Source organism: Curcuma longa, chromosome 9 (genome assembly GCF_044706935.1).
Source record: "Curcuma longa cultivar G26 ecotype Majalengka, Jawa Barat chromosome 9, ITB_CL_G26_1.1, whole genome shotgun sequence".
NCBI lineage: Eukaryota > Viridiplantae > Streptophyta > Magnoliopsida > Zingiberales > Zingiberaceae > Curcuma > Curcuma longa.
Window position 1 is genome coordinate 9,119,240 of NC_133869.1, and position 121,896 is coordinate 9,241,135.

Genomic DNA, 121,896 nt, shown 5'->3' on the forward strand with positions numbered 1-121,896 from the left:
CTAATGGTGTATGCATTATGAAAGATAAGTTTGTTATTTAAAAATTATAGATATGATAACCTTGTTTTTTATAAGGTTATTAAAGTTATGAAAGAAAATTTTGAAAAACATTATTCAAATAGCTTTGATATTATTTGTCTAGTCATTATTTTATACCCTAGGATTAAATATGTAAGTCGTTGTAATATTATAAACCGATACTATAAAAATTTAGAATTAAAAACCAATAACAAAAAATATTAGAAAGTAGAAATATGTTAAACAAAATATATTCAATTTACCATGGTATCATCATTGACCAATGTCAAAAGCTCCAATACCATCTTCTTGTGGAAGGTTAGACATGATGTCTACATATTGTAGGAGCTTCAGTTGTGTCGGTGCTTATAAGAAAAAGCTAAGTCTCTAAACTCCATGAGGTAAACAAGTTCAACATCTACCTACGTTCTTCCATAATCTAAAAAATTAAGAATACTTAGATGTATTAGAGTGGAGGAAAAAGCATGCAACGACAATGTATCCTATTTTAGTTGTGATTACTTGTGATGTACCGACAATTCATGTCTATAATAGCATCTTAGACATATATGCATATGCCTTAAGCATTTGATGGAAGCAAAGGAGCGCCTATAAGATAGAGGCACGATCTCAACATTAGACTCAAATCCCAACGAAGTTGGTCCAAGTGATACATTATGACCAAGCCAACCATGACTCACCTTAGCCTCATCTTGGTATATGGTATGTAAAGGTAAATAGAACTATATTAATCATAATCATTTCAAAGGAAGCTACATAGGCAACTCAAATGGAAGATCAAAAGGTCGAGTTTGAATCACATACATAAATATTTTTAACCTCCTACTTGAGTCTTGAGATGTAATATTTACATTGTATTATTATAGTGAAAATGTAATATCATAAATATGTAATGATGTAAATATTAAAAATTTTAATTTATAAAATTTTATAAATTTTAACGAAGGACAGTCTTAACGCAACTGTTAAGTTGTTGCCATGTGATCTGAAGGTCACAGGCTCGAGTAGTGGGAACAACCTCTTACAATACAAGGTAAAATTGCATACAATAGGCTCAATATGGTCCAACCCTTCCCCGAGACCACACATTGCCGAGAACTTCGTGCACCGAATTGCACTTTTTTTTAATCTATGTTTCTAATTTTTTTCCTTATTTTTGATTTTTTTTTCTTTTTTCTATTTGTAGAAATTTTTCTTATTTTTGAATTTTTCCTATTATTTGGTTTTTATATTTTATTAATTTTCAAAATATTTTAAAGAAATTTTATATTAATTAGATTTTTTATTATTTTTATTTTATTAATATATTGTTCAGCAAACCCAAGGTGACATAGACGTGGATCAACTAGCTTAGGTTGGGCAAGGAAAGATAATGTCATTGGTCATGCCCATGATGAAATGTGTCATACCCAGCCCAACCCAACACCTAAATTAGCCAAGCCATACAGCCTGGGCAACCCATTGACACCGTTAATCCAACTTCAATATAGTGCACCATCTCTAACTTGTCTCATTATTCATTAATTAGTGGGTTGTGTCAATCCTCCTAAGACTGTGCCATATCCAATTGACAAAAATTACAGAAATAAGGTTAGGCATGATCATTGTAGTAGTGTTTAATCTACAATGAAGGATCACAAGCAAAATGAGAAATTATTCAATGAGAAATTGTTTAGAAACCTATAGTATATTGCCCATGCAAGAAGCATGTGTGGTTTGATTGTATCAATGTTTAAGGAAATAGTTCACTGTTTTCTATTTTTATTTTCCAAGATTTTTCATAATATTTCTTCTTATTTTTAGAGATTAAAAAAATCTTGTGTAAAGAATGAATTTCACTATACAGTGGTATGAAAAAAATGATTTAAAAAATTCTTTATTTTTATTTAAACTTTTAAATACTTTTTCCTGGAAAATAGAAAAGTGAAGAATTTCTCATGAACCAAGCAATGCAGCAAGTGGCACTTCATAATTGTTGGATCCGTTTGGAGACATGAAATATAACATAAGAAGATCCACACTCTAAATACATGGAAGAAACTATGGCAAAAACATGTATATAATTGGATGGCAATGTTAAAAATTAAATGTTTCATGAACCAATGTTAGACACTTCTCTAAAATGCAACTAAGAGTATCAGTACCAACAAACAAAAATATGAAGTTTGAGTGTCCTTTAAAAAAACTGAAAATATAACTTACACCAACAGTTCCCCCATATTCATTCAAAACAACAGCCATGTGGACTTTCCTAATGCGCAACTCTCTCAACAAGTTCCACACAGACATTGAATCTGCAACATGAGTTGAATTTAAATGAATAACTGGAAACAAAACTTGTTAACAAGGTTGTAAAATTAAATTGTCTTGGTGAATTATTGAATTATGAATTGTAGACCCAAATTAAAAAATATATAAAATATGTTAAAAATTAATTCATCTTTATTCAAAATAGTTTTGATATCTAGAAGTATGTAAAATAATATAATCTGTCATTTAATAGCATACTAAAATAGATGAAGTTGATTTTGATTGATAAAAAATATATTTATAGGAACATTTCTTCTATCAACAACAGCAGACATTATTAAGTATTCATTTTAAGAATCGAAACAAAATGAGCAATAGAAATATTACTCGTTAAATTCTTTTGATATAGAAAATGATTGTCTCTAATGGGAGATAAGTTAGGCATGACATGTCTTCTAAATCGCTATTTCACCTTTATTGTCATTCTTTGTAACAATGTGACAAGATTTATTTTCCCATTATTAGGTGTCAAGAATTCACATTTGACAAGATTTGTTTTTCTTCTATGTCATCATTAACTTTAAGATTCCATTTGTTGGGTCTTTATACTTCTATAGTATCATCATTCTGTCTTTCTTTGATAATAAATTTGGTTTATGTTGGTTTAGTATTAATTTTGAATAACTTAAATTTCCTTTTAGATGATTAATTTTAACTTTAATGAGTTAGAATAAGATCCGTATCGGATCGTATTACATCATACTGAATCATCACTCTTCTTTTCATTTTGAATCATACATAAGAATCATTTGTTTTATATGTGAATTGGAGCATGTCATATGATCAGAATTGTGTCATGACTTTCACAATAATGCCTAAGAATGAAAAAAGTACTAAAAGCAACAAGCTTTTGAAACATAATAGACCATGACGTGCTCTTAAGGATTTAGAATGTTCTAATTTGACGACTTAAATATCCAAATTTCATTACCAGGAATGAAGTATGTTGGCATGTGAGCAATCTCCATTACAGTTGATTCTTTTAGCTTGTCAGCCTTCAGAACAGGAAAAAGTTATTGGACAAAATTGGAAGTTTGACACTTTGGCTCACTAACAACAACCCTAAGAGACATTTACCTTTTCAACATATTCCAGCATGTCCATTGCATATGCAATGCCCACTATGTTATCAATACGATCTTGGAAAACAGGTACTCTAGCATCAGCATGAATAAAAGGTATATCAGATTTTGGCAAATTGATGATCACACAAATCAATTGTCCAACATACCTTGAATATTGATATGTTTCCCATAGATTTTTGAAATCAACTAGCTTTGCACTTGCATCTATGGCAACTACATCAATCAAAGGAGTCATTACCTCCTTGACATGCGTATCTTTTATCTCTAGAACATTTTCAATCATATCCTGTTATTAACCACTACATAAAGCATTTTAGATGTTTGTCATACAATATAGACAACATGACTAAGCAAAAAATACAAAAAATGAGATGTATAGTATACATGGATTACATAAGGGGAAAAACTAAAACTAAAGTTTCCAACCCCTTTTTTGGAGGATGCATAAATGTCATCTATTTATGAAAAATCAGAAAGAAAACATCAATGCTTTAAAAAAGCACACTATGTTTTAGTAGTATGTCTTCCTTCTACCTCCTCTAGTCCTCTTGTTAGTGCAATGTTCATCCATAACATTCTCTATCCTCTTGAAGAAATGCTCAATCACCATTTGATTTATATCAACAACCTAATGACCATCTTATTTTAACATGTCAGAGATTTACCATGACTACCCATTTTAGAGACACGACCCAGAATTTGTAATAATACACTTTCATTGGACTTCATGCTAGAAAATAATGGTAGATGGATGCTACAACCTATTTTTCCCATTGAAATTAATATCTAAAATCTAAATAAAAAAGGGAATTTGTGCATGCATAGAAGATAAGGAACTGTGCTAGGCATTCTAATATGAGTTACATTACAAGAGAAAACACACTTGCAGATATTAGTTTTAACCATGTGTTATCCCGAAATAAAATTGAATATATGAAGAAAAAATCTTGGATATTACATTTTACTAAATGAATTGACTAGCACAAAGAGTGGCAACCAAATATACTTAATCTCAAAAGCTAAAGCAAACTTCCTTGGAGATAAAACACAAAAATCTTGAATCAATCAATATTGATTGCAGCACCTGTTCTTCCTCTTCTATTGCACCGCTTAGTTCTGCTCCTCTTAGCATCAACTTAAGTTCATCTTCGGTCACATAAGGTTCACTATATTGACAACAATAATGATGAGAGGTAAGATAAATTAATAGGAAAGTTTCTTTAACATGGAATAGTAAAGAAATCATATAAAGAACTTGCCGCCTCAGTTTCAAGGTCAAAATGATCATTGGATTGTTATTTGATCATATAGAAGCATATAAGCTATGGTACATCTTGTATGTAGAGGGACAGAGAAAATTGTAGTATGAGAATGCAGATTCCAGTACAAGTTGGTGCATTCAAGAACATATATAAGTTTGATCTCAAGCCACTTGGGAAGGGATCCACTCTTCCAAAGAAGGGGTTCAAACTTACCATTATATAAACAATTTTGACACATGGTCTGAAGTGAAGAACATGGATAGGGTACTGATGAAGCATAGAACCAGTAAATACAAGACCATACTAACCAATAGCATTGGTAATACAATGCTAGTAAGACCACACCGCATAATTGCAAGGTTACATAAGTTATTTTTGACCAATTATTTTTGACCCAAAAAAACTAAGTTATTGGTTTAAAGCTGTTTTTTGACCAATTATTTTTGACCCATAAAACCAAAGTTATTAATTAACCTATTTAGTTTTACCAATTCACCCATATCAATATCACATAAAAATATCCTGTCATGAATCAGTTAAAGAATATTCTATTCACATGGACATTATGGTAAACTCATAAATATATAGAATGGGCAATCACCCATAAACTTGTAGCCTTATTGTTAAATATTTAATATAGAATGGGCAATCACCCATAAGGTGATCATTGTGTCATAGCTAGAGGACAAGTAGCATGTTTGGAATGGGAACTAATATTTTATATTTTCTCCACCTTTCTAGGATGAGATAAGGATGCATCATTGGAAGCACTTCCAGTTGATGAATTCATAGAAAAGTTTGATGGGTTTGTTAGAGTTTCTCTGGTGGGTTGTCAAAACACAAGTAATAAAATTGGTCCCTTTTCTTTACATAACACAAGTATGAAACTGTGAAGAAGTTGCAGTAATAAAAGCACACATGTGGACTGTCTGTAATGGTGTCAATGATATCTCCAGCTTTAACGACAGTTAATATTAGAATTGCAACTGTGAATGTTAGATGATGCCAGAAGTGTTTTTGACACTGGCTTCAATAATCTTGGGTTAGCGTGATTACTGATACTGTGCAGGCTAGCCGAGCTATTACCAAAGAATGAAACTCTCTTTGTTCTTAAGATTAGCTACATTGTTGTAAATAGTAGTATAAAGTTAAACTTTAATTATAATTTATTGATTTATCCATCATTTTCTCCATTTTTAGCTTATACAAAAACATCAACTTTTTCATCTATAGTGGATTTGATAGTTGCAATCCTAAATAATGGCAAGTTTTTATGTCCAATGCTGCACTTGATTGTATCTAGACAATATTTTATTAGAAGCAATTTAGAATTAAGAAGCTAAGCCAACTACAAGTTGTATTCCATGTTGTTCCATAAATACTTTTTTGGCTAATTTCTTTGCTGACGTGAGATGAAAATGACTGTCCATTGGAAAAACATATATTCAAAATCTTCCATCTAGATGGTTTCTCTTAAATATGATCTTCTCTGTGTTACACTATGCAGTTGCTGGTCTTCTCAAAAATGGGTAAAGCTTTGTTTTCAACGAGTTGCTAATATACTTTATGTTTTTCTTGCTGATGACATGTTTCTGTGGTTTGTTTGAGAAAATTATGCTTTCCAAATGTGTTTGATTGCTATTGAGAACTATGAAGATTTTGGATTTCTTGCCATCAGTCCTATATTTGTTGTTGGACTTGAATTTTATCGTGTAAACATATCTTGCAAGAGTTATTCCAATAACTAAAGTGTTCTCCACAAATTGTGAGGGTACATATGCTAGTTATGTTGAAGGTACAGTCTTCCTATCTAAGCTTTGAAAAAAAAGGGCATCTACACATATATATACATCAATATCTCATCATTTTAAAAAGCTTTTCATAATGAAAACACCTTTTAAACACATTAAAAGATCAAAAGTAGAAACAAATGAGTAAATACAACCAAGTCTCTCCTTGCCTTTGAGTTCTTTAAAACAAAAGTGAGTGATGTTCTACCTCTCATCATTTTTTTAGTATGTTCTAATAATTATAATAATGAATTCGCATTATAGTAAGAAAACTAAGAAAGAATTGCTTGCAAAGAGCCAATTTATAAATTATATCATAAGATAGCATGAAGGAGAGCCAAAGAAAATAAAACAAAAGAATAAACAGATTGATGTGTAGACAACCTACCTTATACCTTTTAGACCTAGCATTTTCAGCATACCCATCGAAAGAAAAGTGGTGATCCGCCCAACCGGATATAGGACTACTGAAAGCCATGCTACCGGTCTAACCTAGTTTGAAATATAAGAGATCATCACACACCAATTTAAGAAGAGAACAGAGAAAAAAACTAATCATTAAATCTATCAATAACTTTTGAGTGTTCAATAAATCTAAAACAAACTTTCACATTTCGCAAGTAAATCATATCCTTCCAATTTTGTAATTAGTCTATAGCAAAAAAATTTATGATAATTTTAATTAGTTCTTCAGGATAATGTTTTCACAGGGCATCATGCCATTTTGATTCTCTAATGATCAAATATGTAATATGTTAATATATTAACTTTTATTTATCTTTAAAAAAAATTAACAAATTATTTCAAATTTGTTGAATCAATATATAATGTGATTCAATATTCATAGAAAATGCATCAATTGAGAATGTGCTAGATTTGTTTCAATTACAAATTTAAGAGAATATAATGCATTTGTTAAAAATGAAAGTTTATGATAGATTTGTTAACACTTTAAAAATCCATGCGAGATTTAGTAACTGATCCAATACTAAATTGGATAAAGAAATGAAAATCTTGTTTCATAAGAAAATCATCTCACCTGACAACAAACCTAGCTACTTCCGCGGCATTATGAACAGCAATGCTTTTTGGTGTAATTTCTGTTAGCAACAAAATAGCAACCTGAAATCATGAAAAATATACTAATCAGTCGAATTGTTTATACAACTCCAAGATAAGAACATACAAAAAACACATAAAACATCAAAACAGGATGACTCAAGTTATTGCGGATACTACATATAATTTCGTAATTTAATATATGACAAGGTTATGCTGCTGTGGTATGAATTAGGAATGCACGGAAACAGAGTTTGGCCCAACTTGATTAATAGGTACCCAATCTGTTAATACAGAAGGATCCCTGCATAAATTACTGTGTATAAATAACAGTCTACACCTCTGCATAAACTTTCGTAGTGTAATAAGAATGCAGATGAAGTTAAGAGCATACAGTCATGACTCCAGTTGCTGCACTAATTCCAGCTTCTCCAAAAATTGCAGTTGCTGCATCCGTAACAAGTGCTGTAGCACCAATATTGACCACACTGAATGCACATCACCAAAAAGAAACATAAGATAATTATGATCTCAAACACTTGTGGGAGCTTGAAATAACACAAACATCGAACACAAAAGCTCATGCACGGTACTAAATTGTCATTTATTACGTTGTGCCAATGAGAATGGTTGTCAAAAACCGAGTAACATCACGCTGAAGCATTCTGAACACACCATTTTCAGGATCCTTTTCAGCTAATTCACGAACCTGATATAAAAAAACTAAGCCCTTCAAGCTTTATTATGCTGGAGATAGACAAATACACTTAAACAAATACAGGTAAACACATTCGCATAAGCTTTATTATGCTGGAGATAGACAAATACAGGTATATGCATTTACAATTTAATTGTAATATTCACTTTCAGTGCACAAAGAACATCATTAAGCCACTCTTGTATCATTTACAATTCTAAGCTTGCAAGAATAGGGAAGAACATATAGTGTCAGTCAATTCATGTCTTCAATAATATAGCTAAAAGAAGCATATGGAAGCAATCCAAAAGTCAATTTCTTGTTGTCTGCTACTAAACTAGCATGTGAAATTCTCTTGCAATTGCTGTTTGTTTATTATAGGCTAACCCAACTCTAGAAACAATGACTCTTAGTCCAGAAGAGTCTATGTAAATTTGAGGAGTGTCAATCTATGTACTACAATTTTTCATTAAAAAAAGGTATTTTATGACAGATTAGTCACATCAGAGCAAACTTGTGGTTGCTTTAAGGCTTGTCTCTGAGCCAACATGCCCAACCTTAAAATCATTATTTCCAGCAGGACAAATTTATATTTCCAAAAGAAACAGAATTAGGATCCAGAGCATATTAGCACCTAATAATAGCCCATAATACGAGCATATGAAATGTTGGCATGCTATATTCAAGGAAAGATGCATAACATGGAATACAATGATGATCCTATAGGTATATTAGTCCAATGTGGAGAAAATGGAAATGGAAAGGGAGATAGGAGCCACATGATACAAGTTAACGCAGGCAGTAGGATGTCATTGAAGTGGCACCAAACAAGATATTGGAATGCGAGGAGATGATGTAAACCAAGCTTACCGCGATTGAAGCTAAACCAGTATAAAACTGGTTGTGAGTAGGATGGTTTAGGCACTAAGCAATTGAGTACAATTTTCATTTAGACAAATAGTCGTCTATAGTTCCGTATTGTCACTAGCTTGAAGTGGATCGCCTCCCTGGATCATGAACTATGCCATGCTATGACAGGTTTTCTAAGAACTCTAGGATCCTAATTAGAATGAAATTATTATGTAAGGAAGAAATGAAGAAATTTAGTGGAGACCAGAATGATGTAAAACAATATCAAATTATTCCTCCACTTCCTCTTAGCTGAGCATTACAGGAAAATAATACATAAGCGAATCAGGTGTAATTTGAAAGAAATAAAAGACTTCCATACAATAGTGGAACTAATAAGTAGGAAACTAAGTATTATACTTCTTTCTTCTCTTGGCAATTTGTCTTGTCAACTAAACAAGTTACCCCGAGTTGAGAAACACTAAATTTGTGGAATAACTTAGCTTAGGCCGCTTGGCCTCATGTATGCCTTTTCCTCACAGACCCACATCTTCCTCTCTTTGGAAGTAAATTTAAGGCTAACATTTAGATATAACAATGATTAGCATTACTCAAAAATAACAAAAAAAAAAAAAGATGATGACTCAATAAACATGAGCATGGAAATGGATACTTGACTACTATCATATGGAATTATTTCCGAACCAACAAGAATGGAAACTACCTACATCTTGCGATATGACAGCAAAACAACAAATGGAACACAGCCTTCCTTCAAACAAAGCTGGTGGAAGGTTGCATAAATCCTAGGATATCATTCCTCTCTTCATGAGTCCAACAAGCAAATAAGATGTCTTTTGCCATGTGATGCTAACTCCTCAACCTAACATAAATTTTGCAAATTCTATTCCACGTGATGCCATGGATGCCTTATGCATTAGATGATATAATTCTTGTCCATCCTCTATGTACAGTCACTAACATAAAATGATGGATGTTTCTACCACAGAAAATAAAGCAGAAAAATTGCAGCAGCGAAACATCTTTCCAGGCGACCCTAAATCTTATACCTAAAATTAGATTCAGCGGATGCTATGCGAAACTGCAAAAGGTAAGAATTGCCTAACTTTATGCGCATCGAGGATAACTGAAACTAAAAAGACGATATTTCTCGCACCTTCCAAGGCCACAGAGTCGTGATGGAAGTTTCCGCCATAGAAAAGAAGGCAGAAACCCCTAGCAGAGCAGCCAAAAGCAAACCTTGCTCCCGAAACACACCAAGAACCTGTAACAACTTCGGCCCCAACCCACTAAAAACCGCTTTCTTGGAACCAAACGCCAGAATGCCAGACTCCGCAACTCCCTCGGCAGCAAGAACTCTGCCGCAGTTCGCAGCGAGTAACCCGCAGGCAATCATCGCAAGCACAGAACGGAAACCCCGCGATCGAACCAGCCCAAGAACTCTCTGGTCCAAGGAAGGCATCGCTCTCGCATCGGAATCCCGACCGCTGCAAACTGGCGAAAGGGCGACTCTACTTCCAGAGGAACAGCAGAGGCTCCTGGAAATGGAGACAAGAAAGCTCCTGCGCCCGTTGCAGGATCCAATCGGGGGAGGGTAAGTTCTGAGAGGAAGACAAGAATTGGGAGTGCGGTTGTTGAGGCGGCCCCTGGGCACGGGTCGGGCAACGAGGGAAGCGCTGAAGGCGACGGAAAGCATCGGTGATCTGGAATGGAGGAAGGAGGGCGGACTAGCGCTAGGGTTTGGGGATGGGCGGAGGGGGCAGCCGGCGAGGTCGAGGGAGAAAGAACAGAATGGCAGTGGCATTGTTTGTTCGGCGACGGCGTCTCTTATATAGATTTTTTTTTTCTCGCATTAAAGCTATTTTATGGTTTTTAAAATTATTATTTTAGGATCACATTTTTAATATTTATTTATTTATTTATTTAAAGGATGTCCTTATAGCATTTTAATTAAATTATTTTAAATTTTGATTAAAATTATTTTTTATTTACTACATTAAGTATTGGAGGGGCCAACCAACGCGCTTCCCGCCATGAAACTCGGGTGAGACCGATTTCCTCCCTTTGGCGCCAACTCCCACCTTCCCTTCCCTCCACCGCCTCCACCGCCCCTTCGGTAGAAGGAAAGCGGTGAGGCCCCTCCTCCGCCTCCTCCCATGGCTTCGCTGAGCCCCGGCGTCCTACTCCGCCTCCTCCAGGACATGGACGCCCCCTCCAGCGGGACCTCGCCTCGCCGTCCCCCGCTCCACGCGCCGCCCTCCGTACTGCAGATCACCGGCATCGTCCCCGCCCTCTCCGGCCCCGACCTCCGCCCCGACCGGGGTTTCTACGTCAAGGTCTCCGATTCCTCCCACTCCACCTTCGTCTCCCTCTCCCCCGATCTCAATGACCTCATCCTCGCCGACCGCCTCCAGATCGGCCAGCTCATCAACACCCGGCGCCTCGAGCCCGCCTCCCCGGTCCCCGTCCTCCGTGACTTCCGCCTCCTCTCCGGCCGCCACCCCTGCAACCACGACACCGTCGACGTCGCCCACCCCTCCCCTGCCCCCAAGTCCTCCCCTGTCTTCCGCCCCACCGTCGCCACGCCCCCTGTCCCTCCGCCGGAGAAGAAAAAGAGGCATTCGAGGAGCCACTCCTTCGCCGACGACCACCACCAGACCCTCGATCTCCTCGTCACCTCCTCCCCCACCACCTCCCCCCTACAGAGATCCGTCAACAAACGGGAGGTCAAAAGGAGGAGCTCCAACACCCTTGTCGAGCTCAACAACATGACCATCGGCCTCTCCGCCGACGACGAGAATTACGATTCCGACGACTCCAGATTTTCCTTCACCTCCTCCTCCTCCTCCTCCTCCCCGTCCTCCTCGCAGTTCGTGCTCCGGACGAGGAAAAGCTGGAACACCGGCGCCAAGGTACAACTCCAATTCTACACGAACTATTCCATTTCGATCGAAACCTATAAATCTTCTCCTCAGCAATGCAGCTTCAGCTCAAGAAACATGCCTGCAAGTCCCACGGAAAGCAAACTCCCTGATTCAGAAACTTCCTCCATATCCAGTTCTTTAGGTTCTTCAGATCACAGCACGAAGTTACATGACAAGTTGCCTCCGATCCTGATCAGGCAGCGAAAGGTAACATTTTGGCCTCGCATTCTCCTCCATTTTCATGGCTCCATTAGCTTCCACCTTCGCAGGAGGTCATGAGGCAACGAGACTCAGCTCTTCAGGCTGCCATAGACTCATTGCTGGAAGCCTCTGCCTCAGAGAAACTGATCGAGTGCCTCAAGTAAGATCGGAGAAGACTAACTTCCTTCTTTCAGTCCCTCGCATTTTCTCCTCAGATTTTGCATCTTGTAGCTTGTACGCAGAGCTGCAAGTCGACAAGGACGGCGATCCGCAGCGTGTCGTAAACAGCTTCTTGAACTTCCACCAGAAACTGGCACGGACGAGATTGGTTGTCCAATCTTTGTCGAGACCAAGGGAATCATCCCAGGTTGCATCAGAGAGGAAGAGCTGTGCCGCCTTGTGGATCAAAACAGCCATGGAATCGGATCTCGCAAAACCCCCAACTCAAGTGAGCGATGCAACTGAAGATTCACAAGCGGCCTCGAGCTATCCTTACGTGCCGAGCTTAAAGCAGCCAAGGAACAATGCAGCATCCAAGGGGGGCAATCTCTTGGCGGCCTCAAATGCATTGCAGTGTGAGTTCAACAGATGGTTCCTGCGGTATCTCGAAAGATTTCTCGATTCGGCAAGTGGATCGGGGTCTGACTCGTGCGAGGCAGAAGTAGCTGCCCTTTTGTGCCTACTGAAAAGGGTGGATGACTGGCTGAACGACATCGCCAGCGAGGACTTAAGTCGGCCAAGGGGTAGAGGGAGAGACAGCATGTCGACGGAGGGCGAAGAAGCGGAGGCATGCCGGCGTGTGAGGAGGAAGATCTATGGCATTCTTCTGCAGCATGTCGAGAGTGCAGCCATTGCGCTAGAGAGCATGAATGTGCCGGATGAGGACTCATTGCAATAAGCACCATTGTTTCCCTTGTGAGTTGAAGATGGCATGTGCATGCTGAGATTTATTTGCATCTCATACTTGAAAATTGAATCTTCTTCCTCATTGCTTCTATTTGCTAGCAGAATTGCATCACTGGATAGGAATCAAGGAAACAAACTGAGGGAATAAAGATAATTATAACAATAATAAAAATAAATAAATTGCACGACTTTGGTCTCTTTAACTTTACTGGATATTCTTAATAGCAAATCCTACAAGTGGAGGCAGAAATTCGCTGGTACAGGTATAGATCTTCATGGCTTATTAAAAAGAACTGAAGTTTCAAGGTTAAGGTGGCGGCCCCGGCAAAGCCTTAGGTTTCGGCTTGACTTCGACTTCATTTACGTTTCGAACGAAGATGGCATCAGGCTCGTGTCTGCCAGTATCAGAAACTCAGCTTTGTATCAAAACAAGAAAACAGTTCAAAACAATTCACTGATGGCTCATGCTGAGCCAAAAAAGAAAGCTAAAGAACTTACAGTGTCTCTCCCTCCTCGAATGTGTAGCTTGACGCTACAGCAAGCAGCCGGCCATCCCGGTTGAAGGACAATGCAGCAATGCTAGTTGGGTATTTTGAATACTGTAGAAACACAGTGTCAGGGCTAACTTCTTAGTACACAGTATCAATTGTATTAGAAGTGTACCTGATAAAGTCTTTTCTTATTATTGCCATCCCACACATTAACATAACCGTCGCACCCACCAGTAGCAAACGTCCCATATCTCAAGAAAACAAAACAAAATAAAATTGATAAAGTATAATTGCTTAAAAATTTTCATTTGTCTATCAGGAGTATTTAGATATATTACTTACATCGGATGGAATGCCATTGCATTAACAGGATAAACAGTATCCCTTCCAGCTTCAGATTTCCGGTGGCACTTGAATGCGTACCTGAACCATCATTCAGGGTGACATGGATAAAGGATGAGTAGCAAAATTTGTGGCAAAATTTGACAAGTTAATTCTTGAGAACGAAAACTATAAGCCTCGATTCTGATGTCAGAGAGAATTGTACAATATGAAGATAATCAAGTGTTACAGTTGATATTCATGAGCCATGACTGATGCTGTAGCTTTTGTTAGAAAAACATTATCCAACATGGTTAAAGTGGAAACCAGATGCAAATGACTCAAAAAGAAGTTTAATGCAAGTGTGCAGCGAGGAAGTAGGTGCATGCATACATTAATGAAGAGATTCCAGGGTTGGTTACCAAGCTGGGATCAGGCTACTACACATGCATGCTTGTATAGATGAGGCTAATTGAGATTTATCATTTTTTGTATAGATCCGATTTAAAGTGAAAGATTTATAGTGAAATTATCTATGAAGTGCTTTCATCTAGTTTAGAATGACAGAGGGAATAGATAGATTCAGTGGCAGACTAATGCAGGACATACTTCTTAGCTTGTGCAGCTTCAGACAAATCAAAGAACTCCATAGCTACTCGACCTTCAATAGAGCTGAGAGCGAATCCTGCAACCAACAATAACAAATATTACAATGTACACCTCAACAATCACCAATCAAAACTTTTAACAGCATTGTAAGTGGCATAATTGCTTGGGTCAAAGATGAAGCAACTGAAGAAGAAAAAAAACTGTTCTCTCTAGCGATCAAGAACAGTTGGAGGTTCAGCTCAATGGCTCAGTGATTCATCACATCACTTGAAAAGGGAGATGTTAGCACATCCGCAATGATAGTGATTCACAAAATTAATCCACCTTCACATTTTTACTGGTAACAAAGAATAAATAGATACCAAAAAACTCATAATATACTTTAGATACTATAGTTATGTGTTCACTGAGGCACAAATAGGAGGTGAAGGATCAAAGATGGGAAGCCAGCTTGATTTCCATTGTTTAATTGAAAAGAAATGAGAGGAGAGGAGAAGGGATGAACAGGAGGAAAGTTCCTACATGTCATTTTGCCCAAATTCAGATAGAGACTGAGAAAGACCATGTTGAGTGGGTCAGCACAAGCCCACATTTGCGATCAAAATATGACACTTGGAAGGAGAAAAAAAATGTTTGCCTATCCATCTTCACATCCCTTCTCTACCTTACCCCCTTCCTCCTAGTGAACACGGCAGCAGAATTGAGAATCCAATTTTCCTAAATGCAGTTATGAAATAAGATATGAGAACTAATTCTTAAACAGACAAAGCAGATTTATGGTTACATGGAAATGCTTCATTTTCTTTAGTACTTAATACAAGCTAATGAAAATCACTGAAGAACAATATATTCACCTGTGCCATTGGGATAACATCGAACACATCTAGTTTGATATTTCAATGATGATTCCCGTCGTTGTTCTGGTTGAGACATATTGCGCAAATCATACACATTCACATGCCTTCCAGCAGTAGCAACTACTAAACGGTAACCAACAAGAGAGAGAGAATACACTCGCTCTGGTTGCACATATGTTCCAATAAGTGAACGATCTGAGCTGTTAGCACCTCTGGGATCCCAGCATTTCAATGTCTTGTCCCAACTTCCAGTAATAACTTGGCCTAAGAAGATTCAAATGTATTAAGATCAAAAATAAATTTAAGAGCATCCGCTCATAGAGATTTAGATAACATTCTTTTATAGGAAATCATAATAATATCTTCCATAACAAGTCTCAGTGCACAGCTAAGATCATGCAATAAGACTGTGAAAGTAACAAAAAAATGGACAGAGGCAAACACATTTAGAACACATAAAATGAAACATAAATATTCTATGCATTATTTCAGTCTTCCAGGATCAAGTAGAAGAAATAGATTATTACTAGGGCTATTAGCAACTTTGAATAAAAAAAGGTACCTGCTGCATAAGAGTATTCCACACATCGAACAGGAGCATCATGACGTCCCAAAATATCCTCCTTGCCAGAACCAAAGATATGCCTGAAATAATGAAGTTCAGAAAGAATAGTTAACTCAGGCAGTTCATCTCTGTATTATGGCTGGCGAGATAGCTAACCTATGTTCACTATCTAATTGATTAGGCACTCAGATAGTGATGGAAGTATAAAACCATAGATTGCTCAGTCAGACAAGAAACAAGGAACTGAAATCTTGGACAGTTCTGTGGTGTACTCAGATGATCACTTCTGCTTCAAAAGAACTAGACTAAACCAGGAGAGGTTTCTCAAATGCCATCTGAACTCGCCACTCTTTTGCAACCAACCGTTTTTCTAATGCTAAATGACCACATGCTTGTATCATTCTTTAGACTTCAATCAACCAGTATTATCATATTTTCATTTGCAAGGAAAAAAAAATCCAGGTTTTCCAAGACCTAATAACTCTCATCACGAACCTATCTAGCTGTTACAGTCTATTCTTGTCACTGATCTCCTATTCCTTCAAATAAAAGCAGTGTAAAACACAACTGAGACAGAGGGAGTCAGCTATTGAAATGTGAAGCAATGAGAGAAGGGAAAAGGTTAACATATATTTTCTTCATCACAAGTGACGCTTGATGGAAACTGTGGTATGTCATGGTAAGATGTCACACTCAGTTGTAGAACAGATTTATGAAGCATTGCATAACAGTGAAGAGAACACTATGCCATGGGAAGAGACTTGGATAGGAAGATCAGATTGAAAAGATTGGAAGAGGTTTCAAGAAGAAATTTGAAGTGGAGATAGAGAAAATAAGTACCAGAAGAAGTGGCAAAGAGGGGAAGAGGAGAGAGGAAAGGGAAACTTACTTGGAAAAGGCAAATTTAATAAGAATTAAATATTTTTTTCTCTTTCAAGACAACAAATAAAAATGGCTTCACAAGTATATTTTACACCAGGAAAATATTAAACATCCTCTATTGCTTAAAATACCACAAAATCCTAGATACATCAATATGCTCCTCTTTCTTGCGCCTTTCAACAACCTATCATAGCAACATTTGGGCCTCACCTTCAACCCATTGCAAAATAGTGCATGATTGTTTTCCCTCTTCTCTTACAAGGCATAAATAGTTATCGCCTACAACAGTGAAGTGGAGTGGAGTCTCAATTCTGTATGCTAATCGCCATCCATTTTCTAACCTCATACGATTCCAACGACAAATTTACAAGTGGTTTAGTACCACTTTCAACATTGTCACTGCAATACAACAATGACAACCACAATACAGTGACATGTAATCCATGAAGCATCACATACTACTAATGTGATTCATATTTTAATCATATTGCAAAACAATATCTGAAATAAACAATTAACAGTTACTTGAATATTTATAACATAATATTGTAATAACTGCCTACTATTGTTAATGCCAAGTACAGTCAATAATGTCAAATTATTATAGATAAATAATTAAATAAATAAATTAGACAATCCAAATATATTATTAATTAATTGTTTAATCTAATCAAACCTTATCTAATGCATAAGAAAATATTAATCTCCTAGAAATATATAAGATAATATTCTCTGATACAAACTTGCCGATCTCAATCCTAGGCTTAGAAAATAAAAGGTTGAGAGTAGCGTTAGACAAAATAGTCAAGGCCAAAATTTGCCTAAACCTATGAACATGGACCCTACTCCTACTTTGTCATGAGGGTATGTTGTCACCAATCCATGACACAGGGAGCTTTTCACCACTAGGTATCTTAATCTACAAGTGTGGGCTAGGAGGCTGCATACAAACACTCATCTCATCACATGCACAGATGATAAAAAAAAATAACCGAGGGTTCTCACTGTCAAAATTCAAAGATTCTTGAGAAAGAATTATTGTACTAAAGTTGATGTTAGGAAATGATATACTGAATATTTTATGTGGAGATTAAAATGGTCATGCAGGGAGTCTCTAGAGAATACTTAGGTAAACATGGAGATTTTGGATTTAGTCAACTAAACCAAGACGATAATACAATTTGAATTTTTTTACTATAACTTATGAGTTTATAATGGTTAATCCTTATTTTAAGAATAGAGATGAGCATATTATTTTTGCAAGTGGCAATAATTGGACTCAGATTTTTTTTCCTTAATAGGAAGTTAGATAAAATCATGTTAAAAAATTGTAACATAATATCTGGGGAATGGATTACTAAACAATACCAACTAGAGGTATTAGATATGGGTACTAGAAAATGTAAGTAGAAAAAAAAAATCAAAGAATCAAATGAAATTTTAAGGGAAAAAATAATAGTTTTTTTTTCAAAGATAGAATGATGGAAGAAGTTCAGAATGAAGGGATTGATAATATTAGCAGTATTTAGATTATGAAAACAAACATGATCAAGTAACATTAGCTGAAAATAAAAAAGTTCTAGACAAAAAGGTTCTTGACAATGCATTATAAAAATGGTAGGAAATTATGTTTACAAAATATTAATTAAGCATACTGCAAATAATTTGGTTTTGGAGAATGAAACAACAATCAAGTTTTTATCCCACTAAGTGAGGTCAGCTATATATATCCTCATATACCATTAGGCTCGATCCCCTACTATATTATTATCTTTATTTAGATGAATTTTATCCTATCTTATCATTACTAACCAAGTCTTTTTTGGTCTCTCTTCTTCAATTAATTGAAAAATATGCATGAGAAAATTAATTGAAATTTCAGAAATATCTTCAAAAAAATACTGTGAAGTCCAAATGGAGAGTAAAAGACCTTTTAAAGATTGGTGAAATTCCAATCTATTTTTATTTATATTATATACATATGAATTACATTTGTAATACATAAATGGACTTTACTTTTATATATTATATAGATTATTTAATATTTATATAATATATATTTTGTGTATGTTAGGTGGAATTATTAGGAAAAATATTTTTTTCTTAACTATTTCGGCCAGATAAGTTTTGGTGGATTTGACGAGATTAAATTCCTACATAAAATTTCCCTTCTGTTTTTTCCTGACAAAGAAACAATAGAAATCTTTAATTTCACTCCTTTCCCAACCCACATTTTCGTTCCTATTTTTTTTTTCTTAAGAAATTTGCAATAATAGGCATATGAGCATGGAAATTTTGTAACTCAGATGAGAGATGAAGTATTATTTTCCAACCATCTAGATAAAAAGTCTCCAAAAAAGAGCAACTTATGGGGAAATGTTGCACATTCATTGAATGAAGTGTAGAGAAATTTGTAGGGACTGGAAAGGTGTGCCAATAAAAACACACGGATAGAGAGTGTTTTCATCATAGAGGATCGAGATGAATATGAAATTTCGAAAGATTTAACTATGTGGGTTCAGCATCTGTTCCTACCATTCAGCAGATTCCAAAAACAATCTTTGTTAGCCCAATTAATTTTGACATTAATTTTGAATAAATACATGGTGCAGAAGATAATCCGCCAAATGTTGAAGATTCCTTCAGAAAATTACAAATTCAACAATCCAAACGTTCCCCCACCTAGTCCTAAAATCACTCATGCTGAATTTATTGCTAGTTCACTAACCACGAAAAACGATGGAGCAATAAGCAAAGTCTATTGGTTTTATACTGAGCATTAGACCTGCTTAAAGCTAAATAAGCAACGGAGCCCCCTCCCTGCATACCTTCTCACTGAATGATCAGCACCCGCACTGAACCCTGATGAATCATCATGGAAGCAGCAATCAAGGACGGGACCCGCATGCACGAACTCCGCCTTGAGAGTGTTCTCGCCGACATCATAAAGACGAATAGTCTAAAAACAACATTACATAAATCAATCGAGTCAATCACCGATGGAGAAATAGCTCAAAGAAAATCAAACCCTAGATGGGATTTAGGGTTTTTCCTTAATGTCGGTCGGGAGGAGGGATGGGGATCGCAGGTGAGTTTCGAATGCTTACCCTGTCCCAGGAAGAAACGAGGAGGAGGTCGCTGTGGCTGGAGAAGCGAAGGTTAGAGATGCCATCGGAGGGCGGCTGGGAGAGCTCGCGGCCGCCGCTCGCCGTCGTGGCGGTGCTCATGTCGGCCGGCACCACGCGAGGAGAGGCAGTTTGTGGATCTGGTGGAGGGACAGAGCAAAGTCGAAAAGGGAGGGAGGAGGACGGGACGAAAGAGGGGGATGCTCGCCGGAGCGGCGACGGAAGGGAGTCGAGAGGGGCGGACGCGAGCGGGGTTTTCAAAACAGGCGATGGCTCGAGGAGTGGAAAGCAAACGGTTATCAAAGGCCTTCATTACATCACCCACGATACTTTGTATCTTTATTAAAGGACGCATTTATTTTCTAAAATTCCAAATTACTTAAATAAAAAATAGTATTTAATTAAAAAAGTTATTAATAACTTTAAGAATATTAAATTTATATCATATTAACAATAATGCACTCCTCTATTGATATTTTATGTTGATTCTTTGTCCCCGGGACAATGGTACAACGGTAGGATATTCGGGTTATGATCTAGGAATCCGCAGTTCGATCCCCAGCGCTTCCAATTTACCCCGACCATCCCTAGGGATTGAGTCCATGAGACTGACTGGAATTTATCATTTTTTTTTTGTTGATTCCTTTTTCTTTCTCCTGTGTTCACTATGTTATTATGGGTTGATTTATCTTGATAAAGAAAGTCAAAGTTTAATTCATGTTGAGATACATCCAATGAGCCCAATAGGCTCTGTGGCCTTCTTCGCGCTCAAATGGCTTCAGGCCTTATCGACTTCATGGTCTCCCATACAAAAGTTGACTTCTCAGTCGGTTCAGTCTCATCGAATATGCACTCCTATCCAAATAGCTCCGCTCCATTATCACTACTTCCCTTATTTATCCCGCTTGAGCGTCGAATGGTAAAGTACTCAATGGTAGATAACCTACCATATTAATACAGCATGGTCTTCCACCGTTCTAAGCATGGATGATGAGATCCTCTTCTACCACGATGGAATATTTTTATTACCTTCGATGTAACATCTCTTCTGATGACTCAATAAAATCTCACTTTCCTCGAGCCCAGATACGTGCACACACTCTCTATCTCCAATCGATAACTTGACTTGGGCATCGGAGTGGTTAAATCAGGGCAACCCTGACTTTCATTTTAACTCTCTGTCACTTTTTGAAGCCTTACAGGATCGCGGCCTTCTTCCAATTGTTCGTGCCTTCCATGTAATCTCTCCAACCAATAGTGTAGTCAGGAATTTCGTAGCCTCCGGGCTAATCTCGAGCAGATCGAAAGCCGTCGGGCTATCTCCCTCTTTCACATATATTTTTTATTTTTTCTATAGTAAATTTAAACTATAATTCCCCTTTAACCCTTTTGGGCCCCCGAGCCAGCCCCAAGTAGAATAATACCTGGCTCCACCTGTATCTCCAACACAAAAGTTAGCTGTCCAGTGATGCGAGCCCAGGTACGCGCATGCACGTGCACACGCTCTCTATCTCCAATCGATGGACTGACTTGAGCATCAAAGTGGCTGAGTTAGGGCACCCCCTGACCTCCATCCTAACTATCTGTCTCTTTTTCGAAGCCTTGTAAGATCGCGGTCTTCTTCCAGTTGTTCGTGGCTTCCATTTAATCCCTCCAACGCAGAAGTCAGGTGTCCGATGATTCATTATGAGACGATCCCAAACAGAAACTAATATAAATAATATTGAGATACAATTGGATATAATCAACATATTATTTGTAATATGCAATTCATAAGATTTCTGATATTTAGTGAATCATCATTAATAATTAAAAAATAGAATCCCTTTTTCGTCATTAATACTTAAAAAAATTCTAGAAACCTAAATTCGGTGCCAATGGAAAATTCTAGAAACCCAAGTTCCGTAAATTACCTTTCTACTTGTACTTAAAAAAATCAAACGGAAAGCCTAAATCGATAAATTCTTCTTCTTCTTCTTCTTCTTTTTTTTGACCTGTCGCCGCTCCCACACAGCCTAGCATCCGACGTCACCACTGCACCGCCATCCCATCGGTCCGTCCACGTAATCCGTCGCGGGCGTAGGCCGCGGCGGAGACAAGCGGCTCGCCGGCCGAGGCAAATATGCGCACGTACAGGCGGAGCCGCAGGTCCCGTTTCGGGTTCTCCCAAAGCGAACTACAGTCTAAAGCAAGCGCAAGACCGAAATCGCTTAAAGGCTTAAAGCCCAGCCGCAGCTCAGCTCAGCTTCCACTCCATCCCCATTCATCGTCCCCGCCATCCCTCCGCCGGCGCCATGACACGGGCAGTACCGCTAGTTCACCTGCTGCTCCTCGTCTTCCTTCTCTCTTCGCCCGCGGCGGCCGCCGGATCAGCGGAGGAGAACGCAGCCAAACTCAACCTGCAGGCTTCTTCGTCCGTGCCAGCGCGCGGCGGCGCGGATGCTCCGGCGAAGGCCTGGGTTTACGGCAGCGAGCGGAGAGTTCCCCACGCCTCTGATCCACTCCACAACCGCTGATTCCTCTAGTTAATCAATTAGCTAGCTCCCTTCTTCTCTCTTCGAAGCGTTTCTTCAGTGTATCAACTATATCTCATTTTCCAGCGAATCAACTACATCTTCTTCGAGTTACTCGTTGAATCAAAATTTTCCTTTTTCCTTATTTTTTATATGATTAAAGAGCATTGATATTAATTACCAGCGAACAGACGTTTGTTTTCTTCCTCCTTTTGTCCAGGGTTCTAAAGTGCCCCCCGGAAAGCAGGGGCACTGGCGGAGGCGTACAGAACACAAGAATCGATGGATGTGAGCTCAGAATCCGCCCCTTTTCTTTCTTTTCATGCTCCTTGCCCACCCTCAAATCCTTCCTCTATTCCTTCCTTCCTTCGTTCCTTCTTTCCTCTTGCAGCTCCACTTTTGTCGATCGTACCAGCTCCGTCACTGAGCCATGCATGCAGCAGCACTGTCAGCGTTCCGTATTTCCTTTCCCCGCCGAGAGAGTCAAAAAGAAGGCGCAGGAGAAAGGACGGGAACAAAGGAATGGCGAGCTCTATCAGGTGGTCGTTTGTTAGAAAAAGGGTGCAGTGTAGCTGCTTTCCTTGCTTAATTATATAAAGGTTGGTTCGGAGGAGCAGAGCTCTCTGCGCTGCAACAGCGTGGTGCAGTGTCAGTTCGGGCTGTACTTGAGGGAGGCGTCGCCAAGTCCACTAGTTATATGGGTATCGCTTTTAATTCACTTTTAAAGTGTTCAATAAAAATTCTAATGAATTAACGAGGCATGGATTTAGGTACGATTGAATTGATTATTATAGCTTAACATAGCTGAGTTGGTTATTACACAGTAGAGTTACAGTCATAAATTTATGATGAAAATCTGGCGAACCGTTTGATTTTAAAATCAACAGCTGTTGTTAAACCTTAAACTCTAATTTTAAATCCGATTTACCCTAAAATAAATCAAATTATTCAATCTGGGAGAATTGATTATTATAAAATATATTTGTTAAAATAAAATTAAATTTTGATAAAGTTAAGATAATGTATTTTTTATAATAATTAATTATAATTTTTTAATTTATAAAATCAGATAAATTGAAGATATAAAATATATTGATTTGATCTGTTTATTAAATTGATATCAATCGATTGATAACATTATTAATTGAACGAATATATCAATCCACTATTTATATTATAACGGTCAACGATGATGTTTCGATTTAATCGATTTGTACAATTTAAAATCAAAATTAAATTGAATAATTAAACAAATTAATATATTTTTTTAAAAACTAAAATTTTAAATTAACTGAATTGAACTTAAGTTGGAATTCGATCGATTGCTCACCCCTCTTTAATTTTGTTGAGTGTTGAGTATTTGTCTCTAGAGCATGGTTTAGTCAATTAGTGTAGGGTAGATTTGTTGGAATAGACAAAGATCAAATCTCGGTGAAGTCGAAACAATGTTCTTTCCTTATAGTGGTCAATTGTAACTTTCTGATTTATCTCCGTATAAATATCTCTAGAGCATTTCTTTTAAACTCTAGGATATTTGCTCGCTCGAGCACTCGACTTAGCATCGCAGCTCATAAGGCTATGCTTGAGGCTATTGATGAATTTTATAATTCACAAGACAACATGACTTTCCACGAGAAATAGAACAATCAATATCTTTATAATTATAGTGTAAATATATATAATAATATTTAACTAAATTATCTGAATAAAAATAATACGGTGCTTTTGTGATAATGTTTGCATAATGATATAAAGAACCTTCATGAAATACCATAAGTAATTTTATCCAAACTTTTCTCCCTATTAATTATTTTATATTCCGTAAACTAGTGATATTTATCTTAAAAAATCATAAATTAATATTTAAAAAAAAGTAAAAACAAGAACACATAATTATTCATTCTGATCTATTAAATCTTTATTTCTACATTGCTTATTTCCTAAGATTTAAATCATCACATCACATGTGCAACAACTAACCTATGCTTCATTGCTAATCACTTTAATTATCTCCTTAATTGGTAGGTGGGCTCTTTTTTTCAAAGGACAATAATAATAATAATAATTGATATGGTGGAAAGCGGAAATTGAGAGAGCTAAGTCAGAGGTAAAGTCAAAAGTCAAGTGGAAGTAAAGATCAAAGTGGAACTATTTTGGTTGAATCTATTCAACTCCTTCAACTCGATCACCTAATCTCTCCGACTCGATTTGCTAGACTCATTCGACTTGTTATCCGACTCGGTCCATCAGACTCCTTTAGCTCGACCCCCAAATTCTTTTCGCTCGGTCCATCAAATTTTTTCAGCTCGGTCCACCCAACTCCTTTAACTTGGTCACTCAACCTCTCCAATTGAGTTTGCCAGACTCATTCGACTTGGTCATCTAATTCTTCCATCTCGATTCACTATACTCCCTCAGCTTAGTCATTCTTGGTTGGGGCATACATCCTCTGTGACTCACTGTGCTATTCTTTTCGGAGAATATAGGTAACATAGTTGTTTCTCCCGAAAGATACGAACAACCTAATCGTTTCTCCCGGATGATGTGAGCAACGTAGTCATTTCTTCTTGAGGACATGACAAACACATGCACCCCCTTTTGAAAGTCTATCTGCTTCTGCAAGCATAAGTACACGCACACAAACATTCCATTTCTTTTACTGATCTATTTTTTTCACCTCTTGTTAGCCCCTGTACTAACTTGAACATCAAAGTCGTTACATCAAGTCTACTCTCGGCGCTCATTCTAATCTCTGGTCAAATGCTACATACAACTCAAGCGACTTTCTTCATCGCTATAATCTCCATTTTCCTCTCCTTAGTAGTTGTCTCTTATTGATTCATCAGACCGCAATTCATGGTCATGAGTAATAATATTTGGTAGTTTCCGTCATTTCATCCTTAATAAAAATAGAATTATATCTATTCATAATAGTTCTTGCACATTTTACTGATTTTGATTAAAATTTTAAAATGATAATTTATTATTTTTAGAAAATAAATCTAAAAGAGTAGAAAAATTCAAATGCATTTTATTGTTTTTAGAATATTTGTTATAATTTTAAAACTTCATTGAATCGAATCCTAAAAAATAAGAAAAAATATAATAAATTCATGAAATTTATTATTGTTTATATAACAACTGATGTAATTTTAAGAATCATTATTCAATTAAATTTTACCTAAATAATAATTTATAAATTTGATTACCCCTATAATTTTGTGGTGCGGTCGTTGCCGGTGTCGTGGGTTGTCGCGGCGAACGGGCTCTCGCTGCTATTTAACCAGACGCGCACCCCTTCTTCCTCCTCCATTCTCCATCGGAAACGCGTCCTCTTACTCTCGCCGTCGTCCTTCGGTGCTCTTCCTATCCTTCAGATCTCAGATCTCCCCTGCGCCACAAGGTAATGCACTCAACTAGCTTTCGACTTTGCTGAGTTTCTTGGCCTGAGGCTGAAAATTTAGGCGCCTTGTCCAGATCTGTTGATCTTATGCAAAATATTCATAGATCTAGTGAGTCTACATGCTTCGGAATTGGGATTTCGAGAATATGATCCATATCCAGACATATCTCTGTTTCGTGAGTCGTAGATCTGAACATATCACAACATTTTGTTTTTCGGATCTGTGTATGCTGATCTCGAAGAAGATATTTTCTAATTAATGCTGCGAGTGTTCTAAAGTTGGGATCAAGGTTAATTTTTAGGGTCCAGATCCTATTTTATTTCTCTTCCTGGAGCTTGTAAATCTGGATAGATCTCAATAATTTCAATCTAGATGTGCGTCTTTGTTGCTTTGTTTTTGAACTTAGAAGGTAGGCATTGTTCGATAGTTATTTGATTGTGTGATGTAAAATTTGCCTTTCCAGATAGAAAATTTTCAGATCTGATCTCAGCTTTTGTAGAAATTTATATTTCGGCAACTAAAATCACAGTTCTCTGCACCGCGCTGTTTTCTTTTTCTTATTAATTTGATACACATTGATTCAACAAAGAAAATGGCAAAGGTCAGGTATGTTTTCAACGTTCCTGAAGAACGTCGCTGTATGTTCTTTGTAATCACATATTGCAGATTTTCTAATGTCTGCAAGAACGCTGATTCTTTCCATTTACTTTAATTTGCAGATACGACATACAATGCTAATTAGTGTCTCTTTTTTCAGATCTAGAAAATAAAAATGGTGAAGATCTGCTGCATAGGTGCCGGTTATGTCGGTGGCCCAACCATGGCTGTCATCGCTTTGAAATGCCCGTCCGTTGAAGTTGCTGTTGTTGACATCTCTGTCGCCCGCATTGCTGCATGGAACAGCGATCAACTTCCAATTTACGAGCCGGGGCTTGAAGATGTAGTGAAGCAGTGCCGAGGGAAGAACCTTTTCTTCAGCTCAGATGTGGAGAAGCATGTATGCGAGGCCGATATAATCTTCGTCTCTGTGAACACGCCAACAAAAACCCGGGGCCTCGGTGCAGGCAAGGCTGCTGACCTTACCTATTGGGAGAGTGCTGCTCGCATGATAGCCGACGTCTCCAAATCAGACAAGATCGTGGTTGAAAAGTCCACTGTCCCTGTCAAGACCGCTGAGGCCATCGAGAAGATTTTGACCCACAACAGCAAAGGCATCAACTACCAGATCCTTTCCAATCCCGAGTTCCTCGCCGAGGGCACAGCAATTCAAGATTTATTCAACCCTGACCGAGTGCTCATCGGTGGCCGTGAAACCCCAGAGGGCCGCAAGGCCGTGCAAGCACTGAAAGCGGTGTATGCGAATTGGGTTTCCGAGGATAGAATCATCACCACCAACCTCTGGTCCGCCGAGCTATCCAAGCTCGCTGCCAACGCCTTCCTCGCTCAGAGGATCTCTTCAGTGAATGCCATCTCGGCACTCTGCGAGGCCACGGGGGCAGATGTGAGCGAGGTGGCCTATTCTGTCGGGAAAGACACGAGAATTGGGCCCAAGTTCTTGAATGCGAGTGTCGGGTTTGGTGGTTCTTGCTTCCAGAAGGACATCCTGAACTTGATCTACATCTGCGAGTGCAATGGCCTTCCTGAGGCGGCCAATTACTGGAAGCAAGTCATCAAGATCAACGACTACCAGAAGAATCGATTCGTGAACCGGGTGGTCGCCTCCATGTTTAACACTGTCGCTGGGAAGAAGATCGCCGTGTTTGGGTTTGCCTTCAAGAAGGACACCGGCGACACAAGGGAGACTCCGGCCATCGATGTTTGCAAGGGACTTCTAGGCGACAAGGCCAAGATTTGCATCTACGATCCCCAAGTATCCGAGGATCAGATCCAACGCGATCTCGCGATGAACAAGTTCGACTGGGATCACCCCATCCACTTGCAACCTATGAGCCCCACTGCAGTGAAGGAGGTCTCTGTGACCTGGGACGCCTACGAGGCGACTAAGGGGGCACACGGAGTTTGCATCCTCACTGAGTGGGACGAGTTCAAGAAGCTGGATTATGCGAAGATCTACGAGAGCATGCAGAAACCTGCTTTCATCTTTGACGGACGCAATGTGGTCGATCCCGTCAAGCTCAGGGAGATCGGTTTTATAGTTTACTCGATTGGGAAGCCATTGGACCCATGGCTCAAGGACATGCCTGCTGTGGCCTGATAGGGAGTTCGGTTGGAGGTGTCAGAGATTCAACTTTCTTTTGGTGTGAAGATTCTGCATAGTTACGTTGTTGTCTTAATCTTGTTAGACGATATGATCCAGTCTTAATCTTGTCGTCCTGCTTTCATTCTTATTATAATTACATGGGTGTATGTGTGTGTTTTTTTTTAAAAAAGATAGTACCAGTATCTGTTTTTATCTCGGGACATCTAATGGAATTCTTTAATTTGGAAGAGCAAACACTTTTGTTTGTACTTCTGTTGCTAGAATCTTAGTATTATTGAGAGTGCCAGCTTGTTGAAGTAATAATTTTATATAAATTTCTCCGCATATTATGAATTTAATCTTTGAGAACTGATATCCTACGCGATTTATCCCGTGTGATCCATGTGTGACACCTCCGATCCATCACCGTTGCCGCCGCCGTCCAGCCACCGCCGCGCCGCCGCCGCCGCCTCGGGCCCGATTGACGCGCCGCTCGCCGGCGCTCCATCCGGCGGCGGATTTCGACCGGATAGTGATCGGAATTCGACGAATTTAGTTGGAAACGCGGTCGACAGTTTCAGACGTTGGATTCCGACGAAATTGCGATCGAATTCCGACCAAATCGCGGCCGGAGATCGACCGCAATTTCGCCGGAATCCGACGCCCGACACTGCCGGTGAAATTGCGATCGGATTCCGACCAAATCGCGGTCGAAGACCGACCGAGGAAGGACCGGCGTGCGACGAAATCCGCGTGCGAGCCACTGTCGGTCGCGTTTCCGACCAAATTCGTCGGATTCCGACCACTACCCGATCTGAATTCGGTGCCGGACGGAGCGCTGGCGAGTTGCGTGTCGATCGCGCCCGAGGCGGCGACCGACGGTGGCCGGACGGGGCGGCAGCAGCGGCGATGGATTGGAAATATAGTGCAGGGTGATCGCGCGGGATAGGTCGCACAGTTTATCAAATTTCTTTAATCTTTATCCTTTCTATTTTACATTACAATACTTTTGCTATACTGACTATTCCTTCATTATGAATGATGTTGGATGGTAAACTATAAGTAATTAGTTCGTAAAAATTAAATATTTAATTATAAAAAATTATTGTTATTGTTTATGAGTGTGATGCTTAGCTAACTTGCCTAAGATGAAGATAAAGGAGTCACATCAATGTAAAAATTTAGGAATAAGATGGGTTCTTTGATTAAAAAATCAATGTAAAATAAATATTTAAAGATTTATATAAAAAATTACTTTTAAAATTTGGTCCAATAATGATTAAAAATTAAAAGAACTATCAATAAAATAGCACCTCATCTCATATTTTATCCTTAAAAAAAATATTTTGTTTTCAAACACTATTTTAGTAGCTATTAGGCATAACCACTACAAAATTAAAAAAAAACTCTTCTACCTTTATTAAAATTATTATATTATATTAAAAATACTCTTATCAACTTAATTAAAATTACTTTAATCTAATCAAAATCATTAAAATTTAATTAAAATGGTTTAAATAGTAATTATAATAGTGTGTAAGTGATTTTGATTAAATTAGAGTGATTTTAATCAAGAATTTTAATATGAAAGTACTTCATGAGTAGTAATTCTGATAAGTTAAAATAATTTAATCAAAATTAATTTTTATTACAAAATTAAATCATAACGGTCAATAATTTGTAGTAGTTACGATCCTTAACTATTATAATAGTGTTGAAATAATTTTTTATATTATATTATTTGTGCATCTAATTATTATAATAATATTGAAATAACGATATTCTTGAGTTGTTATATTTGAAAATTTCAAGGTTATTTTTGTTGACGACTTTGAAAGTTGAGGGGCAAAGTAAAATTTTACATATGTGCGGGGGGCACGACTAAATTTAACCAATCCTCCGGCCTCCGTCCCTATTTTAAGTCGCCGGAAGGCGTCGAGGACAAGGGGGGTAGTTTTGCCCTCGAGTGTCGCCGTTCGCCGAGGCTCGAGGGGAGACATCACCGAACGAACCGAAGCGAAGCGAATCGGAGGCGAATCGACGAGCTCAATCTTGTTCCGAGCTGAGCGCGTTAGGACGCTGCTTTGATGGGGTGTTGCAACAGCAAAGGCGCTGGGGATTCGAGCGCCGGTCGGGTCGCCCGATGGAGATCGACCGGAATCGTTGCTCTGAGAGACTCCAAATTGAGAGTATGTTTTTCTATTCCCTTTTCCATTGGTTTCTAGGATCTTACAAAACCTTCCTCTTGCTCTGGCAATTATAGCTCTTGGTTACCGTCTGGACATGCAAGATCAAATCATTTAGAATCCAAAATTATATATTTCCCCCTGTTTTTCATGTTTTTCATAGATTATGGTTCTTGACGCGCTTTCTGGGAAGAATTCGGTCTTGAAATCTTAGAAGGCATGGTTTAGGTGGAAATTTAATATGATTAACTGCAAAGTTGGACATTCTATATCTTTGCCATTTTTACATGATGCAGTGGAAAATGAGTGTATGTTTTACTAAGAAGACAATTTTATGAGAAAAAAGATCATATGAAATGGTTTGTCTATGTATTATGCAATTGCCATTATATGTGTTTGTTAACTATACTCATGATTCATGCTACACTCATCAATTTACTTTAAGTAGAAGTATACATGCACATACGCCTAAAATTTTACATAAGAAATGAGTATGCAAGACAGATAAACCTTACATATAAGTTGATGAGTCATATTGCAAGAGGGAAAATTGACTACAATGCTCTTCTGATATTGCATTATGATAGCGACTCTTTTACAGGCGTTACCAAGTGAGATCCTTGCAGTGGAAAGTTTTGTTCGTACTCTTGATCTAACAAACAACAGAATAAGTAAGTGAAGGTTTTAACTTTTTCAGTTTCACTATATTCATGATCCTTGAGTAACTTAAATTATCAATTATGTTGATCATGACTACTTTATTCTACCAGTTCAAATGTTGTGTAAGGTAGTATCTCAGGTCACATTTTTAACACATTTAATACTAGTTCTTTGTTTACTAACAGTTTCACATAAATTTATTAATTGGTATGCAAAAACTAAACTTTATTCTTTTACTGTCTAAATGAACTGGCATAACCAAAAATATTGAAAACTATAATGAATGATTATTCCCTATTAGGTAATTGTGGACATTAGGTATAATTTCTTTTGAAGGAGATTATTACAGATTGTTCATATGGATTGTGATTACTTTTTTTTAGCAAGTTTTTGACAAGAAAAACGATGTTACATGATGTATGCCTATTGTAAACTTGATGGATGACCATGTATCTTATAATCCTAAACTTAGGAAGTTGGCCAATATATACTTATGTATCCTCAAATTTTCACCTCATGTATGGAAGGGATAGTTCAAACTTCACCAGTGGTTTGAATTATATTGGATATTTTTGAATAATCAACTTTATCAATCAAACACAAAATGCACTACTCTATAACATAAGTCTAATTGGCGGGCCACTTCTCTCACAATCTTAAACTACTATGAAATCTCTAATTTATAAATTTATATTGTTAGTGCCTCAAAATTTATTTAGAGCTATTTGTTAAAAAATAATTGATATTGTCAATAATTGAACACAAAGGCACCCTTCTCTAGTACCATGCATAGTTCAATTGGATGCTACATACCCCTAAACCTTGAATTTCTAAGAAATGTCAGGATTTATGAGTTGTTGTTAATGCATATATATTTGGATCTCCATTTGGAACACTTATTTAGAATGGTTTATGATGTTACATGAGTCAATCATTAATGTGAACTTAGCATTTTCATGAAGATGTTATCATGCCTATCAAGTCAATGAGAGTGAATCTGATGAGGGTTGAATTATATGTGAATAAAGTTCTAAGCAAATGAAGGACAACTACCATGAAGCAACACAATGGATGTGACTAGAAAAAGGAAACATTACATGATATATTGCAAAAATCTTGTCAATTAGCCACAACTCGAGGGAAAAGGTTTTATTATCCTTAATGGGTGAGCAACCTTGACCACTGAGTTTAAATACTGCATTCAGAAAGTTCACAAGAGGCATTTTGATGTTATATTTGACATGATTTGGTTAGGTCTTTCATAGGTTGAAGGCTCACTGTATATAGCAATTATGGAATGGGATTGAGTCATTCCGAGATGTACATGGCATCTAAATAATAACTGTTAATAATGTTACTTATCATTCTAAAAATAAATTTAAACATGAAGTGGTCATTGTTAATTTGATCTTGAGTAGCCTTGGTCTTCATAAAATGAGTTTATCTCTTATTCAAACTTTCTATGAGTTGACCGAGGGCCTAGACTGTGCATAAACTGATTATTGTCTTGAAGAAACAGGCATTACTCATGTTACAAGATAGAATGGTGAAGGTAGATAAATACACAATGAAGACGCTCTTGATACACAATATCAATATAACTTTGCAGCTTTCTGCATGAGATTGCTTGAAGAAATTGTTCATGGTGTGGATCAATGTGATAGCATATGTGTAAAACCTTAGTTGAACAATCAATGAGCTAGTGCTCCTATCTTATTTCTCTTGTTTTGATTGGATGGTGAGATTTGGATTCACAAAGTAGAGATTATCATATATATGATTACGGGCTTAAGTAGGAAATGTTAGCACATGGTGAGGCTAGTGGAATATCATCATGTATGGATCTCCTCCTATGTTGTCTTAGTTTGCTTTAGTTAAAGATGATTTTGTTTAGCCATCATGAGGATGTAAATCTTTGTAGGTGGAATATGGTGACATCCAAATATAGTGCCGCATTAGAAGCAGGAAAATTTGTTTTTTTAGCTTGATGATTTATTAGCATTTTGCAACATGGTTCTAGACCTATCTTTAGAATGTTTCTATTTTCTTATCTACCTTAGTTGTGACTTGTGACATTGGATGTCTAAAAACTTACCATCTTTGTAGATGTAGAAAGTAGGCAAATGTAGAAAACGTAGGAACATTTTGATTGATATGAATCTCTTGTTTTCTTGGCTTCTCAAGCTGCATATGATAGATTGTTTATATTTGGGATTGGACCAGTTTTGATTTGTCATATTTGTTCAAGGAAAATTATTACTTGTTGCATTAGGGTGTTTGGCAAAGTAACTTTTTTGGCACATTAATACTGTAACATAAGAAATTAATCAAGAATAGATTTCTAGAAAAGGAACATAAAATTGGAGACATAGAGAGGGAAGGAGAGGTTACCTTGACAAGGCAAGAGTAGGTGTTGTAATTGGTGTCCAGATTGTTGGTGGAGGTCATCTGTGGAATGCCTACCCACAGTGGTTGGGCCACTATGGAACAACTGGCAGAGATGGGGACTGGGATGGCCAAAGCGGCTTGGAAAATGAGAGATGAGGTAAGGTTTTGATGTGTGAACCTAAGAGAGAAGGCCATCAACAAGTTGGAGTGATTCAGAAAATAAAAAACAAAAAATTTTAGGCCTTTTTATCAAATCACAATGATTATTTTTTTATTGAATCAGGCGCATATATTTTTCTCTTATTGTCCTTAATTTTTACAAAATAAGGAATCAGTGTAGAGAAATATTATTGGGCATGCTCACAGTGGCGGAGCTTACATGGGCCCAGTGTGGGCAGGGCAGCTGCCCACACTGGGCCTAGAAAAAAATTATTAGTTCAGCATATGCATACCAATGCCAAGAATGACAAGGATATCAAATTTTATAATTGGTGTCAAGGTCTTGAAATGCTACATTTGTGGATTTTCAGTTTATGGTTAATTTGATTGTGAACTGAAATGAGACAAATTGTGTGAAGCAGCAATTCTCATCCATTCTGCTGTTTATAAAGAGATGTTCAGAATCAGGTGCATAACAAACATGGAAGCATCTGAATATTTCTTCAAGGGTTATGCATACAGGCAATAAGCTATCAGAGCCATGAGTCATATGTTTACATAGTGAGATGTAAAGTTAGCATTACTTCTGATGATTCATTTTCTTTCTTTTAAAATTATTATAAATTAAAATTTTAGTCTACTGCTTAGTATTATGTTTGGATTTCATACAATTTTAATTATTTTGTTTTCTATTGGATAATTATACTTCTATTCCCTTGACCTAGTATCAGAGCATATCAGAGTTGACAAGAATAATTTTTTGTGGATGGTAGTGGGCATATACATGAGCGCTTTATCAAAATTGAACATGTTATCAAGCATCCTTTGATTAAATTCCCCATTTGGAAAAAAATTCCTACAAATACGTCGTAGATGGGGATCGAACCGCGGGTCCCTGAGTTACAACCCGGATGTCCTACCGTTGCACCATTGCCCCGGGGACTTATCAGTGCTACAAACTCTCACTTAAAGTTGTCATTGATAATCTCTAAATATAATTTGAGTATGTCTAAATTGAGAGGACAAGATTTTGATGGAACAAGTAATATACAAGGTAAATTTAATGATTTTAAAACACTCATTTTAAAGGAGAACCCATGTGCATTTTACATACATTATTTTGACCATCAGCTTCAACTAGCTCTTATAGATGTGGTCAAGAAAAATCTTTCGATTTCTAATTTCTTTTGTGTTGTTGGTTATGTGGTAAATGTTGTTGGATCATCCTGCAAACGTTCTGATCTTCTTCAGGAGAAACATTCAAATTTTATTGTTGAGACATTGGAGAGGGGTGAAATTTCAAGTGGTCGGGGACTTAATCAAGAAACTACCCTTCAATGTGTTGGGGATACATGTTGGGGGTCACATTACAATTCTTTGATTAGCTTGATTTCTATGTTCTCTGCTATTAGTGATGTGCTTGAAATAATTTCAGAAGATAATTCCAATTCTCCTGATCAAAATATTGAGGCATTTAATTTATTGGAGTCAATACTTTCATTTGATTTTGCATTCAATCTACACTTGATAAAACATGTCTTAGGGATTTTGAGTGAATTATCAACGATATTGCAAAAGAAAGATCAGGATATTGTGAATGCAATGGATTTGGTACAAGTATGCAAACACTGACTCTAAAGTATGAGAGATGATGGTTGAGATTCATTTTTAGAAAAGGTTCATTATTTTTGTCAGCAACATTATATTGATGTTATCAAAATGGATGATATGTTCACATGTTAGGCACCGCATAGTCATCCCCATTGTAATCCACTAGAAGGGACAAATTTGCATCACTATCGTGTTGATTTATTCTATGGTGTTATTGATATGCAACTTCAAGAGTTAAATGATCTCAGAGGAAGGTACAAAGTTACTCCTTTGTGTAGTTTGTTTGTCTCATAAAACTCAATTTTGGCTTTTGACAAGAAAAAATTGATGCAATTAATTGAGTTTTATCCACAAATTTTTTAAGATTTGAGTACTTGATGATCAACTTGAAACTTATATATGTGATATACGTTCTAACAAAGCATTTCAAGGATTGAAAGACCTTGGCGATCTTTCAGAGAAGTTAGTTATGTCAAAGAAAAGTATGGTGTATTCGTTGGTTTATAAACTTTTGACATTGACATTAATTTTACCGGTTGTGACTGCGACTGTAGAGAGTGTTTTCTGTCATGAGAATTGCGCAATGAAAAGATAGGTTGCGCAATCGAATGAGTGATGATTGGATGAATGATAGTTTGTCTATGTAGAGAAAGATATATTTCTAACAGTTGATAATGAAATTATTGTATAAAGTTTCAAAATATGAATACTCAAAAAGAACAATTATAAGGTAATTATTTTGTAGTGTTTTATGATTATAAGATTTTATATATTTTTTACTTTATTAATTTTATTATATTATTGCCTATACTGAACCAAGATTCTAGCTCCACCTCTGCATGCTCATGATACAAATATCCACTAAAATGACAAAAATCCCATTTTCTATTTATATTTTAAACCAAATACGTCAATAAAAAGACCAAACTGCCCTTTTCTATTTATATTTTCATTAGTCGATGTCAAATGTCCAAAATACATTTGTGCCACATCGAGTTTTAATTGATTTGCTATAATCTTCTTGCTATTTTTGAATAAGCTCAAATAGGTTACAATTACTATGACCTCGTATTTCACATCTTGGTGAAATGTTGACTGTTTACATTTTGAAGATCTTCTTCCATTGGACTATGATTTTTGTTTTTTATTTTTTCTTCTGTTTTCCAGGCCAGCTATTTGGTCCATTGATTTTCTATATGTTTGGTATGATTTACTAAAAACAATTGCATTGCCTTTACTAAACTTAAAATGTGGATACAACAATGTGAATAATTAAATATTCTTTATATATTCTAACCTGTTAACTTTATTGCTATGTCTCTCTCAAAGAGAAATTTCAAACTTTAGCTATGTCATTGTCCTTTTGCAGATGAAGTAACACCAGAAATCAGTAGACTGGTTAATATGCAGCGTTTGGTGAGATTATCTCTTTATGGTTCCTTTTTTTGGCAAATCTTTGTGATAATTGAGTAATAGGAGAAAGTCTCCAATTATCAACTTTTGAGAGGCAATATCAGATAGAAAAACTTAACTCTCCCCATGGAATATATGCCCTTTTCAGGTTTTAGCCAACAATCTGATCGAGCAACTTCCGACAACAATTGGAGTTCTCCGACATCTAAAGGTCATCATACTTGATGGCAATCACCTTACTAACTTGCCTGAAGAATGTAATTTTCTTTTTACAGTTACTATATGAAGAATATGAAAAATAGTTTAAAGACTGATTTTCAAAGTCTTGGCCAGATAGCTTACACAAATGCTTTTGTTTCTTTTTTCTAGATTGAATAAACTCTTTACACTGACTAGATTGTGCTAGACTTGTTTTTGTATATTCATGGTTGTAATCTTGTACGGCATTCTCTTTGGTTTCCAGTGGGCTTTCTTTCCAGACTCGAGAAGTTATCCATCACAGGGAACTCATTGGTTTGTCTGCCCGAAACCATTGGAAATTTGCGCAATGTGAGCATTCTTGATCTACATAATTCAATATGAGAAAATACAATAAAGTTTCTTCAAATGCTTCACACAATCTGTGAATCTGTTTTGATGTGGTACCAAATTAGTGCTGGAGACAATCATACACTGTACATATGATTATGGTGGATCAATATGTTTCATTTAGTGTCTCATTCCTTTCTTAAAATACTTTGTTTTAAGAAGCATGTTTCTATGATAATGAGAATTGTTGCTTGTTCGGCTTCAATAATGGCATTGATGCTATGCCTATGCAGTTTCCATGATATTCAAGTTCAAGTTAGAACCATATGTTTGCGAACTTCAGTGGTTTGTAGGTTGTCTATGTCTTTCTTGTGCCACTGATCTGTAATGCAAATGATCACAGCTGGTGTTGCTAAATGTCTCAAGTAACAAGTTGAAGTGCCTTCCAGATTCAATTGGAGGGTGTATCTCCCTTGAAGAATTACAAGCAAACGGTAGTTTTCTTGTCATATTGAATATCACTTTTATGATGAATTGTAGACCCTCATCTTTTTCCTCATAGATTGATAATTATGTTCTTCAGACCTAAGTTTGTTTCTCATTCTAATTTATACAATTTTGCTGCATATGATCTGCTACCCTTATTTTGACCCATGTAGATGTGTATATGCCGCAAGTAGATAGGGATGACAAGTGGCGGTATTTGTAGGATGCTTCCACCTGTCCAACCCTCTTAACATGGGTTCAAATACCTAATCATCTTTGGAGTAAGTTCAGATGGTTATATTGTATTGACAAATTGTATTCGAGAGAAATTTGGATTTGCTTAAATTCATTACAGGTATTCCCATTTATCATATATAGATAAGGTTCACTAATAAGAATTCTCAGACTAGACCCTACCAGTTGCAAGAACTTTGACATCAACTAAGGTCCCACTTGACCTCTAATTTTTCTACTTTATGAAGGTTTGTAATGGAGTTTCTTTATGCCCCTTGGTAGGATCAATGCTTCCTGAAAAGAATCAAAGGATAAATGTAACGAGCATAGGGGGTTAAAGGTGGGAGGCCTTGTATTTCATGTATAAGCACGATTTCAATGCCAAGTTATCAAACAAGCAGTGCAAGAGTCTCTTCTACACTGGCAAAGGATCCATGTGACAAAAATGAAGTTTATTAGTTGTTCTTTTTTAGGAAGGTGAGTATAAGATTCAAAGCATTGTTGATATGTTTTGCAACAAGATTTTTGTCCTCTAGCAAGTGAGAATGAAATCTATGTGGAGATATAATAATCTAGATGAAGTGAACTGAGGCCTGGAACACATAATCAGGAGTCTATGGAAAAAACAGAAGGATACAATGGCGTTGACCACAATAAATCTTGTGTTATTCAATGAATTATTGCTCTAGGTGATCCAAGAGTGGATGATGATTCCTACGTAGAAGAAACTCAAAGATTTTTTACATTTTTATCTAGAAGTTTCACCAACATGTTGATATTCAAGGCTCTGATACTGATACCTTGAAGGTAAACTCAGTTTGGTTTGAAGAGATCTAGAGAAAGTTGAGTCATGGAGGACATTGTTGAGAGACCCAGATGCTGATTGATGCTGGACTTAGCACACCATTGATGTTGGGATAACCCAAGATATTGAGTGGCGTTGACATAGCACACCATTGATTTTATCTTTGAGACCTTAGATTTTATCCTTACCTATTCTTGAGATCTTATAGCTTCCTTTTGTGCATGGTATTGTTTAGTTGGCAATGTGGACTAGTGGATGTCTCTATATTCTCTTATAAATAAATTAAGATGCGAGACATAATGTGTATCTTTGGACTTATGCCTAAAGTTGTTGAGTGCTATGCTTGTCTCGATGATAGTTGGAGAGGAAACGAGAGGTGACTGCTTGTGGAATCTTCTAGTTTGTCTAATGTGTGACGTGAACCAAATAGTGGCGAGTGCTCAAGAGCAGTGTATGCCTATGTATCTCTTTTGAAAGATTTCCTCTGGTTGAGGTCTAATCTGTTGAAATGTTAGTATTTTCTTATCGTTAATGCTACTTTTAACCATACAAGTGTCGATATGTTTTCACTATGCTAAAGTTAGAAGTTCTTCCATGTCCACAATGAAAAGTTGAAAACATTTTGATCTAATGGTTTCTTTCATGTGTTTTCCCTCTTCTATTTTCAACGAGCGATTTTGGTTTAGGCGCTCAATTGGAAATTCATCATTGAAATGGTTTGGTAGATACACACAATCTCTTCCCAAATTCAACAAGGTAGGTTCAAGATATTTCCATTTTAATGAAAATCCTATTCTGAATGAACTTGCTCCCACTTCAGAACATGCTTTTCATGAGTATTTACTTGTTGATCGTGAACTTTTATTAAGTTTCACGCTTGTATTAAGCAATGTTTGAAACCTGGACTAACCGATACTTGCGGTACTGTCTGAATTAATGCAAGTTTGTCTTGGAAAATACTTCTGTGCCTAATATTTCCTTTTCAAATATATTTGCAGCCAATGTAATAGAAGAATTGCCTTCCTCAGTCTGTAGCCTTGTTCATTTGAAGTTGCTTTCATTAAACAACAACCTTATTCAGCAGGTATAATGAACCAAAATAGGTTCACAAAAACCAAAATATTTTGTAATGCTCCTTTTTGAATGATTGTTTCGTAACAAGATATCTGAATGTATTGATTCCCTGGTGTCTGCAGCTTCCGCAGGATCTTCTAAAGAGCTGCAAAGCTTTGCAGAATGTTTCCCTTCATGAAAATCCAATATCCATGGAACAGTTCCAGGAAGTCAGTCCCAAAACATAGTTTAGCTGTCTGATTTAAGTAATTGTATTTCTTGATAATGAAAAGTTCAAATTAATTTGGATGCAGATGGAAGGATTTCAAGAGTTCGAAGCAAGGAGAAAAAAGAAGTTCGACAAGCAAATTGATTCAAATGTTATGATGAGTTCGACTGGACTAGATGAGGGCCTTGACAAATAAATTTTCAGGATATTTAACTAAACCAAAGAGACTGTGATTGGTTCTATGGTGGAATGAGATGACATGAAATGAAATGATACAAGAGCTTATTGTATTTGATTTAAACTACAATGGAACGGTTTTGCAAGATAAAGTTGAATCAGCAGCAACTTATACTTGAATTCAGTGCCAATTTTTTGAGATGTGGCTTAAGTTTAACTCTATTTTTAACTTGTATTTTGTTTTCAATTTTCATAAACAGTCTGTTATATTTGTTAAAACATGTACTTAGTGTAAGTGGAATTTCTTCTTTGTATGTTCGACTAAATCTCACTTAATAATGCAGGACCTTGGAGCCTCCACGGATGTGGTGGAGTGGTAGAGTACTCAGGGGAATAAGTAAAAAGTTCGAATCTCACTCGCAATAAATATTCTGAAGGTTTAGTGTGTATAAGCTCCAGATTAATCAGGTGAAATTCATTTGAAGTGTTCTTTCACCATGTCTTTTTAGATCTAACATTACAGGATGATTTAACTTCATATATAACTCACTATGGAAAAAAAGATTATCTATGAAATTGCATCAAGTCAAGTCTAAAATAAATTAAACTGTTGAAATTGATTCTTCAAATTTGATTTGATTTTTTTATGAGCTAGATCTTAGTACAAATTTGATATGATATGAGCTTGATTTGTTTAGATATTAATGAGTTCCCAATTCGAACTTGTTTGAAAATTTTACGATTGTAAATTTGTTTGCTTGATTATTAAATTTGATAATAAATATTTGTTTATTTATTTAAATTTATTTATTTATTTATTAGGTTGATAAGAGTTTTATTGATGAATATATTCACAAGATTTATTTATTTGTGAAAATTCAATTTATAATTTTTATTTATTTATTTTATAACTTATGTATATAGTTCTTTGAATTAATTAATTCTAGAAATGATCAATCCGGTATTATGGAAGTTTTCCATCGATCTCTAAGATAAATTCAGATAGCGCTCATGTTATTGGACAAATGATGACTAAATCTTCGCAATCCACCTCTTGTTGAAGCTAGTCATGTTTCATCGAGTATTTGACCATGACCCACAAAGGAATCCATATTTTTCTCAATTCAAATATTCAATTATGATCCAACTCATATGTATTCCATGATTTACCCATCAGAATGATAGTTGAGATTTGATTTGTGATATTTTAAGTATTCTCCATGTATCTTTATTATTGCACCATGCCCCAAGGGGCCACACTTATTCATCTATATGTAAAAAGAAAACCGGCTTATTTGATCACGTGAGTGACGACCACTCACGTGACAATAGGTTGTGTGATTTTTTTTTTTTTTCTATATGTAAAAAGAAAACCGGCTTATTTGATCACGTGAGTGACGACCACTCACGTGACAATAGGTTGTGTGATTTTTTTTTGCCAGCATTAGTATTTTCCTCTCTGTTCTCAAATATTGCCCTCAAACGCCGCGACCAAAGTACTGTCGCGGGAACAAGCCGTTGATGGAACAAAGTACTGCCGTCTGATCTGGACCAGTCTTGTGGGGATCTGACTGGTGGCCGGATGTCCGACGCCTGTTCATAATGATGGGACGTCGTCTCCTCGCTTCGCCCTTTTATCTACTGTTCCTTCCACTCTTCCGTCGTCTCCTCGCTTCGCCCTTTTATCTACTGTTCCTTCCACTCTTCCGCCATAAAGGACCGTGCCATCACGTGCTCCCTCTCTCTCTCTCTCAATCTATCGCTCTGTTCCTCTTCGTCATACTGTCCCAATGTAGTACCTCTCCCTCCGTATCCACTCGACGTGCTCGCGAGGGGTGGAGTAAGCAGCAGCAGCAGCAGCCATTAGAGCAAGAGCAGGAGCGAGAGCGAGAGCAAGAGTGCAACAGCAGCAGCACAGCTATAGGAAGAAGCTGAAGTGTTAAGTATTGGGAAAAAAAACCCCACTGCCACAGCCCTACCGTAGCCATGCCTCCACCATCCCTCCTCTCTATATCTCTTTCCCTTCTTCTCGTTCATTCTTCCTTCTTCTCTCCTGTTCATCTCCTCTCCCACGGCGTGACAAGAAGAGTGGAGGTCGTACGGACGCGGAGAAGTTAACGTCCAAAATTATTAATTCTAATTTTATTTAATTTAAATTATAATCAATTATTAAATAATATAGTATTACTATCACATCAATTATAAAAATTTAATTATCTTCACCAATCTATTAATAATAAATTTTAATTTTAATTTTAAAAATAAAATTAATAAATTATATTTATTAATTTTATTAAAATAATTATTTTAATTAATTATTTTATTAAAATATATTTAAATTTATTTTAAATTTAAAAAATAAAATTAATAAATTATTTTATTAAAATATATAAATTTATTTTAAAATTTAAAAATTAAAATTAATAAATTATATTTATTAATTTAATGAATTATTTTAATGAATTATTTTATTAAAAAATATAAATTTATTTTAAATTTTAAAAAATTAAATTAAAAAAATTAAATTTATTAATTTTAACAAATTATTTTATTAAAATAATTATTTTAATGAATTATTTTATTAAAATATATAAATTTATTTTATATTTAAAAATTATTTATTTATTTTTATATATTATCAATTTATTATAATCATTAATAGTATTAATATTAATATTTTATTTTATTTTAAAAATAAATTAAATAATAGTAAATATTATACTGATTAATTTTTATTTTTTAAAATAAATAAATTAAATTAAATAATATTAATATATTTTATATATAACAATTTAAATCAAACGTATTATTATGATTACTTGGTAATCATGCTTAACGTGGAAGGGGTGGACAAAATATGAACAACAAAATTATTAAAAAGGGAAAAACATAACTACAAAATTTTGTGGTAAAGATGGATTTGTAGAATTTAATGGAGCAAAGTGTGACTATGAGTATACATGTGAGACACATATAGAAAGAGAATGATGTGTCCTGCTAATGAATTGTCAATTCTCACTAAATATATAGCAACGATTTTTTTTACCCATCTTTTTATTATATATTTTTATTATAAATAAAATCAAAAAAAAAATTATGAACACCTCTAAAATGTTCACCTCTTTGAAGAAAAGATATTTAACCATCATAAAAATAATAATAATAAATTACTATAACAAAATCTTTAATAATGAAAAACCCTATATATCTAATATGATGGAATCTCTAGATCGATACATGGTGACCGTTGAAATATCACATGACTATACAATAAAAAATAAATCATTAAAAAAGATCAGATAATATTTGAGAGGTGGATAATTGATAAATTTATGTGTTCTCAAGTTTTGATGATAGTCACCTTCAAAATCTAGAACCTAACTTTTGTCCTCGCTCGTCATCAAATGCCAATCTTATCTTGATCTCCGCACTCAATCGGTATCATGCACTGATCTCATATCGATCTCAAGTCTCAATCTCGAATTCCGATCTTAACACTCACTTGACATCATACATCGACGCTATCTCACTCTTGAATCTTGATCTCAAGTTCCGATCTCGAGATCCAGACTCAAACTTCATAGCGTTTATATCAAAAGTATTCGATATTTCAATTTTTTGATGCATTAAAATTATAAAAAAATTATATTTGTCCAATGACTCATTAAATTTTTTGATATTTTATTATTTTAGGATATATCAAAAATATCAAAGATATTGATACATTCGATATCTATTGAACCAATAGATACTATATATATCGAAATTTTTAATATTTTGCTCGCCCGTCGTCATTGCTACACGAAAATTAATTAAAATTTACTTAATTAAATAATCTACTGTCTTAATCTTTGCTGTTCATCATTTTTTATTTTTTGGCCAATCTTTAAAATATTGTGTTACGTATTGTCATTTCAATCAATCCAAATCACGATATGTTTTGATTTATATTTTTCGATCATCAAATCATGCATTTATTAAATGAACTATTGATTAAGACTTAAAGAGACAGGTGGGTCTTAAATATTTTACTGATAAAATCAAATATCTAATCAAGTGATTATAGCCATCTAATTCCATAGCTACGAGAGCAAGTTGACTTTTACGATGGAGATTGACGGCCACTATAACTGTAGCATATAGAAAGGGAATGATGCTAATGAATTGCGAATTCTCACTAAATAGATAGCTACCATTTTTGTTAGTCATCTTTTTATTATATACTTTTATTATAAATAACATCTAAAAAGTTCGATCTTCAAAAGAAAAAATGTTTAACCATTATAAAAAACAATAAATTACTATAACAAAATCTTTAAGAATGAAAAACACAAAAATTAAAAGACGCGTCTAGGACTTCATCGGACGCCGCCCAAGGTAAGAAGCAGGCTTGGAAGCAACCGCCCAATGTGTCGGCGAAGGCGGGCGCCGCCGTGATTGGGGGAACCGCGTCTTGGCCCGCTCTCTCCGAGTCCGCTAAACCCTCCCCCAAATCATCCTTGTCCGATGCTCTGAAATCCCTTTCTGATGCACCGCTTTCTGCGCCGGCAGTGAGATTTTCCTGATTTTGGTTCAATTGCATAGGGCTCTAATGGCATCGATCTGAGCACCTGTGCATGCTGCTCTGGTAATCTATTTTATGGTCTACCTAAACATAAAATTACCTTTTCCTCCTAATTTTTCTATTATTTTTGAATTTGAAAAATGTTTATTAATGTCACATCTTTGATTTTTTTCAGCGAAAAATCCGGTTCTTTCCTTCTCTCACCCTTTGTGTTTCGTACAAAATGCTGCAACGGAATGGTGTTCCTCTCCTGATAATGATGGGCATGTGTGAACTTCTTTCAAAGTTTATAGTCCTTCAAGCCTTTCTTTTTACGTGAACATGCTTGTATTTATACTTATGTTTAAGCTACTACTTATGGCACGCACCGCGCAACGCGCGGTGCATGTACCACCTGCTAGTATGGCAAAAAGTGACTTGCTCACCCTGGACATCCCTCAATATGGCCCATAGCCATTTGATCACAATTCTTATTCATAAACATTATCAAAATCAACACACACACACACATATATATATATATATATACACAGAAGGGCTATCCTGAGCACCTCCATCCTGAGCACCCGTGAGCACCTCCATCCTGACCGTTAATCCGATGGCGCGCTCAAAGCTCAGCCGACCGAAAAATCCCGCCAGTGTTTCTCCTGGACTCGCCCCCCGTTCATCGCCGTCCGACCACCGTTGGCCGCCGGACCGGACCCGTTGGAACCGCAACTCGCCGGCGGTCCGGCGGTGGCCGGATTCCGGCCGCGATTTGGCCGGAATCCGGCCGGATTTCGGCCGGAATCGGCCAACAGACACTGTTGTTCGATTCCGGTCGGGCGCGTCGACCGCGGCCGGTCTCCGGCCGTGATTTGGCCGAAATCCGGCCGATTTCGGCCGGAATCGGACAACAGTGTCTGTTGGCCGATTCCGGCCGAAATCCGGTCGGATTCCGGCCAAATCGCGGCCGGAATCCGGCCACCGCCGGACCGCCGGCGAGTTGCGGTTCCAACGGGTCCGGTCCAGCGGCCAACGGTGGTCGGACGGCGATGAACGGGGGGCAAGAAGCGGCGGAGGTCCGAGGAGAAACACTGTTCAATCGGGATTTTTGGACGGCTGAGCTTTGAGCGCGCCATCGGATTAACGGTCAGGATGGAAGTGCTCACGGGTGCTCAGGATGGGAGGTGCTGAGGATAGCCCTTCTGTATATATATATATATATATATATATATATTTTAATTTTAATAATTTAATTAATTTTATATGTATTGAACTAATATAAAAATAAATATTTATCAAATTTATTTATGAATATTTTATTTATTTACCACCCTAATATTTAAGTTATATTTAAAGGACATTTAGGAGATGGAAAAACAAAACAAAAAGTGAATGCGCCTTTACATAATTAGTGCTTCACTTAAACTTCATTTTTTTTCTCAAATTGCGAATTCAGATGAGTTTTCCAAAAACAAACAACAAAACAGTCAACTGCAACCGTTGCATAAATACACATCATGCCTTGATTCACAAGGACTGTAAAACAAGTTGATGGTAAATACAACAATCTGTATGCATTTCTAATGTTAATTTGCGATTGAAGTTTGTTTTGGATCATACAAGCGTTTTGAGCTAAAAGATACACTCTTTGCTTCAGTCATGTCTCCATCATCATCATCGAAAAAGGTGGATCTACCACCTCAGCACCCTCCTTAGAACGGACCCTACAAATATAGAGAGAGATAAATTCAATTACACGGATACACCCTATAAGTATGGAGAGAACTGTTATATCAAAAATATTATATACCCACCGTCTAATCAGGTATCCACCATCTAAGCTAGCCTGGGGGCTCCATCTTCCATCTTCAAGTGCTCTTATTCAATCAAGATCAGCATACAGAATACAAAGATTCGAAAGAACAAGCGAGCAAAACATTGAACAAAATTGAGAATTCAGGGAAAACAGAAACTGAGATGAATCATAAACAAATAAAAGCAAGATTCAAACAACCCTTGTTTTTTTTTATACATTCGATCTGCAAAATCAGCTAAAAGAAATAGAGCAACAAACCGATCAGTGTTTTAAGACTAAAGAGTGGAAGAATCTGGTTTTGGGTAAACTTCACTTTGCTCACACTCTAGGGAAGAACACATGTATCACTCAAATGAGCAACCTTGAAACCAACAGACAAGACAACTATTAAACAAAACAGGTGAAATAACATGTCCCATTGGTATAATTTGATGTCGCACGATCATCATAGGCAATAAGTTGATAATTATTAGATATTGAAGTTCTGTATAGAAAAATCTAAATCTAAGTTGCTTGATTAGCCTTGTTTATTGGCATAATCATTAGGCTCCTCGTCATCGTTATCCTGGGAACTATCCCAGGAAACTTGTTGATTGTTACTGAAGTTGGTGCTGTACCGATTGCTGTCGAGATTTCTGCTGCTGCTATCGTAGCCGTTACCACTACCTGCAACAGCACCAAAATTATTTCCAGCATCATTACCTCCATATCCATAACTGCCACCACCGTTATAGCCACCTGAGCCGCTACCACCACCATAGCCGCCTCCACCACCGTAGCCACCTCCACCATAGCCGCCGCCACCACGATAGCCACCGCCACCACTATAACCACCTCCACCATAGCCACCACCACCACCACCATAGCCGCCACCACCACCACCACCATATCCACCCGTTCTATCATTAGCATAGTTAACTCTTACCATCCGTCCATGAAGATCCTGATATGGTGAATTCATCAATAACATTAGCAATATAATGTAAAACTTAACATAGCACAGAGGACATTAATAGCCATTGAAAGAAAGTATTTTACATTTTTTACTGACAATGATTTAGTTCGTCCAAATTTTGCTCAACCTTTTAATTATTGACCTTTTAAAATCCATGAAACTTGCCCCAGATAGCAAGGATTAAGAAACTTAGAATGATAATTTTCTAGGGATTTATCTATAACTTCATAATATTCCTATCTGAATATTGAGATTCAGTCATGAGGCATTTGAATAATGACATTAAAATTGAAGTGAAATTCCTCAAGGATATTGTTATATCCCAAAAATTTGACTAAACACAATATTCGTTTTCTTTTTAGTATGTAGCAAGTGTATTTGGGGATAATCTTATTAAACTTAGGATGGTTGATCGTGTTTGTGGGCTAACTTTCAATGCAGTCAAAATCAATTGTGGTTCAATCTAAAGTCCTTACTGAGGGTTTCCTTGAGGTTGTGGTTAAGTGTCATGCATGTTGGTTCTCAGTTGAAAGTAATTTGATAAGTTAGTGTTAAATCTAAACTAATTTTGGGTTAAATTTGGATCCTAGATTCAGGATCTTTTAAAGAAATTTGGATCCTTGGAGCAAAGACCTCTTAGCTCTGCTTTATAATCATCTGCTTCACTATCAGCTGGTTGACACAGAATTGCAATTTTCAATGGTCACAAACCATTTAACTAACTGCCAAAGCTGAAATCACCTTGGAATAGCAACATTAGTATCACCAGAAGTATTAATTTCAACTGTTTGAGATAAGTCATGTGGATGTTAGCTCTTGATTGTACTTTATGCAAGACTCTTCCTTCTAAGAACCAATCATCCCTATTCTCTTCATTCCTCCCTCCTATGCCATTGCAACCAACACTCTACCTTCTTTATCCTCCACAAGGCAACCACCATTATCTAATTTCTTTCCTCTTCATGTTGCACTGTTTTCTAACTCTCATTTATTAAGATGAATGCTTTGTTTTTCTGAATGACAATGAGCAGTAGATTCGAGCAGCCAGACACCATGTCATATTTTCTCTATTTAGGACAGTATAATCATAAGTATACAGCAAAATTGATTAAACTGTCAACGTTCATTACCTTTATTATTGCTAGACTCAAACATTTGACTGATAAATCTGTTCCCAGGTTAGATCTTATGTCATGTTTACTTGGGAAGAGAGGGAAAAGAAAATAGAGGAAATAAAAGGGGAGGGAAAACACCCAGTTTGTTAAGTTGGATGGGCTTGGAGAAAGAAATAAAGATTAAAAAGAGAAGGAAAAATGATCGCTAGCAATCACCTCATCTTTTTTTTTTTTTTACCACTGTTCCATCCTGTTGATCTGAAGAAAAGTTCAGGAAAAATGTAACATTATGCTTTTATTCTACTATGCCCTCTCCTTCTTCTCTTTATTTCCTCAAGGTAAACATTATCAATGAAGCAGGCATCTTATATTAGAGGAATATGTATACTTCTCTAGATTAAAACTTTGTAGGTCTACTGATGCTAGATTTTCGGTGTTCTTACTATGTCTAAATCAATCATAATTTGTTTCTGTGAGAAGCAAAATTAGCCTCAAAACCTTGGATTCTCACCAGGGAAAGTATAACTAATTCATTTCGCATGGTTACAAACCTTTTCAATTAATTTTATCATGTAAGCATTTAGTTATCTGCATAGTATGTACTTGAACATAGTTTTACACTTATCATGTCATTTCTTTATCCTTATTTCCTTTATTGTGCTCTATGTTAAAAACTGGTGTAAGTGGTGTGAACATTGATGGGGTGTTGTGTTGCAAAGAGGATTTGGTCTCATCCATGGGAAGGAGTCCACTCGGAGCAAGGCAAAAAATGGTGAGAATGGTGTCTAGCATATGATAGTTAGGAGGAAAGAAATGTTTTGCGATTTTAATCTAAAGAGGCAACATAAAACATATGGATAACAAAAGGAAATCACAAACAAATAGTTTTGCATATACCACCTGATTGTTTACATTTCATTTAACTAGCAAATAACTGAAACATATTGCTTTATTTCATATAGCCAATGTACCTTCCCACTCAAAATGCCATTGATGGCAGCAGAGGCTTCGTCATTAGATGTAAATGTAACAAATCCAAACCCCCTGGACCATCCAGTTTCCCTATCCATGACAACTCTAGCTGCAAATGAAAATCACCATGAATTATTTTCATGCTGTAGAAGGTGCTATAGAATTTATATGGTAATACAATCACTTGCCTTCAACCACTTCACCATAACTAGTAAATGCTTCTTTCAGACTTTGATCATCAATGCCATATGGAAGTCCTAAAAGTAAGCATATAAAAGATTAGAAGTTAAGCATTACTTCAATTTATAGATTTGAAAGGATTCTTAATATTAAACCAAACCTCCAACAAAAACCTTTGAGGATGACATGCATCTTGTCGCTTGAAAAAGTGATGAACTGGAAGTTATTGATTTCTTCAACAAATTACCAATTCTATTGGTAAAAGCCATTTTCAGCCTGAAAATGACAAGGGAAATAGAAAAAAGCAAAATTCAACATAAATTGCCATGTTGAACACAAATACTCATGCAAAAGAGAAAAAAAAAATCAAAGCACTGGAAAAATATCTAATAATAGACAAGAATGAGCCAGATCACACAGCTGTGGATGGAAAAAAAATCTTTTTTTTTGACATATATATATGTATATATTTCATTTTCATCCATTGTTTCCTTTGGTTTGGATCCTCAATCTGTCTTACATTTCCTATAAATGATGTAAATTTTCATAAATTTATTTATTTATACCAGAATAATGTTTATGTGTATAAATAATATGCAATCCAATCACTACATTGCATTTGCAGTATGGAAACACCTATGAGGATGCCAATGTGGTCGTCATTAAAATTTAATATATCCATAAACAATAATTTACACATAACTAACATAATGATATCAACTCATACTAATAAACAAAAAGAATAGTGCTTAAATTTTTTTTGTTCTAATTATTAATAACAATACTTTACACCTATTGTTTCTTTCTTAGTCATCTCTTACCTTTCAATTTAATTATTTTCTAGAGTCTAATCATTAATCCAAACTAGATAAATAATCTGCTTCTAGTTCAGTAAAATTATACTCATACTAAGTCCAAATGAAACATTAAACTAATTGATATAATTTAATTGGAAATAAAATTCATCTGCATTTGTCTATGTGGCTACAAGTAATCTGGGAAGCACTTCATCTGTGTGCATATTATACGGGTACATAAAACACTTTCAAAGTAGAATCTTTAGAGTGCTCGAGTGCAATTTAAGATGCCCCAAGTGAATGGCGCATCCTTAAATTGTTCTTAACTAAACTCAGGGTATAACATCCACAGGCATAAAATCTTGGCATGAACACACGTCTCATAGGAAATCAGAAAAAAAAAAGGAAGAAAGAAGGGATAGGATGATCTCTTTATATGGATCTACTTCCAATAACCAATGTAATTGGATTAATTAATTTTATTGCTTGCCTGAATCATAGGCGTATAAAATTGTCTTGTGCTAATGATCTGTTGTATAAGTATAATACTATGAAAGAGAAAATTACTAATTCCTAATAATAATAAATTCAATGACTATTAAAAGGCTAATATTTTGAAGGGGGTGATTTGATACATCTATTTGCGAGATTGCATCAAATCTACCTTCCGCCATGGAAAAGGGATAAATCAAGGAACCGAATCATCAAAAGTAAATTAAAACAGATACAATCAAGAAAAATCAAGATGAAGTATTGAACTCCGCGACCAATAAGGAGCAAATAAGAAAACGAAGAACATTGCTGGTTGATCGTAGACTTCAATCCACGAACAGAACAAGAATTGGAAGAATGAAAATTTAGGGCTTATCAAAATTTAGATTTACCTTTCGCCATGGAAAAGGGTTTGATAATATTTTGAATCACTATTTGGGAGATCGCATCAAATCTACCTTCTCGCCATGGAAAAGGGATAAATCAAGGATCCGAATAATCAAAAGTAAATAAAAACAGATACAATCAAGAAAAATCAAAATGAAGAATTGAACTCCGCGACCAATAAGGAGCAAATAAGAAAACGAAGAACATTGCTGGTTGATCGTAGACTTCAATCCACGAACAGAACAAGAATTGGAAGAACGAAAATTTAGGGTTTATCAAAATTTAGATTTACCTTTCCTATAAGGAGCAAATAAGAAAACGAAGAACATTGCTGGTTGATCGTAGCCTTCAATCCACGAACAGAACAAGAATTGGAAGAACGAAAATTTAGGGTTTATCAAAATTTAGATTTACCTTTCCTATAAGGAGGCATTATCGAATCAGTCCAAGATCAAGCTGAATTGTAAGTCAAAGTCAACTTGTGTTAATCAAAGTCAAATCCAATCCTAAATTAGTCTGAGATAAGACGGACTCACTCAGCCTTTTCGAACCCTAGGAATTCAAATCCTAAGCAAACTAAGGAGACGCTTGGTAGGCGGGTTTAGGAGAGGGAAAGAGAATGACATTCTTAATGCTTGGTAGACGGGAATGAAAATCAAAATAAGGATTTGATATCCCTGATTTCATAACCTACCCCTCCCCCGGTTATCGCTAAACTCCATTCCCATCGCGTGCACTTTTTTTCCCCTTCCTTCGCTTCGCTTCTTTCTCGTCCGCGGAAGCCCCTTCATCACCTGCTCCACCACTACCGCCGCCACCGCGATCTCCATCTCCTCCGTCAACGCCTTCATCGACGTCTCCGCCAACGCCTCCTTCACCAAGCACACTCTCCGCCTCAACAGCGACCAGACCTTCCTCTGCTACTCCTCCGCGCCGATGCGCCTCGCGCAGCAGGGCAACTCGCTGCTCTTCGCCCCGGGCTTCGCCGGCGTCGTGCGCCTCGTAGCTCTCCCTGATCCCGCCTATGAGCCAGTCCTCGATCGGTTCAGTGCCTGCTATCCGATCTCCGGCGAAGCCTCCTTCGCCCGCCCTTCTCTGTGGAGTACAGGTGGGAGAAAAAGGGATGGGGCGACCTGCTTCTCCTCGCCCATCCCCTCCACCTCCGCCTCCTCTCCTCCCACGACTGCTACGTCACCGTGCTCGACGACTTCAAGTACAACAGCATCGACGGCGAACTCGTTGAACTGATTCTCATTCCATAATTTAAGCCAAATCAAATAAATTCATGGGAATAATACTCATTCCAGTATCTATACCAAGCACCAAAAATCCGGTAATCATTCCCATTGTCATTAACCCCTCAATGGAAATAATACTCATTCCCATTACCGAATGTATACCAAGCGCCCCCTAAGCAGCAAATAAGAAAACGAAGAACATTGCTGGTTGATCGTAGCCTTCAATCCACGAACAGAACAAGAATTGGAAGAACGAAAATTTAGGGTTTATCAAAATTTAGATTTACCTTTCCTATAAGGAGCAAATAAGAAAACTAAGAGCATTGCTGGTTGATCGTAGACTTCAATCGACGAACAGAACACGAATTGGAAGAACGAATATTTAGGGTTTATCAAAATTCAGATTTACCTTTCCTCGGGGGCTCTGAGCGATCAGACTTTCATCCGCACTGAAAAACCCTACTCGCTCCGAGAGAAGCAACGGCGGGCCGCTTTATAGACGATTCACATCAGATCCAGACCGTTAATATATGGAGGAGGATGGATAGCCGTTGGATGGCGGACAGCTTGGGAGCCGGGACTCGGGAGACACTTGTTGTTCCTGAGGAACGAGTTACTTAAACGATACCAACGCTAGGTTGTATACCGGTGCGTGGATCGACAGGAAGGCGAGGCGATTGCAGAGGCCGAAGGATTTCAGTATTCTTTCGTTGCTTCACCTCTGATGTGGCAGAGCTAGAAGACCCACACGTGGCACTAATCGAATCGGTTCAAAATCAAATTGAGTTGTAAGTCAAAGTCTGGGGGCTCCATCTTGCATCCACCATCTAATCAGGTATCCACCATCTAAGCTAGCCTGGGGGCTCCATCTTGCATCTTCAAGTGCTCTTATTCAATCAAGAGCAGCATACAGAATACAAAGATTTGAAACAAGCGAGCAAAACATTGAACAAAATTGAGAATTCAGGGAGAAAAGAAACTGAGATGAATCATAAACAAATAAAAGCAAGATTCAAACAACCCTTGTTTTTTTTTATACATTCGATCTGCAAAATCAGCTAAAAGAAATAGAGCAACAAACCGATCAGTGTTTTAAGACTAAAGAGTGGAAGAATCTGGTTTTGGGTAAACTTCACTTTGCTCACACTCTAGGGAAGAACACATGTATCACTCAAATGAGCAACCTTGAAACCAACAGACAGACAACTATTAAACAAAACAGGTGAAATAACATGTCCCATTGGTATAATTTGATGTCGCACGATCATCATTGCCAATAAGTTGATAATTATTAGACATTGAAGTTCTGTATAGAAAAATCTAAATCTAAGTTGCTTGATTAGCCTTGCTTATTGGCATAGTCATTAGGCTCCTCGTCATCGTTATCCTGGGAACTATCCCAGGAACCTGTTTGATTGTTACTGAAGTTGGTGCTATACCGATTGCTGTCGAGATTTCTGCTGCTGCTACCGTAGCCGTTACCACTACCTTCAACAGCACCTAAATTATTTCCAGCATCATTACCTCCATATCCATAACTGCCACCACCGTTATAGCCACCTGAGCTGCTACCACCACCGTAGCCGCCTCCGCCACCGTAGCCACCTCCACCATAGCCGCCGCCACCACTATAGCCACCTCCGCCACCTCCACCATAGCCGCCGCCACCACTATAGCCACCACCACCACCACCATATCCACCGCGAAATCCACCCGTTCTATCATTAGCATAGTTAACTCTTACCATCCGTCCATGAAGATCCTGATATGGTGAATTCATCAATAACATTAGCAATATAATGTAAAACTTAACATAGCACAGAGGACATTAATAGTCATTGAAAGAAAGTATGCTACATTTTTTACTGACAATGATTTAGTTCGTCCAAATTTTGCTCAATCTTTTAAAATCCATGAAACTTGCCCCAGATAGCAAGGATTAAGACAGCTTAGAATGATAATTTTCTAGGGATTTATCTATAGCTTCATAATACTCCTATCTGAATATTGAGATTCGGTCATGAGGCATTTGAATAATGACATTAAAATTGAAGTGAAATTCCTCAAGGATATTGTTATATCCCAAAAATTTGACTAAAGACAATATTCGTTTCTTTTTAGTATGTCGCAAATGAATTTAGGGATAATCTTATTAAACTTGGGATGGTTGATCGTGTTTGTGAGCTAACTTTCAATGTAGTCCAAATCAATAGTGGTTCAATCTAAAGTCCTTACTGAGGGTTTCCTTGAGGTTGTGGTTAAGTGTCATGCATGTTGGTTCTGAGTCGAAAGTAATTTGATAAGTTAGTGTTAAATCTAAACTAATTTTGGGTTAAATTTGGATCCTAGATGCAGGTCTTTTAAAGAAATTTGGATCCTTGGAGCAAAGACCTCTTAGCTCTGCTTTATAATAATCTGCTTCAATATCAGCTGGTTGACACAGAATTGCAATTTTCAATGGTCACAAACCATTTAACTAACTGCCAAAGCTGAAATCACCGTGGAATAGCAACATTAGTATCGCCAGAAGTATTAATTTAACTGTTTGACGTAAGTCATGTGGATGTTAGCTCATGATGGTACTTTATGCAAGACCCTCTTCCTTCTAAGAACCAATAAACCCTATTCTCTTCATTCCTCCCTCCTATGCCATTGCAACCAACACTCTACCTTCTTTATCCTCCACAAGGCAACCACCGTTATCTAATATCTTTCCTCTTCATGTTGCACTGTTTTCTAACTCTCATTTATTAAGATGAATGCTTTGTTTTTCTGAATGAAAATGAGCAGTAGATTCAAGCAGCCAGACACCATGGCATATTTTCTCTATTTAGGACAGTATAGTCATAAGTATACAGAAAAATTGATTAAACTGTCAACGTTCATTACCTTTATTATTGCTAGACTCGAACATTTGACTGATAAATCTATTCCCAGGTTAGATCTTATGTCATGTTTACTTGGGAAGAGAGGGAAAAGAAAATAGAGGAAAGAAAAGGGGAGGGAAAACACCCAGCTTGTTAACTTGGATGGGCTCGGAGAAAGAAATAAAGATTAAAAAGAGAAGGAAAAAACGATCGCTAGCAATCACCTCATCTTTTTTATTACCAGTGTTCCATCCTGTTGATCTGAAGAAAAATTCAGGAAAAATATAACATTATGCTTTTATTCTACTCTGCCCTCTCCTTCTTGTCTTCTCTTTATTTCCTCAAGGTAAACATTATCAATGAAGCAGACATCTTATATTAGAGGAATATGTATACTTCTCTAGATTAAAACTTTGTAGGTCTACTGATGCTAGATTTTCGGTGTTCTTACTATGTCTAAATCAATCATAATTTGTTTCTGTGAGAAGCAAAATTAGCCTCAAAACCTTTATTGTGCTCTATGTTAAAAACTGGTGTAAGTCGTGTGAACATTGATGGGTTGTTGTGTTGCAAAGAGGATTTGTTCTCATCCATGGGAAGGAGTCCACTCAGGACAAGGCAAAAAATGGTGAAAATGGTGTCTAGCATATGATAGTTAGGAGGAAAGAAATGTTTTGCAATTTTAATCTAAAGAGGCAACATAAAACATATGGATAACAAAAGGAAATCACAAACAAATAGTTTTGCATATACCACCTGATTGTTTACATTTCATTTAACTAGCAAATAACTGAAACATATTGCTTGATTTCATATAGCCAATGTACCTTCCCATCCATGCCACTGATGGCAGCAGAGGCTTCTTCATTAGATGTAAATGTAACAAATCCAAACCCCCTGGACCTCCCAGTTTCCCTATCCATGATAACTCTAGCTGCAAACAAAAATCACAATGAATTATTTTCATGCTGTAGAAGGTGCTATAGAATTTATATGGTAAAACAATCACTTGCCTTCGACCACTTCACCATAACTAGTAAATGCTTCTCTCAGACTTTGATCATCAATGCCATATGAAAGTCCTAAAAGTAAGCATATAAAAGATTACAAGTTAAGCATTACTTCAATTTATAGATTTGAAAGGATTCTTAGTATTAAACCAAACCTCCAACAAAAACATTTGAGGATGACATGCATCTTGTTGCTTGAAAAAGTGATGAACCAGAAGTTATTGATTTCTTCAACAAATTACCAATTCTATTGGTAAAAGCCATTGTTCAACCTGAAAATGACAAGGGAAATAGAAAAAAGCAAAATTCAACATAAATTGCCATGTTGAACACAAATATTCATGCAAAAGAGAAAAAAAATCAAAGCACTGGAAAAATATCTAATAATAGACAAGAATGAGCCAGATCACCCAGCTGCGGATGGAAAAAAATCTTTTTTTATTTGACATATACATATGTATATATTTCATTTTCATCCATTGTTTCCTATTGTTTGTACAATGATGGATCCTCAATCTGTCTTATATTTCCTATAAATGTAAATTTTCATAAATTTATTTATTTATACCAGAATAATGTTTATGTGTATAAATAATATGCAATCCAATCACGCATTTGCATTATGCAAACACCTATGAGGATGCCAATGTGGTCGTCATTAAAATTTAAGATATCCATAAACAATAATTTACACATACCTAACATAATGATATCAGCACATACTAATAAACCAAAAGAATAGTGCTTAAGAATTTTTTGTTCTAATTATTAATAACAAATACTTTACACCTATTGTTTCTTTCTTAGTCATCTCTTACCTTTCAATTTAATTATTTTCTAGAGTCTAATCATTAGTCCAAACTAGATAAATAATCTGCTTCTAGTTCAGTAAAATTATACTCATACTAAGTCCAAATGAAACATTAAACAAATTGATGTAATTTAATTGGAAATAAAAGCCATCTGCATTTGTCTATGAGGCTACAAATAATCTGGGAAGCACTTCATCTGTGTGCATATTATACGGGTACATAAAACACTTTCAAAATAGAATCTTTAGAGTGCTCGAGTGCAATTTAAGATGCCCTAAGTGAATGACGCATCCTTAAATTATTCTTAACTAAACTCAAGGTATAACATTCACAGGCATAAAATCTTGGCATGAACACACGTCTCATAGGAAATCAGAAAAAAAAAAAAAGGAAGAAAGAAGGGATAGGATGATCTCTTTAAATGGATCTACTTCCAATAACCAATGTAATTGGATTAAAATTTTATTGCTTGCCTGAATCATAGGCGTATAAAATTGTCTTGTGCTAATGATCTGTTGTATAAGTATAATACTATGAAAGAGAAAATTAGTAATTCCTAATAATAATAAATTCAATGACTATTAAAAGGCTAATATTTTGAAGGGGGTGATTTGATACATCTATTTGCGAGATTGCATCAAATCTACCTTCCGCCATGGAAAAGGGATAAATCAAGGAACCGAATCATCAAAAGTAAATTAAAACAGATACAATCAAGAAAAATCAAGATGAAGTATTGAACTCCGCGACCAATAAGGAGCAAATAAGAAAACGAAGAACATTGCTGGTTGATCGTAGACTTCAATCCACGAACAGAACAAGAATTGGAAGAACGAAAATTTAGGGCTTATCAAAATTTAGATTTACCTTTCGCCATGGAAAAGGGTTTGATAATATTTTGAATGACTATTTGGGAGATCGCATCAAATCTACCTTCTCGCCATGGAAAAGGGATAAATCAAGGAACCGAATCATCAAAAGTAAATTAAAACAGATACAATCAAGAAAAATCAAAATGAAGAATTGAACTCCGCGACCAATAAGGAGCAAATAAGAAAACTAAGAACATTGCTGGTTGATCGTAGACTTCAATCCACGAACAGAACAAGAATTGGAAGAACGAAAATTTAGGGTTTATCAAAATTTAGATTTACCTTTCGCCATGGAAAAGGGTTTGATAATATTTTGAGTGAATATTTGGGAGATCGCATCAAATCTACCTTCTCGCCATGGAAAAGGGATAAATCAAGGAACCGAATCATCAAAAGTAAATTAAACCAGATACAATCAAGAAAAATCAAAATGAAGAATTGAACTCCGCGACAAATAAGGAGCAAATAAGAAAACGAAGAACATTGCTGGTTGATCGTAGACTTCAATCCACGAACAGAACAAGAATTGGAAGAACGAAAATTTAGGGTTTATCAAAATTTAGATTTACCTTTCCTCTAAGAACATTGCTGGGCGTAGACTTCAATCCACGAACAGAACAAGAATTGGAAGCGATCAGACTTTCCTCCTCCGATCAGACTTTCATCCGCACTGAAAAACCCTACTCGTTCGGAGAGAAGCGACGGCGGGCCGCTTTATAGACGATTCACATCAGATCCAGACCGTTAATATATGAAGGAGGATGGATAGCCGTTGGATGGCGGACAGCTTAGTACCCGGGGGGACTCGGGAGACACTTGTTGTTCCTGAGGAACGAGTTACTTAAATGATACCAACGCTAGGCCGCTCTTGAAGCCTCTCAGCTTGGTTAGACTCGACCTCTTTGCTTTGGTTGCGCTTGACGCGTCTCAATTTGGTCGACAATCATCAGCTCGATCAAGCCCAACCGCTTCGATCGCTCTCAACAACTCTCAGCTTAGATAGGCTTGTTCTCCTTGCTTTGGCCGCGCTAGATGCATCTCAGTTTGATCGACATCCTCATTTCAACCATACCCGACACCTCTCAACTCGGCCCTCTGATTCTTTCGCGTCCACATTATATCTCGGGACCACAGATTTGGTCATTCCTCGTGACAAATACAGAAAACGTGGAAGGACGTGACACTATTGTACCGACTTCACGATGAAAACAGAGAACATGGGACAATATGACCTCTCCACAACCAGAGTGTGATTGGTAACGATGCAAATTAGGGAAACACGGAGATCAATAGTAGTATAAAAGGAAGTCTGCTTCAGCAGGCGCAAGTACATACACAAGCATAATCACATTTCCTTCTATCTTCTCCATCTAAGAATCTCCTATTAACTTGGACGTCGAAGTAGCTATGTCAATGCCCGTCTTGACCCCCTTTTAATCCCCATTGTGAGTTTGTTAGGTTCAGAGACTTTTCTTTGGCTAGAAGAACCTCCTCCTTATATCTAGAATTTGTGATGATCTCGTAAACAGTTAGGAGAAGGATATTCGAGGGCTGTCTAATGATCTCTTTATTGACAAGTGATGAGTTATTGTTTGTACTAGACATGAATTAGGAATGACCAAATAAGGAGATATATCTTTCTGAAAAGAATAACACGCTGAAGCTTTTGGATCCTTGAAACCCAATCTATGAAACTTAATTTCAAGTAGTGATTTGCTGAGATTGGAGTTAGAATATTCTTATAATCGAAGCGTAATTTCAGGCAATAGATTACTTTGTTGCAGTTATAACCTACTCAATTTTTTGATATGAAAACTAGATAGTGAGTAGTTTTCTGTTATCATCTTCAGAAACTTTGTGTTCTGATCAAATACTAATAATAATCAAGTCATTAGTCAATGAACGATCTGACATACATAACTTCCGAAAAGATCCTTTTGGAAAAGACGAAGAGAACTTGAAACACATTTCAACGAGAGATTAAATTGATACCGAATAATTTTGACAGACCACTCTGATATTCAAGTTAGGATTATGCAGAAAAGAAGATGATTTTTAAAGAAAGAGAAAGTGAAGAAAAAAAGGATCTCGAATAAATCTTTTTATAGGGTTTATATAGCTGTTGGAGAGCATCTCCATGTTGACTAGAGCGGCATTATTATAAAAGCGTACGAGGAGACCAAAGACCCATACTTAGAATATGGAATGAGCATGAGAGTATGTGGAATTGTAACTCGAGGTCAAGATTATGTCAGTGGCCGAGAATATGTCTAACCACAAAATAGCGTCAGAGGTTGAAATGACGTCTAATCTCACCCATGCTTTATCAGGATGGAGTCATTTTTCCTTGGCCTATGTTGACTTGGACTGTTAGGTCAGGATGAGCTTGGACCTTTGTTTGAACCTCGACTATAAGAGCGTAACTTATCATAAAGGCTATCACATCACACGTCACATTGCATCACATTGTTATAAATTTTTCTTCTTCTGCAAAGATAGAATTCGCTACCCCAGCAGTCCCACACGATCAGTCCCACACGGTCTGTGAGGAGGTAATTATGGAGGAAAGTATTATCTCGGTTTCATCGAGATTCAAACTTTTGTCCTCTTCTGCAATTCTGATCCGTCATAATCAACTCAGTTATATCCCGGAAACTGTTATAAACTTCTCTATTTTATTAACAGTTTGAGATGCCAAACGGAGAATCAACAACACCAAGATACAAATGAGAACCGAATAATGGCAACTCAAGAATCTGCAACTTCTTTTCATTTTAGCATCGAACATGCTTACAACAAATAAGATCAACAGAAACCCAAAAAAAAAAGGAAAATTTGGGTGGGTATTCATTCCAATGCGAGATCCAGCATATGTATTTACACTGCTCGAATCACAATCTTCCAATCTACCAAACCGTCAACAAGAGCAGAGCAAGCAACGCCGTCGCGAAGCTGTGAAAGCCCAATCCAGAGCTCACCGGAGAAGAATTGGGCAAATGGGGATAAACATCCGGCAGCGGAAGCATGCACTCATCGCCATTGAAATACACTTTTCGAGGGAACGCCCATCCTTGCTTGAACGTGAAGGTATTCGCGTCCTTCTTCAGCAGCAGCTCAGACTGAACATTGCCGTAAGTTCCAGCCTCCATGAGCAGGTCGTTGTAGAACTTCATCCCATAGAACATGCCGGTGTCATCTACAAGCAGAAGAAGGAGCATGTTTCAGAGGGAAGCAAGTATTAATCTGTGCATCATCCTGTCGACTTACTGATGGATGGGTATGGCAGGAGGGGTTTGTACTCGAAGCTGAAGACCTCGGTGACATTGTCGAGGTTGGGATGCTGCACCACGAGCGTCCACTGTGTGTAGTTCATCCTGTAGTTGAAGTTGGTGATGGCGATCTTGGCACGCCAGTACTCCTTGTAGTTGATCTTCACATGCCAGTGGACACGAACAGGGCACATGTGGTGTGTGCATTGCAGCAAGGGTGAGTTATCCTTGCTGGGCGTGTTGATCCCCGGCATGGTAATTTGATCTGAATCACTCCTGTTTCATCATCATCATCAATGAAAACCTAGAATTTAATCTCTAATGGCTGAAACTGGAACACATACTCAATGCAGTTCTTGTTCTCGCAGCCGCAAGAACAGGACTGGCAAGGAATGATGGTGTCGTTGTAGAAGGAGGAGAAGGAGACGCAGCAGGACGGGTGCTTCGACGCCAGAATCTGCGAGTAGGTGCAGGTAACCTTCCATGTCACTGCACGCACACGATTCATCATCAGTGCAATCAAGCATGAACAAGCAAGAAGAAGAAGAAGAAGAAGAAGAAGAGCTTATTAATTACTGAGTGCTTGAGTTTTGCGACGGTGATCGGGAGTCCAAAACAGGGTGGAAGGCACGATCTTCGCCGGCCCGCAGGTGTAGCCAGGTCCTGGCCCGAGCAAGGTGAAGTTCTTGGGCAGCTTGACAGTCTTGTTAGAGGTGCCGGAGAGTCCGACACTGACCTGGAATGCTGAAACTGCACCGGCGGGGTCCTGGCCGTAGGAGGCGACGACTCCTCCCTTGCAGCAGTTGGCGATCTGCTGGTTGTACGGGACTCCGGGGAGCAGGTCCACCACGGTCGGCGTCTTCTTGCAGCAGTGAGGGATGTTGCCCTTGAACTTGGTGCAGTCTCCTTGGTCGGTGGTCTGAGCTCCCACCATGGACCAGATCACCTCCTTCTTCGCCCACGTCCACCCCAACGTCCACCCCGGGCTCATTATGTGCCGGTACATCTGGAAGTTGTTCATCGCCACCATCGCCTTCCATCACAAGTTCTCTGTTAAGCTCAAAAGGACTAGATAGATTGACAGATAGATAGAAAGTTTTGATATTATGCGCGACGGAGAAATACGCGACCCTTGCGCGACACCCGCAATCCGTGCCCGTTGCCGCCGCCGTCGCCGCGCCATCTGGCCACCGCCGGACCGGGCGCGATCGACGCGCGACTCACCGGCGCACCGGCCGGCGCCGGATTCCGGCCGGATAGTGGCCAGAATCCGGCGAATTTGGCCGAAAATCTCCGATTGCGGTGCCGAGCCACTTGCGGGCGAATTGCGGCCGATTTCTGGCCGCGATTCGCCGGAATCACGACGAGTAGTGGCCGTGCCAGATTCCGGCCGAATTGCGACCGGATTCCGGCCACAATCCGACTGGAATCCGGCACCTGTCGATGTGCCGGCGAGTGGTGCGTCGATCGGGCCTGGTCCGGCTGCCGACGGTGGTCGGACGGCGCAGCGACGGGCGATCGGAAGCGGCGGGGGTCGAGGGAGCGACACTGTGCATTCCTACTTTTGGACGGTCAAATTTACACAATCGCGCGTGATGGACGGTGGATTGGCTGTCGCGCACGGGCACGCACGATAATGTCGCGCAGAATATCAAAACTCGATAGATAGATATCTAACCACATAACCGTCAGGAGTCCAAGAAATCACATCCCATTTGATGGTGATGTTCCCAGTCGGATCCAAGGGATCGAAAGCCAGTACTGCATCATCAAGAACAGCAGAAGAACTAAGAAACGTATATAAACCTCGCAATCATCTTAGAACAGATTAAGCAGAAGAACCTGCACTGGGAGACACCAACGCGATGGCGAGGAGCAAGAAGATGAGCCCCGATCGCCTCATGGTTCGTCGTCGTCTCCAATGAAGAGATCGATGGCAGCCTTTAAAGACAAGATCAGGCCAACTATATCACTCACCTACTGCTTTGTTTGTTGGCTAACTACGAAAGAAATTTAAAAATCCTTCACTTCTCATCTCTGTTCTTCGCCGCCATTGATTTCTCTTCTTCGAAGCAATGTGTTTGGTGTGGGAATTCTGAAGCGTACTTCTCAACGGTTGTTGGTTCTCTCTGACAGAGACAAGCATCTTATTTCTCTAACAACTTTGGCATTTAGAATTATCAGTAAGAATGATCATCTGGTACACTTCCATTCCTAAAGCCTTCATATTTAGGCTCTTTTTCTTTTCAACTAATTACAATTATTGAATGAAAAGACACATAACATCAGACAAACTTTCAGTTTCTTCAATTGTTGATTGAGATTGAAGGGAGGAGTTCTTTTAATTTATGTGTGTGTTTGTGTGGCTTTTGTAAGGTTAGCTGGGAAACAGAAGTTGGCAGCAAGTGAGCAGTCCCTATCTGAGCACTACCTCTCAACTTGGAAGGCCTTGAAATAAGGTATCATTTTCTTTAAGTCCAAAGCAATGATTGTGACTTTATCACGTTTTGAAATCTCATATCGTGTCAATCGAAATAGTCGAAATGTATCATATCTCATGGTATGTGTTCTGATCAAATATCACGGATGGTCAAGTCATCAGTCAATGAGTAATCCGAGGTGGACGGACCTCCTAGATGAGCTAGGACACGGGAGACGATCAGGACCTGAAACACACTTCAAGGAGAGGTTAGATTGGTGTCAGAAAATTTCGACAGACTACTCCGACGTTTAAGTTAGGGTGAGGAAGATGATGAAATGTGGATAGGAAAAGAAGATAATACTAGTAGAATTTTCAGAGCAAACCTGGAATAAAGTTGTGGGTTAGGCTTTTTATAGTCTGCTTAAGGCATCTCCACGTTGGATGAGATAGTGCCCTTATAGCAACTTGCAAAGGGGACCAGATCCGACGATCATTTCATTTTGGCCTTATTTACAGAAAAAGAGATATCCGAGGGGACTGATTCTAACAACCTCGTAACCGCCTATTCATTCTCAGACTGTCATGTATCTGCGAGAATATTCGCATTCCTCTTTGGTAGGACATGTAAGATAGCGGTTCACAGAAGACGTGGAGGTGGAGCTCAAGATGGAGTCAGCCGAGGCAGAGTGACCTAGACGACCGAGCTACCGAGACGAGGTCGACCGAGATGAGACTAGTGACTAGTGAGACGAGGCTAGCCGAGATGGTCAAGGTGAAGCTGGCCGAGATGAGACAATCGAAATGCCGAGACGAGGCTAGCCGAGACGAAACGACTGAACTACCGAGATGAGACTGATCGAGACGAGACGATCGAGACATCGAGACGAGGCTGGTCGAGACAAGATGACCAAGAAGCTGAGATGAAGTTGGCCGAGACAAGACGGTCTAAACTATCGAGACGTGACTAGCTGAGACAGGTGCGAGACAAAGCTGATCGAGACGAGACGATCAAGATACCAAGATTGAGCCTATGCTGGCCGGGATGAGACGATCAAGATACCGAGATGAGACTGGCCAAGATGATATTACCGATCTGGACTTTAACTTTTAGGAGGCTAACCGAGATGTTGAGATGAGGTACGGGGCATCAGGATGTTAAAATTGAGATATATTATTTTAGTTTTATGCAAAATAACGTTCAAATGATAACATTCCAGATGGAAAACAAAATTTAATTCTACAGTGGCCTTGTCTTTTTCTTCTTTATCATTTTCTCCCTTTCACCTTCAATAATTTATCATCGACATCGTACGTCAAAATGTCAAAATTGTTTTAGTTAAAGATTGAGACAGCGGCACCATTTGAACACTGGCACGATTTGAGATTTGAAATCGAGAAGGAAAAATATTTATTGTTAAAGTTTGATCATTTAGTAAACATGTATTAACTCCTATTTATTTCATGCCTTCACCTAACAAGCATTGACTATAATAATTAATATCACATCTAATCCTAGTGCTAATCATGATTTCCTCATACATTACGTTTCCATCTCATTTTAGATATTTGGTATAAAAATTTAATTTTCTAATCTAAAATCTATTTTATAAATTAGTTTTTAATTATTCTGTGACTAATAAGAGACAAGTATATTTAGTCATGCTTTTTCAAGTTCCAAAACATTTTTCCCTAAAATTAAAGAAGATTTTTTTTAGCTCAAAATTTGGCCCATATACAAATCAACTCTATGAAAATCTCAAATTAACATTATCTACAACTATAGTAAATTAAGAGAGCCTTTGCTTTGCTCCGGAGACATAACTGAGTAGGTTATGACAAAAAAGAATTGTTAAAGTGGGCAAAGGTTGAATATCTGTGAAGCTTAGCGGTAATGTCCTCTTTCATCGTAGTCAACTGCAGCTTCTCGATTTACCTTCTCTCAGATCATAAAATTATTATCGTGTGATATCATGATCACATATTTTAGTCGCGAAAATAATTTTTTATAATACAGGGCAAAGTTAGATACGATAGGTCTAATATAATCCGACTCATTTCGATATTTTATAATAACCAAATTTGCAATAAATAATTGTGTGATTTTGTTTTCATTTATTAAAATGGAAATTGATTTATAAATTAGTCTTTATATTGAAAATCCCAAATTAACAATAAAACTAGAATATTTTGAAGATATTTTGGTAATAAGATATTATCAAGGGTGTTTTGGGTAAAATGCTCTTGCTTTAAAAATAGACCGTCTATATAGTTGAGACAACTATAGTTATTAGTTTAGAAATATCAATGAAATTATTATTTTTATTAAATTTTAAGATTATAATTATTACAATTTGCAATAATTATGAAGCTTAAATTAAAAAAAATTAAATGTTAAAAAATTACTTGCTTAAAAATTTAAAATTGTTGTTACGTTAATTAATATACTCAATAATGAAGAATTTTAAAATGTTCGAATTTAAAACTATTTCAATATTTTAAAATTTAAAAATAAAATATGACTCAATTTATAAATATAACTTATTATTAAAAAATAAATCTAATTAAACTTAATAATTAAAGTAAAAAATAAGCAATCTAATTAATCATGAAGCAAATAACTTACTATTATAAAAAATAATTAAATTTATTATTATTAATTTGATTAAATAAATTGTAAAATTATACTAGCATAACCCAATACAATATCAAAATATCAAAAGTGGTATATATTTCATTTGTGTGTTTGTGAACACTTTTTTTCTTTTTCATTTTATAAAAAGATTAAACATTGAAGAGGATATAAATAGGGCAAAAATCAAAAGAGCTCTATTTTATTCCACTTTAATTTTTTTTTATCAAAATGACATTTCATTTCACTGTTTAACCATATATATTTATCTAAATACCTTCAATAATTATTCTATACTGTTATCTCTCGCTTAATTTTTAAACTGATTGAATACATTGTAACAGTTACGAAACCATAACTACTATACATGTTATAGCAACTATGATTTCATAACTACTACAATGTAAATGTTAAGTGAGCAGATCGAATCTATATTGTAGCAGCTACGATTTCGTAACTACTACAACGTGAATAATTGATGAATATGATTGAATCTACATTATAACAACTATACAATCATAACTGGTACAACATAAATAGTAGATAAATAAGATTGAATCTCTATTGTAACAACTACAAAATCATAACTATTACAACATGAATAATTTTAAATATATTAAGTATATATTATAATAACTATAAAATCATAATTACTACAACGTGAATATTTTTAAACTTTAAGTATGTTAGATACATTGTAACAACTACGGAATCGCAATTGATACAAGAAGTGTAGTATCTACTAAACCTAATTGTTACAATACATCCGATCAATTCAAAAATTTAAATTTAGACATAAAATAACAATACTATATAGAACAATACTGAAAAATATTTGAATAATTATACACGATTAACAATGAAATAAAATATTTTTTTAATAAAAAATCAAAGTGGAACGTCTCTTTAATGATTTAGAAATAAAGAGATGTTCTTTTCACTTGCCAAGATATTTCTTGCAAGAAAAACATCTCTATTAAAAATCAAACAAATATGTTTATTGCAAAATAAATATAAATAAATAAAAAGGCAAATAAAAATATCTCAATTTTTGATAACAAAACCCATCTAAATTTTCAGTACTTTGTCAAGAACAGTTAAGACACTTGTTTCATCTCAAGTTATATATCAGTAGCTGCAGCACCCCAGATTTTGCTGCAGATGTTTGCTCTTTGTTACATGATGAATTATAAATATCAAATTACTAACCAATGGGCAAGATTACATACAATAAGTCGAATATAATTAGATTCTTTTTCGAGATCTACAGGAGTTTCGATTACAATTTATAATAACCTAATTTATAATAATCTTGTGTGATTTTGTTTTCATATATTAAAATGGAAATTGATTTATAAATTAGTCTTTATATTGAAAATCCCAATTTAACAATAAAATTAGAATATTTTGAAGATCTTTTGGTAATAAGATATTATCAAGGGTGTTTTGGGTAAAATGCTCTTTATTTATTCTCTTTAAAAATAGACCGTCTATATAGTTGAGACAACTATAGTTATTAGTTTAGAAATATCTTAAAATGAAATTATTATTTTTATTAAATTTTTAGATTATAATTATTACAATTTGGAATAATTATGAAGCTTAAATTAAAAAAAGTAAATGTTAGAAAATTACTTACTTAAAAATTTAAAATTGTTGTTAATTAATATACTCAATAATGAAGAATTTTAAAATGTTCGAATTTAAAACTATTTCAATATTGTAAATTTTAAAAATAAAATATGACTCAATTTATAAATGTAACTTATTATAAAAATAAATATAATTAAACTTAATAATTAACAATCTAATTAATCATGAAGCAAATAATTTACTATTATAAAAAATAATTAAATTTATTATTATTAAATTGATTAAATAAATCGTAAAATGATACTAAGCATAACCCAATACAATATCAAAATATCAAAAGTGGTATATATTTCATTTGTGTGTTTGTGAACACTTTTTTTCATTTCCATTTTATAAAAGGATTAAACATTGAAGATGATATAAATAGGGTGAAAATTAAAAGAGCATCCTTTAATTTCATTTTAATTTTTTTTTTATCAAAATGACATTTCATCTGACTGGTCAACCGTGTACATTTATCTAAATATCTTCAATAACTATTCTCTTACATAAATTTCTCGTCTAATTTTTGAATCGATTGGATGCGTTATAATAGCTACGAAATCATAACTACTATACATGTTTAACAACTATGATTTCTTAATTACTACAATGTAAATATTAAGTGAGCAGTTTGAAATTATATTGTAACAGTTATGATTTCGTAACTATTACAATGTAAATGATTGATGAACATGATTGAATTCATATTATAACAACTATGCAATCATAACTGCTACAACATAATGATAGATAAACAAAATTGAATCTCAATTATAACAACTATAAAATCTTAACCGCTACAACATGAATAATTTTAAACATGTTAAGTATATATTGTAACAACTATAAAATCATAATTACTACAACAAGAATATTTTTGAACGTTAAATATGTCAAACATATTATAATAATTACGAAATTATAATTGATATAACGTGTATAATAGTTATGAAACCGTACCTATTACAATACATCCGATCAATTCAAAAATTAAAATTTAAATAGAAAAGAATAATCCTGTACAGAACAGCATAAAAAATATTTAAGTAATTATACACGAAGAATGAGATAAGATATTTTTTTAATAAAAAATCAAAATAAAATGTCCCTTTGATTATTTAGAAATAAAGAGATGCCCATTTAACTTTTGCCAAGATATTTCTTGCAAGAAAAACATCTCTATTAAAAATCAAACAAATATGTTTATTGCAAAATAAATATAAATAAATAAAAAGGCAAATAAAAATATCTCTAGTTTTGATAAACAAAACCCATCCAAATTTTCAGGAACTTCGTCAAGAACAGTTAAGACACTTGTTTCATCTCAAGTTATATATCAGTAGCTGCAGCACCCCAGATTTTGCTGCAGATGTTTGCTCTTTGTTACATGATGAATTATAAATATCAAATTACTAACCAATGCATTGAAGACCAATTGTTTCTCGTCAACTAGAACCAGGTTTTTATTGACATTCCTGGAGCTGAAACTCGCAAGTGTGTGGAGATTTTAGCATGTCAATGAAGCAACAACAACAGCAACAGCTTGCATAATTTCCATTGCGAAAGAAATTGTGGGGGTGGCTGCATCAGCATTCTCAAATCTCCAAATCAACTTTCTCCAAACAAACAATGGCGACGATAGGCCCGGCAAAATCTCCAATGGCACAGCCTGCAGGACATTGAATAAAGAAGAATCATAGTTCTTAGTGAAGGGTCTATAATCTTTAATCTCAAACGTATAGCTTAGTCATTATGTTTTTTTGTCGGAGTATTATACATTAGGAATATAATGTCCTATTGATGGTAAAGGTTTGAGTAAGAACACTGTTATATTTCAGATGTTGGAACCAATGTAAATGAGTTAGAGATAAGAAGGCAAGCTCCAGGCTACAATTGAGGCTTGGTACCAAGTTGCGACAAAATGGTAAGAAGGCATTCTTATAATTATTCTAAGTCTATGCGTATCATGGATACAAATTGAAACAAGATAGGTACAAAGGGGGGATAGTGACCTTTCACAATGTAACATTTGTGACCTATTTACAATGACCATCTGTAACATGAGGTCAACAAAACCATCGAGCAAGCCTAGTTGTCAGAACGAGGGACTACTTGCGCTGATCAACATCAAGCCCATCATTGCAAACCACCATGAGCCCCAATAATAGCACTTCTATTGCAGTAGTAACTAGGAGGGAGCCTAGTGTGGCATCCACAAGATATGCTCTAAGTGCTCCTACTTCCACACACACAGTTGCAAAGGAATCTTCCTTCATCAAACTTGACTAGATCTCCTCGCTTGTGGTCTACTTCGCTACTAGATGAGTGTTGTTCTTCTCTGTGATGCCACCCAATCGCTAATAATGGCACTGATTGTAGACAAGAAATTTGAAGAGTACAAGACTGACAAGGAATGCTTCCTTTGTGAACAATGTTAAGTTCCAAATTGTGCTCGCAATCATCATGGCTCAGGTCAATTCCAAAAATAATACCACCTAGATGGAGCAACTCATTGTATGTCAAAGGAAACAACCATTGGCATTAAGTTGTCATACCAGATGCAAGCCAACTATGCCATATTGTTCCTGCAACTAACGTGACCGCCTTTATCATCAAGAGCAAGTTTAACAATCTATGTAGTTGCACTTATAAGGGAGTTGCCCACATCTCAAATTTGGAGTCCCTTGTTTGTGAGCCCTCCACTCGTAGTGAGGAATTCCAAGGGATGTGATCATCGCCAATATTAGACTTTGCTCACAATCCTATAGCAGCAATGCTAAAACCACATAGGAGTGAACCACCACTATTGGCCTCTTCTCTTGACCTGACCACTAGCCTCCGCTTATGGCAAGGACTTCCCAAGGATGTGGTCACTAACATCACCCTTTAGCATGACCCGGTAGCCTACCAATGAACATGCCTCACACACGTACTATACAATCGCATCACAACTACCAATCTCTACTCACATGGATTTGACCTCCTACTGACGACCATGCCTCGTGGGAATTCAAGCACAGCCACTATTGCTCTCACCCTAACTAAACTGCTTGTTGATGATCACCTTAGGTAAACATAAGTAGCGCCATAACTAACCTTTGCTTGAGATCCGAATGCCTATTGATGGCTGTGCCTCACAAACATAAGCACCACTATTAACAACCTCTCGCAACCCGACTGCCTGAATGCTCCACTAACTATTTTCAAAGCTTTGTTGATTAGAAACCAAAGGGATCTTTAGCTATGTTTTTCATAGCTCTTCAAGTTTTGTTTCTCCAGCATGAAAGTATTATGTTTCTAATTCATTATGAGATTATTGTCATATCTTATCTATATTTTTTTCTTAGATTTCTCTAGTTTATGTAGCAACCTGAACATAAATATAAATAGTATATATTCTCACACTTAAAAAGTATTGGAGATAAAAGGCTATTCAGTCTCATATTAGTACTTCTAGGTTCATGGTTTTATCATGAGTCTCTCTATATACTCATTTGATAGTTATCTCATGATGAAGCGATATAATATTTTCTCTTTCCCCAAATTCTACAATTATTTATGTAGATTTTAATGCATGAACATGTTCACTTACCAATCCACTGGCCAGTTGAAGGGTGGAAAAGAGCACCAATGCCAGCTCCAATGGATGCAAAGACTAGTGATGCACTGCATTTAATAGTTGTGCCAAATATCTTTTTCCTGAAGAGCCTAACTTTTTGGATGTTGTCTATATCTTCAGTGTTGCTGATGTTCTTACGGAAAAAGCATCTATAACCCTCAATGACCACTTGGACAAACCACGTGGCAGCTACAGCTAACAACTGCCCTGTCATGAATCAGAAGATGGTATTAATCAATTAGGAAACAAAATATATCTAACTGGAAATAAAAGGCAAGAAGAGCCTAACCCCTGAAAGTTGATCTACTGACACTATAAAGGAAAATGGGAGTTGGCATTCCTCTTTCAGCCTTGCGTTTGGCTGATTTAGAAACATCTGTATAAAAACTGAAAACAATCAGCACTGAAAATTAAAAAAAAAAAATCTCAACAAGAGAATTGGTTGATAAATAAATCAATGAAGATCCTCAAAAAAACTGTTGAATTCTTTAAATTTAAACAACTTAACTAAACCACATGTGTAGATTTAACTGTAGGGTCCTAACCTTTAAGAAGTTTCCATGCCATTCTTTGAGACACACGATGGACAGCAAACCTTTCCAATACCCGCCTACTTGTTACAACAGCAGTCTAAAATACATGAAGACATTTTATATTATGTGGACTAAAAGTTGCTATTGGAAGTAACCAAGAAATGCAAGTAGCTAAACAGAGTGGTGTTTAATTAGGACAGTCATATATATACAGTAAATAATAGGATAATTGGTGATAATGGAGACTGCTAATGCATAAATCTCACATTAATGAATTAGTCCATCATAAGGAAATCTTGTTTCAAACTGATATTGGATAGCAATACTATCAGAAGAAATACAAGTACGAACAGAGAGTCAGCTCCATGCTCTAGTTTATAGCAATTGTGTAGTAGGAGAGTTAGCATATGCAATCTTATCCTACTGTTAAAGAATTTTCAGTGACTAAAAGGATAAGATCAATTATATGCACGATATCCAAGAAAATATTATACAACTTGCATATATTAATATATTTGATTTTAAAATTTTAGAATGTGGTGTCTCTAATAGTATCAAAAATAGATATAATCTAGTCTTATCGGTGATTCTCTCAAACATAGCAAAATCTGGCACTGGTAGCACCAATATTGATGGATGATGGAAACTAGAGCATGAGGTTTTAAACTTGAAAATGAATAAGTGCTTAAGAATAAATTTAACTTGAGGCGTTACATATAACTTCATCTAATAGTAACTTGACACTTCCTCACATTTATGAAACATTTAATCAACTATCTCATTGTAAGTTTCAACTAATTATGTCCAGATTCATTTGAATTTCATTAAAGGTTGTCATTGAGATCCAAGTTTGACTTAAATGAAAGATAACATATTGAACCTCAATCTCCCTTTTCCTGAAAATCTGGAACCTAAACATTTTTCCCTACCAATATGAAAATTTTTCTATGTTCGTTCTTATATGCTAATAAACTATATAATAAGCCTACAAGAAACAAACAGCTAAGTATGCAATAATCATACTCTATCATAAAAATGTCTAAATACATGTACAATTACGCTTTTTTTTTGTAGTTCTAAATCTAAGAACCTCTGTCCAAAAATTTCACAGGACTTTCCACATACAGATATAAAGAAAATTAAAATGCATACCTCACGAATAATTTGTTTCAACGAGTTCTGTAAAGGAGTTATCAAATCTACAGGTTTTTCTTCTGGAGCCTCATGCAGGAAATCATCGTCCTCTTCCATAGGGAGGCGAGGTTCCAATAGAGGTAAATAGAACAACAAAAAGGATCTCAATGAGGTCACTGCAAGAGACTTAAGACCGAATGCTGAAAACAGAGGTTTAAGCTCTATAGGATACTCTTTCACCCCATACTTGAAAGAGTCTGGATAAATATTTTCAGAAGCAATATCACTTTCAACACTAGAAAACTTCTCCTCATTCCATGTTGCACTAGCACCAGCATCACAATGAGCAATCGGGAGTCCATAATAACTGAAAAGTTGATATATAGAGGTCATTCGGCTGAATGATCATACCATCCATGTGAAATTGAACGGGCAAAAATCAAATTCCTTAAATAGTACTATTAATTAAGAGCAACATGCAACTAAAACATACTCCATTTGCCAAAAGAAATTTCAGCATTCACCCTTGAGATCCTAGAAATATAATGAGGAGTGAATAGGAATATAGAATGATGGATGAGAGTAGCATATTGAAGCTGTCAAGAACCACCAGAGAAGTTGATAGTTAAAGACAGGTCACAAAAATTGATGAGAGAGACAATGTTTAGCAATCTACATCTCGCATGTTCTGAGGTTGGTTCATCCCAAGATTGAATTTCCTCCAACCATAACAGATTGTTATCGCCTTGAGACCATTAAAAAAGGAAAAAATGAAGCAATTTTTTAAAAGTCTAATTAGTTGTGACTGATAGTAAGTTCAAGTGATTTTGGAATAAAATGTTTGATAAGGTAGTAATATTAACTCCAGAACAAGTTATCCAAGCTAGCAGGTGTAAAACAGCTAAAAGAAGACAAAAAGTTACAAATTTTCTAAGCTATATACTTATATTATCATTCTTGTACTATTTTATTTGATTCAGTTAATCACAACATCCATAAATCCTTTGGAAGTGATGAGGTGATCTTATATGGTTTGTCTTTATGCTGCCTAATTTGAATCTAATGTGAATGAAACATGAGAACATGGACAAATCAGATAAATTCATGCCTTAGTTTCAAAACTCTTTATTAGAAAGTTATTAGCAGAAGTCCTTGGTAGAATTAACATGGATATTGTCATGCATCATAAGTTGGATATCCAGGATACTAGCAAAAGTTGAACTCAAGTAGCACCTTCTGGTTGTAGTAGGTCTGACGATTGAGAACTTTAGAGTGTTTTCTAAATAACCACGAAGAGAAAGAAATAGTAGGAATTCACAGAATTGGGCTACACGCTAAATACAACCATATTCATGCAATACGAACTGAAATATAATTCTACGGTCAAGGACAGCACCCAATTGACACCAGACCACCCCTGTCAATGAACGATGCAAGGCATCAAGGGGAAAGCATAATTCTCTATGACACAAATTCGATGCAACATTAAACTTTCTTGATGGAGACATCAAAATTAGGTCACTCATCATCTCTCATCCATTTCCACCCCATACTTAAAAAGTAAGTCCAAAGCAAGGAATAGGTTCTAGCTCAAATGCATTTACACATCTCACTTTGTTATCTAACCTCTATGTCATGTTTCCAAAAGCAGTCTATGCCCGCCTCCTTGACACCACCTAGGCAGAAATGTAAGGAAAATACTTCATCTAGTGAAAAAGTTGTTCCCTTTAGGTGGATGTTTCAAAAAGTGGTTAAGAAGTTCACTTAGGTGATCTAGACAACCGTTCTAGGTGGTCCCAATAGCCAGCCTAGGCAGTCCAAGTGGCCTACTTAAGCGACCTAGGTGGTCCTGGTGGGAGGCTCAAGCAGGCAGTTCAAGCAGGTTCATTAGAAAAGCCAATTGTTTTGATATTTTTTCTTCTGGAAAGGATTAGACTTGATTGTTACGAAGTTACATGATAGTAGTATGTCACTAATTATCCATTTTTTTATATTATAGCAAGATACTAATTTGAACTAACTTGATTGTTATGTTATATAACATTGTACATTTTCTTTCAATGTGCCAATATGAATTTATGATTTTTATGTTTATTTATGACTTATTTGATTGGATATACATTGTTATTTATTTATATGTTTTCTTCAGTGCAGCGTGAAATATGATGAGTTTCGTAGCTGTTATGAGTTTAGTAAAGAATTATGACTTGTTTACGTTGTAATTGAGACTTATATATATATATATATATTAATCATTTCTAATGTTAATATCAATCCATTTTATTCTAATATTATTTTAATATTGACGACCTAGGTCTTCACCTAGGTCTCCATCTACCGCCTAGGCATTTTACACTAGATGGACCAAATACCACTTGAAACTGCCTTTTAAAACATTTCTCTATGTCAACTATCAGTTCTTCAATCTTTGGAGCCAAAGGAGGAATTGAGAGAGACCCCTATCACTCACCTCTCCCTAATTTTATCACTTGAAGGCATAATAAAGAAGCACAAAGTATGAATATTTTGCTCGGTGATCCAAATCAAAATTTTTAATACAGACAACTTGAGAAAGGCCAAATTTTACTTCTTCAACAAGTTTAATGCTTAACCACCAAGATGACTAAAAGTGAGCCAAAGATAAGTAGAACCCTTCATCATAGCTAATGCTGGGTATGTGTGCATATGAAGTAGCGGAAATAAGACGGAAATGAAATAGTTTAAGTAAAAGGAAAAGAAAACATATAAATTGGAATCTCATGGTTCTACTCTATTCCATTCGTTTTGTTTACTTAACGAAATTGGAAGGAAAGAAAGGCAAACACTTATTTGTATTTATGAGATTGCATAAATTGATTCCTCCCCATTTTCTTCCTAATTTAGCCTGAAACTAAAAAGATAAAAAAGGAACGCAGTAGAATTGAGGATAACAAAAGTAGGTGGAAGGACAAGCGTACATATCTTATTACAATGTCTATACTCCAAAATATGTCAGGCAGATGGAGGAGACAAGATTTCTCTTGCTACAACCCACAATGCACCAAATAACTAAATTTTGGCTCATTTACGTTGAATGCTTCATGAATATACCTTAATTCTGATGGCCATTTGCCTATCAGAAGAAGCAAGCGACTTTTTTCACCGATGCTAATGTAAATAGAAAGCAAAAAATGTTTTTTTTTTAAGATAGCCCGAATTAGCAGCAACAATTTCGATAAAACAAAAGTCAAATAAGGAGAACGCCAAAAGGAGGAATTTTGCCACATCTGCGACATGCACAACTCGATCTTATAAACAAAACACTGCAAAAAAATAGAACCTTAATGTCCTATCACGAATACATTAACGATCTTTCTGCTGATCCAGATATCATAGTGAAGATCAAAGCTTCGACTGCGATGGAAACTCACCCAAAAATTGCTCGAGAGGCAAAAGGCTTCCCGGCGGAGATGGAAGCCGCCGCTGCTGACGCGGCCACCGCGGCTGAGAACAAACTGTAGGAGTGGTGGGATTGGGTGGATAGGCCAGTGTTGCCCTTCAACAAATCGAGCAGGATAGCGATCCCGGCCATTGCTCCCCGATCGCCAGAGACAGATCCCTCTCGATCCCTTCAGCAGCGACGCTCGCCCAGTGGTCGCAACTCCTCCTCGTCCTCGAACCGGAGACAGACAGGGGGATTGGATTGCAACCCGTCATTAGGGTTAAGATCCTGTAAAAACAATCTAACGGATAGGATTCGAAGAGAAAATAAACGGACGTTGCCTATCGAAGCTAGACGAGCGAGTTTACACGGCACTTTCTATAAGATCCGAGGCAAGGCGGACCCAAGGGAAGACATAATATTAAAGTGCCAATGCTCGTCGACCCAACCACACCCACGGATGGTTACTTGCCACGTCAACAGTACGAAAAGTAACAGCCTCACACGAATGGCATGGCGATGGACTTGAGTTATTGTAAAAATTGAATAATTTATATTAACAATATTAATTTATGCACATTTATAAATGGACCTTCAAAATATTATCCCATTTAAAATTATTATATTAATTATATATATATAAATTTCCACTTCTTCTCATTCCTCTCCTCAAATTTAATGTGCATAAAATATTGATTAATATTACTAATTTACACTAGACAGAACAGCGTTTGAAGTCCAACGGTTAGGATAATTGCCTTCCAAGCAATAGACCCGGGTTCGACTCTCGGCAAACGCAATTTTTTTATTTTTCTCCAGTGATTTAATGATAATATTGATAATTTAAAATTGGATTTATTTGCATGATTAAAATAGATGATGCAATTATCACCCAGGTGAGGAAGTTGTTAAGTGAATTTAAGTTTAATTTATAATATGCCAAATATGAAGACATAAAATTTAAACAAGGTGCAGATTGAAAATTTTAATACAAATGGAAAAAATTTGAGAGAATGTTATTTTTAGGTGACCACCATATTTAAATCTAAATTTATACAAATTTAATTTATAATCGAGCATGATTTTAAATTTAATTAAAAAATCATCTCATTATTGACCCTATTTTGACAAGATTTTAAGAATTAATTATTGGAATGTTTTGTGAATAAGTCGAGTGTGCAAATTAGCTTAAGAAGATATATAAGGGGAGCATCGCGAGCTACGGTAAACTTGCCAAAGTCAATCTCAAGCTTAGTTGAAAAAGAATGGGAGTTGCACGGTAGATTGTCGGTCAGCATAGACTTATAAATAAATATTCGATGAATTGATATCAAACTATTGCATTAGAGCATCTGCAACGCTAAAGGCGTTATAACACCTCCATCTCATCAAAACGCTGGGGTCCACTGCCACATCTGCGTTATAACATGTTACATTTTTCACCCCACAACGCATTTAACGTTAATACGGGTCCCAGTTGTCGCAGGGGCGGCTCAAGCTTTCGGGAGGCCTTAGACGAATTTTTTTTAAAATAATTATTATTATTAAAAAAAATTTTATCTTTTTTTATTCGAATTTGAGATCGACAATGGTGAGTTTAAATTTTTTTTAAATAAATTAAAATATCAATTTTAAAAATAATTTTTTATATAAAATTTAATTTTTTAGCTTTTTGATATGCAAAATTATTAATTAAAATTTTATATTCATTTCATTTGTAATTTCTTTAACAGAAATCATAGCAGATATGAATTCATTTTCTCTATACTCATTCAAAAAAGAAATAAGAGCTTTTAATTGATCTAATACAACAGTAATGTTCATATCTTTATATTGTAAAAATTTACTAACAATATTAACTGCGAATAAGATTACAAGTTTACAACAGGAATCATTGATAAGAAAATAAAAAATTAACAGAAGCATAAAAAAAAGATTTGATAGGGAAATAAGGAAGACAATACCTTTAAGTTTTAAGATTATCAAAAAATCTGTAATAAAAGATCTTAATTCTAATCGTTCCTCTCCTTACACCCTTTGTGATGATCTCGAAAATATCTTGAGGAGAGAAAATAAGCTATCAAATAAGTAAAATGTTTGAAGTTGAGTAAAATAGATTATTAGGTTAATAAGGAAGGAAGGAGAGGAATATAAAGAAACTAGTAAAATTAGAGTTTTAAGAATTGAGAAATATTAAATATATTGGAATCATGCCAAAATTTTTATGAAATCCAATGACCATGCCAAATCTCTATAAAATCCAATGATCATGCCAAATCTCTCCAAAATCTAAATAAGATATTAATAATTTTTTATTCTCTTAATATATATATATATATATATATATATATATAATAATTAATATTTTAAAAAAAGGACCCCAATTTATTGGGGGCCCTATATATACAAAATGTTGGAAACCTCCTCGTTAGATTGTCCGTCTGAAGTTTATAGAATAAATATTTAATGAATAAATCTATCAAATTACATCGTAAGATGAATGAAAATTCTAATACGTTGACTATTAAATGCGGAATCACACACTTTTAATGATTAAAAAAATTTAAATTATTAAAAAAAATCACACTTTCAAATTTACTAAAATAATTGAATTATTAAAAAAATCTTATTTAATACGAGGATCTCTTACAAAATATTTAGATTACATAAAAAAATTCTTATTTAAGATAAATAAATAGATGATTATTAAAATCATGCACTTTGTTAAATATTCACGGTTCGAATTTTAATTATGGCACACAATAGAATGACTAATGATACCTCATTTTTAATAATTAAAATTATTAAATTATTAAAAAAATCACACTTTCAAATTTACTAAAATAATTGAATGTTTAAAAAATCTTATTTAATACGAAGATCTCCTGTAAAATATTTAGATTATATATAAAAAAATTAAATAGGTGACAATAAAAAAAAACTTATTTAAACAAACTTTTTTTTAATAAAAATAAAACTCCATCACTTCGTTCTTTGGAAGGTGACATGAAATCTGCTGCTGCTGCAGAGTACGAGACGATTTGAATCCTACCCTCCGATTTTACTATTTCGCCCTCCAACGGTCATCTCCAGGTTTAAGACTAAACAAACGGAGTTTTAAGAGCTTTTCGGCGCAGTGGCTCTACTGTAAATATGTCCATCGACAAGCCTTTTAAACAAATCCGGTTCCTCCACGCTAACCACGCCCACACTTGCCCGCTCAAATTCCGATCCGCTGCGCCCTACAAATATCGCCCGGCCACTGGACTCTCTCTCTCTCTCTCTCTTTTCGAGCGATTTGGGTTTGAATCGTAGAACAGATCTAGGTTTTGATTTTTGGTGGATTTGTTCATGTTTTGAAGACCCATTTCTTCCGATTTCGGTAATTTCTAATCTTTCAATCCATCTCTGTTCGCCTGTTTTTTAGGTTTCGGAAAAAAACGATGGACGAGGAGAGGGAGAACGGGGTTTTGAGAGATGGAGCTGCGAGGTCCCCGACGTCCGTTTTGCAAGATGAGGTTGTTCGATGTTCGATGCCGAAACCTTGTTGATCCACCGATTTTGGAGTCTGTTCGTTTTCGGCGTGATGTTGAGGTTTTCCTTTTTCCTTTTTTTAAAAATGATGTTGAAACAGGAAATTTGTGACGATAAGTCTGCGCTAGAGAAGCCGCAAATCGGCGACGTTGGGGAGAACCGTGTGGCTGGTGAAAATTCCGGTCTGCCACTCGAACTGGAGGCAAAGAATGGGGGCGCATCCCTAGTCTCGCAAGCCATGGCCGAAGAAGAGGAGAAGATGCTGGAAGCTCGAGTGAAGCAAGAGGGGATGACGCAAGATGCGACTCGTGATGGTCTAAACTCTAAGCTTCGATTCAGCAAGTTGGATGAGCTGCTGACACAAACCCAACTATACTCAGAGTTCCTACTAGAGAAGATGGATAATATCTCTTTTGTAATTGCTTTGGGTCTAGCTTTGTTTCACGTTGTTTAATTTAGGTAAGCTCTTATGGTTAGTTTTTGATGGCAGAGCAAGACAGAGAACCATGTGGAGACAGAGGATGAGCCAACAGAAAAGAAGACTGGACGAGGTCGCAAGAGGAAGCCTACCACTCAATATAACAGCGTGAGTGCTCTTTTCACAATTTTCTATGTAGTTTTTCTATATGTTACTCTACTGTTGCGAGGTTGCTTAAAGTTATAAATACCAATTTTTAGCCAGATATTCTGCTTATTGCATACCGTTGTGTGTTAAGGGTGTATTTCCTTCCAATACTTATTGGTTTATGTCAGGTTCCGACCATTTTCTTGAGTATGATGTAAAATATGGTGCAAGATTAGCTCACTTATTTACTGCATTAATCGTTGCTAAATTGTGGTTTATGTCAGGTTCCGACCATTTCCTTGAGTACGATGTAAAATATCGTGCAAGATTAGCTCACTTATTTACTGCATTAATCGCTGCTAGATTATGGTTTATGTCAGGTTCCGACCATTTCCTTTAGTCCGATGTAAAATATCGGGCAAGATTAGCTCATTTATTTACTGCACTAATCGCTGCTAAATTTGAGTGAAATACGGTTGTTAGTTTCTTTAGCAGGATTTCAGAGGGAACAGTTAAGTGGAGATGTAACAATGTCCCTTGGCGATTACTTCACACTCCCTTTTCAAACCCATGCATTCTTTCCTGTGTTCAAAAACATGCATTGAAAGATGGTTGTTACAGCTAATTTTCTGGTATCATTTTCTCGTGCATTCTTTACTGTGTTTAACTACTGTTAAATTTCCTCACAGCCTGTGGTTCTTAGTTTACAAGCACATTCTCGAACTCTGCTGGAGTGCAATCTCTTTGCATTTTATTCAATTCTTGATAATTTTTCTCTTCTCAAGTTGTGGCCTAATACGATCTCTACAAGGTTAATCAATTTCTCAGCTAAATCAAAATGGCTGATGAAGGATTAGTTAAGCATTTTGCATGTCTAGCTTCTTAATGAATATGCATTTTTTTTTTCTGGATATGAGAAATCTACTATGATTTTAGATATCTCTCTAAGGCAAACCAAGAGGTATGCTAATTATGCAATAACCAGGACACTTTTTATCCCATTAGCATAGCAGATCTTTAAAGCCACCTTCCCTACTTCTTCAATAATTAGTTTAAAAACGATAGTGATACATTGATATTCAGAAGAAAGCCAAGACTGCAGTTAGAGCTATGCTGACAAGGTCGCATGAACAAGTGTCTTCTGAAGATGCTAATGTGACAGAGGAGGTGAGGGCTGAGAAAGAGCAGGCTGAACTTGTGCCTTTGATGACTGGAGGAAAATTGAAGCCTTATCAGATTAAAGGTGTGAAATGGCTTATCTCATTGTGGCAAAATGGTCTGAATGGAATTTTAGCAGATCAGATGGGTCTTGGGAAAACCATTCAAACGATAGGATTTCTTGCACATCTTAAAGGAAACGGTTTGGATGGACCTTACATGATCATAGCTCCCCTTTCTACACTCTCAAATTGGGTCAATGAGATTTCTAGGTAAAGCAATTTTCATTGACATGTTCGACAGACTTCTTTGCCTGATGTAGGAATTCTTTATCAGGTTTGTTCCTTCAATGACTGCTATTATATATCATGGGACAAAGCAAGAAAGAGCAGAGATAAGGAGGAAACAAATGCCTAAGCAGATCAGCCCTAAATTTCCTCTAATCGTTACTTCATATGAGGTTGCATTTCATGATGCAAAGTTTCTAGCTCACTATAGATGGAAGTATGTTGTTGTTGATGAGGTAATTCATAAACTGAGCTCTTGTTATGACCTTTGTCAGTGAATACTACTGCGATCCTTTTGGTATGGTGTTTTTATTTATGCCTTCTATCTCTTGGTAGGGACACCGGTTGAAAAATTCAAAATGTTTGTTGTTGAGAGAACTGAGACGCCTGCCAATGGAAAATAAGCTTCTTCTCACTGGAACACCTCTGCACAACAATCTGGCTGAACTTTGGTCTCTGTTAAATTTCATTTTGCCTGACATTTTCTCATCTCATCAAGAGTTTGAATCATGGTTAGGATTTATTTTCCTATATGATATTCATACAATTTGATTATAAGATGCTCACTGCTCAGTTCTCTTGCACCATGTAAGCATGTGTTTATCACTCTTATCTGATTTTATACACGGGTTTAGTGTTAGCAAGAGAAGATCAGAATGACATAAGAGAAGAAAGATAACAGATGGAGAAGATTCAGATTAGAAGAGTGAAGAGAGTGAGAACATGTGTAAGATGAGAAGAGAGTAGAGAAAGATTGAGAGAAGTGATAAACTATGTTCACCTCTGCACAACAATCTGGCTGAACTTTGGTCTCTGTTAAATTTCATTTTGCATTATATTTTCTCATCTCATCAAGAGTTTGAATAATGATAAGGATTTATTTCCTAGATGGGTATTCATAAAATTTGATTACAGTTCCTAGATGGGTATTCATAAAATTTGATTACAAGATGTTCACAGCTCAGTTCTCTTGCACCTTATGTTAGCATGCATTTATCACTCTTTTCTGATTTTAGTTGTGCGGGTTTAGTGTTAGAAGGAGAAGATAAGAATGACATAAGAGAAGAAAGATAACAGATGGTGAAGATGCAGATCGGAAGAGTGATGAGAGTAGGAACATGTGTGGGATGAGAAGAGAGTAGAAAAAGATTGAGACAAGTGATAAACTTTATTCTCATCTCCAAAAATTATAGTTTGTTTCACTTCAGAATCAAGCTGTTATGAGTCTGACAGTGCATTTACTCTAGGAGAAAAGACGAGAGAACATGTACTACATAGATGGAAGATGAGAAGAGAGAAGAGTAGAGAATGATCAAGAGGAGCGATAAACCTTGTTCTCATCTTAAAAAATTGTAGTTTGTGTCACTGTTTTTTTTCAAAAAAGATTTGAGAGGCAGAGCCTCTTCCTTTTTGTTGAACAACCTGAGTTGGCTGGGTGGGTGGACAGTCAACCTGAGTTTGCAAGGAAGACCAGACAATCGGTTGGCTAGTTGGGTTGGTTGGGCTAAAATCGAACTATTGGGTCAGTTGAGATGGCTAGGTTAGTTGGGTCGCATAGACCAATTAAATGTTGTGACAGTCAATCCAAATAGTGAAAGTAAGATGAGTTATTTATGTATTTTCATTGTGAAAATTATTCTTTGTGCACCGCCAATCAACATAAGAACAAAATCAAACCAAGAAATACTTATTTTTTGTAGTCTTATCTATTGTATTATTTGGGTGGGACATTTATGTATTCTATTTCTTATCTGTTAACCAAATGCACCATTAGGGTTGTCTATGTTTATTTTAGTTCTGAAAGTAACTATCAACTATCAAATACTACTATTATTTCTCTTTTTGTATAAATTTTAATCTAATTTATGAAATTTAAATAGTTAAGTTAAGAAGTTAATTATCATTTGCATTCATTCTTTTTTAAAGGTTTGATTTGTCTGGCAAAGCCAATGGTGATAGCAACTCAGAGGAGAGTGAAGAGAAAAAAAGGGTTCAGGTATTTTATCTTAGCTGACTGTCTTCTATAGTTATCATTTATGCTTTGTTTAGAATGTATATATTTTATCATCTATGTTTTTTAAGAATACATATTTTTTGTTTTTTAAGGTTGTCATGAAGCTCCATTCTATATTGCGTCCTTTCCTTTTAAGAAGAATGAAGGAAAATGTGGAGCAAATGCTTCCAAGAAAAAAGGAGATCATACTCTATGCTAATATGACTGACCATCAAAAACATATACAGGAGCACTTGGTCAATAAGACACTTGAAGATTACTTGCAAGAAGAAGCAGAGATTGGTAAGGAAAAAAATTTCTTGATTATGTAAATTAGCAGAGCTAGAAAATATGGATGCCAATAGCATGCCCTAGAAAAATTGACTATATTTAATTTCAATGTCACAATTATATTGCAGTAACATTGAGACCAGGCATGAAAGGGAAGTTGAATAACTTGCTGATTCAGCTTAGGAAGAATTGCAGCCACCCTGATCTTTTGCATTCTGCCTATGATGAATCAAGTATGCACTTGCACTCACCAAACATGTCTGTTAATGTCCTTAGTTGCATCTGAACCCTCATCTTATCTTTTTCTCTTTTCCTGCAGCTTTATATCCACCTATTGAAAAACTTTTAGAACAGTGTGGCAAATTCCGTCTGATGGACAGGTTATTAACTTTGCTCTTGGCTAGGAAGCACAAAGTATGTCTCTCTGGTGTTTTGGATTGGTTCATGATTCATTTTAAATATATTTGTTTATAACCCAATGAAACCCTATTTTTCAGGTTCTAATTTTCTCTCAGTGGACTAAAGTTTTGGACATCATAGACTATTTCTTAAGTGAGAAACGCCTTGAGGTTTGTAGAATTGATGGCCAAATTAAACTGGATGAAAGGAAAAAACAGGTAACATCATCTGATCTTGGTTTCCTGCAATTAAAACTATTACTATCCATTAATAAATCTGCTACTTGCTTAATGACATATATGTGCATCTCCTGACTTCGGAAAACATATGGCTATTAACATCCATATATATATATATTTTTTTTGCATATTCTTACTGTTTGAAATCTATCCTCGTGTGCTCAGTACGACCATGGGAAAAAGAACATTGGAGATTTTATCATGTAAAATAAGAGATAATCCAGTATTCCAATTTCCAAAATTATATCTGCTAACAGCAACTGATCCATTTTTACCTGTGATGTTTATTTAATCAAGTTTGCTCCTGATTAATAGCACAATCGGCAGCCATTCTTCTGTACTAAAAGATACATCAACTTTGACAGATAGAGGCGTTCAATGATCTAAACAGCAATGTTAGCATTTTTCTTCTCAGCACTCGGGCAGGTGGGCTCGGTATTAATCTTACTGCTGCTGATACATGCATCTTGTACGACAGTGACTGGGTAATCTTTCTAACTAGTTTTGAATTGAGCAGTTGAAAAGTAATTCAAAGTTTTGACAGCAACTAACTAACGATTCCTGGAATATAGAATCCTCAAATGGATCTGCAGGCGATGGATCGATGCCACAGGATTGGGCAAACAAAGCCAGTACATGTTTATAGATTAGCAACATCACATTCTGTGGAGGTATACTAAGATTTTTGTATGTCTATTAGGGTTCTTAGATTGCAATTTTAAGAGAATACAAACCTTAATGGATCTGAAGCAACAATTCCTGAGAAAAATAGGCTCATTATTCTTGATGCTTGTAGGGACGGATAATAAAGAAAGCCTTCGAAAAAATGAAGTTGGAGCATGTTGTTATTGCCAAGGGACAGTTCCAGCAAGATCGGCAGAAAACCAATACACTAGAGGTCAGTCTAATCTTCTAATTTAATATATGAAACCAATATAGCTAAAATTAAAAACTATGATAAATATATACATCAATTTGTAGAATTGCAGTATCTATTGTTATTTGTCGATAAAAATAAGCATATATATGCATACTTTACATGCTCTATCTAAACAACTAAATCTATCTAGAGCATAAACTTAAGAAAGTTTGTTGCGTTGATTTTTTTCTCTTTCATTTCCTACGATTACATAATCTAGTGTACCTTTTTGTTTTTTCCCCTTTGGGGATTAAAATCAGGAATCAGAACTGCTGGCATTGCTTCGGAATAAGGAGGATCCCGATGATAAGCTGATCGAAACAGACATCAGCGAGGACGATTTGGTCAGGGTCATGGATCGGAGCGACCTAGTAGTACCCGTTGATGGTGGCACTCCAGTTAGCAGTTGTGTCCTACCACTTAGAGGACCCGGGTGGGAGGTGGTGATCCCAGCACAAAGTGGTGGCATGTTGTCGTCACTCACTGCTTGATTTCTAATCACATGCTTTGTCTTGGTTTTGTTTTGGCTGGCCATGATGATGCAAGTAACCAAATAGAAGTTGTTACTAACATTTCTGTTGATTTAAACCAAACCCTGCTGTGAAGTCTGAACAACTGATGCAGTATATTTTTTTGGATATGCACACTGTATCTCGTGTTTTTGACAGTAGTATATATTTTGTAAGTCCTAATGATAACTCACGGTACTAATCTCTGGATTCACGAATACCTCTGATCAGTTTTGTACATTGAATCAGAGTTCATTATGCAGCTGCCATTTACATGTGTCACCGTATTATTCTTGAGTTAATTATGCAGTTGTCTAATACGCAAAGATATCTTCCTAATTGGAGCATTTAGAGCTGTGGCATTTTCATCGTCTTCATCCCCTGTGACAAATTTGTGCTACTGTATGCTACTACGGATTTAGGTTTGTGTGTTTATACAATTTTGTTAATTGCATGCCATCTGTTTCTAATGTGTTTGTCTTCTGCCTCTGTGGACTGTTCTAGGTTTCTTGACAGTTTATGCAGTTGCTTTTCTTTCTAAAAGAGCTAGTGAAGGCTTTGGAGTCGGGAGGTAATTCTTTCAGGTTTCAATTATGAGATTAGTTATATTTCTTATCTCAAGTGAATTGATCATAACACTAAGCAGTTCAACTAAAAGTCCTTTTTTTAAAATTAAATTTATGCTTGCATCTTCAGTTGATTCATTTCTACCCCATATAAAACTTGTAGACTAATGCATTCTTGATCAATCTCAGCAATACCTGGTTCTTACCATCAGCCATCTCAGCAGTTCGATGACTTTTTTCTTTCCATTTTTGCTATTGTAGCATTAGCTGATCAAATCTCACCTATAGTTGATTGGCTATAGGCCAGTCGACTATTTAATTGGCTTAGTCATGTCATTTTCTTAATTAATTCAGCTCTCCATCAATCAACTGGATCAACTGAACAATTGATTCTCAGCCGTAGTGTTGAATGGAATCATTTTGTTTGTCAGCTGCTCTCCAGTCGATTACTTGATTGACTCAACCATTAGCCGATTGAGAACACCCTTTAGTCGATTAGATTGTTGATTATGATCATCCTAATGGTCAAGTCCACCTAAGTTAAGATTTTACTCATGCCCCATGTGTACTTTTAACTCTCATTGCTTACTAGAGCTTACTTTTGTAATTTGATTGTGAAGGCTTAGCCTCACAGTTGTTTCCTATCAGATAATTTGTCCCTCGGATGCATCAAATTCTCAACTTATTTTACATGTCATCCTTCACATTTCATTTATGTAGTGCCTCATTGGTTGTTGTTAACATTGCCCTTGATGTTTCTCATCCGTGGTCCCTTGCATGTCTCATTGTAGCTTCTCGGATTTCTCAAACATCGAGCTGTTAACTTGGTTGTGCTAAGTATTCTCCACGAGCTACTAACACCACCTCAATGCTTCCTTCATGATGTCCCTTAGTTGCCTTACGCAACTTTGCCATATCTGCATGACAGATTCGATCATATTTGAATAAAATCTGTTACAATTGCTCATTGTAAACAAGGCAGATTCTCAATGACATTTTATCATTTGAGAACCATTGCAATTCGATCATATTTCTAAAATTATCATAGAGTGTTGTTGCAAGAGAATTCCTTGGGTCTTATAGTACCAAGCAATGAAGGATTTCTGAGCACTAAACATCAACAACAGTAGACGAAGCTTGGCTTCATCCCCTCAAAATAGTCTTAATTAAAACAAGCAGTTGAAGTCTGATCCAATCAAGAACTATGGCCCAGTTAGGGAACACAATCCTAAAGGCAGTAACAATGATGCACCTACACTCCATAAAATTCAAAGGATTACATAAAAAAATGAACAATGGCTTTCTCTTGATTCCTTAGAATGAATGAAGGTGACTGCAGACAGGTGGGCCACTAGGCTTGCAAGTAAACAATTGATCATGTGCTCTTTAAACAATTTGCCAATAGCTGAAATTGGCTTTGTAACCACTGGTGCTGTTCTTATTTCTTTTTTTCCTTTTGGAAAGAACTATTAATTCTTACGTGCCTTCTTCCTTCTCCATCACAATTCCACAGTAGCAGCATTTAATGTTTTGCGTTGCTTCACCATGAATTTATTTGACTGCTCCTTTTCAGTCAAGTTTCAGATCTTATGGTTTTATTCGGTTTCGACTAAAAACATTTTTCATAAACTGCAGAGCTGCAATGGAGTTATCGTCAATAATTGAACAATAATTCATCTCAGGTATTTTATGCAAGTCCACAACTTGTTTAAGGCAGTATGAAGAAATATAATTAAGACTCATTAATGGTTGGCATGCATTACACACCAGTCACAGTAAGAACAGGTTTTCTTCTTTCATATAATCCTTTTTGCAATTGTAGAAATTGTAACTACATTGAAATTGTTTACTGACGAGGTAACTCAAAAGATCAAGTTAGAAAGGAAACTTACTTCAGAGTTTTTTCTTTCTTCAACAACCATCTTTATTTTCTTGGCAGAACAAGCCAACTTCTTATTAAGATACCTGCATGAGTTCAGGAAGTGAGAATGGAAAGAAAGCCATTAGATAAATCATCCAAGATTGCTTCCTAACATTTTAACTTTGAGAGACAAGTTTCAAAGAAAATGTATAATTTTTTTGTACTACCAACCACAAATATTTTCATCTCATTCCAACATGCTTTTTAAGATAGAAATAGTACTTTGTCCTTTTATTTTTAAAAATACCTCTCAATTTTGTTAATAAAAGTTCTGTTTTTCTTCTTAATACCTCACAATAAATTTGTCTATTTGTTTTGTTAGTGCTAGTCTTTTGTCTAGTTCAGACAAGCATTTAGCTCATTCGGCTCCTCTTGACCTGCTTTATCCGATCGATCATATTGCTTGGCTCGACGAGCCCTATCATCTGGCTCAATCTGCAAACTATTCCCAACCAACCCACTCATCCAGGATCATACAAAAATCAGGTAACTTTGAAAACCAATACATTAATTTAAGAAGCTTCTATTTCTTAATCCTGGAACAAATACTCCATGTGTATGTGCTCATGAACCAGTAAATTTCATCCCTGCTCATTATGGTCCCCCATTTGCTAGATTTTCCCTCTGAGATCCATTTCCAAAATCCAAAGCAGTTCCACAAATCCATCACTGGATGGTATAGTATCTTGACTATCCACCTAAGCAAGCATCTGCTTCCATTAACAGGCGTTTTATTAATTAAGAAAAAGATTGAAGAACAGTACGCAGACAAAGAGAGGGAGAAAAGATTCTGTAGCCTTATAAGAAGGACCAATGTCAGCATTAAAAGAACATGCAGAAACTGGAAGAAAAATTGATCCCCAAGTTATCATTCCATTTTCCCCACTTTTTTTATTAACTTTCCGGTATGAACTCGTATATATTTCTTCAAGCTTTTGGTGTTCCATCTCTGAAGCAATTGGCAATCTTTTGCTGTGTATTTGCAGAGCAAAGCCCAATCGGCATGGAAGCAGCAGCCGCAGCAGGGTGGAACTCTCATCTGGTGAGTAGAAATTAAAATCAAAGCAAATTAAAGATCACTGAATTCCTCTTTTTTTTGTGATCGATCGGCAGGGAATGGAAGGAGAAATGTTCGATCAGTGGGAGGTGATGGAGCAGCAATTCACAGCGCAGCAAATTGCAGAGCTGCAGCAGTCTCTATCTCTCTCCTCGGAGCAACCACCACCGGCGGCGGCGGCAGCAGCAGCAGCTCCCCTGAAGCCGAGGAAGTCTCCGAAGACCAGAAGCGCCTCCTCCCCGAGCTTCCTCTCCTTTGGCAGACCAGGCGAGCTGATGAGCATCGACGAGAGCTTCTATGGCGGCCTTGCTCCCGCGGTGAGTCCGAAGAAAGAGATGGACTTGGAGGCCATGTTCGGGCCGCAGGCGTCCAGGTGCGGAGCGAGCCGGGCGGCGAAGAAGCCGAGCCACAGCAACAAGGAGCACATCATCGCCGAGAGGAAGCGGAGGGAGAAGCTCAACCAGAGATTCATCGCCCTGTCCGCCATTGTTCCAGGCCTCAAGAAGGTAATCCACCATCCCTCCCGAATCCCAAAACTCTCTCTCTAAATTCTCAGCGCGCAGATGGACAAGACCTCCGTCCTCAGCGACGCCATCAAGTACCTGAAGCAGCTCCAGGAGAAGGTGAAGTCCCTGGAGGAGCAAGCCGCGGGGAAGACCGCCGAGTCGGGCTCGGTCCGGGTCAAGAAGTCCCACCTGTGCGGCGACGACGACGACGACAGCCACTCCTCCTGCTCCTGCGACGACGACGACGACGACTCCGACGAGTCAGCGCTGCCGGAGATCGAGGCCAAGATCTCCGACAGCACCATCCTCGTCAAGATCCACTGCGAGAAGCACAAGGGCGTGCTGGTGAAGGCGCTGTCGGAGATCGAGAGCATCCACCTCTCGGTCGTCAACACCAGCGTCATGCTCTTCACGACTTCTTCCCTCGACATAACCGTCATGGCTCAGGTTCGATGCACCAACGAAGCCTTTCGATTCTTCTCTCCCTCCCACATAAAACTTCCTCTAACCCAGTGCTCGCTCCGGCGATCTCTGAGCAGATCGAGGAGGAGTTCGACATGACCGCGAAGGAGGTCGTCAAGAAACTGAGCTCCGCTTTCAGACAGCCACAGTGAAGATGGACAAATATGGCAGGTTAGTTACCACGTACCAATAAAAAGGCTCATTCATTCGATTCCCACGCCATTTTCTTACTGCGATTCGAGCTCGTGTTCTTGAAGGGGTGGTGTTTTTAGTTTCCTATCCAATAAGGCCCTTAAGGATTGGACGATCTGTTAGATCATCTGAATATATGAACAGATTAAAAAATGTAATGTAAATTTTTTCACAGAATTAGTGTTCACCCAAATAACTTGTTCATTGTGTTCATGGCTTTGGTTCAGCTTGAAGAGGTAGACATTAAATTAATGTATCGCCCTCTTTCTCACTGGCTAATATTGGTTTAATAGAGTCCAAGGGCAATGGTATGCGGTAGGACATTCAGGTTGTCACCCAGGCATCTGCGGTTCAATCCCTAATTACGGTGTATTTAGGGAGCTCAATCAAAGGATGTTGAGCCAGTGGAAACTTCTATGGCCAGTAGAAAACTTCCGTGGGACCGGACCGGTCACTCCCAGAGATAGTCAATTAGGCTAATTGGGATTTATCATTTTTTTAATATTGAGTTTAATAGAGCAATTTTGAGTTTGGAAGAATTAGTAAAATGGTCCTCAGGGCATAGCGGAATTGATTACGACGGAGCAGAGTTGTAGAATAGGACAAGGGTTCGAATCTCAACGAAGCCGAGATAATATCCTCCTCCGTCGTAGTCAATTACAGTTTCTCGATTTATCTTTTCATATATGATCGTGGGACTGATCGTGTGGGATCGCTGGGTAGCGGATTCCACCTTTTATGGAAGAATTAGTAAACTAGTAATTGTAACATGGTGAAACATTTGCACCTTCACCTCATTGGATCTTTCCCATATCGAAAGTCTTCTCATAGGGAAGTTGTGCATTATAAGTTTCTAGTTGGTATTAGGGCTTTGATGGCGTTCATTGGGAGAGAAACTTGAGCTGAATTGTGGGAGGTACCAATTTATTGTAGAAGATTCACTAACACTCAATAAAAACTCAAACATTCTTCCAACCAAGCAATGTAATCTCTTCAAGATTCCTCTACAAGACTACTAAATATTAGTTACACCGAACATTTATATAGAGAATTTCATTATCACTCGACTCTTTAGAATAGGGGTGGAGAAAATATCAAAAATTTTAATATATAACACATATCATATTGATATATATCATTCATATTGAAAATTTTAATATATCAAAAATTTTAATACGATATTATATTGTATCCAACTTTTAGATATTGGTATGGATATAAGATTTACTATTTTTTGATATATACTGAAATACCAAATAAATTCTTTTATAAATTATTTATTTTTCTAATTAGGGTATTTTGATTATTTTGAAATTTTATTTTTCTTAAAAAAAATATTTTGGATAATTCAATTCGATTTTGATTTTAAAACTCTTAATTTGATTAAATTGATATTATCAATCGAACTGGACCAAAACTAGCAAGTTGCCTCCACTTTAATGTTGGATTTCTAGGTGTTGATTTTCAAAAATCAATTCCACTTTAATGTTGGATTTCAAAAATTAACATCTCACAATTATGTTGAATTTTTTTAATAAAAAATCCATTGTAATTTAGAATTGAAAGAGAAATAAATTTCAAAAAAAATATTTACGATTATTGTGTTTATAATACATTTTAAATTTTATTTATATGATTTAATAATTTAGAATTAATTAGTATTTTTTACTTGATAGAAAAATAATTATAAACTCATTTCTATTATGTTTTTTTCCATTTAAAGTATTTATTTTTTATATTTTTCTTAAGTCAAATCTATAAACGAATTTATCATTAACCTATTTATCTTTGCTATATAAAAGTTTTTGGTAATTTTTTTAATTAATTAATTTTATTCCAACTTTAATAACTTGTGATGCTGTCCTAACACATTCTGATGTGGATTTTTAAAAATCAATATCATATTTGATTAATTTGATGAAAAATTAAATTAATTAATATTTTATCGATTTGATTTGTTCAATTTGTGCAATATGATACCGTATACTATATCTAAATTTTGATATACTAAATATTTCGATATGAACAGTATGAAATTTATACCATATCGAAAATCCGATATACTAAAATTTCAATATACTACATTTTTAATACAATATCAATATAATTTTTCTTATATCAAAATTTTCCATATCGTATACAGTATCATGTATACCGTACCGAACCAGCCTTGCTTTAGAATAAGTCTCTTGGTGAACCCTTTCATGCTAGCTCTCCTAGACAATACACACTAAATATTTTAACTCCTTAGGATATGAACCCTTTTTGGTAAACTAAAAATTAAATTTATTTCATTTTTCAATATTTTTCTTCTTAAATTTTAACTCCATATTTCACACAAGTTGGATGTTGAATTTGTTGAAGAGTTTTAACTCCATGCCGTTTAGTAAAAATGTTGGCAACTTGATCATGAATCTTCACATGTACCAGCTCCACATTCTTATTTTCGATATGCTCTCAAATTGAATGAAAGCACACACCAGTATGCTTGCTCCTGTGATCATAAAACGAGTTCTTTCCCATAGCAATCACTAATTTGCTATGCAAATTCTTATAGATAGCTAAAACTTCAGGCAGTTTGGTTTCATGCTTCTTAACCATATCATATGGTTAAGATAAGTAGATGTTATAGTATACTCTACAGCAAAAGATGAAATTCACCATCTCAACGGTCCCACACGATCGATTTCACGATCATCTGTGAGGAGGTAAATCAAAAAAGTTACAATTGACCACTACAGGAGAGGAAGAGAATTGAGCTTAGCATACTCAGCTTCGCAAGTTGGTAGAGCAGTAATGAGTTGCTTTTTTGACATCCATGAACAAATTGGCTTGCCACACCAACACCATAAACTGTCTGATCTTCTACAAGTTAAGTTCCTCAAACACCTGACCAAGCTTTTATAGAGTGTGGAATCTATCACTTCGTCTTCGTCTAACTTGAATAGTTTGCCTCCATAATCCATTAGTGTGCTAATTAGATTATACTTCTCCATCCTGAACTTCTTGAGAAGATCATTTACAAAGTTTTCTTGTCCAACAAAAATGCCTTCTTCAAGTTGCTTGACTTAACCAAGAAAGTTTAACCAAGAAAGTTGAATAAAACATTCATATTTGTCATATCAAACTCCTTTTCCATGCCTTTCTTGAATAAGATCATTCAACCATCATATTTGTCATATCAAACTCCTTTTCCATGCCTTACTCAAATAAGATCATTCAACTTCTTCTCTCCATCCAAAAATTGCTTTCAGACAAACAAAAACTGCTTCCTTAGCCAATGCAACAATTCCATAGTTGTCTTTTATCTTGAAGAAGAAACTTGTTCTGCAATAGGATTACACGAAAACTTTTAGGCACAAATCATCTGAACAGGAACAGGCATTGTACTCTTATGTTATGGCAATCCATCTCTTGAAAGCCAAAGCTGCTTCTCTTCTTTTCAGCTGAGCTTCTGTCTGCACCTTTGGGGCCTTTCCCTTGTACAAACTCTTATGATACTTCAACCAAAGAGACCTATACTTGTATTTATCTATGAACATCTGATCGAGCTCCATCATCTCGATGACTTCCATGGCTCGAAGGAAAAAGCCACCCCTAACAAAACAATACAGTAATGAGTCTAATAACTCCTGGTCAAATTTCATCGACTTTGAATTTGCAAGAACTTTCATTTCTCCCCACAAATCTGTTACTTCATTATATTTCCCACCTATTGCAGCATATGCAGTAACCAGAGAATGGTAAGTCTGAGCATTTGGCATGTGGCCTAAAGCTTTCATCTTGTTCAGAGATTTTTGAGCATCACCCATCAGTCTTTTCTTGCAGAAAAAATGAATCACGTTGTTCCAATCATGAATACCAGTATCGACATTCTGACTGCCCTCTATTTCCTCTAATAGCTTAGCCATCAGACCTGCTTCAAGTCCCCCAGAACAGCCTTTCACCAAAGTTTCAAAACTCCCATGAGTCAATCTTGGTATGTTGGACTCTTTCATCTCCTTAAATATATGCAGAGCACCACTTGAATCTTTCTGTTGTATCCGTGATTGGATAAGAGCATCATAGCAGCTTGAATCAAGCTGGATTCCTGCTCGTTGGGCATCCTTTAGGAGTGCCAGTGCTTCACCATGTTGATCATCCTTACAGTAAGCTTTTAGGAGAGAAGAATAAACAGAAGAACCAACTCTAATTCCGGAAAATCTCATCTCATCCAATAGATCATGTGCCTGTTCTAGTAAACCTATAGAAATACAAGAATTTATTACTTGAACAACAGCAGAATTTTCAACGGAAACAGGAGCTTCTTCCTTGCTTGCTTTGATTAGGAAAGATGCCAATTCACTAATTTTGTCAGCTTCAAGGAAAGAACTTATGAGTTTAGCATACATTTTCTCGGTTGGATGAAGGATGCCACATTCAGATTTAACAAGTTCAACCTTAGCCTGTAACTTTTCTGTTAGCAAATCAAGTGATTCTTTGGCCTCAGCTTCAAGCCTTGAAAAACTCCGATCCTTGGTGAAAACAGAATAAAGAGGAGCCTGGAGCTTAATCAATTTAGACTTGTCCAAACTATCCAACTTCTCATGTCCAGGGTTTTCACAATGAATTGAACTTCCAGCTTCAACGGTTTGCAACAATGACCTTGCAGCAGCCAAAGACTGCTTTGCTTCCTTAGCTTTTCTGAGCATGTCTAGGATCATCTCCACAGCTGCATCCAAATCCTTAAACTTCAAATGACAGGAAAGCAAGCAATCATAGAACTGCTGAAAGTCTACAATGTTAAGATCAATGGCCTCATCGACATGCCTCTTTAGTTTTATAAGTTCATCTCTATGCCCATTTTTCTCATATATTTGAGCCATCACAATCAGTAAATTGGAATTAGGCTTCACATTGATCCGTGGCATTAGTTCAAGAAGCTCCTCGGCTTTTCTGGTAGTTCCAAAAACGAGGCATCCAGTTAAACCGATCTTAAAGGCAATACCGTTTGGCTTCATAGCTAGCAAAGGTCTGTTGCTCTTTTTACGAGGATCGATCCTGTTATCTTTGAACAGATATCCAATCTCCATAATTAACTCAGAAGCAAGCAATGCACCAGTCGATGTTTGGCTCATGTGGCCTATGATACCTGACCAAGCTGATACAGAAGGGAAAGCTTCCATTTTTACCAATGTTCTTACAATGTTTGCTGCAAGGATAGACAGCTGTGATCTTGAAAGGATGAAAGCGAGGTAAATAAGAACATCTTTCTCCAATAGATCATGCTTACTTTCCGCAAAAGCCGCCTTGACGACACTATATGCTTTGTTTAACCAATGGGCATTACAGCTCTCAGCAAAACCAACTATAAGGTTACTCAAGACTGATTTCCTAGGGAGACCAACCATGTGCACATGCTTCTCATATGCAATCCATGCATCCTGAAATCTTTGCTCATCAACTGCATGTTCTAGCTCCAAAGCTACTCGAGATGGATCACAAGCTTGAACTAATAGGGGAGCAGCCACTGTAGAGAATGTTCTAAAACAGGGATTGTCCCGAGTCATGAATCTGGTTGGCTCCATTTTTCTTTCAGAACAATAAATCAACTGCTTATCGCACTCATCGCTTAATCGAGCCAGTGACCCATAGCCAGAGGTATTTGTCAGGGTGTATCGAAGAGCTGAACATGATGAAGATAGAAAGCTGAATCTCCTCGAAGAAAGCATTTGTTAATCGATCCAGCGAAGCAATTCCAAGAAACAAGAAGATGATTTTCAAAGCCTACACCTGAAAGTAAACAAAAATATCCCAATCAAACTCTGCTAATCAATCCAGAAATTCCCATCTTTTAAACGCCTGAAGGTGAGATTCACCAACCAAACAATAGTCGCAATCAAAAAGCAGGCTCGCCTGAAGGGTTTCCCTAGTACGGTCGCGTGCGCTGTTTTGGATTCTCTTCCGGTACGCAACTCCGCCGGTGAAGCGTGAGAAGGGAGGAGAGAGGTCCGGCGGTGACGAAGCGGCAGCAGAGCAAGCCACGTCGGGGAGGGAGCGGAGCCGATCGGGGAGGAGGAAGCGGCGGCCGTGTGGTGTGGAGATCGGAGCGGAAGAAGGGAGAGGGAACCGCCGACTGGATACCCCAATTGCCTTCTGAACCGGGTTCGATGCCGGTTCAGAAGGAAGAGGGAACCGAATGGATACCCCAATGGCCTTATGAACCGGGTTCGATTACGTGCTGGTTCAGAAGAGAGGTTAGATTCATGAACATTATTTTGATATATTATTTTAATTCTTATATTTGATATTTTAATTCTATTTAAATTTATATTTATATCATGAATTTTGAATTTATTTTGAAGATATAATTTTTCCTATATTTATTATATTATATCTAAAATTTGAATATGATTTTATAGAAAATCAAGATGAGCCATAAACTTTGAAGAGTCGAGTTGAACCAATCTTAATCCAAAGTTAGGATTAAAGAGAGTGACTCATCTAGTAGAGTTGGTTCAAAATTGAAATAGATCCGGTTCAATTGAGAGTGGTTCATATTGAAGTTGGTTCAACAAGTAACAAAGACCGGCTCACCTCCTCCTCAAGAAATCAACGGTTCTTCAATTTGAAAATGGTTCAATTGTGAGTTTGATTCATCATTCACCTCAAGAAAGAAGGCTGGTTCAATCGTCCCTGGAGTATGGTTGAATTAGTTACTACATGACAGATTTATTGAAGTAGACAAGGATCGAATTTTGACGAAGCTAAGATAATGTCCTCCCGTTGTGGTCAATTGCAGCTTCTCGATTTACCTCCTCATAAATGATCGTGAAGTTGATCGTGTGAGACTGCTGGGTGATAAATTCCATCTTTTGTTGAAGAAAAAAAGTTGGTTCAATCGAAGCAAATCCGGTTCATCTCATTTCATGGAGAACTCACGAGTCACGACACATGCCATCTTGCTGATCTATCCATCACGTAGCCTCCATCCCTCTTCATCTCCCTCTCTAGACCTCACTCCACCTTCATCCAAGGAAGAATCTTCGACGATCTTCATCCATAGCTCCGACGGCTACCTTTCTCTCACCAATTGAAAAGAGAGAGTCCATCTCACATCCGTTCTTGTCCACAAGCTCATCCCGATTGAGAGAAGCTCCGCTTCATCCACAAGCTTTGAGCACTACCATCTCGACATCGAAGAGATTCGGGATTCCAATCTCCTCCGTCGCATTCCATGAGATCCTTCTTTCACAAGCCACGATTCAATCCTTCAATCAACCTTCAACTCTAGTTTGTTCTTGTCAATTGTGTTGGTTGACACATGTTTTAGTACTTAGCTTCATTTAATTCTTGTTTACATTGTGTTTGTCGTAAATGTCTCTTAATGTTGTTTCAACTTCTTTTTCCTTGTCATGATCGTAGTTAGATGTTTATATTTTCATTAGTTTTACTCATTTTCTGTGAATCGATCTTATTGTTTAGTCAAAAATCAAATCCCCATGAAAATCTTATCTAGAGATTAGCATACATCATCGTGTTCCTCGACTGATGATCCGGGTCATTCCTAGAGGGGGTTAATAATTATGTTTGATACCGTAGTAGTACGACAAATAATTCATCAATAATCATAAGTCGTGGAGTAAGAACAAAGTCTATATTATATCATCGTATTTTTATGCACTTTTGATTTACTTTTATTATCATAATTCATGGATAACAAACATTTCATTTGAGGGTTAGTTTGAAGTGGTGAAAAAATTTATACTCCATGTTTTCCCTTTCCTTTTGTGGATGAAATCTAGCCGCGAAACTTGAGTCATCGAGTGCTCGATTGCTTGGATTGGATCGTCGAATGATCAATCCAAGCTCGACTTAAACATAGAAAAAAGTTATGTTTCAAGCTTAATATTTGTCTATATATATTCAAATGTTTGATGGAACACATAGAATGAATCAATTTTGTTGGAGCTAAGATGAACAACATCCACCCTTTTTGATGGCAGAAACATCATCCTTGCCCACATTGATCGTTTGCCCCTTGGGCAAAGATGTCGATTGAGATGCCGCCATAAGTGCCTTGCTACTGACCACTTGATAGATTCGATCGAGAACCTCGGAGAATGCTTGCTCAACGTTTGTCGATTCTAAAGCAGACGTTTCCATGAAAAAAGTGCTCTCCTTCTCAGCGAAAGCAATGACATCCTCGGTGTTAATAGCCCTAAGATGTCGAACATCGGCCTTGTTCCCGACAAGCATGATCACGATGCTCGAATCGGTGTGCTCCCTCAACTCCTTCAACCACCTTGCAACGTTCTCAAATGTCGTATTGCGAGTTATGTCATAGACCACAAGTGCACCCACCGCTCCTCGATAATAAGCACTTGTGATTGCTCGATATCTATTTACACAAAAGAAACAAAAAATGTTAAAAAAGTTATCAAAATTTATCGTATGAATTAGTTATTACGATCATGGAGAATAAAATCACATGATCAATTATAACCTCCCTTAGATTGATAACATCGACTAACCATAATTGATCAACTTATCTATATATATATATATATATATATATATATATATATATATATATATATATATAAAAGATGGATAGGAAGGAAGGAAACATTGTCGAAACCTTTCTTGGCCTGCCGTGTCCCATATCTGAGCCTTGATGACCTTTTCATTGACGCGAATGCTTCGTGTTGCAAATTCGACACCGATGGTGGACTTTGATTCGAGGCTAAACTCATTACGAGTGAATCTTGAGAGGAGGCTCGACTTTCCCACACCCGAATCACCTATCAATACTATTTTGAAAAGGTAATCATAATCATCATCTTGTCGATATGCCATTTTACCTTTACCTTCGACAATACCTTCGATGATTACTTGCAATGATCAAATGTGCGACGACAAATTAGTTGCTCAAACCATCACGGAAAGCACAATTTAGGCATCGCGAAGGAGAATAAGAGGCAAAAAAAAAAAAAATGAAAGACTTCTATTGTGGATCTTCCAAAAGAAAGAAGCTAAAATGGAAGGTGTTTGTGTGACAATGAGGCTAAGCTAGCGAATGTTTTTGAATGTCTGATATATAACCTACGAACAAAAGTCTAAAATTATACTCGTGATGTCGATCTTTTATTCTATTATCTGTCAAAAATAACCATTTCTTTTTCGGGATCTTTCTATCAAAAAATTATGTTGCGGTGTTAATATTGTTTATGTTCCATTACAAATATGTTGGTAAATTTAAATATTTAATTATTTGAATACATATAGATAAAGTTTCATTATGTTAGGCATCCCCTACATGTCCAACATGGGCGACTGAGTGTGTAGAGCAGTCAGAAATGATTCAGACGTCCAAAAATACACTCTAGATGCTCATGAATGGTACGCACAAGAGTGTGCTATATATATATAATTCTGATATCTTGCGCGTCTATTTGTGCGTGACAGAAGAGTCCGAACACTGGATCATTTCTAGGTGCTAGGATCACTTCTGGACGCTCGAGAATAGGAACAATAATATTATTTTTTTTTTTTTTATTTTTTATTTTTTACTTATGATTAAGTCATTTAAGATTTTTTTCTTTAAGATTTAGGGGTTAGATTATAGTATTAAGCACAATAAAATTTTTAAATGAAAAAAATTAAGTGCTCACAAGGTGTTAGATTATTATCCCACGTGCCTTATCCCGCACACCTCGTGAGCAACTAAATTTTTTTCATTTTAAAGCATGTTGCCAATCCCATTTCGCCAACTCTATGGAACCAGTTGATGTCAATATACTGTCTCTACTATGTAGGAGTTTCTTTATCAATGGAGAATCTGAGTGCTTAGCTTGCCACTCTCACATATCTACATGTCTAAGGTAAGTATGATGAACCCATCTGATCCGCAATGCATTATGTTTATCTTGGATCTGCCATAGAACATTAGCTAGTAATGCAATATTCTAGGACTTCATATCTCTGAACCCCATACCTTCTTCATCCTCAGGCTTACACATCTCTGCTCATGCTATCGAAGGGTATTTGGTTGTCCACATGAAGCTCCTACATATGCTTTATATCTGATCAATGATACCATATGGCAGTGGCAGAATAGACATCCAAAAGCACTCTACACCCTATAACAATTGAGGTGATGAGTTAGGCATATCTCTAGGGGTGACCGGTCCAGTCCCACAGAAAGTTTTCCACCGACCACCTTTTGAGAAGAAGAAGAAAAAAAAGGAGGTAAAGTTACGGACAGTGCACGCAGCGGCCAGTTCAAACGCCCAGCATCCTAAATGAGTTAAGCCTTCCTAGATTTGATAGCGTGTTCTTTGACTATGAGTTGATTCTCCTGATCAAGAGTGTCTATGAGTGGGTTGTAATATGCAATTTTATGTTTCTTTGATGCTAAAGGAATCCTCAAGTATTTGAAAGGCATGCTTCCCTCCTAGAACCTTGTGATAGATAGATGTCTAGCTCTAGTTTACTCATCTTCTCCAGTCATGTATTTGTTTGACTTTGCAGTATTTGTCGTGAGGTTTGCCATCTCTCCAAACATATGTTCAAGTGTTTAGAGCGCCAAACAAGTAACTAGTGTGGATACTAACTAGGCATCCCCTCTAACCAATAGAAAAAGGTCATTTGCATATGTTAAGTGTGTTATCATCGAGTTAAATTTCGATGTTTGATCAATATGTTAATTAATTGAATAAGACATCAAATTGAGATTAATCAGATACTTGACAGTTAAAAGGTATAAGTAAATCACAATTAATAGAACACTTAATAGTGAAAAATCCAACAGAGAATTAGGAAGTGGAAAAGTCTAAATAGATCATACTTGACTAAATACTCAGTAGTTAAAAACCAACAAAGAGTTGACAAGAACAAAGTCTAAATGGATCATGAAAGGCCAGACACTTAGTAATGAGCGAAATCCAAATAAATCATATAGAACCAAATATTAACCACGAAATAAGAAGTCCAAACAGATCAAGGAAAATAGATGTTTAACAATAATGAAGTCCTAATAGGTTAAGGCTAATCGAATGTTGAATATTAGATGAAAAAATTTGACTAGTCAAAATTGATCAGATGTTAAATAAGTAAAGTCTTGATAGATTGAAATCAATCAGATACCAAACAAGTATAAAACCCTAATAAGTCAAAATTAATCGATATTAATCGTATGAGGAAAATTCTAAAAACACAAGATTCCTTGACATAAAAGTATTCAATATAAATAGTATTTTTTGACACCATGAATAATATTTAAGATTTCTACTAGGTGTATATAGGATTGCTATTTGCTAAAGTATTCAAAGTTGCTACAATATTTGAGATTTAAGATTTTTAATATAATATTTAAGGTTGTTAAAGTATTCAAAATTATTATAATATTCGAGATTTAAGATTTCCTATAATATAGTGATGAATTTAATCAATTAACTGATAACAACAAAAATATATATATATATATATATATATATATATATAATCTCTCTTCCTCTCCCTCACATTCATGGTAAACGAAAAGACTTCACTGGACTATCTTCACCTTCTATCTTAGTCACTCATAAATCCTAATAACGAAGAAACCAATCTAATAACAACGAAACCATCACGACCAACCCCTCTTCAAGATCCTTTATGAAAATCTCCACCTTAATCCAAACTATCAAAGATTTTCATTATAACCACCTCTATTTGACTAAACCTCACCATTCAAAGAAATTTACAAGGTGTTGTGTTGCCGCAATGATAGCATTAAGTAAATCCACATAAGTGCCTTGTCTAATTCAATCCATATCGTACTAGGCACAACATAGGTTGATCTTAGTCTTCATCTAAAGAAACATCATCTCACAAAATCACCAACTAGATGGTCAAATAGAGCACCAACCATTTAGATCCAAAACAAGCTAAAGAAGACATACCTAATAGTGGCATTCACTATATCCATCTTCTGATGAAATCCACCACCTCAATAATTTCACAATCATCTATAAAAATATAAATCAAAAAATTATAATTGACCAATCTTTCTCCATCCTCACATCCCTAGTAATAATCTTAAATCTCTATTTATCTAGTTGAATAATAAAAGATGAAAAAAAATGAGGACAAGAGAATTGAATACAACCATTGACCCCTTAGAATACGTCAAGGATCTTTATGCAAGAAGAGCAAGCCCTTGGCAGCATATGATTTGTAATCCCTAACTCCAAGAAAAATGCAACCTTTTAGTACATCAGAAATGATCAAATTAACTTCCAACGTAGCTTTTTCAACATCAGCATCTGTTTGATTAACCCTAGCAAAACGAAACATCTTGATAAAAAGAGTATCAAAACTGCATGACTTGATAATATAGTCAATAACTAGGCAAAGCAACGGAAAATCAAAAGCTTCCCCGCAGGGGATCAGCAGATTTTCCTGATCTTGCATCGCTCCAGGCCTTAGCAATTGTTTGTTTCATATCATCATCACCCTCATCATACATATTCTGCACGAGCATTAAAAAAATTTTGATTCAGTAAAAGCTTAAAGATCCAAAGAAGAGGGTCCTTGAGGAAAGAAAGAGATCACCTTCATCAGATCCATGATGCCTGCCATTGGATCTTTCTCCTTGTCTAGATTGGGTTTTAGCTGCATAAAGAATAAATCAGGGTGGTTTAAGTTCCAAGTTAGAATTGAAGTGTATTCTTTAAATTTGCAAAAGGAACACTAGGAGAGCTGATTGCAATTGAAGAGAGTTTTTTTTTTCAAAGAAAAACAAAACAAAACAAGTAGTTACCTTATCTTCTTTGAAATGAAGGTCTTGCCAATTTCCTTTCGAAGCTTTCACTAGTGTAATTATCACTTTTGTTGGTTTGACTAGCACCTTACATTTCTCAGGCACTATTTCTTTGTTTAATTTTGGTATGGTGCACCGATAATTCTTTCCCTGAATATCATGAAATTTGATGTCCACTGACATTGTCTTGAAAATAGTCTCCAACTTCTCTGCATCTACTCCTTCAAGGAAAACATAGATCTGGAAGGATGAATCTTTGAAAGTTAGTTAAACAAGTATGCATCAGAAAGGGGGGATTCTACTTCAAATATGTTATGTCAGAAATGTTAGTCATAAATAGGTACATTACTTTGGATTATTAGGTTTTAAAGATATGAAGGCTTTCCATTGTAGTCTTTATTGTCATTTTTCTACCATCTTGTTCTGCACTGGCAACTTAAAAATACAGAGGCAATTATTTTGCTCCTTTCAATAAACAAAGAACATACAAGTATACATCTGGAAATTTCTAGAATATCTAGGACTGTATCCATTTCATTTATTCCATTAAATGATCTTCAGACACTGTGTGGCAAGAAAGCTAGTTCTAGATATGTTGATATATCATCACAAGTAAATATGTAAAAGCAAAAGAAGAAAAAAAAACAGTTCTAATCATCAGAGCCAAACCATAATAAGAAAACGTATTCTGCAAAGTTAGATTGATATTGTCAGTCTCAAGGGGAGAGAGTTATGATGGTGCAAATGCAAACTTGTCTTTTAGGTCAATTAATTTGAAATATTAGCATATGTTGAACATTCATAGAAGATGCAGAAATTTTATCAAAGTGGTATAGTCCTAGTAGTTGATTCAACTGATGCCAGAATTTACAAAAGACATGCTATAAAAAGGAGAATGAACACAATTTAGAATATGATAGTTGCTGATTGATCAAGCAATGAACCGCAGAATTTTGAATAGTCATCCACGTAGGTCATCTAGCAAGATAGTGTGGTTGCCGATTGATCAAATTTTACATGTTTGATGTCAATTATTCATGTTAGTTTAATGTATGTCTAAGCCCCTTGTTTTCTGTTAGCGATGCTCTGAAGACAGTGTGATTTATTTCCTCAAAGCGCCAGAAATAGTACAGTAAAAAACACGAAGCCGACACACCTTGATCTTGTCATTGTCTTGATCCCAGCTGAACGATGACAGGGTAACATAACTGTTCAAAGAGGGAGCAGCTACCGGTGCCTTCTCTGCAGAAACCTTAGCCACTGATGTTGCCGCAGTCACCGCAGACAACTGCACATCAACCATCAATTAAACAGATAGTTACAACAAAATCACAATCGAATCGCGCGATACAGCATCGCAACCAATACCGACGAAACGCGTAGAGAAGGGAGTAGGGACGAGAGAAGTGAGATTTACCTTGGCTTCGAGGCTACGGATCTCAGAGGCGAGAAGGGAGGCGACGCGAGGCCTCTTAGCGAGGCTCTGCAGGTGGCTCAGCTCCTCCAGATCCAGACGCAACTGCTGCTCATCCGCCATCGCTGCTCCTGGTTCTCGCCGACGGAGTTTCTCTCTCTTCGCAAGCGGAAGACGAGGGTTTTTAAGGTGAGGGAGGAAAGGGCGAGAAGGTTCTAGACGGAGCTAGGGAACGGAGGGGTCAAGTCGGTGGTCGATAGAATGGGCCGAGTTGGCCTGGCCCAACCGGTACAATCTGTGGGTATTTGATAATGTTCATTGATATGATAATCGAATTAAATTAAATTTAAATTAAAATAAATTATATTATTAAAATAATTATTTAAATTTAACTTGATTTTTTTTAAATTTGAACTTATTTAAATTTGATTTGAATTAGATATTATCCATCTCTTAATTCACACTTTTTTTTATTATTTGAAATTTTATATTTTAAATTTATTTGATTGTTTAAGGAGCTTAATATTACAATTTTATTTATTAAGTTATATATAAGTGTGTGTATATATATATAATAAATAAAAATAATTCCTACTGAATGCTATGAACATTTGATTTATTTATAATCCAAATTGAAACTCATGGCGTTAATTAAATTCTTTCACTGTCCATTTTTTACATTAAAAAATAATATGATTATTATCTTTATTTATTTATTCTTTTAATTATTCTTTCTTCATAAAAATTTAGTTCTTCATTCATTTTATTTGTAAAATCTATTTATAATCCAAACAAAACCTTATAATTAGTTTATTGCAATAGCCATATTCATATTTTTATAGTATAAAATCTTAATAAAAATCACTAATCAAAGTTAATCATACTCCAATCTAGAATTTTAATATTTGAGTAATATAATTATAAAAATTCAAATAAATCAAGGAGATGTTTGTAAAAGTTAAAAGTTCAACTATATTGGTATTTGAAAATTTAAATGGATAAAAGTTGATCGAACACTTAATTAATGATGATTCCATCTTTTGTTGAATGTATAGGTAGGTCAAAAGTACTTAGATTCTTGATAGATGTGAAATACTGGAGGAGTAAATTCTAGATAGGTGTGAAATTCAGATAAGACAAAAGTGACTATGTTTGACGGATGTGAATATTTTAAAAAGTGAATTTTATATAAGTGTGAAGTTTAAATAAGTCAAAAATGATTAGATATTTCAAAACTCCCAAAGTATTATTTATATGTTCTATGAGGTGTCACAATAAGCATTGTTGCATTTCTCCACCTTTAAAATATATTTGAGAAAATGAAAAGCAATTGAATAGAAATATGAGGTTTAGACCAAATAAAAATTCAAGTGTCATTTGATTATGTTTATTTTTATTTATTATATATTTTATTTTTCACTGTTTACTAATAATTTAGACAACTACAAATGATTTAAAAAGTTAAAAAAGATGAGCACCTATTTACCCCTCTAGTTGCTCTAAAAGGATTATAATCAATATTTTTATACTATAAATGCAAACCATATATCATATTTAATAAAAAAAATTAAAATAGCAATTCAAATATTGCTAAAGAAATAGTTTGACTAGATTTTTATTAAAATAACAATATAAAAGAATAAAAATATTATCAAAATAACAATATAAATTTGTTAAAATAGATAATAACTAAATAGTTTATCTTTTATTTTAGGGCTCTCTAGTCGAAAATGTAAATAGTATAGTTTTTTCAACTTTATTAAAAAAATTCAAAATTGAACAATTTATAAAACATGAATCAATTATAATGAAAAGAGAAGGAAATAATTAAATAGGAGAAGACAAAAATGCATAAAAATTGAATAAACCATTAAAATATAATACATTTTTGGATATAAAAAGTTTGTATCGGAAAAGGAAAAACTTTTAACTCATAACTTTATTTTAAAAGAATTAAAAAGAATATAGAGAGTTAATTGGACTTAGTTGGTGATTAATTATCATATTTAATTAATTATACTACTTAATAGAAAATTCAATTAAAACAAACTAAGAATTAGTTGCAAAATTAATAATTGATTTTCAGAAATATAATTTAAAGGGTAAAATTAAAATTACATATATCTAATAATAAATTTAACAAGGAACATTATTTATTTAATAATAAAATTATATATATAGTAAAACTATCATCAAACATAAAATATATATTTTATATGATATATATATTTCATCATATTAAAATATAATAATATTAATATTAGATAAAAAAATTATTAATATCAAAAAATAAAAATGATTGAGAATTTTATATAACATACTTTTCTTAAGAACTAAATTATTTTTAAAAAACTCCCAACTAATTACAAAAATTAACAATTCCGAAAACCTTTCAATAAAATTAAACTCTTAATTGGATTAGCAACCATACCTGGGAGAAACAAACATAATATAACTGAGAAGAGAAACAAGCATATCAACTTCTTAGAACTCCATGAATAAATCAGAACATACAAACAAACAAACAAAATCACAGAAGAAATAGCAGGCCTCTTCAATCTTCCATTTTACTTGAAGAAAAAAAAGGTTAGTCCCAATTCAATTTAATTAGTAATTGACTAGAATATTGTCGATATATATATATATTGCTTCAAGCTGTTAAGGTGGTCATAGTAAAATAACTCAGTATAAACCAGCATAAATTTTAGTCTCATAATACTTCCTGATCAAAGATTGAATGGGTGCTACTGCTGCAGTTGTGGTGGGTAGAACAAAGGGAGATCCAGTGCAGCGCCACCGATTTTCAGATCTTCTTCAGACACTTTCAGACCCTGAAGATGAGACAAGGGAATATTAAAAGTCTAAGCAATTTCTGTTCTCCAGTAAATGAATATGATGAGGCGAAAGAAACACGATTGCTTTCGCGAAGATAAACTTATAAGGGTTCGGTTGGACAAACACTTTAGAATCAATAACTTAAATAAGTGTGGGAGACTTTAAACAAAGCCAAAAAAAACAGAATCATTAGTCTGAAATTTTGAAGGAAGAAAACCAAATCATGAACGTGAAGTTGGAAAAGGAACAAGGATAGATTTTCTTATTTCCTTTCACGTACCCAGTTGTGGGTTTTCCTGATGTATCCAGTAAGAAATAGATCCAGTCGATCGTTTGTGGCACCATCAACATGGCCGATTAAATGCGGGCTCTGCACAAAGAAGACAAATTGCATAATTCATCTTCCTCTGAAAAGAAACTTTAGAGGGAAAAATACAATTACTTATAAGCTTTCATTCAATAGGTTAACATTTTTGTTTATCATCCTAGAAGGCCTTAGAGGCTTTAATTTTTTTTTTTAAAAAAAAATTCAAGTCATTGATCTTAAAGAAATAATAAACATGACTTAGATTCATATCGATGCGTGCTCAAATATCAACATAGAATATACTTATCGGCATAATCAACCATATTACTCAAATTTCAAACTATCACTTTGGCTTAAATATGACTCATTCTTGAAAAAATAAACATAACCTTAAACACCCTATCACTTGGCAAACAACTCATCCTAAAATATAAAATTCCCTATTTTATTTTGACAACTTTAAATAAAATCTTACATTTTTTATAAAAAAAAAAATTGTAAATTTTAAGACTTCTTCGTCTAAAGCTTCCAATTTTAAACTTTCTAATTTTAAATCAGATCAAATTGTCATTTAATAAAATTTCAATGCAAATGTTGTTGATGTAGCCAATCATACTACCTAGAATAAGGTCTACTTAACACAATAAGAGCCTTCTCAAGTAAATCAACAAGGATGTGACTATATATATATATATTATAGCTAAAATTAATGTATTAAATCAATAATATCAATAAAGTATAAGAAATATGAGTTACATAAGTTATATTATATGTATCTATTATGACATGAGTCTTAGTTATATAGGTTATCATAAGTTATAATATAACTTGAAAACTTGCGATAGTTGAAATAAACTTGTAAAACCTAACCTCTAAGCTAATTTTCAATCAACTGTGTTTTAACATAGTTTCAATCCATCATGCACACAAATACTACTCTAGTGCTATCCATTACATTGTCAATCTTCAAGAACCATTGTGCCATTTCCATCAAATTAAGCATATCATAGAGTTGAAGTATGGAAAACTTACAACTGATACTAATCTTGTTGATGGCACGACGTTGGATGCATTATGTAAACCTTTTAGTGGTCAGTATGTGAAGACTGTATAAGGACTCATGCTCTTCCTAGTAAACTTCCAACTAAAGCCTTTATTTAAGATGGTTGGGCTATTCAAAACTCAATGAGCATTGAGTTGATAGAAATCATCAGGTGGACTCGAGGTATTCATTAATCAAGTTGAGCTACAAGAATTAGATAAAGCAATGTAGACTGTGATAGATATCAAAAGTCGTGTCAGGAAAGTTGAGTCTTAAATAAAGGATAGTTCGGTGCACGAAACTTCTACCAATATAGGGTCTCGGGGAAAGGTCTATTGCATGCAATCTTCTTTGCATTGCAAGAGGCTATTTTTGCGATTCGAACCCGTGACCACCAAGTCACATGGCAACAACTTTCTCATTGCACCAAGGCTCCCCTTCATGCACCCCATGAGGTTTGAGGGTCATTTTTATAAAACAAATAAAGGGTCAGTCTTCTAATTAATTCCCCTAAAACTAGGGTCTAGTTTACAGGTTTATTACCGAATAAAAATAACAAACTTTAAGAAACTTAAAATGTAGAATACCTTTGCAAACTAAAAAAAAATTGGATCTTAACCTTAATCAAACCATAACCATGAAATTAATTCATCTACTGCATTGAACTGATAACAACTAGCCAATGAACACATACCATTACTCTCTTAGCAACCCCACGCGAGGTGTCCCATCCCATGTTCACAATAACCTTATATATTCCATGCAGTTCAAGCTTTGCCCAACCCAAAAAGACTCCACACACTTGATCAGGAACTAATTCATATGAACCAGTATCTGCGATAAACAGTTTAACTAGCAACTGAAAACACACCTAGAGACTAGAATTTAGTACACAATTGCACAAATATGATGAAGTACAAATATGTAATCATATTATTTACATTACAACTTAACAAGCAAAGCATTAGTTTCCTTACCTGCAGTGACATTAACTTGAGTAACACCATCGTGAGAAACTAGCTCTCCATCCAGGCCTCTAACAAACAATAATTCAATTGGCAGTGCACTTTGCACCCCTGAAAAAACATTAACAATTAGTAGTAACATCACATTTTCCAGCTGAATTTGTTAACAAATATGAAGAACTAATGAATATGGAAAAGAATGTACAATCATCAAATGCAGGAAGATCCCATAACTCAGGCTGAAACTCCAAAAGGGAATGAAGCATATAATCTGTCATGGAATAATATTCATCTTGTCCTTGAAGAGATGGCACAGCGACTACCTTTGCTCCAGCAGTTTTTGCTGCTTTTACACCAACCCTGTATTGAAGCATCATAATTTTCTATTTAAACTCGACTACTAGCAATAAGGTTCTTTCTGCTAAACATAGAAGGGAAAAACACTTGATGTCGGATGTCAAATTTCCTTATATGTTCAACAAAATCAAAAGGAATTCAAGAAAGCAATAAGAGTGTAAGAAAGAGAAAAGTATACTCATCAGAGAGGGCAAAGCAAAGACTATATAGGTTTCAACTTAAGTAGACTAAATCATCACCATAGCATTTGTTCCGATGAGTACTATTTAGTACTAACTTTTAGATGCCAAATCTTCATTCTTATGGGGACATCTCCCTATACAATCCATCCAGAATAATATTGGAAAAATGATATCCATGCCTAGACTCAAAAGATAGCAGCAGAGTAAGAATAACGGTAGTTGCAAAGTTGGCTGGGACAACAAATTGATGCAACATTGTTTGAAAAGGTTACTATGCAACTTAAAAAACGTCAAGACACTCACTATGATTCTAAAATTTTTGCAGCTTGTAAAAATACCATTTAGATAACCTTAGAAAAAATTGCAAATTTGTAAAATTTAACTGAGAAAATGAAATTCTACTTACAGGGAATCTTCAATGACCAGACAATTTGAGGTATTTACTCCAAGTCTCTTTGCGGCCTCTAGGTATCTGATTAGTAGAATGATAGCAATAATATGCCATTCACAAAAAAGGAAATGTGAAAAAAGAAGTTTTTGATCTATGATAAGAAAAAATCACTCACATGTCAGGAAAAGGTTTTCCATGATTAACATCATCCCCACCAAGAATAACAGAGAATGATTGTGCCAATCCTGAAGAGAAGTTTAATAGTTCAAAAGATCATGAAGAAACAACAGCTAACTAGTTGTAGATGCTGATGTTTTAGAAATTTTTGCTATTACTATTTAATATTGAAGTTTCTATATGGTGCACACTACCCAGCTACAATGTTTTTCATTCCAAAGAATAAAAGTTGTTATGGGCAAAAGGCCCATGTGTAAATATGTAAGGATGAAGGACTTCCTTATAAATGTTTCTATGGATCTCTTCGCATCCTTGGTGCACTCCCAATCCAAGCCCGTATAGCTTTGTCTGTCATTTCACATAACACACCATGTGTGATCCTTCATAGCAAGCCCAATTTAGCTTCATTCTCAACCGTGCACTCACACGGTATAAGCAAGCGCAAGTAGAATGTCGGTGCAACCAACCCCTGGTCAAGAGTTGGCCATGGTTTAGGGTTTCGCTATTTGAGCAATGTGTTTAAATAATATGTATGTTGTTTGAATGAGTCAAGTAGGTCAAAGTTAACTAAATGATTGACAATGGACAAAATCCAAATGGGTCAAGATCGACTAGACATTTGACATCAATTATAGTCCAACATGTGTTTGCAGATATAGAGAATCCAACAAGAAGTTGGCAAGGGAAAAGACCAACGGAGTTGACATAGACTAGACACTTGGCAATGATGAAGTTCAACGGGGGTTGGTAATGGAAGTCTAGGCAAGTCGTGGAAGATCAAATGTTTGACAAAAATGAAAGTCCCCATGAGTCAAGGAGTACCGGATGTTAGGTGACTAATGGAAATCCAAACAGGTTGTGGAGGACTAAATGTTTGATGGTGATGAAAGTCCTAAAAAATCAAGGTGGACCGGATGTTAGGCAAGTGATAGACGTCCAGACAGATCATGGAGGATTCAATGATTAGCAACGAAGAAGCCTTGTCAGACCAAGGGCGATTGGATGTTAAGCAAGGTTGAAGTCCTAAAGGAATGAACTCTAGACATTTGAAGTCTTGGCGAATCAAGCTTGGCCTAAGGTTCGGCATATGAAAGTCCTAGCAGGTCGAGGTCAACTAGATGTTGGGCAATAGATGAAGTCCAAAGGCGATGACTCTCTTGGTAAGGGAAGTCCTGGTAGGTTGTTGATGTCAAACTATATGCTAGACAAGGATGAAGTACCATATAGGTTGTGGCGGAGTATCTAGAGCAACTGATTGGGAATAATTCCTCCTCCAAAAAGCCACCTAGCTAAAAATATAAGCTCGTAGGGAGGCGACATTGATCCATTATAAGAAGAACATGAGACAAGTATAAGATTTTTTTTCATGATTTATAAGATTACCCCAATAATATTATTTTAAGTACTATGAATACTAGCACACTGGAGAAGCCAAAGGAGACATTTTAATCAAAGATTAAAAAAAGTTAATACACATGCAGATAGTTAGAGACAAAAGAAAAAGAGAAAGGAAAGCCTCTAACAAGACCCAAAATGGTAAATTGAAAGGTTATTGTTGAAGAAGTAAACTAAACTCATCTTCTTACTAAGGCACAATGAAGATACCTTGTTAACTTAGATAAATTCCAAAACAAGTCATACAAAAATTCTTAAAATACCATGATAATACCGAAAATTCATGGTAAAATGCACAAATAAATTGAGAACCTTGATGGTGGGAAATTTTTAGCTCAACGTGTTTCCTCATGGAGTTTGAAGCAAGTGCCAATGGGATTCCATGTTTGCGAAGATGACCAATAAGGCGATTAACACCCGGAAGTGCTTTTGCTAATGGCCACCTATAGAAATTAAATAACACATAATACCATTATACAATTATGATATTGCTCAGCATTGGCTCTTTCAAAGATAACACAAAAATCTTTCAAAGTAACCATCTAAGAGCAAACAAACCCACAAAATACAACATAATAAAGAACTCAATAAATCAACAAGCACACTCATATCAGAGTAAAGAATTTTCAATACAATCCAGAACATGGTCATATCACAGCTAGCTGTCTGAAAACAAAAGAATTATCAAATTCATAGTTTACTTGTATGGATGGATACGTACTCCAATTCTTTGAATGCTAGGATGATATTGCCGCATAAAAGTTAATGGAATTTTTTTTACAACTGATCATGCCTAAACCCATGAAAGGGATAAATGAATGATTAAATCACAAGAAACATATTTTTTGTCTATTCTTTGATCCTCAAGTGATCAAGAAGAGAAGTTACACAAGATAACTTTAGCATGACATTCTTATATGATGGCACATACTGTAGTTTGTGATAATACACGAGCAACAACACCAGTCCCAAAAAATACATATAAATTGGATAATCTAGGGGCAATTCTTTTGAAGGGGTTATTCCATGAAATTTTGCAACTAAATGATAATGATGAGGTTGTTCAAAGATGACAAATACATTCTATATATAGAATAAGTGAAACTAAAAAGAGTATTATACTTTGTAATGAAAATGATTTAGTTGGTTTGAAGATTACTAATAAAATAGTCTTACAAAGGTAATTAACTGTAGATTGTTGTGACAAACTTGATCATGATGATGAATGATAATGACGAGGCTAATGTGAAAATTAACACAACAAAAACAAATATTTTTTCCACCCCTCCTACACTTAATGCAGTGGATTTACTTTGAAATAGGTACTAAAGAAGAGTTGCGGAAAACTAATGCCACTACAGAATGCAACAGAAAAATGGATTCTTAAAGAGGAGAGGCGAAAATAATACATCAAATTTAATCTCGAGGCAACAAAGCTTCACCTTTCGTGATACAAAGGCATGATCGCCCTAGAGTACTCCTCAGCCGTCATCGGCAGCCCGTAGTCCTGGACGATCGCGGCGGCCGCCTGCTTGTGCATCATCCCCAACCGCTTCTCCTCCTTGGCGGCATCGACCGACTTGCCATACCTCGCCAAGAACTCATTCAGAACCCCTCCCGTGGCCCTCTCTGACCCATTTCGCAATCAACATCAACACAAATCGGAGAAAGATTGGAGGCGGCGCAAAAAAAAAGCACAGACCGGTATCGAGAAGGGTTCCGTCCAGATCGAAAATAACGGCTGAGATCGAGGCTGCGCCGTCCATGGGGGGGCTTCCGCTGGGAGGGCGGAGGCAACGGCAGCGAGCTTAAATGGCGGAGAGCAGGAGGAATCGATTCGGCGATGGGGAGGACGGGAATCGATCTGGGCTTCGTGCTTCTGCCCGCCCGCATTCGATTCCACTTCCGTCTCCGCGATTCGTCGCGCATAGATGCTCCGCCGGAGCAGACAAGTCGGCGCTTACTTAACTATTTATAAAAAAAAAAAAAAAATCTTCAAGAACTGCATTGTGCCAATAACTTCATCAAATTGAAGAATATCATAGACTGTTGAAATTTAAAATTACAAGATACTAATCTTGTTGATGGCACGGCGTTGGATGCATTATGTAAACCTTTTAGTGGTCAGTATGTGAAGATTAAGGACTCATGCTCTTTAGGACTTCCAACTAAAGATTTAAGATATTAAAATTTAGAGCATTGAGTTGATGAAATCATCAGGTGGACTTTAGGTATTTTAATCAAGTTGAGCTACAAGAATTAGATAAAGCAATGTAGACTGTGATAGATATCAAAAGTCGTGTCAGGAGTTTAGCAATAAAGGGTCGTTGAAACTTCTACCAATATAGGGTCTCGGGAAACGGTCCATGCAATTGCATTGCAAGAGGTTATTTTTGCGATTCGAACCCGTGATCCCAAGTCACATGGCAACAACTTTCTCATTGCACCGTGATTTATCTCCCATGAGGTTTGAGGGTCATTTTTATAAAACAAATAAAGGGTCAGTCTTCTAATTAATTCCCCTAAAACTAGGGTCTAGTTTACAGGTTTATTACCAAATAAAAATAACAAACTTTAAGAAACTTAAAATGTAGAATACCTTTGCAAACTAAAAAAAAATGGATCTTAACCCTAATCAAACCATAACCATGAAATTAATTCATCTACTGCATTGAACTGATAACAACTAGCCAATGAACACATACCATTACTCTCTTAGCAACCCCACGCGAGGTGTCCCATCCCATGTTCACAATAACCTTATATATTCCATGCAGTTCAAGCTTTGCCCAACCCAAAAAGACTCCACACACTTGATCAGGAACTAATTCATATGAACCAGTATCTGCGATAAACAGTTTAACTAGCAACTGAAAACACACCTAGAGACTAGAATTTAGTACACAATTGCACAAATATGATGAAGTACAAATATGTAATCATATTATTTACATTACAACTTAACAAGCAAAGCATTAGTTTCCTTACCTGCAGTGACATTAACTTGAGTAACACCATCGTGAGAAACTAGCTCTCCATCCAGGCCTCTAACAAACAATAATTCAATTGGCAGTGCACTTTGCACCCCTGAAAAAACATTAACAATTAGTAGCAACATCACATTTTCCAGCTGAATTTGTTAACAAATATGAAGAACTAATGAATATGGAAAAGAATGTACAATCATCAAATGCAGGAAGATCCCATAACTCAGGCTGAAACTCCAAAAGGGAATGAAGCATATAATCTGTCATGGAATAATATTCATCTTGTCCTTGAAGAGATGGCACAGCGACTACCTTTGCTCCAGCAGTCTTTGCTGCTTTTACACCAACCCTGTATTGAAGCATCATAATTTTCTATTTAAACTCGACTACTAGCAATAAGGTTCTTTCTGCTAAACATAAAGGGAAAAACACTTGATGTCGGATGTCAAATTTCCTTATATGTTCAACAAAATCAAAAGGAATTCAAGAAAGCAATAAGAGTGTAAGAAAGAGAAAAGTATACTCATCAGAGAGGGCAAAGCAAAGACTAAATATATAGGTTTCAACTTAAAAGTAGACTAAATCATCACCATAGCATTTGTTCCGATGAGTACTATTTAGTACTAACTTTTAGATGCCAAATCTTCATTCTTATGGGGACATCTCCCTATACAATCCATCCAGAATAATGTTGGAAGAATGATATCCATGCCTAGACTCAAAAGATAGCAGCAGAGTAAGAATAACGGTTGTTGCAAAGTTGGCTGGGACAACAAATTGATGCAACATTGTTTGAAAAGGTTACTATGCAACATAAAAAATGTCAAGACACTCACTATGATTCTAAAATTTTTGCAGCTTATAAAAATACCATTTAGATAACCTTAGAAAAAATTGCAAATTTGTAAAATTTAACTGAGAAAATGAAATTCTACTTACAGGGAATCTTCAATGACCAGACAATTTGAGGTATTTACTCCAAGTCTCTTTGCGGCCTCTAGGTATCTGATTAGTAGAATGATAGCAACAATATGCCATTCACAAAAAAGGAAATGTGAAAAGAGAAGTTTTTGATCTATGATAAGAAAAAATCACTCACATGTCAGGAAAAGGTTTTCCATGATTAACATCATCCCCACCAAGAATAACAGAGAATGATCGTGCCAATCCTGAAGAGAAGTTTAATAGTTCAAAAGATCATGAAGAAACAACAGCTAACTAGTTGTAGATGCTGATGTTTTAGAAATTTTTGCTATTACTATTTAATATTGAAGTTTCTATATGGTGTACACTACCCAGCTACAATGTTTTTCATTCCAAAGAATAAAAGTTGTTATGGGCAAAAGGCCCATGTGTAAATATGTAAGGATGAAGGACTTCCTTATAAATGTTTCTATGAATCTCTTCGCATCCTTGGTGCACTCCCAATCCAAGCCCGTATAGCTTTGCCTGTCATTTCACATAACACACCATGTGTGATCCTTCATAGCAAGCCCAATTTAGGTTCATTCGCAACCATGCACTCACACGGTATAAGCAAGCGCAAGTAGAATGTCGGTGCAACCAACCCCTGGTCAAGAGTTGGCCATGGTTTAGGGTTTCGCTATTTGAGCAATGTGTTTAAATAATATGTATGTTGTTTGAATGAGTCAAGTAGGTCAAAGTTAACTAAATGCTTGACAATGGACAAAATCCAAATGGGTCAAGATCGACTAGACATTTGACATCAATTAGAGTCCAACATGTGTTTGCAGATATAGAGAATCCAACCAGAAGTTGGTAAGGGAAAAGACCAAGGGAGTCGACATAGACTAGACACTTGGCAATGACGAAGTTCAACGGGGGTTGGTAATGGAAGTCTTAGGCAAGTCATGGAAGATCAAATGCTTGACAAAAATGAAAGTCCCCATGAGTCAAACAGTACCGGATGTTAGGTGACTAATGGAAATCCAAACAGGTTATGGAGGACTAAATGTTTGATGGTGATGAAAGTCCTAATAAGTCAAGGTGGACCGGATGTTAGGCAAGTGATGGACGCCCAGACAGATCATGGAGGATTCAATGATTAACAACGAAGAAGCCTTGTCAGGTCAAGGGCGATTGAAGGTTAAGCAAGGTTGAAGTCCTAAAGGAATGAACTCTAGACATTTGAAGTCTTGGCGAATCAAGCTTGGCCCAAGGTTCGGCATGTGAAAGTCCTAGTAGGTCGAGGTCAACTAGATGTTGGGCAATAGATGAAGTCCAAAGGCGATGACTCTCTTGGTAAGGGAAGTCCTAGTAGGTTGTTGATGTCAAACTATATACTGCTGAAGCACCACTTGAGGTCGACTTGTACTAGGGTACCATATAGGTAGCATGAGCTTTTATTTCATGATTTTTTTTGTTTCACATAATACATTATATATATATATAGGTAGTGGCAGAGTAGAGCAACTGATTGGGAATAATTCCTCCTCAAAAAAGCCACCTAGCTAAAAATATAAGCTCATAGGGAGGCGACATTGATCCATTATAAGAAGAACATGAGACAGGTATAAGATTTTTTTTCATGATTTATAAGATTACCCCGATAATATTATTTTAAGTACTATGAATACTAGCACACTAGAGAAGCCAAAGCAAACTAATATTTTAATCAAAGATTAAAAAAAGTTAATACACATGCAGATAGTTAGAGACAAAAGAAAAAGAGAAAGGAAAGCCTCTAACAAGACCCAAAATGGTAAATTGAAAGGTTATTGTTGAAGAAGTAAACTAACCTCATCTTCTTACTAGAGATATGTTAGGCACAATGAAGATACCTTGTTAACTTAGATAAATTCTAAAACAAGTCATACAAAAATTCTTAAAATACCATGATAATGCCGAAAATTCATGGTAAAATGCACAAATAAATTGAGAACCTTGATGGTGGGAAATTTTTAGCTCAACGTGTTTCCTCATGGAGTTTGAAGCAAGTGCCAATGGGATTCCATGTTTGCGAAGATGACCAATAAGGCGATTAACACCCGGAAGTGCTTTTGCTAATGGCCACCTATAGAAATTAAAGAACACATAATACCATTATACAATTATGATATTGCTCAGCATTGGCTCTTTCAAGCACACTCATATCAGAGTAAAGAATTTTCAATACAATCCAGAACATGGTCATATCACAGCTAGCTGTCTGAAAACAAAAGAATTATCAAATTCATAGTTTACTTGTATGGATGGATACGTACTCCAATTCTTTGAATGCTAGGATGATATTGCCGCATAAAAGTTAATGGATTTTTTTTTACAACTGATCATGCCTAAACCCATGAAAGGGATAAATGAATGATTAAATCACTAGAAACATATTTTTTGTCTATTCTTTGATCCTCAAGTGATCAAGAAGAGAAGTTACACAAGATAACTTTAGCATGACATTCTTATATGATGGCACATACTGTAGTTTGTGATAATACACGAGCAACAACACCAGTCCCAAAAAATACATATAAATTGGATAATCTAGGGGCAATTCTTTTGAAGGGGTTATTCCATGAAATTTTGCAACTAAATGATAATGATGAGGTTGTTCAAAGATGACAAATACATTCTATATATAGAATAAGTGAAACTAAAAAGAGTATTATACTTTGTAATGAAAATGATTTAGTTGGTTTGAAGATTACTAATAAAATAGTCTTACAAAGGTAATTATAACTGTAGATTGTTGTGACAAACTTGATCATGATGATGAATGATAATGACGAGGCTAATGTGAAAATTAACACAACAAAAACAAATATTTTTTCCACCCCTCCTACACTTAACGCAGTGGATTTACTTTGAAATAGGTACTAAAGAAGAGTTGCGGAAAACTAATGCCACTACAGAATGCAACAGAAAAATGGATTCTTAAAAAGGAGAGGCGAAAATAATACATCAAATTTAATCTCGAGGCAACAAGGCTTCACCTTTCGTGATACAAAGGCATGATCGCCCTAGAGTACTCCTCAGCCGTCATCGGCAGCCCGTAGTCCTGGACGATCGCGGCGGCCGCCTGCTTGTGCATCATCCCCAACCGCTTCTCCTCCTTGGCGGCATCGACCGACTTGCCATACCTCGCCAAGAACTCATTCAGAACCCCTCCCGTGGCCCTCTCTGACCCATTTCGCAATCAACATCAACACAAATCGAAGAAAGATTGGAGGCGGCGCAAAAAAAGCACAGACCGGTATCGAGAAGAGTTCCGTCCAGATCGAAAATAACGGCTGAGATCGAGGCTGCGCCGTCCATGGAGGGGCTTCCGCTGGGAGGGCGGAGGCAACGGCAGCGAGCTTAAATGGCGGAGAGCAGGAGGAATCGATTCGGCGATGGGGGAGGATGGGAATCGATCTGGGCTTCGTGCTTCTGCCCGCCCGCATTCGATTCCACTTCCGTCTCCGCGATTCGTCGCGCATAGATGCTTCGCCGGAGCAGACAAAGTCGGCGCTTACTTAACTATTTAAACTCGTGATTTATCTCTCTATTAGGGCAAAAATTAAAAGGAGATGTTAATTATCGTCAAATGGCAACTTTTTAAAAAAATAAAAATAAAATAAAATAAAATAAAACACTGTTGTAACGTATAGCTTATTAACTTATCAAAAATGCCTTTTATACCAGGACAAAAATAAAACATCACCCAAGATTAATTGACCTGAAAGACTCGATACCTTATATCAACTAAATTACTAAAATAAAAATAAAAAGGATATTCTAAATTAAGAAAAATATGATATGGACATTTTTTTTAAAAATCAAATAGATATCTAAAAACTAGTCAGTAACTATTACAATATATTTATAATAAATTTAAAATTTAGTATATATTAATTAAAAGGAGCTGCTACAACATTTATAAGCTATCTAGTAGTTATTATAATATATTTAGGATGAATTTAGGATTGTAGTAGTTACATAATAATTTTTATAATTATTTTAAAATGATTTCGATGAAATTTAAATAATTTTGACAAAGTTGGTAAATAATTTTTTGATATAATAACTCAGAAACTTTAAATCCTAAATCATAAATCTTAAACTCATTCTAAACTAAATATGTCGTCAATTATTGAATAACTTCTACATATTATAACAACTATTGAATAATTTTGCAACACTTACTAAATAGGTTTTATACGTTACAGTAGTTATTCAGTAGTTTCTACAATATATAAATTCTAAATTTTAAATCGTAAACTCATCTTAAATACATTGTAGCAGCTACCGGTAGTCTACTACAACAACGCTAGAGTATTTTTGAGATAAAATCATTTTGAGCTCTAATTTTATTTCAAATCGAGATTGAGCCAAAATTATTTATATTTTCGAGTTTCAAATCGAATTCGTATATCATATATATTTTTCTTGAATTCAAACTCAAATATCAATATTTTCATATTATTCAATTCGAATAGATTCGATTCGTTTGCATCCCTTACTCAACCACTACTGAGCTATAATTCAAACTAAATTGCAACCATGACTCTATTTTTTAGTTGACACTATATATTCAGTTTACACGATTAATCCTGAAGTGACTAGTTCAATCCCACAAAATTTTTCAAAACATAAACAAGTCATTAAGAATATGATGCATTTAATTTCAAAAAAAAATAAAGGTATAATTCCTTTTAAAAAAGTAGATGCTCGCAACTAAACTTGGAGAAATATTTTGTGAATAT

General features: G+C 36.1%; 15 protein-coding genes, 1 non-coding gene and 1 pseudogene across 18 annotated transcripts in view; 6 read left to right on the forward strand and 11 right to left on the reverse strand.

Moving 5' to 3' along the window:
• The window catches only part of LOC141834510 (putative DUF21 domain-containing protein At3g13070, chloroplastic), a 19,084-nt gene extending 8,168 nt beyond the window's left edge, over positions 1 to 10,916 (reverse strand). Inside the window, exons 1-10 of the mRNA XM_074721832.1 lie at positions 10,269 to 10,916; positions 8,157 to 8,254; positions 7,940 to 8,033; positions 7,526 to 7,608; positions 6,875 to 6,973; positions 4,519 to 4,600; positions 3,581 to 3,720; positions 3,427 to 3,505; positions 3,281 to 3,344; positions 2,242 to 2,333 (exon numbers count right to left, since the gene is read on the reverse strand). Coding sequence (XP_074577933.1) covers positions 2,242 to 2,333; positions 3,281 to 3,344; positions 3,427 to 3,505; positions 3,581 to 3,720; positions 4,519 to 4,600; positions 6,875 to 6,973; positions 7,526 to 7,608; positions 7,940 to 8,033; positions 8,157 to 8,254; positions 10,269 to 10,916 — 1,479 coding nt within the window. The remainder of the gene's footprint in view (positions 1 to 2,241; positions 2,334 to 3,280; positions 3,345 to 3,426; positions 3,506 to 3,580; positions 3,721 to 4,518; positions 4,601 to 6,874; positions 6,974 to 7,525; positions 7,609 to 7,939; positions 8,034 to 8,156; positions 8,255 to 10,268) is intronic.
• A 352-nt stretch (positions 10,917 to 11,268) lies between these two features.
• Positions 11,269 to 13,135, forward strand: LOC141834511 (uncharacterized). The gene is made up of 4 exons (XM_074721833.1): positions 11,269 to 12,024; positions 12,088 to 12,243; positions 12,306 to 12,397; positions 12,469 to 13,135. The coding sequence occupies exons 1-4, from the start codon at positions 11,269 to 11,271 to the stop codon at positions 13,133 to 13,135; spliced, it is 1,671 nt and encodes a 556-aa protein (XP_074577934.1).
• Positions 13,136 to 13,315: 180 nt separating this feature from the next.
• Positions 13,316 to 20,271, reverse strand: LOC141834787 (mitotic checkpoint protein BUB3.1-like). The gene is made up of 9 exons (XM_074722156.1): positions 19,976 to 20,271; positions 19,697 to 19,827; positions 15,984 to 16,066; positions 15,419 to 15,685; positions 14,565 to 14,640; positions 13,977 to 14,057; positions 13,807 to 13,885; positions 13,642 to 13,742; positions 13,316 to 13,538 (listed from the first exon to the last, which is right to left on the reverse strand). The coding sequence occupies exons 1-9, from the start codon at positions 20,093 to 20,095 to the stop codon at positions 13,451 to 13,453; spliced, it is 1,026 nt and encodes a 341-aa protein (XP_074578257.1). The 5' UTR covers positions 20,096 to 20,271; the 3' UTR covers positions 13,316 to 13,450.
• Positions 20,272 to 25,748: 5,477 nt separating this feature from the next.
• Positions 25,749 to 28,365, forward strand: LOC141835253 (UDP-glucose 6-dehydrogenase 5-like). The gene is made up of 2 exons (XM_074722689.1): positions 25,749 to 25,909; positions 26,668 to 28,365. Exon 2 carries the CDS (start codon positions 26,683 to 26,685, stop codon positions 28,123 to 28,125), a length of 1,443 nt encoding a protein of 480 aa, XP_074578790.1. The 5' UTR covers positions 25,749 to 25,909; positions 26,668 to 26,682; the 3' UTR covers positions 28,126 to 28,365.
• Positions 28,366 to 30,048: 1,683 nt separating this feature from the next.
• On the forward strand, positions 30,049 to 40,211 carry LOC141835205 (plant intracellular Ras-group-related LRR protein 7). The gene is made up of 9 exons (XM_074722636.1): positions 30,049 to 30,299; positions 30,898 to 30,967; positions 36,484 to 36,530; positions 36,676 to 36,784; positions 36,991 to 37,076; positions 37,459 to 37,549; positions 39,579 to 39,664; positions 39,777 to 39,863; positions 39,948 to 40,211. Exons 1-9 carry the CDS (start codon positions 30,198 to 30,200, stop codon positions 40,056 to 40,058), a joined length of 789 nt encoding a protein of 262 aa, XP_074578737.1. The 5' UTR covers positions 30,049 to 30,197; the 3' UTR covers positions 40,059 to 40,211.
• Positions 40,212 to 46,552: 6,341 nt separating this feature from the next.
• Positions 46,553 to 53,011, reverse strand: LOC141835072 (uncharacterized). Its single transcript, XM_074722498.1, has 5 exons — positions 52,950 to 53,011; positions 49,787 to 49,902; positions 49,635 to 49,703; positions 49,446 to 49,555; positions 46,553 to 47,347 (listed from the first exon to the last, which is right to left on the reverse strand). Exons 2-5 carry the CDS (start codon positions 49,893 to 49,895, stop codon positions 46,922 to 46,924), a joined length of 714 nt encoding a protein of 237 aa, XP_074578599.1. The 5' UTR covers positions 49,896 to 49,902; positions 52,950 to 53,011; the 3' UTR covers positions 46,553 to 46,921.
• Positions 53,012 to 53,599: 588 nt separating this feature from the next.
• On the reverse strand, positions 53,600 to 58,269 carry LOC141835073 (glycine-rich RNA-binding protein 2, mitochondrial-like). The gene is made up of 5 exons (XM_074722499.1): positions 58,097 to 58,269; positions 56,573 to 56,689; positions 56,421 to 56,489; positions 56,235 to 56,341; positions 53,600 to 54,302 (listed from the first exon to the last, which is right to left on the reverse strand). Exons 2-5 carry the CDS (start codon positions 56,679 to 56,681, stop codon positions 53,880 to 53,882), a joined length of 708 nt encoding a protein of 235 aa, XP_074578600.1. The 5' UTR covers positions 56,682 to 56,689; positions 58,097 to 58,269; the 3' UTR covers positions 53,600 to 53,879.
• Positions 58,270 to 61,007: 2,738 nt separating this feature from the next.
• Positions 61,008 to 62,403, reverse strand: LOC141835070 (COBRA-like protein 4). Its single transcript, XM_074722495.1, has 4 exons — positions 61,947 to 62,403; positions 61,715 to 61,859; positions 61,369 to 61,646; positions 61,008 to 61,297 (listed from the first exon to the last, which is right to left on the reverse strand). Exons 1-4 carry the CDS (start codon positions 62,398 to 62,400, stop codon positions 61,008 to 61,010), a joined length of 1,167 nt encoding a protein of 388 aa, XP_074578596.1. The 5' UTR covers positions 62,401 to 62,403.
• A 6,908-nt stretch (positions 62,404 to 69,311) lies between these two features.
• Positions 69,312 to 77,002, reverse strand: LOC141835071 (uncharacterized). Its single transcript, XM_074722497.1, has 6 exons — positions 76,753 to 77,002; positions 73,361 to 73,709; positions 72,221 to 72,305; positions 71,965 to 72,051; positions 71,649 to 71,882; positions 69,312 to 69,725 (listed from the first exon to the last, which is right to left on the reverse strand). The coding sequence occupies exons 1-6, from the start codon at positions 76,911 to 76,913 to the stop codon at positions 69,652 to 69,654; spliced, it is 990 nt and encodes a 329-aa protein (XP_074578598.1). The 5' UTR covers positions 76,914 to 77,002; the 3' UTR covers positions 69,312 to 69,651.
• Positions 77,003 to 77,490: 488 nt separating this feature from the next.
• TRNAG-UCC (transfer RNA glycine (anticodon UCC)) lies at positions 77,491 to 77,562 on the forward strand. Its single transcript has one exon. It is a non-coding gene; the product is annotated as a tRNA-Gly (tRNA).
• Positions 77,563 to 80,206: 2,644 nt separating this feature from the next.
• LOC141835230 (ATP-dependent DNA helicase DDM1-like) lies at positions 80,207 to 86,639 on the forward strand. The gene is made up of 15 exons (XM_074722659.1): positions 80,207 to 80,281; positions 80,398 to 80,742; positions 80,788 to 80,883; positions 81,946 to 82,292; positions 82,357 to 82,543; positions 82,644 to 82,819; positions 84,234 to 84,303; positions 84,414 to 84,603; positions 84,720 to 84,824; positions 84,911 to 85,005; positions 85,089 to 85,208; positions 85,595 to 85,714; positions 85,802 to 85,900; positions 86,026 to 86,127; positions 86,409 to 86,639. Exons 1-15 carry the CDS (start codon positions 80,207 to 80,209, stop codon positions 86,637 to 86,639), a joined length of 2,358 nt encoding a protein of 785 aa, XP_074578760.1.
• A 3,352-nt stretch (positions 86,640 to 89,991) lies between these two features.
• Positions 89,992 to 91,421, forward strand: LOC141834876 (transcription factor bHLH25-like). 2 transcript variants are annotated; one of them, XM_074722265.1, is made up of 5 exons: positions 89,992 to 90,049; positions 90,131 to 90,186; positions 90,258 to 90,707; positions 90,765 to 91,154; positions 91,247 to 91,421. In XM_074722265.1, the coding sequence occupies exons 2-5, from the start codon at positions 90,148 to 90,150 to the stop codon at positions 91,319 to 91,321; spliced, it is 954 nt and encodes a 317-aa protein (XP_074578366.1). In that variant the 5' UTR covers positions 89,992 to 90,049; positions 90,131 to 90,147; the 3' UTR covers positions 91,322 to 91,421. The 2 variants fall into 2 exon arrangements, with proteins under 2 accessions (XP_074578366.1, XP_074578365.1); XM_074722264.1 differs by having other exon boundaries at positions 89,998 to 90,186.
• Positions 91,422 to 94,448: 3,027 nt separating this feature from the next.
• On the reverse strand, positions 94,449 to 97,308 carry LOC141835416 (pentatricopeptide repeat-containing protein At1g03100, mitochondrial-like). Its single transcript, XM_074722869.1, has 2 exons — positions 97,224 to 97,308; positions 94,449 to 97,133 (listed from the first exon to the last, which is right to left on the reverse strand). Exon 2 carries the CDS (start codon positions 97,070 to 97,072, stop codon positions 94,754 to 94,756), a length of 2,319 nt encoding a protein of 772 aa, XP_074578970.1. The 5' UTR covers positions 97,073 to 97,133; positions 97,224 to 97,308; the 3' UTR covers positions 94,449 to 94,753.
• A 2,003-nt stretch (positions 97,309 to 99,311) lies between these two features.
• Positions 99,312 to 103,581, reverse strand: LOC141835418 (ras-related protein Rab11B-like). Of its 2 annotated transcripts, XM_074722873.1 has the most exons (4): positions 103,492 to 103,581; positions 103,286 to 103,351; positions 99,982 to 100,153; positions 99,312 to 99,741 (listed from the first exon to the last, which is right to left on the reverse strand). In XM_074722873.1, exons 2-4 carry the CDS (start codon positions 103,296 to 103,298, stop codon positions 99,312 to 99,314), a joined length of 615 nt encoding a protein of 204 aa, XP_074578974.1. In that variant the 5' UTR covers positions 103,299 to 103,351; positions 103,492 to 103,581. The 2 variants fall into 2 exon arrangements, with proteins under 2 accessions (XP_074578974.1, XP_074578972.1); XM_074722871.1 differs by lacking the exons at positions 103,286 to 103,351; positions 103,492 to 103,581 and having other exon boundaries at positions 99,982 to 100,330.
• Positions 103,582 to 103,589: 8 nt separating this feature from the next.
• On the reverse strand, positions 103,590 to 105,724 carry LOC141835417 (uncharacterized). The gene is made up of 5 exons (XM_074722870.1): positions 105,563 to 105,724; positions 105,302 to 105,433; positions 104,146 to 104,385; positions 103,938 to 103,997; positions 103,590 to 103,854 (listed from the first exon to the last, which is right to left on the reverse strand). Exons 1-5 carry the CDS (start codon positions 105,680 to 105,682, stop codon positions 103,750 to 103,752), a joined length of 657 nt encoding a protein of 218 aa, XP_074578971.1. The 5' UTR covers positions 105,683 to 105,724; the 3' UTR covers positions 103,590 to 103,749.
• A 2,561-nt stretch (positions 105,725 to 108,285) lies between these two features.
• On the reverse strand, positions 108,286 to 115,012 carry LOC141834512 (bifunctional riboflavin kinase/FMN phosphatase-like; annotated as a pseudogene).
• Positions 115,013 to 115,835: 823 nt separating this feature from the next.
• LOC141834513 (bifunctional riboflavin kinase/FMN phosphatase-like) lies at positions 115,836 to 120,611 on the reverse strand. Its single transcript, XM_074721834.1, has 9 exons — positions 120,403 to 120,611; positions 120,145 to 120,331; positions 119,101 to 119,231; positions 117,297 to 117,366; positions 117,137 to 117,202; positions 116,392 to 116,546; positions 116,199 to 116,297; positions 115,916 to 116,055; positions 115,836 to 115,841 (listed from the first exon to the last, which is right to left on the reverse strand). Exons 1-9 carry the CDS (start codon positions 120,464 to 120,466, stop codon positions 115,836 to 115,838), a joined length of 918 nt encoding a protein of 305 aa, XP_074577935.1. The 5' UTR covers positions 120,467 to 120,611.
• Positions 120,612 to 121,896: the final 1,285 nt, after the last annotated feature.

Bases quoted from the DNA above. Each gene is read 5' to 3' on its own strand.
- LOC141835205 (XM_074722636.1), top strand. From the start codon at position 30,198: ATGGGGTGTTGCAACAGCAAAGGCGCTGGGGATTCGAGCGCCGGTCGG. The intron at 36,785-36,990 runs GTAATTTTCTTT...TTTGGTTTCCAG, and splicing joins TACTAACTTGCCTGAAGAAT to TGGGCTTTCTTTCCAGACTC. The intron at 39,864-39,947 runs GTCAGTCCCAAA...ATTTGGATGCAG, and splicing joins CCATGGAACAGTTCCAGGAA to ATGGAAGGATTTCAAGAGTT.
- LOC141835416 (XM_074722869.1), bottom strand. From the start codon at position 97,072: ATGCTTTCTTCGAGGAGATTCAGCTTTCTATCTTCATCATGTTCAGCT.
- LOC141835418 (XM_074722871.1), bottom strand. From the start codon at position 100,199: ATGGCATATCGACAAGATGATGATTATGATTACCTTTTCAAAATAGTA. The intron at 99,742-99,981 runs GTTTCGACAATG...TTGTGTAAATAG, and splicing joins GACACGGCAGGCCAAGAAAG to ATATCGAGCAATCACAAGTG.
- LOC141835073 (XM_074722499.1), bottom strand. From the start codon at position 56,681: ATGGCTTTTACCAATAGAATTGGTAATTTGTTGAAGAAATCAATAACT. The intron at 56,490-56,572 runs GTTTGGTTTAAT...GCTTACTTTTAG, and splicing joins CTCAAATGTTTTTGTTGGAG to GACTTTCATATGGCATTGAT. The intron at 56,342-56,420 runs GCAAGTGATTGT...TTTTGTTTGCAG, and splicing joins TTATGGTGAAGTGGTCGAAG to CTAGAGTTATCATGGATAGG.
- LOC141835070 (XM_074722495.1), bottom strand. From the start codon at position 62,400: ATGGTGGCGATGAACAACTTCCAGATGTACCGGCACATAATGAGCCCG. The intron at 61,647-61,714 runs GTATGTGTTCCA...ATGATGAAACAG, and splicing joins GAGAACAAGAACTGCATTGA to GAGTGATTCAGATCAAATTA. The intron at 61,298-61,368 runs GTAAGTCGACAG...TTCTGCTTGTAG, and splicing joins CCTGCCATACCCATCCATCA to ATGACACCGGCATGTTCTAT.
- LOC141834513 (XM_074721834.1), bottom strand. From the start codon at position 120,466: ATGGACGGCGCAGCCTCGATCTCAGCCGTTATTTTCGATCTGGACGGA. The intron at 120,332-120,402 runs GTCTGTGCTTTT...GAAATGGGTCAG, and splicing joins CGGAACTCTTCTCGATACCG to AGAGGGCCACGGGAGGGGTT. The intron at 116,298-116,391 runs GTACATTCTTTT...ATGTTTTTTCAG, and splicing joins TCTTCCTGCATTTGATGATT to GGGTGCAAAGTGCACTGCCA.
- LOC141835417 (XM_074722870.1), bottom strand. From the start codon at position 105,682: ATGGCGGATGAGCAGCAGTTGCGTCTGGATCTGGAGGAGCTGAGCCAC. The intron at 105,434-105,562 runs GTAAATCTCACT...GTTGATGTGCAG, and splicing joins TCCGTAGCCTCGAAGCCAAG to TTGTCTGCGGTGACTGCGGC. The intron at 103,998-104,145 runs GTAACTACTTGT...TTCTTTATGCAG, and splicing joins TTCATTTCAAAGAAGATAAG to CTAAAACCCAATCTAGACAA.
- LOC141835230 (XM_074722659.1), top strand. From the start codon at position 80,207: ATGGACGAGGAGAGGGAGAACGGGGTTTTGAGAGATGGAGCTGCGAGG. The intron at 82,820-84,233 runs GTTAGGATTTAT...TCTTTTTTAAAG, and splicing joins CATCAAGAGTTTGAATCATG to GTTTGATTTGTCTGGCAAAG. The intron at 85,715-85,801 runs GTAATCTTTCTA...CCTGGAATATAG, and splicing joins TCTTGTACGACAGTGACTGG to AATCCTCAAATGGATCTGCA.
- LOC141835072 (XM_074722498.1), bottom strand. From the start codon at position 49,895: ATGGCTTTTACCAATAGAATTGGTAATTTGTTGAAGAAATCAATAACT. The intron at 49,556-49,634 runs GCAAGTGATTGT...TTTCATTTGCAG, and splicing joins TTATGGTGAAGTGGTTGAAG to CTAGAGTTGTCATGGATAGG. The intron at 47,348-49,445 runs GTACATTGGCTA...TCACCATATCAG, and splicing joins ATGGCATTTTGAGTGGGAAG to GATCTTCATGGACGGATGGT.
- LOC141834787 (XM_074722156.1), bottom strand. From the start codon at position 20,095: ATGAGCACCGCCACGACGGCGAGCGGCGGCCGCGAGCTCTCCCAGCCG. The intron at 19,828-19,975 runs GTAAGCATTCGA...TGTTGTTTTTAG, and splicing joins TCGTTTCTTCCTGGGACAGG to ACTATTCGTCTTTATGATGT. The intron at 13,539-13,641 runs GTAAGTTCTTTA...TGATACTGGCAG, and splicing joins TTCGAGGAGGGAGAGACACT to ACACGAGCCTGATGCCATCT.
- LOC141835071 (XM_074722497.1), bottom strand. From the start codon at position 76,913: ATGGCCGGGATCGCTATCCTGCTCGATTTGTTGAAGGGCAACACTGGC. The intron at 72,052-72,220 runs GTTAGGACCCTA...GTTTTTATACAG, and splicing joins GGCATGGAAACTTCTTAAAG to ATGTTTCTAAATCAGCCAAA. The intron at 71,883-71,964 runs GTTAGGCTCTTC...GATTCATGACAG, and splicing joins CAGTAGATCAACTTTCAGGG to GGCAGTTGTTAGCTGTAGCT.
- LOC141834876 (XM_074722264.1), top strand. From the start codon at position 90,052: ATGAACTCGTATATATTTCTTCAAGCTTTTGGTGTTCCATCTCTGAAG. The intron at 90,708-90,764 runs GTAATCCACCAT...CTCAGCGCGCAG, and splicing joins TTGTTCCAGGCCTCAAGAAG to ATGGACAAGACCTCCGTCCT. The intron at 91,155-91,246 runs GTTCGATGCACC...ATCTCTGAGCAG, and splicing joins ACATAACCGTCATGGCTCAG to ATCGAGGAGGAGTTCGACAT.
- LOC141834511 (XM_074721833.1), top strand. From the start codon at position 11,269: ATGGCTTCGCTGAGCCCCGGCGTCCTACTCCGCCTCCTCCAGGACATG. The intron at 12,025-12,087 runs GTACAACTCCAA...TCTTCTCCTCAG, and splicing joins GCTGGAACACCGGCGCCAAG to CAATGCAGCTTCAGCTCAAG. The intron at 12,398-12,468 runs GTAAGATCGGAG...TGCATCTTGTAG, and splicing joins AAACTGATCGAGTGCCTCAA to CTTGTACGCAGAGCTGCAAG.
- LOC141835253 (XM_074722689.1), top strand. From the start codon at position 26,683: ATGGTGAAGATCTGCTGCATAGGTGCCGGTTATGTCGGTGGCCCAACC.